Source organism: Botrytis deweyae (assembly GCF_014898535.1).
Source record: "Botrytis deweyae strain B1 chromosome Unknown BDEW_028, whole genome shotgun sequence".
NCBI lineage: Eukaryota > Fungi > Ascomycota > Leotiomycetes > Helotiales > Sclerotiniaceae > Botrytis > Botrytis deweyae.
The window spans coordinates 1-120706 of record NW_024066235.1 but is presented as its reverse complement, the minus strand read 5'-3'; the positions used below and the strand labels follow the sequence as shown (position 1 = coordinate 120706).

The 120706-nt window shown below is 42.6% G+C and overlaps 44 protein-coding genes across 44 annotated transcripts; 20 read left to right on the top strand and 24 right to left on the bottom strand.

Moving 5' to 3' along the window:
• Positions 1 to 1454: 1454 nt before the first annotated feature.
• Positions 1455 to 4080, bottom strand: EAE98_009435 (uncharacterized protein; the record flags this gene model as incomplete). The annotated part of the gene is made up of 3 exons (XM_038957056.1): positions 1455 to 3311; positions 3361 to 3959; positions 4074 to 4080. The coding sequence occupies 3 exons, from the start codon at positions 4078 to 4080 to the stop codon at positions 1455 to 1457; spliced, it is 2463 nt and encodes an 820-aa protein (XP_038806529.1).
• A 976-nt stretch (positions 4081 to 5056) lies between these two features.
• Positions 5057 to 5956, top strand: EAE98_009434 (uncharacterized protein; the record flags this gene model as incomplete). Its single annotated transcript, XM_038957055.1, has 1 exon — positions 5057 to 5956. The coding sequence occupies one exon, from the start codon at positions 5057 to 5059 to the stop codon at positions 5954 to 5956; it is 900 nt and encodes a 299-aa protein (XP_038806528.1).
• Positions 5957 to 6525: 569 nt separating this feature from the next.
• Positions 6526 to 7438, bottom strand: EAE98_009433 (uncharacterized protein; the record flags this gene model as incomplete). Its single annotated transcript, XM_038957054.1, has 2 exons — positions 6526 to 7344; positions 7400 to 7438. 2 exons carry the CDS (start codon positions 7436 to 7438, stop codon positions 6526 to 6528), a joined length of 858 nt encoding a protein of 285 aa, XP_038806527.1.
• Positions 7439 to 8343: 905 nt separating this feature from the next.
• EAE98_009432 (uncharacterized protein) lies at positions 8344 to 11054 on the bottom strand (the record flags this gene model as incomplete). The annotated part of the gene is made up of 3 exons (XM_038957053.1): positions 8344 to 9969; positions 10038 to 10421; positions 10494 to 11054. The coding sequence occupies 3 exons, from the start codon at positions 11052 to 11054 to the stop codon at positions 8344 to 8346; spliced, it is 2571 nt and encodes an 856-aa protein (XP_038806526.1).
• Positions 11055 to 13331: 2277 nt separating this feature from the next.
• Positions 13332 to 14312, top strand: EAE98_009431 (uncharacterized protein; the record flags this gene model as incomplete). Its single annotated transcript, XM_038957052.1, has 1 exon — positions 13332 to 14312. One exon carries the CDS (start codon positions 13332 to 13334, stop codon positions 14310 to 14312), a length of 981 nt encoding a protein of 326 aa, XP_038806525.1.
• An 827-nt stretch (positions 14313 to 15139) lies between these two features.
• Positions 15140 to 17175, top strand: EAE98_009430 (uncharacterized protein; the record flags this gene model as incomplete). Its single annotated transcript, XM_038957051.1, has 7 exons — positions 15140 to 15310; positions 15368 to 15489; positions 15539 to 15575; positions 15720 to 15982; positions 16026 to 16117; positions 16197 to 16968; positions 17019 to 17175. 6 exons carry the CDS (start codon positions 15140 to 15142, stop codon positions 16700 to 16702), a joined length of 1191 nt encoding a protein of 396 aa, XP_038806524.1. The 3' UTR covers positions 16703 to 16968; positions 17019 to 17175.
• Positions 17176 to 18121: 946 nt separating this feature from the next.
• On the bottom strand, positions 18122 to 19014 carry EAE98_009429 (uncharacterized protein; the record flags this gene model as incomplete). The annotated part of the gene is made up of 2 exons (XM_038957050.1): positions 18122 to 18748; positions 18841 to 19014. The coding sequence occupies 2 exons, from the start codon at positions 19012 to 19014 to the stop codon at positions 18122 to 18124; spliced, it is 801 nt and encodes a 266-aa protein (XP_038806523.1).
• A 5531-nt stretch (positions 19015 to 24545) lies between these two features.
• On the top strand, positions 24546 to 25420 carry EAE98_009428 (uncharacterized protein). Its single transcript, XM_038957049.1, has 3 exons — positions 24546 to 24699; positions 24782 to 25131; positions 25188 to 25420. Exon 2 carries the CDS (start codon positions 24793 to 24795, stop codon positions 25126 to 25128), a length of 336 nt encoding a protein of 111 aa, XP_038806522.1. The 5' UTR covers positions 24546 to 24699; positions 24782 to 24792; the 3' UTR covers positions 25129 to 25131; positions 25188 to 25420.
• Positions 25421 to 26361: 941 nt separating this feature from the next.
• EAE98_009427 (uncharacterized protein) lies at positions 26362 to 27040 on the bottom strand (the record flags this gene model as incomplete). Its single annotated transcript, XM_038957048.1, has 3 exons — positions 26362 to 26659; positions 26775 to 26926; positions 26984 to 27040. The coding sequence occupies 3 exons, from the start codon at positions 27038 to 27040 to the stop codon at positions 26362 to 26364; spliced, it is 507 nt and encodes a 168-aa protein (XP_038806521.1).
• Positions 27041 to 28644: 1604 nt separating this feature from the next.
• On the top strand, positions 28645 to 30306 carry EAE98_009426 (uncharacterized protein; the record flags this gene model as incomplete). The annotated part of the gene is made up of 2 exons (XM_038957047.1): positions 28645 to 29173; positions 29237 to 30306. The coding sequence occupies 2 exons, from the start codon at positions 28645 to 28647 to the stop codon at positions 30304 to 30306; spliced, it is 1599 nt and encodes a 532-aa protein (XP_038806520.1).
• Positions 30307 to 31126: 820 nt separating this feature from the next.
• On the bottom strand, positions 31127 to 32297 carry EAE98_009425 (uncharacterized protein; the record flags this gene model as incomplete). The annotated part of the gene is made up of 3 exons (XM_038957046.1): positions 31127 to 31627; positions 31703 to 32210; positions 32272 to 32297. 3 exons carry the CDS (start codon positions 32295 to 32297, stop codon positions 31127 to 31129), a joined length of 1035 nt encoding a protein of 344 aa, XP_038806519.1.
• A 697-nt stretch (positions 32298 to 32994) lies between these two features.
• On the top strand, positions 32995 to 33995 carry EAE98_009424 (uncharacterized protein; the record flags this gene model as incomplete). The annotated part of the gene is made up of 2 exons (XM_038957045.1): positions 32995 to 33762; positions 33783 to 33995. 2 exons carry the CDS (start codon positions 32995 to 32997, stop codon positions 33993 to 33995), a joined length of 981 nt encoding a protein of 326 aa, XP_038806518.1.
• An 888-nt stretch (positions 33996 to 34883) lies between these two features.
• On the bottom strand, positions 34884 to 36165 carry EAE98_009423 (uncharacterized protein; the record flags this gene model as incomplete). The annotated part of the gene is made up of 6 exons (XM_038957044.1): positions 34884 to 35179; positions 35253 to 35447; positions 35495 to 35608; positions 35662 to 35817; positions 35873 to 35951; positions 36007 to 36165. The coding sequence occupies 6 exons, from the start codon at positions 36163 to 36165 to the stop codon at positions 34884 to 34886; spliced, it is 999 nt and encodes a 332-aa protein (XP_038806517.1).
• A 1117-nt stretch (positions 36166 to 37282) lies between these two features.
• EAE98_009422 (uncharacterized protein) lies at positions 37283 to 38290 on the top strand (the record flags this gene model as incomplete). Its single annotated transcript, XM_038957043.1, has 3 exons — positions 37283 to 37430; positions 37514 to 37827; positions 37997 to 38290. The coding sequence occupies 3 exons, from the start codon at positions 37283 to 37285 to the stop codon at positions 38288 to 38290; spliced, it is 756 nt and encodes a 251-aa protein (XP_038806516.1).
• A 520-nt stretch (positions 38291 to 38810) lies between these two features.
• Positions 38811 to 39595, bottom strand: EAE98_009421 (uncharacterized protein; the record flags this gene model as incomplete). The annotated part of the gene is made up of 4 exons (XM_038957042.1): positions 38811 to 39160; positions 39214 to 39345; positions 39406 to 39449; positions 39528 to 39595. 4 exons carry the CDS (start codon positions 39593 to 39595, stop codon positions 38811 to 38813), a joined length of 594 nt encoding a protein of 197 aa, XP_038806515.1.
• Positions 39596 to 40878: 1283 nt separating this feature from the next.
• EAE98_009420 (uncharacterized protein) lies at positions 40879 to 42498 on the top strand (the record flags this gene model as incomplete). The annotated part of the gene is made up of 1 exon (XM_038957041.1): positions 40879 to 42498. The coding sequence occupies one exon, from the start codon at positions 40879 to 40881 to the stop codon at positions 42496 to 42498; it is 1620 nt and encodes a 539-aa protein (XP_038806514.1).
• A 2409-nt stretch (positions 42499 to 44907) lies between these two features.
• On the bottom strand, positions 44908 to 46542 carry EAE98_009419 (uncharacterized protein; the record flags this gene model as incomplete). Its single annotated transcript, XM_038957040.1, has 2 exons — positions 44908 to 45687; positions 46513 to 46542. The coding sequence occupies 2 exons, from the start codon at positions 46540 to 46542 to the stop codon at positions 44908 to 44910; spliced, it is 810 nt and encodes a 269-aa protein (XP_038806513.1).
• Positions 46543 to 46970: 428 nt separating this feature from the next.
• On the top strand, positions 46971 to 47940 carry EAE98_009418 (uncharacterized protein; the record flags this gene model as incomplete). Its single annotated transcript, XM_038957039.1, has 4 exons — positions 46971 to 47220; positions 47293 to 47385; positions 47452 to 47570; positions 47629 to 47940. 4 exons carry the CDS (start codon positions 46971 to 46973, stop codon positions 47938 to 47940), a joined length of 774 nt encoding a protein of 257 aa, XP_038806512.1.
• A 607-nt stretch (positions 47941 to 48547) lies between these two features.
• Positions 48548 to 49597, top strand: EAE98_009417 (uncharacterized protein; the record flags this gene model as incomplete). Its single annotated transcript, XM_038957038.1, has 2 exons — positions 48548 to 49234; positions 49448 to 49597. 2 exons carry the CDS (start codon positions 48548 to 48550, stop codon positions 49595 to 49597), a joined length of 837 nt encoding a protein of 278 aa, XP_038806511.1.
• A 1126-nt stretch (positions 49598 to 50723) lies between these two features.
• EAE98_009416 (uncharacterized protein) lies at positions 50724 to 51216 on the top strand (the record flags this gene model as incomplete). Its single annotated transcript, XM_038957037.1, has 2 exons — positions 50724 to 50808; positions 50861 to 51216. The coding sequence occupies 2 exons, from the start codon at positions 50724 to 50726 to the stop codon at positions 51214 to 51216; spliced, it is 441 nt and encodes a 146-aa protein (XP_038806510.1).
• A 465-nt stretch (positions 51217 to 51681) lies between these two features.
• Positions 51682 to 53289, bottom strand: EAE98_009415 (uncharacterized protein; the record flags this gene model as incomplete). The annotated part of the gene is made up of 2 exons (XM_038957036.1): positions 51682 to 52819; positions 52916 to 53289. The coding sequence occupies 2 exons, from the start codon at positions 53287 to 53289 to the stop codon at positions 51682 to 51684; spliced, it is 1512 nt and encodes a 503-aa protein (XP_038806509.1).
• Positions 53290 to 53827: 538 nt separating this feature from the next.
• On the top strand, positions 53828 to 55471 carry EAE98_009414 (uncharacterized protein; the record flags this gene model as incomplete). The annotated part of the gene is made up of 1 exon (XM_038957035.1): positions 53828 to 55471. One exon carries the CDS (start codon positions 53828 to 53830, stop codon positions 55469 to 55471), a length of 1644 nt encoding a protein of 547 aa, XP_038806508.1.
• Positions 55472 to 55643: 172 nt separating this feature from the next.
• On the bottom strand, positions 55644 to 57067 carry EAE98_009413 (uncharacterized protein; the record flags this gene model as incomplete). The annotated part of the gene is made up of 2 exons (XM_038957034.1): positions 55644 to 56947; positions 57031 to 57067. The coding sequence occupies 2 exons, from the start codon at positions 57065 to 57067 to the stop codon at positions 55644 to 55646; spliced, it is 1341 nt and encodes a 446-aa protein (XP_038806507.1).
• A 2063-nt stretch (positions 57068 to 59130) lies between these two features.
• EAE98_009412 (uncharacterized protein) lies at positions 59131 to 60900 on the top strand (the record flags this gene model as incomplete). The annotated part of the gene is made up of 1 exon (XM_038957033.1): positions 59131 to 60900. One exon carries the CDS (start codon positions 59131 to 59133, stop codon positions 60898 to 60900), a length of 1770 nt encoding a protein of 589 aa, XP_038806506.1.
• Positions 60901 to 60979: 79 nt separating this feature from the next.
• Positions 60980 to 62072, bottom strand: EAE98_009411 (uncharacterized protein; the record flags this gene model as incomplete). The annotated part of the gene is made up of 3 exons (XM_038957032.1): positions 60980 to 61558; positions 61637 to 61818; positions 61907 to 62072. 3 exons carry the CDS (start codon positions 62070 to 62072, stop codon positions 61115 to 61117), a joined length of 792 nt encoding a protein of 263 aa, XP_038806505.1. The 3' UTR covers positions 60980 to 61114.
• A 2086-nt stretch (positions 62073 to 64158) lies between these two features.
• On the bottom strand, positions 64159 to 64662 carry EAE98_009410 (uncharacterized protein; the record flags this gene model as incomplete). Its single annotated transcript, XM_038957031.1, has 1 exon — positions 64159 to 64662. The coding sequence occupies one exon, from the start codon at positions 64660 to 64662 to the stop codon at positions 64159 to 64161; it is 504 nt and encodes a 167-aa protein (XP_038806504.1).
• Positions 64663 to 65476: 814 nt separating this feature from the next.
• Positions 65477 to 66631, bottom strand: EAE98_009409 (uncharacterized protein; the record flags this gene model as incomplete). Its single annotated transcript, XM_038957030.1, has 1 exon — positions 65477 to 66631. One exon carries the CDS (start codon positions 66629 to 66631, stop codon positions 65477 to 65479), a length of 1155 nt encoding a protein of 384 aa, XP_038806503.1.
• Positions 66632 to 68165: 1534 nt separating this feature from the next.
• EAE98_009408 (uncharacterized protein) lies at positions 68166 to 68978 on the top strand (the record flags this gene model as incomplete). The annotated part of the gene is made up of 3 exons (XM_038957029.1): positions 68166 to 68279; positions 68333 to 68896; positions 68955 to 68978. The coding sequence occupies 3 exons, from the start codon at positions 68166 to 68168 to the stop codon at positions 68976 to 68978; spliced, it is 702 nt and encodes a 233-aa protein (XP_038806502.1).
• A 277-nt stretch (positions 68979 to 69255) lies between these two features.
• On the bottom strand, positions 69256 to 71162 carry EAE98_009407 (uncharacterized protein; the record flags this gene model as incomplete). Its single annotated transcript, XM_038957028.1, has 3 exons — positions 69256 to 70582; positions 70638 to 70847; positions 70906 to 71162. The coding sequence occupies 3 exons, from the start codon at positions 71160 to 71162 to the stop codon at positions 69256 to 69258; spliced, it is 1794 nt and encodes a 597-aa protein (XP_038806501.1).
• Positions 71163 to 73352: 2190 nt separating this feature from the next.
• Positions 73353 to 75409, top strand: EAE98_009406 (uncharacterized protein; the record flags this gene model as incomplete). The annotated part of the gene is made up of 8 exons (XM_038957027.1): positions 73353 to 73397; positions 73450 to 73893; positions 73982 to 74029; positions 74085 to 74101; positions 74203 to 74591; positions 74644 to 75036; positions 75097 to 75233; positions 75293 to 75409. 8 exons carry the CDS (start codon positions 73353 to 73355, stop codon positions 75407 to 75409), a joined length of 1590 nt encoding a protein of 529 aa, XP_038806500.1.
• Positions 75410 to 76940: 1531 nt separating this feature from the next.
• EAE98_009405 (uncharacterized protein) lies at positions 76941 to 77273 on the bottom strand (the record flags this gene model as incomplete). Its single annotated transcript, XM_038957026.1, has 1 exon — positions 76941 to 77273. One exon carries the CDS (start codon positions 77271 to 77273, stop codon positions 76941 to 76943), a length of 333 nt encoding a protein of 110 aa, XP_038806499.1.
• Positions 77274 to 77918: 645 nt separating this feature from the next.
• EAE98_009404 (uncharacterized protein) lies at positions 77919 to 78882 on the bottom strand. Its single transcript, XM_038957025.1, has 3 exons — positions 78399 to 78882; positions 78179 to 78349; positions 77919 to 78127 (listed from the first exon to the last, which is right to left on the bottom strand). Exons 2-3 carry the CDS (start codon positions 78312 to 78314, stop codon positions 78036 to 78038), a joined length of 228 nt encoding a protein of 75 aa, XP_038806498.1. The 5' UTR covers positions 78315 to 78349; positions 78399 to 78882; the 3' UTR covers positions 77919 to 78035.
• Positions 78883 to 79526: 644 nt separating this feature from the next.
• On the top strand, positions 79527 to 80987 carry EAE98_009403 (uncharacterized protein; the record flags this gene model as incomplete). Its single annotated transcript, XM_038957024.1, has 1 exon — positions 79527 to 80987. The coding sequence occupies one exon, from the start codon at positions 79527 to 79529 to the stop codon at positions 80985 to 80987; it is 1461 nt and encodes a 486-aa protein (XP_038806497.1).
• A 1160-nt stretch (positions 80988 to 82147) lies between these two features.
• Positions 82148 to 86368, bottom strand: EAE98_009402 (uncharacterized protein; the record flags this gene model as incomplete). The annotated part of the gene is made up of 4 exons (XM_038957023.1): positions 82148 to 82618; positions 82721 to 84536; positions 84598 to 85604; positions 85987 to 86368. The coding sequence occupies 4 exons, from the start codon at positions 86366 to 86368 to the stop codon at positions 82536 to 82538; spliced, it is 3288 nt and encodes a 1095-aa protein (XP_038806496.1). The 3' UTR covers positions 82148 to 82535.
• A 924-nt stretch (positions 86369 to 87292) lies between these two features.
• Positions 87293 to 88120, top strand: EAE98_009401 (uncharacterized protein; the record flags this gene model as incomplete). The annotated part of the gene is made up of 1 exon (XM_038957022.1): positions 87293 to 88120. One exon carries the CDS (start codon positions 87293 to 87295, stop codon positions 88118 to 88120), a length of 828 nt encoding a protein of 275 aa, XP_038806495.1.
• Positions 88121 to 88459: 339 nt separating this feature from the next.
• On the bottom strand, positions 88460 to 89731 carry EAE98_009400 (uncharacterized protein; the record flags this gene model as incomplete). The annotated part of the gene is made up of 1 exon (XM_038957021.1): positions 88460 to 89731. The coding sequence occupies one exon, from the start codon at positions 89729 to 89731 to the stop codon at positions 88460 to 88462; it is 1272 nt and encodes a 423-aa protein (XP_038806494.1).
• Positions 89732 to 90795: 1064 nt separating this feature from the next.
• Positions 90796 to 92367, bottom strand: EAE98_009399 (uncharacterized protein; the record flags this gene model as incomplete). The annotated part of the gene is made up of 6 exons (XM_038957020.1): positions 90796 to 91252; positions 91319 to 91513; positions 91579 to 91757; positions 91824 to 91859; positions 91916 to 91984; positions 92125 to 92367. 6 exons carry the CDS (start codon positions 92365 to 92367, stop codon positions 90796 to 90798), a joined length of 1179 nt encoding a protein of 392 aa, XP_038806493.1.
• A 2067-nt stretch (positions 92368 to 94434) lies between these two features.
• Positions 94435 to 95576, bottom strand: EAE98_009398 (uncharacterized protein; the record flags this gene model as incomplete). The annotated part of the gene is made up of 2 exons (XM_038957019.1): positions 94435 to 95037; positions 95091 to 95576. 2 exons carry the CDS (start codon positions 95574 to 95576, stop codon positions 94435 to 94437), a joined length of 1089 nt encoding a protein of 362 aa, XP_038806492.1.
• Positions 95577 to 97480: 1904 nt separating this feature from the next.
• Positions 97481 to 99421, bottom strand: EAE98_009397 (uncharacterized protein; the record flags this gene model as incomplete). The annotated part of the gene is made up of 3 exons (XM_038957018.1): positions 97481 to 97790; positions 97850 to 98391; positions 99080 to 99421. 3 exons carry the CDS (start codon positions 99419 to 99421, stop codon positions 97481 to 97483), a joined length of 1194 nt encoding a protein of 397 aa, XP_038806491.1.
• Positions 99422 to 100067: 646 nt separating this feature from the next.
• Positions 100068 to 102006, bottom strand: EAE98_009396 (uncharacterized protein; the record flags this gene model as incomplete). The annotated part of the gene is made up of 2 exons (XM_038957017.1): positions 100068 to 101406; positions 101504 to 102006. The coding sequence occupies 2 exons, from the start codon at positions 102004 to 102006 to the stop codon at positions 100068 to 100070; spliced, it is 1842 nt and encodes a 613-aa protein (XP_038806490.1).
• Positions 102007 to 103925: 1919 nt separating this feature from the next.
• EAE98_009395 (uncharacterized protein) lies at positions 103926 to 106613 on the top strand (the record flags this gene model as incomplete). The annotated part of the gene is made up of 5 exons (XM_038957016.1): positions 103926 to 103962; positions 104077 to 104755; positions 104817 to 105341; positions 105392 to 105742; positions 105791 to 106613. The coding sequence occupies 5 exons, from the start codon at positions 103926 to 103928 to the stop codon at positions 106611 to 106613; spliced, it is 2415 nt and encodes an 804-aa protein (XP_038806489.1).
• A 1979-nt stretch (positions 106614 to 108592) lies between these two features.
• Positions 108593 to 110793, top strand: EAE98_009394 (uncharacterized protein; the record flags this gene model as incomplete). Its single annotated transcript, XM_038957015.1, has 8 exons — positions 108593 to 108657; positions 108716 to 108744; positions 108843 to 109009; positions 109101 to 109965; positions 110011 to 110322; positions 110378 to 110457; positions 110520 to 110578; positions 110628 to 110793. The coding sequence occupies 8 exons, from the start codon at positions 108593 to 108595 to the stop codon at positions 110791 to 110793; spliced, it is 1743 nt and encodes a 580-aa protein (XP_038806488.1).
• Positions 110794 to 111798: 1005 nt separating this feature from the next.
• On the bottom strand, positions 111799 to 113898 carry EAE98_009393 (uncharacterized protein; the record flags this gene model as incomplete). The annotated part of the gene is made up of 2 exons (XM_038957014.1): positions 111799 to 113322; positions 113890 to 113898. 2 exons carry the CDS (start codon positions 113896 to 113898, stop codon positions 111799 to 111801), a joined length of 1533 nt encoding a protein of 510 aa, XP_038806487.1.
• A 5358-nt stretch (positions 113899 to 119256) lies between these two features.
• On the top strand, positions 119257 to 120192 carry EAE98_009392 (uncharacterized protein; the record flags this gene model as incomplete). The annotated part of the gene is made up of 1 exon (XM_038957013.1): positions 119257 to 120192. The coding sequence occupies one exon, from the start codon at positions 119257 to 119259 to the stop codon at positions 120190 to 120192; it is 936 nt and encodes a 311-aa protein (XP_038806486.1).
• Positions 120193 to 120706: the final 514 nt, after the last annotated feature.

Here is a 120706-nt window from a genome sequence, read left to right as displayed (position 1 = left end):
AATAATGTCTTCAGCACTCTACCCCGCTGATCTTCAAGGCTTGAGAATCAAAATGAAGTTATCTATTCACTCATTCGGTGCTAAGACTAGCACAACATACGAATTCGTATCAAAGTAGAATATAAGCCCCCTCTCACCCCCAACTTTCTCCGCCACAATATCCTAAGAACAAAGGGTAATTTGGACCAAAGGTTTTCATCCTACTTGGATATTGATGAAAAATCCGTCATCATGACTGTGCATCCAGGTTATAGAATTCGGGTATTACAGAAATCCAAGTAATAAGCAAAGATATAACTACGAATCTGCCCCCATCCCCTGAAAAAGAACAGCAAGAGATTTTCACTGTCATCACATCATCACCAATCAGATGATAACAAAAATCAACCTACCAGACGAAAAAATGAACAGAAATAAGGTCTTCAGTGCATCCCCTATTTCTCTACGGGAAGATTCACATCCCCAGCACCCCAAATCATAGTAGCAATTTGTCAGCCCAACAATCCTTCAAGGAATTCGACGAATTTTCCCGATTCTATACTTGGAAAAAACTGTGATACTACCTACCATGAGTCTATATACCTAGTAATACACGAAAGAGTTTCAAAACGGCCCTTCACGCATTCGTCATCGCTAAGCATTCACTATTCTGCAAACTGGTCGATCCCTCCCTCGATCCCACTTCCGATTTTCAACTCCAAATCACTCTCCACCTTCACCTTCACCTACACCTTCATCTCCATAACAACAAAGCAACACCTCACATCCAACATCAAAAACAGAAACCCCAAGGTAAGAAAGAACCACAGAGTTTGAACATCCCTCAAAATGTACATCTACACACACACCCAGGTACATAAAAACAGTTGAAACGATTCGCGGTCCTAACCACCATTCCATTTCAAACATCACACATATACACGACAATCAAGCTGATAGGTCAACTCATCCGACTGAAAGTTAACACGTTCAACATATGGTAATTTTATTTATTCAAAAAGAGGGCGCTCAATAGCTATTCCGAACGATACAATCTCATTCCATTTCCTTGATCCATACATGAACACAGAGAAAGAGAGGGGAAACGAGATTAAACCATATCAATTCGGTATCAAGACAATATCATCTACATGCACGACTAACCGCCAAATCAAACCACAATACGAACGAAGTGAGGTATATAGCATGTTCTGAAAAAAAAATCTCATCATTGCATTCCAATCTACCATACGTAGTTGTACTTTTTAGCCAAGAATTGAAAGAGAAAGAGAATGAATGCAAAGAAAAATATACATGTAAAAGAAGATGGAGATGGAAAACTCCCATGATTTCTCATTTTATTTCGCCAAGAACGCCAATTAAACCCATCCACCCCACGACCTGACTGCCTCCTTTCTATTGACCAAATTTCGATCCAGTACATCAGTTTCCATGTCCTCCTCATCGTAATATAATCACGCTGGACCCGTCCTTGCTAGAACCTCACTTAGATGTTTCAAGTCATTCTGCGCCTTCTCGTCTCTTTCCAAAATACTTCTAATAGCCTGCCATTCCAAGTCCCTCATTTGATAAGCCTGTGGCATTAAGAAACCAACTGTGGGAGCCCTTGCATAGTCACCTAGTATTCTCAACGCAACAGCTTCACCTTCCGCTTGAGCAATCCGTCTTTGCTCTTCCAAGTTCTGTTGTTGGTGTCTTTCCTCAGGTTTTCCAACAAAAGATGGCTGGAAAGAACCTTGAGGAGTAACAGGACTAGGAGACATACCTGGGCCCGAATGACTGATTGACATTTGGCGTTGAGCAATACCACCCGCAGTAAGAGGGCTGTGGGGATCAGTTGAACCATCGAATGATTGGATCCGTGAAGGTTGTTCCCATCCATTACGTACAACCAAGGTTACTAGTATTGAAGGCTCCGGTCTATCTTCTGGTAGATTGTGTTCTGCAAGATTGACAACAAAGTCTGGGATATTGCCGGGTCCAGGAGGGACTGGAACTAAATATGTATCTCGTACATTTCCCGGACCCTTGTTAGTAAGTACTCCATAACGTTTCTTGTCATGAAAGTAATTATACAAGTCAAGAAAATCCGATGATCCAGACGTTGGTGTTATGTTGATGACAATTACATCAGATGGTGGACTATATCGAAGACCACATAAATATTCATTGGCTTTGTCTGCATCAATTCTACCATGAACCTTTAAATCTTTATGAAGAAGTTCAGACCATGGAGTTTGCATACGATTGCGACTCAAATCTGGACCAGCAACTTGTTTAGCATATGCTGAAAATTTTGCTACCGAATCCATGCTCATTGTACCTTTCCAAACGATGTCTGGATCTGAAGGGTCTTCAACTGGAGAGTACGGCGGGGATTCATTATCATCTTGAAGCATTTTGTCAACATCAGGATCATCTCCAGGTCCATTCAGAGGCGGTGCGTTCGATGCCCTTCTATAATGATCGGCATTACGTTGTTTATTGGTGGAAGGATGAGGCGATTGAACACTCGAAAAGACTTTGTTGATGTCAAAATTTCCTGTTGCGGAACTTTGCGTTGAGCCCTTTCTCAAAGCTGGTTGCTTGGTATCGATATTTAAAGGTGTTTTGGGGGTCGACATAGTGCGGACTTTATCATGTGATGGATAATCTTCAGGAATTTCTGGTACTTCAACCTCGTTTTCGGGTGAGTGAGACCTAGACCTATCACCCATACCAGCATTCGGATCCAACATTTCTCGTCGATGTGCTGCAGACATTGGAATATCAGGATATTCATTAGGATTGGTGTCTTCTTCGATAATTTCCTCACCTTTGTGAGTTCTTCGAATCCGTGGACCATCATCTGTGATCATTATAGATTGCTTATCGGCTCTTGCTTTCATGAGTGCTGTTTCACGTTTCAACTCTTTACTTGCCATATCATCTGTTGTCATAACCGCCAAGGCCTGAGGTGATAATGATTGCGACAATAAACCATTACACAATTCTTGATTTTGTTTTAAATTGAGAAATATCGAGCGGATCTGTTTGATGGAGGCTGACTTGTTTGGGTGTGTAGTACGAACAGCTGCTTCGATTTGAATGGCAAGTCGTTCGGCCTTTGCATCAATGGTATCGTCGGGTCGTAAGGTATAATAACGCTCTTCAATAGCATGTGGAATGGCTTGAAGTAAACCCTTCTTAATCAAAGTAACCTGGCCTTGTTGCTCTGCTTCTAGTTCAGAAATTTTGCTAGGTAAGTCTGATGGCGGAGAAGCTCTAGGTGTAGGACGAGACAACGTCTTGCGGACTTTAGTTGAAGATTCCTAAAATACTGTTAGCATGATTCATTCCGTAGTGAACCCAATGACTTACTTTAATAGCTTCTTTATCTTGAGATTCATCTCTTGTCTTGCGCTTTTGACTGGATGCCTTTGCGGGCGAATCCCTCTGCGTTTCCTTCTTGGCTGGAACTGAGGGGGACTGTATCTTTCCATTCGCAGGAGTTACATCGCGCTTCTGGTCGCTTGTTCTCTTCTTGCCTTTCTTGCCCTTCTTCCTTGCTGCCTCCTCAGCATCTTGTCTCTCTTGCTCTGCCTTTTCCTCTTCGTGCTTCTCTTGCCTTGCGATCCAAGGCTGTTCACCTCTAGCAATTCCATCCAAGAGTTCTCTGTGGGCTTCTGGCGCACATTGCTCGCAAGTGTATTTGTCTGGTGTGTCTTCCTCATATGGACTTACACCTACGCAAACATTATGTTGCCAGACGGCGCAAATGTCGCAAGCGATCCAAGCAGCTTCATCATCATCCGTAGTCGAAGTAACTCCACAAACACAGCGTATAACCTCAACTTCCTCTTCTTGAATAGCTGTCTTTTTTCCACCTTTCTTTCCTTTCTTTTTTGTTTCGATAGGTTGATCAAGCTCATGAGCTTTCGGGTGTTGTCCTTTTGTCGCTCGCGACGACTTCCTAACGTCTGTAGAATCCCTGTTAGTTATTCCCTCGTATGATAGTATTGGAGGGGAAGCATTTTGCCAATTCCTTGCGCGAAGCAAGTGGGTTGACCTGCGCAGAGGTAATTATTACTTACCAGCCATAATAAAGGATATTATCAACGATACAAAGGTTCAAATTTTCTTGAGGACGCGAATTCGATGATTACAAGGGATGAATATACGCCCTGGAGCTGAATTTCAAAGTACGCGTTGATGAATTGATTTCACGCGATCACTGGCTCTACGAACAAGCTATGGGTGTGTTGAAGAAAGGGTAATATGCAGAAAAGAAACAAGAAGCTATCAAAAGGTTATGGGAAGCTTCTCTTTGTAATCCTTCCCCAAATACAATCAGATGAGGTCGCGGTTTTTTTTTTTTTTTTCTGGGTATTGTTGATAGCCGGTTGGGACGGACAAGCTTCAAATTGATTGTTGATTGACCGCGTGTATCGAGTGCGCAAAATCGCTTTAAACAACTTGATAGTGTTAAGGATTGTTGATCGCAGTGTGATGATGAAGGTATTCGAGATAATGCGACAAGGTATTTCGATACTTGATGGGCAGTAAAGGCCTGTTGATTGCTGTTTGAGCGGTTTGTTTTGTTTTCTTATGGTCATGTTCTGAGAATTTATTTCAGATAGGGCAGAAGGAAGGCGGAGATTGATCGATTTTCGCCCATTGGTGAGGCAAAGAGGCAAGGCTGGCTTAGAAATTCCAAGATTTTTCCAAGGTGCGGGGATATCAGTCATGTGATGTCGGAGGTAATAAGATCCGATTGATAAGCCAATGATTAGATATCAAGGTAATTGGAGCTGATTAGGGGTTAGCGCCTTGGCACTAAAGAGCTCCAGCTTTGACCTTGGAACCTTGAAGAGCTCAATTGAAAATCTTAAGGAGCTTCAGCCTCGACAAATGCACCATTGAACTTACAGGTATCCTCACCTCTTGATCACAATATAGTTCAAGAATATCCAAGCTCGAGTATAATAGCCAGTACATAATAGACCACTCTATCTTTGAATACCGCCAATTCTTCCTCATATGATTCAGCAATTCCTACCAAAATCGTCAAATAATCATGGCAGATGTTCGATCGCTTCTCAAGAATGAGCGAGTTGCTCGTCGCATACAACATAAACATGCTGGTTATTCAACTGCCGGTAATCTAATGTGCCTCGTCTGTCATTTACAAATGAAGAGTGAATCATTATGGGAAGGACATTTACGATCACCAGGGCATATTTTACGACTCTCAAAACAACAAGAAGCAGAACGTGAACGCAATGCGACAGCGGACACAAACAGCAACGAGGGAAATAGTAAAAAGAGGAAATTGGACGATGAAGATGAGGATATGGATATGGACTATGGCACCTTAAAAAAGCGTAGTAAAGCTACACCTACTGCTTTGGAAGGATTTTTTGTTCCAGCAGAGGACTCATTAAAAGAAAGATCCGAATCGCCTTCAAAATCCGCGATACCTCATGATTTGCAAATTCCTTCTCGTCCTGCAACGCCAGCGAAACCAACCAAATCACCGCCTCCAAACAAACAAGCTAATGTGGATGAAGACGAATGGGCTGCATTCGAAGCAGATATTGCCGCTGCGGATGTTCCAATAGAAGTCGAATCAGAGGCTGTCATATTTGCACCGGCAATGACTACCGCGGAAGTAGAAGCTCGAACAGCCGAAGAAGAGAAGGCGCGGAGAAAGGAGAAGCTCGAAGCTGAGGTAGAGGGAGATAAAGAGGATGCAAGTAGAAAGTTGCAAGAAGAATTTGAGGAAATGGAAAGCTTAGACCAGAGAGTGAAGCGGCTCAGAGAGAAACGAGAAGCTTTGAGGTCGAAAGAAAAGGAAGCGATCGCAACGGTACCAATACCAACAGAAGAATCTGCAGCCAATGATGTATCGGAAGGCGACGACGACGACGACGACGATGACGATGAGGATGATTGGGATGGATTCAGGTTAAGATGATCATTAAATCTGGATTTGTACTAATACGGAGGCTGGCAAAAAGGAAGTTCGATATCGTGTGATTATACCCTATTTAATAAAGCAGGATATCTGCTCCTCAATTATGAGGATGTAAAATTGAATACGTTCAGTTTTAATCTTGATATAGCCCTGTTGATATGTCGAAGTGAAGTGGGATTAATATACATAACATGCAGTTTATGTTTAGCAAGTGCTAAGGCCGAGATATACGAAGTTCAATCAAATGCTCATTGTCCCACGATTATTAACCAAGATGGTTTCCAGCAAATTCTTTGCAATCCGTTTACACTTTCGGTCCATATTTATGGATGGGTCCCTCGATTCATTGTCGTCGAGCAAACATTGATCTGCCCGCCTTCTCATCACTCCACTTTTCCCCTTGAGGAAGCGAAGAATTTCGCTCTTACAAAGCCGATCGTCATTGCATATCGAGATCAATCACAATCGCAAGAGCAAACAAGTTGCAGAAGGGTATTCAGATATCAAATCAATTGATGACATTCTCCAAGAAACAATTCCCAAAAACTCCAAATATCTCTCAGCCCAAATCAAAGCCACTTTCCCATCCACTCCAAACCTTGCTTCATCGAGTCCTCCAGACACGCTCTTTCCAGTGGATCATCTGGATTCCCTCTGACCGCGAACCCATGTCTTCCAGGTTTATAAACCCTGTGTTCCATTTCCGGTACCTTCCTCCCCTTCTCCCTCTCTTTCTGATGAATTTCCTCAATAATTCCCTTCGACTTAATCGAAACCGCTACATCATTTTCTCCCCACCCATAACTGATTGGTACAACCAATCCCTCCACATCTCTAGGAAACACCAGATTGCTTGGATGTAACGCAACGACCGCATCTATTAATGGTTTCTTAATCCCATCAATCGAAATCATATTCGATTCCAGCCCAGCACGAATAGCATATCGACCTCCCCAACAATACCCCACCATACCAATCTTCCTCTCTCCCTTCGTCTCCATTCTCAACTTCTCCAAAAATCCATTACAAACCGCGCTACATTTCGCTTCTTTATGTCGACCCATCCACATCAAGAAACTCGGCGCACTAGCCAAGATCCCCGTATATTTACCAAGCGTCCCCTGTTTACTGGCATCCACGGGAATTAACAAATCGGCCACTTTAAGCGCAACGGGATCGCCTTCGAAAAAATCAGGCACGTAGACGAGATATTCTCCAGAGGCGGCAAAAGCGTCGGCGAGAAGAAGATTGTTGGGGAGGAGGTGCCCGAATATATCGGTGTAGAGTACGATTGTTGCGCGGGAGGTGGAAGGGTTACCGACGATGTAGGTGCGGAGACCGTGGATGGTTTGGTAGTCGCCGATGGGGAGGCCGGCGTGGATGGTTCCCTTGGGGTGAATTAGCTAGCGTCTTGGGAGAGATGACGTGGGGGATTTGATGTACCTTGATGCATTCATTGCATGGTTTATCCACTGTAGACATTTTGACAGTGAAGTTTGATGCCTCGCAATAAATACAATACACAACTTGCGGAGTTGAGAATGAGAATAGCTCAAAGGGGTAATCGCTTAGACTGGTGGACCTCAATCTTTATCTCAAAAAAGCGAAAGTGGAAAGAAGTGGAATTGCAGATGTATGTACGATTTAACTCGGATACCAAGTACGCAACTCAAAAGTAAGTAAGTAGGTAGTAAATAAGTAGTAAATAGAAAACTGTGACTGAACTGATAATTTTCCTACCCCCAAATCGCAGCGACAACAGCGCCTTTATAGAAAACCCCATCTCGTAAATCCCATATCTGATACATCATTTCGTTCATTTCTCGTCACTTGCTCGGCATTTTCTCGCGCTTTTTGGCTCGCGCAGCCCCCCACACTCGGTTGGCGAGAACGACACGTGATCTTGGCGTGCTGGGAGAGTAAGCGTGAAGGATGCGCAACCCTGGGAATTTGGGGATTGGATTGGATGGATTGAATGGATGGGGAAAAGTGCTTATTTTTGAGAGAGTGCCTCGAGTGCATAGATTGAGGGGGTTTAGTTTGGGTATGGAGCAGTAGGAAAGGTGGTGGGCGGGTGTGGATGGGAGATTGGTTATTGGAGAGTGTGTTTGGGACCGAGAAAAACGCGAGCTAGGATTTGGGGGTTTGAGTCGAGTGAAGGGTAGTATTGGGCTAGTATGTTTTGTCTTGTTATAGTAATGTTTTTGATGGATATCAGTATTGGGTAAAGTCCGAGTAGAGCAGTCAAATAAATATGTATTCTATATAACTCCTAGCCATTATTCCATAATCCAACTAAAGCTCTTCAGAGAAGGATAAGACCGAAAATAATCCCGATTCTCAGAACCGATATGGACTTAAAGAAAAGAGTACCTCTTCATCTTATCTTAAAGTGGAAGATCCATGACCTGCGCCGATTCAATCCATTCATACCAATTCACGTCCATGTCAAGATCCATGTTGACATCTATATCTGCAAACATGCCGGCTGAGGGGTCAATTTCGCTCCATGGAGGTGTCATATCATTTGGCTTTACATTTAGACTGGGGCCATACCACCCACTCGAGGTGGGATCAACCCCGTCGTGTGATAGATATGAAGATTGCTCTATTCCTGTTTGACTTTGAGGATTTACTGACTGGTCATACAGATTTGATGATTCTTGACCGGAAAATTTGCTATTGTCAATGTACAGATTCGAGGAAGAGTCGTTGTGTTCGTACACCAATGTGGAATCAAGGCTCCGTTGAGTTGTAGGTGGGCCGCTAGCAGTTGATTCTGGGGTATACATCTCAGCAGGCCGTCTCTGATCCTCAATCTCTAGAGGTATTGCAACCAGCTGACGCCAACGCTCGCGAAAGACATTATCGGACTTTCCATCATAAGACGGTACTGGACTGGCTGGAAGCGGTATTTTTTCGTCTTCCCTCTCTAGTTCAATTGCTGACCATGAATTCTCTCGCAGACGTTGTAGCTCAGCTGTTCGATGTTTACGCGTCTTAGCCATAAGTTTCCGTAACGGGACCCAGATGCGCGAGTTCTCGTCTCTTTCCGAGGTATTGGTTAATTGCCGAGGAATCAACCATTTGCTATGAAGAGCGACCCAAGCTCGCTCGATAATGGGGGACCATTGGCGTCGAGAAGTTTCTATTAAGAGGTATACGATTGCATGCCAATGCGTACAAGTTTGAAATAGCCAATTCCAATTTTGACAAGCCTTCTCGGAGTTAAGGGCATGGTTGTACTCGGCTACTTCAATGGCAGATATTAGGAGTTTTGTTCGAACCTTCTCCGAATGGTTCTCGCTGGGAGAGGAGAAGAGCACCGGAAGGTTAAGAATAAGATTCATTTTGGACACAACCATGCGTGTCAAAGTTGATAGACACCAGGATGCAATGGTCTTACTCCCCATGTTGAATTGAAGAAAGTGTTTGTCGACTGTCCCGTAAAGTTCATGTAACAATCGGCTTTGAATTTCGGGACTTGACGGACTTTCTCCGATGCTTGAAGCCATCAACCGTCTCATAACATCACACATCTCGGCTGAAACAACAGTAAGGGTCATGTCGGTTACACATGAACGCGCTGGTGGCATATCCTTTGTATGAGGATTGAGGTCGGCATCATTAATATTGAGTGGAAACTTTGTGTCAACACTATTACCAGTAGTACTCAGTTCCGTACCTTGATCCTCGGATGCTCGCAAATCTAGCAAACACACCGTCCACCATACTCTCCTACGAGTTTCAATCTCATAGGGAGTAAGGTTAGGAAAGTGAGAACCATCCCGGTGAAGACCTAAAGCTTGAGCCATCCTTATGACCAGACCAGTCATCATCCAGACAAATCTAGGACTCTCATGACGCCGAACCAGAAAAAGAAAGATGAGCAGGGCTTTGACAAGAGTTATATCAGGCTCACTGAGGAAATCAGCTTTTGCAAGTGAATTTTCCAGACCCAGTCGATATTTGAAACTTAACTCCGATTTTGTACAGCCAAAGTTGCTTATGACCTAGGAGTAAGATAGTGTCGTGAGCACAATAATTGAGACAAAGCTTCCCTGGACTAGGAAACGCTTACCTCATCTTCTTCCATCGAGGTTACTGTAGCATAATAGATGGAAAACATTAAAGCTTCATTTGCTGGCGTGAGTCCCTTGCCCTTGTTTCCACGTAACTCACGAATCATGTCGGTGATGGCCGGCATATCTACAATTCGCATGAATACGTGGATGTTTTCACAGTATACGTTCAGCAGGAAAGGTATCTGTGACGGCAATGGGCGCAACTTAGAGAGGTCGGAATCAGAAAAGTTTAGATTGTGTTTGAATAAAAAACCATGCCGCTCCGATGGAGTTCGCTCGTGCTCCAATGTGGATACCATCTTGGGTACATCTTCATTGTTTGAAGATATATCAGAATCAGCGTCGATAGCACCTCGAGTCTCCATTTGTAATCCCTCAATCTACTCTTGCGTCAATGATAGTAACTCATCAATGTATAGAGCGGAAATTATAGGAGAACTTTAACAACCTACCTCATCATTCATGCGGGCCCAGAAACCACTACTTATGTAACGACTCCGGTTGACATCCTTTAGAACTAGCCTACCGAATTCTTTCTGCACATCAGAAGTATGTTCACCAGAGAGGTTATCTTTGGAGCTGTTTAGATCATGATTTAGATCGAGAGATGAACCATCAGAACCACCAAGCCCAAGCAACCCATCATCATTGGAATGCACTGCTGTGGCATTGGCGTGCTCCAATTGGCCCCTTAGCTCCTTTACTAAATTCTCAAGATTATGAAGTCTCTCAATAACCGAATCTCCCTTGGAACTAGCTTCTTGTCCTGGCTTTGCGCCATTTGACTCTGCTACCGAGTTACCAGCGCGCTCGAGCCGGCGGGCCCAGCGAGGCGGTCGATCAGTTGAGGGGAGTACGCATGGGATATTTGCTCTCCGGCAATTAGAACACGGCGACAACTTATCACAACGAACTTTTCGACTTCTGCATATTACACAACTACGTAGCTTTACTGATGTAGCTGTTGTCTTGTTAGAAGTTGGGGTCGAAGAGGCCATATCCCGTGACTGCATGAGATCCTGAGCATTTACAGTTCGAGGGTATCAGTGTAGCCTTTGCGAATAAATCTGTGATTTACCGTGCCAATTTCTCGAGGCTCATATCTGGTCTCTACGAAATATAGGGTGTAAGATTTGATTTTGAACATTAAACGGACCAGAAGTTTTGTTTCATCAAGAACGGAGAAGTTCCATGCACCTAGTAGGCTCGGTAGGTAAGCAGAGATAGGGCGGTCGATTCGAGCCATGACCGTGGCGAGGTCATAGCATACAATACATAGACACCACGTGATGCCCGCCGACGACAAAACCAACAACAATCACGATGGCGAACTCAACTCTATGCCCGTTGCCGAACAAATCGAAGATATTTCACCGCAGTACCCTTGAGCTGCCATCTCTGATCTCAAATACCATGTTTTAATCAAGCGCAATGGTCGCGATCAGACTTCTGAGAGCCATTTGGCGATGAAAATCACGATAACAATATCTCCCGAGGTCGTTGTATACACAGATTTAAGTATAGTCTGAAGGATTCACGTCACTGTTTAATCTCGTCGAAGCTAAAGGCAGGATAATCACAAAAGAGACAGAAGCACAACGCAAGATCTCCTGCATTTTTCCCTATGCGATGAAGGAAGAAAGTAAGTCAACTTCATTCTACTCTTTACAACGATTCATTTACGTGTTACTTTGCTGTCGCCGTCTGAAAGGTCTTGTACGAGACGTGACGGCTAATGGTCAACTTATGGAGAATCGAAGGATGTGCTCTTTCATAACGAAGTTCAGCGCTACTTGCACCAGCCTAGCCTTTCAGCTGTTGCAATAGCGCGAATCAGATCTCATTGACAAATATCAACCAATCTACTTTTCACTTCTGTGATAAACATCTCAATCTTACAGCATTATGATATAATTTGCGATAAATGACCTTCTATGGCTCAGCACAGCCGTTAGGAGACCATCTCAGCATTGCGCATTTTGATACCAGGGCTACTTCATAGACTTGATTGTTTAGCATAGTACTGGGGAGTGGTTTCGAGAGAAGGTATGCCTTTAAAGGTCCTGCACCTGAGCTTGTGATATTACATTGCAAGTACCCGGATTTTCGTCGTCTCATAATTCTTGCTTATTTTGGTCATCGGGCTGATCAGGAAGACAACACTTATTCCACAACATTTTTACCAAAAGCAATTAGAAACATGCGAGGAGGTAGTCTTTTTCGAGTTCTATGCTCTGATACCTGATACCTGTGACGATACATTGGCATCTTTTTCGCTGTAATCGTCCATCAAATTGGACTGTGCTAATGCCGAAATTTCCCAAAAATAGCGAGCTGGGGTAATACAATACTGCATGATGATTCATACGGAGTTGTTCCTGAGACCGCAGAAAGCGGGAGGAACCATGTTCTTATGTGTTTCGTAAGACCTCGGGAGGAACCCTTGATTCGTGGCTAGGCGAAAATGTCTTGATGCAACCTCCATGTACCTCAGGAAGAGAGCAGGTGATTCAGAACAAGTGGTCAAGAATTAGTGGAGGGCTTGCTGGTGGGTCTGTCTTTAGCGTGGCAGTATCACGATAAGAAGTCCGGATGTGATATGCATGCTAGTGCTATACTAGGAGATAAATATATAAAATGGTACCCAAAGATTCTCAACCACACGGAAAAATGTAGAGAAACCCTTGTAGCATCCGAGAAATCGGAGGCTGGTACTCATACTTACTACGGGCCAGAATAACTATCGTTTTCTATGCATACTATTGAACGATATGATTTTAAAACGGTACAATTCACTTCCAGCACAACTCGTGAGGATTTCAAAATGGGAGCGTCTGTAACAGCGATGGAACGGCAAGGCCCTTGTGTAACCAAGCAACCTTCAATATCCCAATATTTTCATGGTTGATATGCATGTCAGATTCATGAATTTAAGTTTGTGTTGCTTTTTCCAAGCTTACAATTGCCTGCACAGGGTTGGACTTGAATTTGGAGATCAGTGGGGGGGACTTGGCGTCCCACTGCCATTTAAGACATTTGCTGTGAAAGAGGTATATCTTCAAAGGTTTCACATAGCTGTGGTTGACTCGTTAGTGCTGCACGTCGTATCTCATACCCAGCTGACGTGTGCCCGACATACCCGATACTATGCAATGCGCGCTTAACTGGTTAGAGACATAACATAATCTGTTACCTCGTGTATATCAAACTTGGAATATATTATCTCAACTCCCAAAAAGCCTTCCCAGTTCCCAAATTCCAATGCAAGATAACCCATCAAGTTTTCAATCATGAGCAATCAACGCTGCAATCACCTCCTCTTGAGCAGTCCTCGCACAGCCTCCAATCTCTTGATTACAATCCTCAATCTCGAAAATCAACCAAACATTTACACAACCGAAAGATCCAAACATGGATATTTCTTCTTTGACAGCTTTCACACCCGGAAGTATCTCTTCACTGCCGATTCACCACACATGAGAGATTGGACGCAAGAGGATAGAAAGAAATCTCTGGCAGCTCATCAATCCTGCTTCGAAACTTTGCGTGATCATGCTATTGTCGCAGAATCAGAAGGGAAATTCGCTTATGTTAAAGAACATGCGGCTTGGCTCATAAATCCTGTTGCGCTAACGAAATTCATTTACGATGAAGAAGTTGGGGAAGAAGGATGGACTGTAAAAGCTTTTGGCAGTCAAACCCGTTCCATCGGCAATGATACGCTTCTACCAGATGAATTTTTGAAGGAATGGATGCCAACGTTTTTAATTCGTCATCCTGCATTAGTTATTCCTTCATTCTTCAGAGCTCGTCATGACGTGGAGGGATTAGATTATGCAAGAAAAGAGTGGAAATGCTGGAAATTGGACAGGACGATGAAATGGTCGAGAGATTTGTATGATTGGTACCGTTCTCAAGGTACAGAGGAGCCAATCGTTCTCGATGCTGACGATGTCATGACGAACCGCGATATCATGGTTAAATATGCGAAAATGATAGGAGCAGATCCTACGAGATTGAGGTTTTCGTGGGACGTGGAGTCGACCGAGCAAGACTGGGGAGAATCGACGTCTGCTTGGAGAAGGATGAGCTCTACATTGCAATCTTCTTCTGGGATTTTGAAAGGAAAAACTTCAGCTGGGCTAGTTGTTGAAGAAGAGGTGGAGAAATGGAAAGAGGAGTTTGGAAATGAGATGGCGGGGAACTTGGAGACTTGGGTAAAAGATGCCATGCCACATTATGAACATATGAAAGCTAAGCGGCTTACTTGATGCATAATTTATCTTAACCTTCATGCATATGCATGGCATCCGTTTAGTACAATGATTAAGTCTACAAGTCTACAGCCGGGGAAGGGCACCATATATTGGAGCTGTCGTTGGTGTACAAGCCACTTATTGAATAATTGATATATTTATCCTTTCTATCATTAGCCTGATATCTCCTTGATTGTCTGCATATCTACATTTTCAAACAATACTACAAGCAGGGGAACTTGGAAAATCTGCACAATAATTGAAAACTATTTCTAATGAGTTTGAATATGAAAGTGCCTTTGAAACAATTTGTCACATATTACATGTACACTGTATGATAGTGGCCGTGAAGCCACTTGCGCCACTTACTCTACCTACAAAATGCTTGTACCATCCCTTTTACATTCAAAAACTCACGATTTACATTCAGCTCTAACGATTCAACCAAACCTCAATCCCTGAGATGTGATAAGAAGAAATTCAGATTCTGAATGATCTTATTCTATCATGTGTGGCTAGTATGTTCCCCAATAAACTAGGCTCATTGCGAAATGCCCAATTTGCGCTATGTCCTGTAACAGATCAAATGAAATTTCGAAAAGCTCTTGCCAGACAGATGAAAAAGGAATCTTACATGATATTCATTTGAGATATCTGGAACAGGAAGGAAGTTACCAGATAAAATCATCCAATTAGATCACTTGGATTACGACTTCCTTAATGTCTGACGTGGACAAACTTTGGTGTTGATGTATGTCATCTTTCATGTCAGAAAACATAACAATATCGAAAGATATACCTTTAATAGTTTCATGATTGAGTTTCCCGATTATTCAATCAACATGATTTTTAGGATCCTGTTATGTGCTTTGGTCATTAGTGGTGCCAATTCCAGCTTGACCACCAACACCAATTTCCCTGGGACTACATTTCCAGATCCAAATGAAGCCAGTATTGAAGATCTTGCAGAAGGTCTCAAGGATAAAGAGTTCACCAGTGTCGATTTGATCAACGCAAGTCATCTTAGCACCCATGCATTAGCTTGGAACCTGCCCTAATCATTTCAATAGGCCTATACAGCCCGGATCAACGACGTCAATGATGCCTTGAATGCAGTGGTCGAAATCAACCCGGACGCCATACTTATTGTCTCTATGCTCGATAATGAGCGATCAATGGGTACGCTTCGCGGGTGAGTTCTGAGAGTGAATAGCCGTGGCATCTTTAAGCTGATATTTCAGTCCTTTGCATGGAATCCCTATTTTGATTAAAGATGTAGTATGTTCTCTTTTTCAGTTCGAAGGACCTTGCAACATAAACACTTTCTTCGTCTCAAACGAACCAAATATTCTTCAATAACGTTTTCCTCTTTTCATAGTGTGATTGCTATACTGTTTCAGCTGACAGTAGTATCTTCCATAGATCGCCACAAACGATAAAATGAACAATACTGCTGGATCCCACGCACTAAGCGGGGCTAAAGTACCTGCAGATTCAACCATCGCGAGGAAACTTCGAGAAGCTGGAGCCATTATCTTAGGAAAGACGAATCCCAGTCAATGGGGCCATTTCAGATCATTCAGTATCAGTAACGGCTGGTCAGCTCGTGGTGGACAAACATATGGACCATATCTTCCCCGGCAAGATCCCTCTGGTAGTTCGAGTGGTAGCGCGGTGGCAGCGACGTAAGTGATGATTCTACTAATAAGCAAAAGCTAACCTGTTAAGACTGGGATTAGCAACAGTTTGCTTGGGTGCGGAAATTAGTGGTTCGATCATAGCACCTTCTCATTATAACAATATTGTTGGTATAAAGCCAAGTATGTGCAATTCTGAACATGATTTTGACTGCTTACTAAAATATCACACTGGTGGGATTGACATCACGTCATCTTGTAGTCCCAGTCAGCGAACACATGGATACTATAGGGCCGATGACGAAGACTGTCAAAGATGCCGCTTATGCTCTTCAGAGCATCGCAGGTGTTGATCCTTTGGATAACTATACCTCTGCGATTCCGTGTGGAGCTAACATGGACTTTGTCAATGCGTGTAACATCTCGGCTCTCAAAGGTACTCGATTGGGCGTACCTCGAAATGTAATTTCACTCATGTCAGATAACAGTACGGGATCAATGCTTGAGGCTTTCAACAAATCTTTGGCAATTCTACGATCAGCTGGAGCCGTTATTATCGAAAATACCGATTTTCCAACTGCACAAGAATCCATCGATAATGGTTTATTGACGGTCCAAATTGTTGCAGCAGATTTTGTTGTAGCTGTGGAGAAATATCTAAATTTACTAGTGTACAATCCGCACAATATAGCAGACTTACCCGATCTACGCGAATGGACTCAATCTAGCCCACTAGAGGGCTATCCAAATAAACCTACGGACGTTTAGGATGCAGCACTACAAAACTGGAATAACACCGATTATGAATTTTGGCGTACTTACCAACGAGCCCTAGACTGGGGCAATGAAGGAGGTTTACTGGGAGTAATTGAGCGATATAAACTTGACGCTGTTGTTTTACCGTCTTTATTCTCTTCAAACTGGGCTGCTGTTGTTGGCGCGCCTATCATATCGGTCCCGATGGGAGCGATGCCTTCTGATCAGCCTATAGTATCTGATGCTGATGGATTAGTATCTGCAGGGCCTAATATTCCGTAAGTAGTTTGACTTGCGGAGTGCGACCAATTATTAACGACAGATCTAGATTCGGCTTCAGCTTCTTAGGAGCAAGATTTACAGATGCAAAACTCATTGGGCTAGCCTATGCCTTTGAGCAAATAACATTGAAAAGGAGAACGGTGAATCCGTACATCAAGCCGAGGACCGATCTTAGAGATGTGGTTGGGATGAATTGCCAGTAGAGAAGATTCCCGTAAAGGTTCTTGTAATCAATCTTGAGCAGGGTGTTTGAGTCCCGGACACTGGCAACATTACACTCGTTTCCAAAGTAATCTGTTCATTGTCCAACGATATCTCCTTCCATGGCGAGTCTTTTCTCCTGTATGTAACTAGAAGGCTTCCATGGATGTATAAACGAGTGCAACATAAATATACTTGCTCGTCCGTTGATTGTTTTAGTAATTCCCCAACTCCTCTTGATCTATTACTCCAGTTCCACTTCACTGCGGTGACTTTGATCACAATAGTTTATCCAACTACATTGGCCAAGCCGTAACTTGATGTGATTGACCAAATGCCGAAGACCGTACTGCAAAAGTCTCCTCTGATACGATTTGAAGCATGTGAATGGAGATGGTAAGACTTTGGAATTAGAACACAGTCTTAGCAATGTGTTTGGGGTATACTTGTCTAGTAGAGTTCATAGGTTTCCGTGGCAATTTGAGGTTTACATCGAACCTCCATCTTTAAATAACCATTCATTTACCTCGAATATGAGGGCTCAGAATAACCGTTCTGTCAATTTCACATCTTTCTTTTCGACATGTGGCTGCCTTGAGGAGGAGTGAGTATTCTTTACATCATGAATTGCCTATCTATTATCATTGGAATTACAGTATTAAAAGATTCATGTTTCCTGGCATACAAAGCGGTTCTTTGAGAAGCTTGGTCGTCGTTGATGTATCTCGCGTGAAATACTATGTGCCCGAGGGAGGTCATCAGGCATTGGAGTCATCTCACCCAGAACTTTTGTTAGGAGTCAGCGTCAAGCGCGCGATTCTAGGTATTAGATACCTATTAAAATGCATCAAAGAAAAGCCGTCCCAAGCCCTTCTAGATAAAAGCCCTTTATGATTCGTGTTATACAAACTTTCGAAATGAGTAGTCCACATACTGGAAAAGAAGTCCTTAATTATTACCCAAACCATTCCCAGTATATTCCACACCTTCTCTCCCAACCTTCTCCCAAAATCTCCTCAGCCCCAGAACCTTCGCCCTCGCCGGAAGTTCCCTCCGCTCAACCTTCTTACCCCACGTCCCTCTCCCTGCGGCGCCCTCACCCCTATCTACATCCCTCCCAGCAAACCTTCTAACCAACCACCTTACTTCCACCTTCCCTTCCCTCGTCCCTTCAATCTCTCTCTCTTTTTCTCCCACCCTCCCCCTCCATCCCTCCACCCACGCCCTCAGTCCATCTTTAACCCTTTCCCTCTCCACCTTTCTCTTGATCCCTACGAGCCCTGGTGCTACTTTTCCTTTCCCGTATCCATAGCATTCTTTCGGCAATACATTTTTCTCCACCAATGTCTCGATAGAAGGTCTTTGCCCAAGCTGCCTATTCAGTTTTATCTTGATAAGATTCCTCCCCAGACTTCGGGCAGCAAGTGAAGTTCGGGTGATGTATATTCTTTGACTCATGAGATCCGTAAGAGGAGCTCGATGAGAAAGACGGCGAGATAGGGCGTTGGATGCATCATGGAGACGCTGTGCATGGAGAAGGGGATCGAGGCAGAGGGTTCGGAGGTGATGAGATAGCTAGGGGCACACTCATTAATTATTGTTCACGGCGTCATGAGGAATGATAGTTTGAAGGGGTTTGGAATAATTAGATAAATATCATAACTTACCCGTGAAGCAACTAACAAGTCATTGACGTCTAGATAGGATAGGATTTCGAGGATCAACTCGTCGGGAAACTGCGATAAGCTGAGCTTCCCGATATCGTTATCGCTTTTGATCTCGTATCGTAGCGCATTTTCCATTGCGGTAGCTCTTTCATCATTCTGCGAAGCTAACTCCATGATATTGTGTATGAAACAAGATATCCAGCTGCTAATTTGTGATTGATTGAGAAGAAAATGAATTGAATGGATGTCGATTGTAACGGGATTCCGTCGTCGTCAGGAAATAGCGGGGGTTCATCAAGCTGCTGCAGATGCAGTCACGGTTCGGCGGCATCTGAGACATTCCGAGACAAAGAATGAACGTTTCTGATAAACAAACAAGCGCAATTTCACTCAATGGACGACAACTTACCTTTTTGCTTGTAAAACTGCTTGTAAGTTAAAAGAAACGATGAGATATCCATTATTATGAAATCTTCAAATCGTAAATTTCTTACCAAGTCGACTTTGGTCGAGTTTCCGAGCTTTCTTGCTCAAGCCCCTTCATTTGCCTCCGCTTAAGCACATCTGCGTGCTGTGAAAATTAATTGATGGAAGAAAGTAGGTAACTGAATTCTATTTTGAGGTCAAAATATGTTGTCATTCTCTGCCTCCCTCATACATTCAATAACACGATACATATGTAAAGATGATCACCTCAAAAATGTAACCCCCTCCTTGAATCATGCTAGCCTTCCTCTTCTCTCAAATTGCTATTGATGTCAACCTTTACTCGAGAGCGACAGCAAACGATCATCCCCACCACTCGTCATCGCCCATCACACCCATGTTCAACACGCAAATTTATTCCTGAGACCCCAACACGACCTTCTATTTTCACACTACACGTCCCTCAGCCTCTCATCTCCCAAAAATCAACACCTCCGGCAACACCAAAAAGCAAGAATCAACCACATGACAACTCCCCTTCGCGTCCCACAAATCGACCTTCCTCGCTCTTAGAGCCGCAATCATTTTCCTTCCACCTTCTATCCCCACATATAGCAATATCAGGTAAGGCGTAACTTATCGGTAACTAACAACCCTACAAACTAGACCGACCTGCCGACCCGCCAACTCACCCTCAACACCAGCAAACCACAACCAACCAGCTCCTCTTCATCAGCCCTGCTTACACGATTGATGGACTATTCCCAAAACAACTCCATCTCCGATCATCTATCGTGCCCCGTGCGTGCAAATCATGGGTTGTTAGGTACAAAGTAGGTACCATGTTCTACTATAAAACGTGTATATCATATCCCCATACATACTGTTCATGTAAGGTGGAGGCGTGTACATGCTGTCAAGCTATACGTAGGTACAGTACATCATACTCGTGTCATTATGGGGCATGCATCTCAAATGACAGGACAATCCACTTATCTAACCCAAAATCTTTTGTGTCGTTTGAGGTCATCGCGAACTTCAATAAAATCTAGTATGCATAGTACAATGATCAATAGATCGATCAGTGAATAAGGCGTTCTTGTGATGATAGTGACCCGAGTACACTACAGTACAATCAATTTTCAATCGCTCACTCCATCGGTCATGTAATCATCGATCTTGTTTGCGATTTTTGTCCTAACCCACCTACCTCAAGATTTCAATCCGAACCTTCCCAACAACTTCCCCGTCATCCCAAAAATGCCCAACACTTCGGAAGCGACCTCTCACCTCACTATTCATGCAGTCAACCTTCTCTCTCTCTCTATTCTCCGTCCAATACATCTACACAACATCAATCAATCAATCATTATAAGGCGACAAGTCAAGATCTTTTAAACTTCCCAAGGCCCGACCACAAGGTCTGGTCTCGACCCCATCCATCACGGTACCACCACTCCCTCACCCAACCAAAATCTCCGTAGCCCACATACTTGCCACCGGCTCCGTACCGGCCCGAGTTTAGTATCGCAGCTTATGTTTGCAAAACTATCCATTCCCTAAGATCAATCGGTGCTTGCTGACTCCTCACTAAACTTTTTACGCCTCATATTTACCTCTCCTAGACCGTATCGTAGACCCAAAATTGTCCCGCATTTACATACATGTTTGATATACTTTTCATCGTAACAACTCGATCCGAGGTCTTGTATACCAAGACGCAGGAATACATGTGCACCTATCTAGTATCTACCTACCCACCTCTCTATCTGAATCTTACCATTTTCTTGCGAGTCAGTCATACAGAAATCGTTGACCAAGCAAATCACGCCGATGCAAACGCACCGTAACTCCATTTTGGCAAATGTAAGGTGTCCATAATTCACTCACCTATCTATCCATAGGCTACTTGATCAATTGGTCCATCCATCGGTCAAAGACATCATGCCCGAACATCCAAGATCCGCACACTTACATCCTACGTGTGTTGAATATATTACGGTTATCAAAAGGTGGTGTGGTAGTGCATGCATGGGATGCCCGTCCTTTACGATGTCGTGGTTCTAGCTTTCCATTACTTCGTACATCAAATGTGAAGATCAAAAGAAGGCAGACTTGACCCGACATGTAGCGACCCCAAAGATGACCAACATATGCAGTGTAGCTTGCTGCACACGTTGAATGAATGACACCCTTTCTCATGTTATTTCTTTGCTAGTATCTATTTCTGACCTCACATACACACTTCTACACATTTTTCACTCTGAATCTCAGCTCGTAAACTTGGTCCACCATGTCATGACAGATATACAGGTCGCGTAAGAGGCTAACTCAACTATTGATTCGAGAAGCAAGCACGCATCCTTTTGCACGTTGCAAGTTATCTGACCACCTTCAAAAAATTCTACTTGCAATCAAGTAAGCACTATCACACATCATACATTCGCTGCTTAATTAACTAGCTTGTTAATTAACCTATGAAATTGCGTTTTCTAGAGTCTTCCATACAGAACCCCTCACAGCCAATAACTCAGGAACCGCCTCTCCCGCGTAGCTCCATCCAATCAAATTCTTCAATTCGCCTCATGCCCAGCTTTTTCCGGTATAAAATACCAATTGACTTCATTGGAGCTCTCATAAGCAAGCCAATTGGTCGGTTTGATTCGTCCCTTACTGTAATTCCGCATCACCAATTCAACACATGATTCATTTCAGTCCCGAAAGTAAGGTCAGTAGTCATCGCGCTTTTATCGTCGCGCGCCAAATTTTGTGACCTTCGAAGAGTTGGAGAGTTTTGATCTATGTCGGAACTGGAATGTCGTCGATGCTGATTCCCGTTCTATTGATGCTTATTGTTTTCTTGGGGGCGCAGAACTCTAAATTTCTCGCTTGTGGGCCCATTGAGGGGCCGTTGTCATTGTTAAATTTATCGTCCGTGAGGAAAGGGGGCCAAAAAATCAGAAGCTTCAATAGACGTAAACAACGATACAAGCCAGTTCCTTCGCCATAAACAATACAACTCATACTTTGGATCATCTCATCATGCATAATTACACTGAGCGGGCTTTCAATGATCCTAGAATCTGCTTGATTTTATCACTTTAGACAAGTTCAGCTGGCTTTTGACTCCCAACCCCTCGTTTTCATCTGATCGGTGTGCCAGGAATGGATAAGATACATTCAAATATAATAATCCTCAAATAGAATCTGCCTCACTGGAATGCCTTTCCCTCTTACTGTCCCCAGATAAAGAGATGAAATTGCTCATCAGTAGAAAACTTCCTGAAATCATATGATAAATGACACATAAGATTGGCATAACACCATATGAACGTCGAGATACAGAATCCCTGACCCACGCAAGTACAACGTAAAGTAAGGCAAACTGAAAAACGGCCACTTAGCTTTCATCCTATGTTTGTGATGTTTGTGTGTCTGGCTTAACTATGGACTGGCTGACACCTGCCATGCAAACACGACAGAAGTACTAGATATCTTTCGCCCCCCCAAGATGCACATCCGATCTTTAGAATCACATAGCGTTGGTGTGATGACTTCATTGCATTAGTATTTGCCACCGATACAACGAACAATTGCGCTGAATTGCCTTGTCCTTGACGCCCCATAATATCGACTTTCACAATTCGAATGCTGACCATACTGATATGGTCCATCAAAAAATGAAGAAAGCAAGAAAGATGATTATCATCTGCATCATCGGGTCTTTCCTCGAATGACCGTTCAGGGGCAATCTGAAGGATTTACGGCGAGTTACCACTTCCCTTGGGAGGGGACAAAATGAGCTTAAAGACCGGAAGCGATTAAAAAGTGAGGCCGCATACTCTAGCTAGAATATGACAGAATTATTCTCCGGCGGGAAAATGCGAGAGAAAACAAAGAAGGTGGTGTGTAACCTTGAGAAAATGCTGATTGCAGCCCGACAAAGCCGTAGTTTGAGAACCTCGATATTGTAATCTAGTTGCGACTTGCTCGGCCAAACCTAGGTCGCCACGTCAGTGACCATCCGAAGCCCTTCATTGGGACCATTTCTCTCCAAGCTAGGTGCGCAGTGCATCGTGTTAACCAACAGCTTAGCGAAAACATTGTAGGTGTGAGATAGGCCGTGAGTGGCGAGAATTTGTGACATCTTCTAGCTAAGCAGATCGGGGTATGCTGGTTTGCAGACGCATTGTATGGATGATCTTTTGCTTCAAGGCTTCGTCCGTATCTGACAACACATTGATTTCTGACCACCTTGATCTCGGCAAGACGGAACGGACTCTCAAGTCAATATGCATATCGAGGCCGTCTTCTGCACAATCTGCGGCCATGTAAACGTTGCAGAAAATAGAACAAGCATTCCAGGTGGCTTGCAATCACCAGACTGTAAAAGTATGTCCTGTTATCAAACACCCCTTTCAGGCAGATATGGCTCGATGCGAATCTGGCCAGAAAGCAGGGAGTTATCAACATGTGACAATATCTCAAAGCGAGATATGCTGGATTAAACGTCTTGATATCAAGGATATAGATTAGAGACAGAACGAGAAGAAAAGATAATAGCCAATAGTGTTCTACTACCACAGCCAGTTCATGAGAATGATGATGATCGACCGACCATCATATGTGATAGACTCCGGTTGGTTTGGAATAAGAAGCAACCGGCAATTGTGTGATAGGTTTGGGTCGATATCTCTCCACAAAGAAGGTTGTTACGGTCCGTCCTTGGGTCTAGCGGGTCTCTCGTTGCAAGCAGAGAACGGATGATCCAGTAATCAGGAAGAGGATTTGTGGCAATCAGTAAAACCAAGGAAATGACGGGATAGGAAATTCATAACGTGATTCTCATAGCGTAAACTTCTACACTCGGCAGGGGGCACACACGATGTTGCAACGGACTGTGATTACCAATGCAGTAATTCTAACATGATGAAGTGTCCACCCTGTCGAGACGAGAGAGGTAACTGAAAGCGAGGGAACTTGAGCCAAACATCGGCAGAGGGTAGGAATACGATAGGTGCCAGTTCTTCTGGCGATTGAGCCAAGGATGTGATTAGTTGCATGTATGTCTTGGTGAGAAAGGCACACAGATATGCACTTCGTTTGTTGGCTCGAATGGAAGCGTGGAAAACTCGAGGGGGCTAGTAGACAAACACGCTGCAAGGCTGGGAGGATTGTGACGGCGTGGTTGTCCGGACCATGAACAATGCTGTCCAAATCGTGTATAAATACTCCTCTTGATTTCCCCAAAGGTCGAATAACCACCACCATCATCAACATCCTTCAAACAAAGCATCCCAACAAACGATCTCTCAACTCTTTCTTGATCTCAAAGTGTCATCGCCATCCAGTATAACAACCTCACTCGAGACATCATCAGACGTCGTCTCTGATCTCAAACATTCTACCGATAACATATCCGTACTTCGACCAGTAAGTTTGAGCCATGAAGCCTTGTCGCGTTTCATATGGTGTGTTGTAGAGAAGCAAGACTAATATGAATGGTTACACATAGCTCCCATCAACATGTGTTTTTTCGATCAGTGCCAATTTGTCTGTGGTGACTACAAGTGGGGCCACTTTCGACAACATTGTGCCAAAGAATACCGTACAGGCGAGACCTGCGGCATGAAATTGGTCATGACCACATACCAGAGTCACGAGAGGTGCAAGATTTGCACGAAGATCGAAACAAAATGGGGCCGTATCCAGAAGGAGCAGGAGCGTGTACTTCGATGGAAGAAGGAAAACGGAAAGAGTCGCCAACACTCAATCGAGGCGTCAGAGGAAAAGATCCGGGACCTGCAACAAGAGGTCAATAATCTCGAATGGCAACGCTCGCAGAATGCTTTAGCTTTGTGAAAGGTAAGAGACCAATCGCTTGTCCGAGTGATGATATTTGATGCTAATTCCTTTCTCAGTGAAACTTTCCACATAACACGATAGTACAGAACTAGCGAACTATTTTGTCGCGTTTCGAATTTTTTTCATAGGGTTGTCTTTCTTTTGATGGAGTGAAATGATGGAACGGAAGAGTGGTCTTTCATTTAAGGATATATTGGAAATGATTGGTCTCTGGAGACAGATGAAGGAATTGTTTTGGAATTAGATAGTCTCACGACTTAACGATGAAACGATCATTTGAACAAGTTCCTTGAAATTGCCAATAAATTGCCAATGACTTGTGGATATGACTGAATTCTGCTAATGGAACCGACAATCTGGTCAAATGTTGAGGGGGCCATTTGATGTTGACCGGGCGCTTAGATGAAGAAATTGGGCGGCTCGGGAAATTAGTGCATGCGAGCTAAATGCAAGCTTCCTTCAACTTCGGGGAATTGAGGGGGAATTGAGGCACCATCCGAAATCATAAAAGGCGATCATATCAAAAGACTTGTCGGAGAATTTGGCCGTCGATGATGATCAATATCCTTACGATAATGAAGAAATCCCACTTGAATGTTCCTTCTTGTGGGTCGCGATCTATATATGTACATAGCGAAGTCTCGTTCTGTAGGTATGTGTTGTGATGCTGTGTAAAACTTTTCCTATTGCAATTAGCCTAATGTGCATTCTCAACCATACACACCTGGTCGGCAAATTTATCATCACTGAACAGTTTTCTTCATGAAGAGGTTGAAATAAAGATACGGATAACAAATATATATATGGTAAGAAGAAAGGAAAGAAGTCGAGAAACGCTTTCCAAAAGAAAAAAAAATCTTCAACAGGATCCTCCCTTCCCTTTATGAATTTCAGACTGAATGACCTTGAGTGTAGTAGTAAATTGTAACGTGGCTAATCCTCAATGGATATCTGTGCAGCCTGACTGCAGAGCATGAGAGAGAGACGTGATAGGCTCTGATTCATGATCAAGTAACCAGTAGGCAGGCGCTTTTGACAAAGGAAATGCTTGAATGATACAACGCATAGTCAAATTACGCTTAGCTGGTCCAGTCAGAAGTCGATTCCCGATACTCCTCCTGGGAAATTGCGGCAGCATGATGGGCCGTGGTATGAGGATATTGTAACGACCTTCCCAACTCCAATACGCCGTGGAACACAAAGATGCCCGTATAAGTTCGAATCCATGTTCTACTCCATGGCCGACTCTGCATCTGCAAACCCTCCTAATAATGGTCCTACGTCTTCTGATTTGACCGGCTTGTACTTCTTCATTTCCTCCACATCTTCATCGTCCGATGCCCAACCATCGGAAATTGGGTGGGTACTTTCGACGGGGGTTTGTTTTGTATTGCTCGATCCGTCCTGTGATGGCATCTTGGCTAGAACTTCCTGATACCGCAACAGTCTTGCGTCTTGACCATTGTACATAGTAACAGGTGCTCGAGGGACATTTTGGGGGACCATGGCGAAGATATCAACGAGATGACTGGCACAAAAGTTGGTTAGAAAATTCATCAATGCGATCGATCAGTTGGTTCCACGATGTGCAGTTTATGGATTGAGGGGTATCGGTGTGGAAGAAACGTTTGGAGCATACGTACTTGGACGTTTGCGCTACGACCCTTTGCAAGGCCTCTGTCTCCCTTTGAACTTCTTGTGGATCTGCTTGAATGGCATTTGAATCTTGGTTCCCGAAACTGCCGTAATGATGAGGATGTGCATCGTTTTCGAATAATAGCCTTTGGTCTTCACCCTATTTGCAAAGTTGTCAGCGACTGCTTTATTTTGTATGTGACAGGAGAAATCAAACCTCATCCGACGAATCCCGATTACGTTCCAGCCCAAGACAAGAAGAACAATTGCCCATTGTTTCTACCCTCTCTATCCCTCTATGTTCTGTCCTGTCTATCTTCCAACGACTCAGGGATAAATTGATCCCACACACAACACCAACTGTACTACCTACAATCAACCATCGACAGACGAATCTTAGGGATCAAAACTCTGGAAGATCGCTAATATCCAGTTACGCGACAAATGTACTGGATTTGGATTGTCTTTGCGAAAGCAAGGTGATGTTGATAAAATTATTCAAAGAAAGCATTTCTTAACTTTTTGGAGGGAGAAGGATGTTTCGATAAGAAAGTTGATTATGATGGAGATCCAACTTCCCGGCTAAATTACGGTTAGACATTTTTAGTGATTGGGTAGCCTTCAAGGTACTAGTAAGTAAGCTGACTGAGCAACCAAAAATATCTAATCGTCACTCCCTTCATTGTCACTACAAACAAACCTCACAGGTAAATATTGTTAACCTCACTTCCAATGTCACCCCTTTCTCATTCCAATTACTGACATGATATATACGGCAATAGATGTTCAAAGTCCAATAATGATGCTCTGCTGGGCCACTGCCGTGGAGGCTTTATCGCTTCGCTCTGGGAGAGCGATTCTTTCTATCTTCACTGGTTCTACCTATATAGTAAAGTTAAATGGCGCCCCCTTCGTTTCTTTAGCCAACCTAACAAGAGCGAAGCGAAAAACCTCCACGGTAGTGATCCAGCGGAGTCTTACCAATCCGTCTTCCCTGGCCCAACTTTCCTTTCCTTTCCCCGTTCCATATGTCAAGTCGATTTACAGGTATTCGACTAATCATCCCTTTATTAGACGGGTTCAATATCCTTCCATCATGGAATTTGCCCCTCTTTTCCTCCCCCTGGGAACAACTTCACTTTCTTTCACTGGGAACATAGGATTATTTATGTATGCTCTCAATAATATCGGAATCTCTCAAAGTATGCTCTGGTTCCTTAAATATTCTATCACCTCGTCAAAATCTTACAGCTCTGTATACCCGCTGATCTACAATTTGACTGCTGCTTGCAAGCAAATTTCTTTCACACAACAAATCCAGCAAGTTCTGGGAATTTGACTACATCCCCTTTAATCATCTATTGCTGCAACAACACTGAGGACAAAAGGAGATTCTTGGAAATGTCCTTGCTCTGCTTCTGCTGTTCTCTGATAGCTTCGATGCGTTGGTTACTTGAACAGATCTCATCCCTTACTTGGTGACAAACCCACCTTGCAAAGCCCCCCTCATGAACGTATTAACCTTACCTGAATGTACCAGATATTTGTATCTTTCCAGTTGTACAATAATCTACTCCCTTATTTTCAATTTTTTGAGTACCTGCAAGGCGATACAATATATCGATCGAAAATTTCTTTCCTCTGTCTCCAATGTCCCAACATATCACCCTTGGTTTGGTGTTTTGCAACATTTTATAAGAGAGTACTTTCTCTTTCTCTGAATATTCTAATCAGTAAGGTCATCTCATCATCACATACATTCATTTACTTATTCTTTTCGATCAAGACGGTCTTCACTCCTTCGTCCGTTGTTCTCGTTGCTTCACATCGATATCTTTTGCGTACCAACACTATCTTATAATATTCTACGCTGTTAACATGTTTCGAAGTCGAAACTTGGCTACTCTAGCAGTGCTCGCACTATCCGGATCGTCTCTAAGTAAGCCGGTTGCAGGCGGATCATGGGTTGGTGAGACTTGTATCTGCCCACCTTCCGATTGTCCACCAGTTGTCACCTCCTACACCACAATCACGACTACTCCTGTTCAAACTGTCACTATCACAAAAACTATCAGTCATGAAGTAACCCCTCCAGCAAATACGACTCCCAATCCAAGCACGGGTCCACCAGGAGTACCATCTTCACCGATCGTCATTTATACCCCTTCCACTACTGCCCCACCCGAAACCACCGTCAAGACGACTACAATATCTGGCTCTGAGATACTTGTCACCAGTACTATCACACCAAGTCAACCTCTACCGCAGAGCACTATACCTTGCGAAACGATCACTAAAACTATCACAACTTCAGGAACTGTCGTTGTCATAACCACTACTATCACACCTAGTCAGCCTCCTGCCCAGACTGTCACATCAATAGTTGGAACTCCAATAATTACGACTGGTAAATGATTTCCTTGATCCTTCACACCCGTTTTATCATAAGATCTGACCAACTCAATTCTAGTACCTGGATCTACCATCATAACCACTATACCTGACACGATCATCACTTCAAGCATTCCTGGATCAGTCATTGTTATCACGAAGACTATCCCACCAACTACTGAAACCACTGTCATTCCTTGCGATTTGACCATCACGGTAACTCAGACAGGAACCGTAGTCAAAACAACTCGTCCTGTCTCTACAATCACCTTCACAGAATCTGGACACATTGTAACTTCCACGTATCCACCATCAACCCTATACGTGACGTATACATCGAGTATCTACACCACTGTTGTAACAGCTACAACGATAACGAAAACTATTTCGGCAAGCACGCTAACAATCACTAAGACTGGTGAAATTGTTCAAACCACTGTTCCAGGCTCTACCTTCGTTACCACAATTCCCGGGTCTGTCATAACTTCAACAGTCACGCCTATTCCAGCAACTACAACCTCGCCCTCGTCAACATGTCAATACGATCCATGCCTCAAACAAATGCTAGAATCCTCAGCCGTGACTTCATTCTGCGCTACCTATACAGCAAGTGTTCACACGATTCCAATTTCCCTCCCAGCCTGCGTCTCTGAATGTGACACTGCACCAGGTGCTCTCTCATCTGCTTGCTCATGTCTAGTCGGCCAATTCACTCCTCCAGCTGTGACTTCCACCCCTGTCACCATCACAACTGCCTCAACAATTTTTGATCCATCGTTTACACCTACGGCTTCCTCCAAGCCTCCATGCAAACACTGCACAGAGGTTCTTACTATTCCCCAACCCTCCATAACTCCATCAAATGGAATTTGTTCAACTGGTCTGATCCTCTCCACAATAACTACAACTACTACATTCATCCAAATCCTTACAACGACAAGTAGGATTCCAGTCTCACCACCAACGGCTCATATTTCTAGCTCCCCAAGTCCTTCAAACGGTACGGTCTCAACGGCAACGCTTTCTTCTGCCCTTTCTTCCACTGTTGTCCTCTCCTCATCTATCGTTCTATCGACATTGATTGCTCCCTCTTCTTCTGCGCAGAGCACTACCACGTCATCATCTTCTTCTAGGGTCGCATTGTGGTAGATTCGAAGTTTATTGACCAAAGAATTAGCCAAACAACGAGATATAGGCGCTAGGAGGCCTGCAAAAAGGGAACGAACCATTGTTTGGACTCGGGTTTGAGCTAGTGTGCTGTTCCAAAATCGTCTCTTTCTTTATTTTTATCTTATAACGTTGTATTCGTTTTAATTTTAATCTGGTATTGTCAGGTATGAAAGGTGGGAATCGTGTGTTATGATTATGGTGGGAATTGACATAGATAAATATGATTAGATTAATTTAATGATTGTTTTCTCTGGAATTTAGTTTCTGAATTCAATGTTGACTCTTTCGAGGTTTGTTTTGAGTCTGAGAAATCCTTCTTCCCATGTTTCCAGTCTGTGATCTCGTCCAAACTCATTCTTCTCCTGGAGACATAACATCGTGAAAGGCTATCCCAGGATGAACCATATACCAAGGAAACAATCCGAGCAATCTTCTAGTTTATATTGAACTAGGACGCGATGGCGACTATTCTCTAAATTAAAACTGAGATGATTCTATAGGGAGCTGCCGACAACAGAGGATCCACGGAGAAGTAGAGAGCATGTAAGCTCAGAATACCGGCTTGGCTGGGGGTTTTCAAGGATATCATCTAACTTGATCAGGTTGAAGAATGAAATTTCTCGAACTGGGCTTTCAAATCATTTTTTGGCGATTGCTTGACTGTTTTGGGAGGCTACTTTGAAAACACCAAGACACTTCAACTCTTAGCAAAGCTTATATGATAATTAGGTTGGATTTCGATTCGTGGTGTAGGCCTGATTCTCAAATTTACAGGGATGCACACAGTGTGGCCATCCACTCAGTAACCCATAACATGCTTTGGAACATAAGCCTCCTCCAAATATTCACTTTCCTGTTCGGTAAGTTGAACACTTAAAGCTTTCACACTATTATCCACCTGCTGTTTGTTGTATAATCCGCAGACAGGCGTCATTCCTCCCTTTGATATAATCCAAGCAATTGCAATGATGGCCATGCTAACACCCCTCTTACCAGCCAATTCTTCCACCCTTCGTACAATTTCTTGATCAGCCTCAAGATGCTTACCACGGAAAAGTAGCTTCAAGAAGACATCACTCTTCTCACGTTCATCAGTGCGATCTTCCCAGGAGTGGGCGAGCACACCGGCGGCGAGTGGCGACCAGGGAAAAAGGCCAATCTTGGCTTCCCTGCAATATGCGTTCATCTCGCGCTCCTCTTCGCGGTAGAGCAGGTTGTAGAAGCCTTGCATTGAGATGAACTTATGCCAGTTGTGTTTTTCGGCTACGTTCTGCGACATTTGGAACTCCCAGGATGCCATCTACAACAACAACAACAACAACAACAACATTAGTCAAATTCGTTTTAGTGATCCGAGGACCTAGAGAAGACTCACAGAGCTACCACCTATATATCTAGCTTTCCCGCTCTCGACGATGTCATTTAAGGCTTTCATGGTTTCTTCGAGTGACACTTCGCGATCAAGACGGTGAGTTTGGAGAACGTCAATATAAGTACCGAGGCGGGCAATGCTGGCGTCTACAGCGTCGAAAATGTGCTTTCTTGATAGTCCGACTTGATTCACCTGAACATCATCGTTTCTTCCTTGGCCAGCGGCATCAACAGCTCCTCTCGCAGGATCGACGAAACGGAACACCTTGGTCATCATGACAACTTTGTTCCGAGGGATATTATACTCTTTCAAGAAGACGCCAAGGATCTCCTCTGAGCGTCCATTGGAATATACATCGGCGACATCGAATTTGTTGATACCAGAATCATATGCATGCTTGAGGATAGGGAATGCCTCTTCTTGGGTCAGGACCCAGGGTTGCCAGCTCTCGTCACCATAGGTCATACAGCCAACTATGATCTTGGAGACTTTGAGGCCGGAGCTTCCAACTCTATAAGAGACGTTAGTTTCTGTCTGAGCATTGATTCCTTGAGTAATGAGCTCGAGCATACCTCATGTATTGCATTTTGTTAGACATAACTAATACTACTGAAGTGGCAGGAAAGAGATGATATTTAGTCAATGGAAAATTAATGAAATAATGGATTTGAACTTGATTCTATGTGCCTTGTGTGGTATCAAAACTTTATATATTGAGAGATGATAAGGTAGAGTACAACTTCGCATGTTGTCAGTCACTTGATACACTTTACTATATCTACCTACTGTAGCTGCTGAGCGCAGGGTAAGATCGCCATACATTACGATCTTCATATCCAGAGCAAAAAAATTAAATGATTCAAGAGATAAATCTTCCGAAGAGAAGATGCTCAATTAGGAAATTTTTTCGTAAGCAACGTGCGTCAGTAGCTCGGTCCTAAATTGTTTTACTGCTAACTACTCGAGTGGGTCCACAACTCTGAGAAAGAGGATCTGAAAAACCTTAATAGAATGGTACAAGCACTTAACCACTTTTTCTAGCCTCACAAAGCATAAAATTAGGTCTCACTTTCTTCGTCTTTAAGGTGTCATGGCTCCCTGAAGTATCTCCGCCGATATGTCCGGCCAGAGCAAAGCTTCACTGGTCAAGGTACAATGTCTTGTCCATAAGTAGCCCAATGTTACTTGCTTAAATTCAAGGTGATCCGTATCGACCAACACCCTTTTCCTCCTGTCCAGCTCTGTAACAGGTATTCAAGTTTCCCTTCTTTCATTTCGAAGTTATCGCGTTCAAAATGTCAAACAGGTACGCTGCAGCTCACGAGCGACTCCTCGGCCCGGGAGATCAGCGTCCAACAGCGTTGCAAGTTGTCAAAGATGAGGAGCTCGAGGGAAAGCTCAAGGATAAAGTTGTACTTATTACTGGGTGCTCTGCGGGTTTGGGTGTAGAGACTGCGCGTGCAATGCTTACAACAGGTGCTACTCTCTTCCTCACAGCTCGGAATACGATCAAAGCACGAGCAGCCCTCGGTGAATTTGCTGAATCACCACATGTACACCTCTTAGAGATGGACCAGACTTCGCTCAAAAGTGTACGAGCATGTGCTGCGAGTTTCCTCGAGCAGAGTAAAACGTTGAACATCATGATCAACAACGCTGGCATCATGGCTGTACCTGAGACTATGACAGAGGATGGCTTCGAATCACAATTCCAGGCTAATCATCTGTCCCACTTTCTCCTATTCTATCTTCTCAAACCTACAATCCTCGCTTCGGCAACTCCCGAATTCGCTTCGCGCGTTATCAATCTCTCCTCTTTGGGTCACCGTCGTGGTGAGCCGGATCTTGATAATATCAACCTCACTGGGTGCTACGATAAGTGGAGAGCATATGGAAGCAGCAAAACATGCAACATCTGGATGGCCAATGAGATTGAACGGCGATACGGTTCAAAGCATCTGCATGCCTTCTCTTTGCACCCAGGTGGTATTGTTACGCCATTATGGGATTCCATGAACGCTGAAGACATTGCGGACCTAAGAAGCCAGGGGGGGTTGATGAAAGTCTTAAATCGCCCGCGCAGGGTGCCGCCACAACGGTATGGGGAGCAATCGCCAAGTGCTTGGAAGGAGATCGTGGAAAGTATTTGGATGATGTGCAGATTGCGGGCCCATGGACTTCAGATCAACCATTTGCACTACCTGGTTGGGCTCCTCATGTTTATGATAAAGCAAGAGAGGGCAGACTTTGGAAGTTGTCATTAGACATGGCTGGGTTGAAAGACACTGATCTCTGAACCTGTGTTTTTGAATATGAAATGGCCTCATGTTTTGTTTGAGATCATTTACTGTTACCGCTACTCTTATATATTATATCGCACAATAGATAAACACCTTTCTATACTACTTTGCCGAATATCTTCTCTCCAATGAGGCGAACTATATCTCTCAGACTTACTAATCCAATACTCTCAATCAAAATACCACTGTCTGGTATATTATTCTAAAGTTTAGTTTCCAATTTTATCAAAAAAATCATATTACAGATATATCAATCTGAAAGATGTAGATCGCTTACAACCCCGCTACTCTTGTTGTTCGCCAACTGGCTCTCGTCTAAGTTTCATTAGTTATGGACATAAGCAATATTTAATAATGTAGCTCTATTATGTATATATAATTTGTGAGGAATTTAGAAGCGGATTTTAATTAAGTAAACCTCGAAGATTGATATTTTAATTTGGTAACAATAGGTGTTTACAAAGGCGAGCTTAGCTAATCTCGTGAATTAGTATTTCCAGTAAGCTAATTTAATACATGTCAGATTGATTTGCAGGGTAATTGATCATCAGAAAGTTCTTTGTATACAAAAGAATGCCGTTGACCAAAGTGCAAGCTTTCACATGCCTACTGAGTTTATGAAATGAATAAAAAAATATATTTGGGTCAACTTGAAACCCCCAAGGCAGTATCCAGTTAGTTTCTCAACACCTCTTTACTGCCATGTGCTAATATAACACTAGATCTAAGGTGTAGAAATGAGAAAAAGCACAGTATAGATCATGAAGATTTCAAGTCTTATTAATTGATCGAAGAAATTGAGTATCCACATAGTAAAATATTTACGCCTGGAATCGCAATTAAACATTTCTTTCATGTAATCTTGTCTATATGGCGCTATCTTTCTAATGTCCGACCATAGACTGCGCGGCGGCAGAATATCTGTTACCATGCGGCTTGGCATCATCCACAATCTTGCGCATTTCTTGCAACTCGTCCTTCGTCAAATCAATGTTCCGTGAAGCAAAGTTGGCCTCCAGTCGCTCTGGCTTGGTTGTACCTGGAATAGCAATCATACCCTGAGCAGCAACCCATGCGAGAGCTATCTGGGTGATTGTACAACCCCTTCGAGTCGCGAGTTTCTTGATTTCCTCCACAATAGCCTTGTTATTGTAGAAATTCTCTCCTTGGAATTTAGGACCTAGAAAAGATTACGTGTCAGTAAACACTGGGAAATTGTAGTGAACAGGGAATGTAGTCAAGCAGAGACATACTACTTCGACGGAAATCGCCCGCAGGGAAATCATCAGGAGTCTTGAATCGAAAGTCGTCCACGAGCCATCCGTGACCCAGTGGACTATAGGCAACGTAGGCAATCCCTAACTCTTTTGCAGTTTCTATTAATCCATCTGTCTCGTGAATAGTCTCAAAAGCAGAATACTCTGCCTGGAGAGCATCAATTTTTGCAACTACGAATGTCAGTGGTAGGAATCGACAATTGCAAATGGGAGCTTACTCGAATTTGCTTTGCGCAAAGTGGCAGCAGAACATTCAGAAAGGCCGATGAACTTGGTCTTCCCCGCTTTACGAATCTCATCGAGAGCTGGAATAGACTCTTCTAAAGGAGTGTCTTTGAAATAAAAGTTAGCAGACTGAGCACGAAATTAAGTTGGGACAACCTACTAGGATCAATACGATGCAAATAATAGAGGTCTGGTGTGAAGCCGAGTCTCTCAATGGTGCCCTCAATATACTCCTTAATATGAGAAGCAGAATTAGTAACTCCCCCGAGTCCACCTTCAGCTTTCCCCATACAATCAAAACCACATTTTGATGCAACTATAGATAAGCGTGGTCAGTGTTGGTTCTCCAATGGCGATGGGTTGTAACGTACTGAAGACTTTATCACGAACGTTGTGCTTTCGAATGAAGTCTCCGAGCAGTTTCTCGTTAACACCCGCTGCGTAAACAACCTAAATTCTCATTTAGCAGTCTTCCGACGCAGATGCAGAGATATCTTAAACCTACAGCAGTATCCCAGAATGTGCATCCCAGTTCAATGGCTTTAAGAAGGACTGGCTCAGCTTCCTCCAAGCTGAGGTTACTTCCTAAACCAAAGCTTAACCCCATAGCACCGAAGCCCGGATTAGCGACCTGGATGTCACCGAAGGGAATTGTTTTGACCATATTGACTTTTTATAGTGCGTTTTCTGATTGTTTAGTTGTTCGTTGTGCACTTTTCGGAATCATACGAAATTATAGATATGTATATACTGTAAAATAAGGAAGTGACAGAGAGCCAGGTGAGGTCTTAGAGACGGACTTTATGGAGATAACATCGGAGTCGATTGAAACATTCTACTTGATTCTTAAGTCAGTGTTGTCCCGCTCGCTTCACTTCCTAACATCGGATATCAATAAAGCAGCATTGGTTCCATTTTGTTGTTTCGGCCGAAAGTGGCTTGTGGAGATTCGTAAAACCCTAGATAGCTTACGTAAGTTACCTTATTTCAACATGCAATATTGCGTGCCGTGGTTTATCAGTGGATCGGTGGGGCCATTTCTCAATCTCAAGCCGTCTGCATCAACGACTTTGAACAACGGTTTCTCATGTAAGGCAGATGTCGACGCACTAAAGGGAACCCAGACTACATAATGAAGAAGTACTTATTAGTGAACGAGGAACAGAAGAGATGTCATCGGAAGAAAAGGTAGACAATCAGACTCAATGCAATAGTTATAGGTATCAAAAATTAGTTGATCCCTAATAAGACTAATCAATCATTTGAAGCTATAGCACGTATGGAAAGATTGATCATCATGTGAGAATTGATCAAATTGACACAAGTATGATAGATTCTAGAGTGTTAAGTTCTCCTGAATGTTGACATTGTACCGGTAGACGAGAGACGAGAACGAGATGCGAGGGGTTGAAAGTGGTCTGCCCATTGGTGGGCAAGTTGCCATATCTGTTCTAGAGCAATATTGCAACCATGGCATCTACGTCACCAACGACACTGCATTGCCGCATCCCGATAAGGTTGCGATCGCGCACCAGCATGACCCAGGACCGGATGCGGAGATAAGTCCACCATAGATTCCCCGGCATATTCCACTTTTACACTACCTTCCCAGAGTTTGTTTGCTAATTCCTTCCTACGTCCAATCCTACCTTTCCTATTTTGAGTGCCTCATCTGCTTACTGCTTGCTTACTATCTGTTGCTTACTACTTAATTACTGCTTATGAACACCCCACACCTAGGTGGAAGTAAATCACAAGTGCAATATCCACATCCTTCGAATATGCCCAAACCACCATTCGCCGCTCAGATTACCCTGGAGTATACGCTGCAGCAAGATGCAAACAAAGGAGTAGAGGATGTTCGGTCTGGCATGTCCAACGCGGCTGAGCGAAGAAAGGAACAAAATCGAGTCCATCAGAAAGCTTGGCGTAAGTACTTGTTCCACCTTTTTACAATAAGTCCTCGCACGACACAATAAAGCACTGATGATGTGTGCGTCTCTAACTTGCAGGGAAAAGAAAGAAGCTTGAGCGATCAAAGTTTCGCATAGTAAAATATCCGACCGATGTGTCGAACAGTTCTTCCGGGCAAGAGCTTGCACCCTCGGAGACTAGCTTGTCGGGCTCTAGTGGCTCATTAGAGGATAGCTCGCTGATGGTAAGAGCTACGGGCCAACACTTCTCCCATTCGCACTCAGATATAACTGCGTGGCAAGAGGTCGATCTGCTTAATGTCTTCAATTCAGCTGCAGGCCTTTCTCAAATCAAAACTTGCGAGCGTTCTCGAACAGCTGTCGCATGCGCACAAGGCAATCTGGGAGATTCTGTAATTATAGAGTGGTTGCAAAAATGGCCACAAATTCTTAGTTCTCATCACGAACGATGATGCAACATCTGCATTTTGTCCGCCGTCTGGTGATGTGAAAGACATCCTCGCACTACCGTCAACATTGCGGCCCACAGATCTTCAAACCCGGATTCCCCATCATCCTTAGATTGATTGTTTGCCTGTGCCTCAGATGCGACAAAATTTAATCCCAGCCGGAAACACATATGATGTTATGGACCTTTGTGGAGACCTGGTTGGACTTTTCAGTGCTGGCACTGGGAGAACAGGCATGGTCATCTGGGGAGAGCCGTGGGATGTGGCTGGTTGGGAAGTGACCGAGGGATTCTTGGAGCGTTGGGGATGGACGATCAAGGAATGTTGGGATTTATTTGAGTCCACAAATAGATGGAGGGCAGAACGAGGTCAAATGGCTCTACAATTTGACAAAGTTTTGATCTGAAGACTTTATCCATGTGTTTCATGGATGATATCGCAGACTCTTCAAGAGAGAGGTAAGCGAACTGGTTTGGCATATGCGCATTTTTATCATCTGCTGGCACATTGGGCTGTTCTTGGATACAAATGTGATTTTGTTGAAGCAAAACAAAAAATAGAATTATGTATTGACGGTAGATGTCTCTAGACTGAGCTATTTATTTAAGGATATGTTATGAAAGGGATCAAGCATGATATGATCAATTCCAATTTTGGATGATGCGCATGTGCCAATCCCAGCGTTAATTTCTCGCCTAGAGAGGCATGTACTTATTCGATGGAGCGTGAATAAGCGATACCTTTTTGTGAAATTGATCATCATTCTGAGATGATCAAAGGTTTAATTTGTTGAGTTACTTTGTGTTAGATGGTGTCACTCATATAGTTTCCTAGTGTTGTGGAAATTTCCAATCTTTTACATTCGTAAGCGTCCCTGCTCCGGTTTTGAATTATCGAATAGTGGCGAGTCATGAGATTGAATAGCTCTATCTTGCTTCACGATTAATTCGCTCAAGATCTTCCCCCTTGATGGAATTCAAGTTATTCTGTACCGCATTATCCACACCGGATTCAATATCATCGTTACCATCTACGAGATCAGACCAGCCTGAAGTATCACTTCGCGAAAGAAGACTGGAAGCTATGGCAGTAACATCGGCACGCGGTACCCTCCCTGAAAATCTGGTCTTGCCTAGATGAATTTTACCCCTGGGAGCATTGGTGAGCAAACTTGGTCGTAGGCTAATTGCTTGAAAGGAAGATTGGTCGTCATCGTTCCTCTGCTTAGCCATGGCGACCAGGTACTTATCAGCATTCAACTTAGCCTCCATGATCTCTGAATAGGCTCTTGTCTCGTCGAGAAAGTTTTGGTAATCAGTGCTGTCCCACCAAGGCGCCTTCTTTCGGCGCGAGGCAGAAATGAAATCATGAGAAATTTTGTAACCTCGGGACAGCCAACAAATTCCTGGACGGTTTCCTTCACTGCATTCCGACCGACGACGTTAACATTACTCATATTTCCTGGTGAATATTAAAGCAGCTTAGCAAAACTATTCGTAGAATAATCATAACATTCCTTACCTGCCGCGAACACAATGCAGTTAGCCTTGACTTCCTTGAGGATCCTATTGGTGTTTTCGTCCTTCGTACGTGCAAGATCAACAACGAGGACATCGGCTTTTGCGCCTCTTTTTGGTCCTTACTGAAGAATTTCTGCTTCTTGTCTCTGATCTCTGATGACACTGGTAACGTGCCAGGGTTTCATAAGCATCGACTCAGCAATCAGTCAGCCAATGCCACCATTTCTACCAAAAATCAGAACGCGAGGCGAGGCCATAGTCTCAATCCAACATAGAAAAATAGCTATAATTAGGATCTGACAGGTAGAACAAAGTGTGTGCAGATGGCGATAGGGAAAGAGAAGGCTGGGCGTGGAAATCACTTGATTTTTGCCATTCCATGACTGTTTTAGGGAGGAGGGGCACTTTTAAAGTGATCGAACCATCTCGTTCTATCGCTTCATTTGAATTGAAACAATTTTCGGGCGAAGCTTTTTCGCTTAATGTCGAGAAGAAGAAGATGAGAAGAGAGTAAGGAAAAAAAAGTAAAGGAAGGCTCACTGTACAATGTAGGTACCTATATTAAGTCAACATGATATCATCGAGTTATTGAATAAAAACTCTTTATTGGCTGAGGTTGAATGTTCAATCGCCCTCTAGAATGAGATTGGTAGAGGGGCAACCAATCTGCTATGCCGATAAACGTGGCAGTGTTGAAAAGAGCAAGCTGAACAGTCGTTCCCACCCCCGCGCATATTAGCTCCGCCCGCAGCAGCTTGCATATAATATATTTTCTCATTCTTTGGAAATACAAATATTACTCAAGAATCATTTAATCATATCACGAAATCCAAAAATGTCAATATCTTCGTCATCATATTCTTCATTCGTTTCCTTATTCCGAAAAATCAATGGCGTTCGTCCGTCCTTTCAAGAATTATTGTACACATCACATGATGTCAAAACACTCTTACCGGCTTCATTATATTTATTGTTCTCCTCATTCTTTCGAAAGAAGAACATCATTCTGCGCAAGCTTCGAGCGTTGTTGAATACATTGGAAAATCCAATTTTATTGGTACTTTTATTACAATCCATACACATTTTATTCTCTGGCTATCATGCCATTATTCGATACGATTTTGCAAAAACATCGAGCACATCACAAAAGCATAAACAGCCAAGGGGAGTACCTTCATCGCTGTATCGACCTTTAAATCGAAATCTGGATGAAATTCGTTTGCTTAGGCTATATCAACGACATAATCCATCAGATTTGCCATCATGCACACTTTTTCAAACACAATCAGATTCACAAGACCACCAATCTGACTCAGTACTACAGTCAAGAATTCTATTCCAACAGGAGAGAAAATATAATGCCCTCTCATATGCCTGGGGAAGTTCAGCTCGATTATCACCAATCGTTGTGAACGATGTCGAAGTGATGGTTCATGCCAACCTTGCAAAATGCTTGAGGCAATTGACAAGCAACATGAAGGCTGAATCACAACAATCAACATTCCTGTGGGTGGATGCAATCTGTATCAACCAGAATGATTTAACAGAGCAAGCAATTGAAGTCAAGCGTATGGGAATGATTTATTCCTCTGCCGAAACAGTCATTGTATGGATTGGGGCACCCAGGATTGAAAGCGATGCGCCTAACTTGCGATATATTCTACGCAGATTAGACCGGACTAGACAAGATATTGACCCCAAATTGCTCGACTCAGAATGGCCGGTCTGGTCCGATAATAATTCCTCGCGGATGATAAATCAGTTCTTTTCGAAAGAATGGTGGCAGCGAACTTGGGTCTTTCAAGAAATCGTACTTGCAAAAAACATTTTCTTACATTATGGCACTGTTTCTTTCACTTGGGACACAGTCAGTAGCTCACAGCTACATTTTTATTATCTCCACTCAAATTGTGCACTTCCACCGGGTACGATACCTGAAGGAGTTTTCAAGGCTATGAGGAGAGTTCTGACCATCAATTTTGTCAGAGATAGCAGAGCGCGTGGTCTCAAAGTTCGACTAACTCAGCTATTGTGTATGGATAGGAGGTCGTTTTGCTCCGATCCACGAGATCGTATATATGGGCTTCTGGGTCTTGCAGAGGACCGCGATGTCGTGAGCCCTGATTATACGAAACCTATTCGGTGGGTCCTCCAAGATGTAGTACAAAGTCTCATAAAAAAGGGCAAATCCTTGAATGTCATCTGCATGCTACCGAAGTTTCATAAGATGGATGGTCTACCCTCTTGGCTTCCTGACTTCACCGCATCTTCACCTCCGCGGAACTTCATGAGTTTCCTGTCGAAAGACCCAAATACGTTTCATGTATTCATGGCATCCGGAACAATGCCTTTCTCTGGAGTACAGGTAAAAGCGGGTGTTCTCTCGGCAAAAGGAATAATATTAGACGTTGTTGATGGCATGGGTTCAGCCACTGTTGTGAGCCGATCGACTCGTCCCTCTCTGCCAAGTCACGAAAATCTGCAACAATCAACTACAAATAACTCACGCTACCCTAGCAAGAATGACCTGTTCCATGCTATCTGGAGGACGCTAGTGTCATCTCGAACAACTCATGATACCAAAGCAACTTCTGCGAGCGGAGCTGTATATCTCACATTCAAGTCAGTGACAATACCAAAGGAAAATTGGCTATTGGAAGACGTATGGAAGTGGAAAGAATTAGACGAGATCAGGCTCTTTTACGCCAACAATGCAATGCTAAAAGTCGCTGGAAAATCCTTGAGTGATTGGATAAATCTTGCACTTCCAGTATTTGAGCCAAATCTTGACGCTTCTGTCAAGGGCGTCAAGAATGAAATTAGGTATTTACCATACCATGTTAAAAGTACTCTACGAAATCAAAGGTTTCTTGTGACGGCATCTGGATATATTGGATACGTGCCGAATGAAACAAAACGTGGGGATACAATATGCATACTGTATGGCATGGACGTACCGGTGGTTCTGCGAAAAAATCAGGATAAAACTTTTGAAGTCATTGGGCCATGCTATGTTCATGGTGTAATGGAAGGTGAATTGATGAACGATCTGCAAAATGGAGTTTTTGAGGAGATTGTTTTCGATATTACTTGATTTTATTTCACACTTTCCGGGACATGGCGTCTGTTTTGGTACTTGATTTCATTATTGCAACCGATCTCTCAGGACCGAGATTGTTCTTTTTGTATGAATATAAAGTGTTTAAAAGGGGGGGATACTGGAGGATCAATGACAGTGGACGAAATTTTGAATTACTATACACTTTCCAAGATCCTGGAAAAACTGGTTACTGAGAACTTTGGTTAGTTGCAAGTATGGACACCCTCTTTACCCCGTACATAATTCTCAAATCTGATGACCACAAAAATGCTCTGAAGAAGTGCATAAACGAGAATACTACAGTGGATTTCATCCAGATCCAGCAGATATTGATGTGATTAAGGGCTAGAGAAGAGCAACGGGAATCAAGCTCATATTCCCGGAAAGCTTGATTTGATACATATCCTCTATTGCATTACTTGCCCTTCTATCTCAATATATCTTTCTCGAATCTGTAGTCTCAGCGCTGATGTGACCTCAGCGTGCTCTACGTGCTATCATCTAAACGTCATTTTCAACGTTTTATATTCTTATTGATATCTGTATCAAACTTTATACAAGAAAATAAATCATTTATAAATTACTAAGTAAAATTGATCGATTGTAAATCAGGAGTCCACTACTTTTTCCTAGCACCCTTGAATTTTCGATGATAACACTCCAGGTCGATTAAAAAGAATCACTCTGACATCAGACTACCCCTTCATTCTCGTTTATTTAGAACATCGATTTTCTCTCCACAATAATGGAGAGTACTCCACCTTTTCCTATGCCTAACAATCCTCCAACTTCAATTCAAATACCAAAAAAAACTTCATGAAGCACCAAAGAATATACCAAAAATTTGACCAAAAGAATAACAAAAGAAATCGACGTCGGCATGATTCGAACATGCGCCCCCGAAAGGAATTGATTTCTAGTCAATCACGTTAACCACTCCGTCACGACGCCTGTCAAATTGTGTTTGTTTGATGAATAAGCTGCTTCACCTATTGTCTACATACCACCCAAAATTCGAGTAACAATCATCAGAAATACTTTCTGAAGTATGTGTAGAAGGTTACTCGGAAGCATCGTAATCTTACAATATGCAAAACCCACACCTTTTTTCTTTTCTCTTTCTCAACTTTTCTCTCTTTCTTCGTATATCAAATCTTGGTTACACATATCTTGTCCATGTTAATAATTCTCTACTTGACAGTATAGATTGTGAAAATCACCTGCACACACAGATCCACACATCATGGATTTAATCCCTAATGTATTCGCTATGCTATAATCAATTTTTTTAAACAGTAATTAATATATAATAAATACGAAGGTTGAAGGCGTAAGTCGTATAAGCCTCATTTTTAATAAAAGTTACTGTTTTACGAAATTCCAATACTGCTTTTACTAATTTCACTAGATATTCAGCCATTCCCCCCAAATTTCGAATTCTGAACTTCTTTTATTCGAATTTTCAACTCTTATAATTTTAAAGCTTTTAAAGCTTTCAATAAGTTCCAAATAAACTCAGAATAGTATTTTCAAAAAGAAAAATATGAATTTCGATAAATTTGAGTGATTTTGCTAAAGATAGAATAAATTTACAATACTTAGAGTTTACTATATAAATTTTCAATCAATATAATGATATAATTAATCCAAACGATAAAAATGGGGCAAAGCTCGATCGCTTTTTGGTGTATTTTACAATACTTATACCATTAACCTCTGTATGATCATAGTTTATCAACCCTAACTTCTTCTAGAACAGCCGTATAACTAGAGGTTCTCGTTGACAAGCTTGGATGTGGTCTGCTGTGGCGATGGATACACATGATCATTGTTGACCATTATATCTGTAGCCTGCTTGTCCTCAATCGTGCGCTTTCATTCCTCCGCGAAACGAAGATAATATGATTCGGGGCATCACTCAGGTGTCTAAACATGCTCGGTGATCATTCTGTAACTCTCAGGTAGTGATATCGCATTTTTTTCCCTCGTGATGATAGTTTTAGATGCCCAGCATCAGCATGACATTGCTCAAGTTTCGAGCCTTTGTTTACCTTGCGGACTGCAGATCGAAGTAGTTGGAAGAGTCTTCTACGAATTTGAGTCGATCTTCGATGAACTCGAGCCTTTCGCCAATCTCATCAATCCCTCCACGAAATCTGTATGACTCAGATGTTTAAGGAATTCTTCATCAGACGTACCCTCCAAAGGCGTTACTTCGTGAATTGAACTTTCTATCTTCTTCGCTTCAATTCTTGCTTTCAATTCATTTTCCAATTTCAAAATACTCCGTTGAATGTCCCGCATGGTTTTATACCCAGATGGATATTCCTACTTCCGCAGTGCTTTCTCGAGAATCTCCAAGGATTGTAAATCTTTCTCGCATATATGCTTCAGGCGTTGTTCTCATATCAACCGTTTCTGCTTTGTTCTCAACAACAATTCCTGTCTCATGATGTTTTTGGCCTTCAGTTGAATTCTAAGCTCTAATATGACTTTGTCAATTGAATCGTCATCTCCAAAATGAGTTGTAATCATATTCTCCCTTATCCATCTTCGACCCATGGTCGACATGCCAACAATATGATCGACTATGCCCTCCAAACTATCGTTTCCAGCTTTGAGTTGTGGCCAAGGCATGCGCAAATCCCCTTCCAACGAGAGTTTGGTGAAGAATTCGTTCACAACCACAATTCCAAATCCACTTCTCTTGGCTGACCTCAACATGTACCGAAACCCTGCATCATCTGTGACTAGAATTAACCAAACAAAAGGATTAGGTTCCTTCTCTAACTGTGTCATCTTCCACTTCTTCCACGCGCGTCGTAGAGCTGCATCTGCTTCTTGGAGAGCTGTACCCACGCTTTCAATGTGGACGCCAGCTTCTATTAATCTTGTACCACTTTCAGAGAATGTGAGATGAGTACCAAAAGCTGTTATATTAATAAGCTCCCCGAAATGCCCAGCGAACTTCTTCAACGAAGTTACCACGTCGTCATAAGACGGAGAAGTTCTTTTGTTATCGGCATCCCATAGAACTACGACCGAATTCTGCCTTGATATAGAGGCGTTTTCTTGATCCTTAGATAAAGCTTCCGTGTCGGCCAATGCAAAGATCTGATCCGGCTTGAATTTTGACTTCAGTCTCCTTTGACGTGGTGGCCCGCAGACTTGAGCTTTATCACCCTGTTTTTAATTAAACTTTTCCCTTGATTCGGCACGGAGGTGTTCTTATCACTTCTATCCAGCCTTGAATTTGAATAAAATTCAGGGCATGCAGTCTTTGATCCAAAATTTATAGTTGTGACCTTTGGCTCTGGAAAATCCACTCGACGTCTGCGTATGTCAATGTGAGATAATGAACCCACGTCCAAATTTAACTTCGAATCCGGGGAACTTGATATACTATCAGAAAAAGATGAGAGATACAAAGCCTCTTTTGGATTTATTAGCTCCAAAGATTTGTTGGAAACTTCTTCAGAATTGAAAGCATCATAGCATCTCTTCTTCTGATAAACTGACAACGTTCACATCTTCCCAAAAGCGCGGATGGATGAACACTTCTCAGACGTGGTGAGCCACCATGCAGAATAGAATTTGAGGATATATCCTTAGCAAGTGTCCTGAAGAATGCTGAGTCCAGACGACATTTTGATAAATTGCTGTTGGTCTCACCACGATTATCGAACCTCGGGTACAACAAACAGAAGAATGGTTTGGTGTTGGGAAGCAGAGAGGCGTGGATTTGGTTTCTGGGACTCAATTGAGGAATCATTGCTCATCTCATGACCGTTAGACTTTCCTATCTCTTTGACTCTGTGTCACGGAGTCTTTTCTGCTGTGACCTTTATGATATCAAGATTCCCGTAAAGAAAATGTGGCGCTGAGATTCCGAGAAAGAGGAATACCCCGGATTTCGGCGCGGCCGCTAGGTTTATGTTCACATTACGTGATACATATGATCTAGCTACCTTGGTAGTTTTGCATCTTTGACAGACACATTGGGTTTACATTTTCTTCACCACCCTCTAATCGTGCCATTGGAACAGAAATGTTTCCTAACTTTCATGAAATCAAATTTCAAATTGAGAACTACTTGGCCATGCTACTTCTAAGTCGAGTGATTTAGGCTTTAGGAACTCCTGTTGTTATACGTGTCGTACACTGCATGCAACTAGAGATTTGATGGCCTCGAGGCTTGTCGATGTGTATCCTTGAGATGTCACATTGCATGATTGAGCAGCCAAGGCATTCTTATGCAAACTTTTTCCTCCTCACTGCAGTGCGACGAAATTCATGGTGTTTAGACATCCGAAGCGAAGATATTGATCTCGAAAATGAAGAAAAGGCTGGAAAAGCTTCTTTCTTATTTTTTTTTCAATATCCGAGTGGTTTCTCTCAATTTGGTGAAAACCGAAAACTCCATGTCTTCATTGTCAAAGAAGTACACAAAACCAAAAAATTTCATCATGCCTGAAGTTCACTCATACGAATCTAGCAATAGCAGAACTTCTCTACCATACCATTCACTTTTGAATCCGAAAATAGAGAATAATGAAGGACCATACCTACGAGATGGCGATGCGGCTGCTTTGCGGCGAAAGTTTCTGTATGGAGTAGCTTTTGGGCTTCTCAGTGGATTGTCCATAATTCTGGTTATCTATGCCACATTTTCATACATTTCTAATTGGATTGTACCACAGACATTCCCTCCAGATTGTAGGTTAGGGATAGAAACTTCCTCTTGAAAGATTACGGTCGCTTTACATATCACGTACTCATTTTGAGCAGTTCCATCACATCCAGTCATGTTTGAAGAAGACGAAAGATATGCAGCTGCTTCTAGTCCAGAAACCGATTCAGCATGGGATAGTTTAATGCCAGGTAAATTCACCCTCAGAAGTTTTCCGGTCAATATATCTTCAACAAAAGCTAATTTAATGTCACCAGCTGGACGAGGTTTCATTCTTGTCGAAAACCCCGAGAAATATGGTCTTCGACCAGGATTACCATCAGCAAATGGGCCAGATCGATATTCGGTTTCTGTATTCCACCAACTCCACTGTCTGGTAATATCATTTTCTCCTTGCTCTAAAATCCATCCAGATCACGATCTAACACCCACAGGGCATGATCCGCGAATCCTACAACTCGGTTCTCATGGGAGTTCGCCCGCACATCCACGGCGATGAAAATCTCTCAGACTCAGCGGCTCAAGAATCGGAAAAAGAACACACATCCCACTGCTTCGATTATTTACGACAAGCAATGATGTGTTCTGCAGATATGACTATCGAATGGGCAATGGAGATGCCGGATGGGAAACCTCCGTTTACAGTTGATGGGTGGGGTATCACTCATATGTGTAGAGATTGGAAACATGTTTTGAAGTGGATGGGAGAGCATAGGAGTCCGGTCAATAGTTCGGGGATTGCGTAAGGGCTTGGGAGACGACGATGGGCTATACATTGCTATGGATTGGAGTTTATATGTTCGACGGATTCTTTTAATTTATTTTCACTTGCATCATGAATACCAATCCATAATTTACTTTACATCTGAAATTCACGATAATCATGAGCAAACCTTCCACTACCTCAACGATCCATCGCCTCAATCGCCTTCATCGCTAATCATCTCAATTCCGAAAACAGCTCTACAAATAGTGGGGTACATATCACTTCCTCCACAACAGCTCCAAGATCTTGCAGTGTCTAACAAGTACAGCTAACTACCGTCCTACAAGCAAATACCGAGTAGGGATCACTTGCATATCTCACACACCCGAAAAAGGTAGTCCAGCAATTTATCCGAAGGGCAGGTGCCAAGACATTCATCGCTTGGCATTCGGGGACTAGAGTTTTATAGGAAGGTGACATGTACTGATAGCGGACCCTAGTATTTCTTCACAGATATACATAATCGAAAAATGATAGAGTGCTGGATTTCCATTTACTATTGCAGTTTTACGCTGCATCGCAAATTTGAGAGAGAAATCCAAACACTATGAAATAAGACAGACAAAAGACAAAAGAGGTCGAAAAAAATGTTGACACCCCGCTCCACCTCTACGAAACAATCTTCATCCCTCCTCATCTCCTTCCTCTTCCTAATAATCATCCTCACAACTCTTATATATTTTCTTCAAACATCCTCTGTATCCTTTGTCTCTCCCCCCTCTTCATCTAATTCACATACCTCCCCATCATCTTCATCCACACCCTCTATTCCGGAATCCCTCAACCCCTCATCACCTCTCTCTAAAACTGTTATATTCTCCGAACATTCGACATATGAAAACCTCTCTCATGAATACGATCATCTTTGGGATGAATTACTTCCACAAAATGGAGGATTTTTGAGGGTTAATGACGAAGATATAAAGTCAAATGGGCAAGAAAATACGGAAGGAAAGAAAGGAGAAGTGCAAAAGGGGAAGAAACATAAATATGGAATAACTATGTTTCATTCTCTCCACTGCTTGGGAATCATGAGGGGAGGAGTACAGGAATTGTTCAGGGAGATGGAGGAGTTGAAGATGGAAGTTGCGGAGTTGAAGATGGGAAAGATGGAAGATGATGAAGAGATGGAAGGCGATGAAGAGAGGGAGAGCAAGATGAGGAGGGAACAGAAGAAAAGAGCAGGAGGGGGTCATGGGCATGGTCATGATTTTGGTCACATGGAACATGGGGATCCACTACATTGGTTGCATTGTTTTGATTATTTGAGACAGGTATGTACAGTTCTCATTCACAATCTTCTTGACTTCTTTGGGGACTTTGGAAACAAATCTGGAGGTCATGTATTTGATTAGCGGAGAAATTCCACGGATGTTTGTATGGGAGTATAATTGCTAGCGGATGGAACGAAGTAGGATATCATGGGATATAATATCTTTCTATAAAAGACTGAAGAACCTAGCACTGACTTCACACCAAAATTCTAGACAGTACTATGCACGGCTGATGGAACACTTGAGCCGCCAAAAGCTGATTCAAAAGGGAAGGAAAATGTCGACGGGATGATGGAGAGGCAATGCAAGGACCCTGAAGAGCTGTGGAAGTTGAGCGTTGAGTCTTTTGAGGCAACTAGTTAGATGGTGGATAATCTATTTCTATCCATGTTCTCGTTATTTGCACTCTCACGACCTTTGAAAGCAAGATACTTTGATTACGGAATTTAATCGCAAATCTGCACACTTGAAGATGATCAACCATCCATTCTAATACCTCTTGTAGCATCATTGAGGAATATCTTGACAATTTTTAGCAACGCGTGAATAGTGGTTTAATAAGCGATTCCGATTTGTGAATCCAATGTCAAGTAAAAAGAACATTTTTTGCAATTACTCCCTTACCCCTTGAACATCGGGAAACTAAAAGGGATACGCATAGTCTCCACAAACGTTTAAAAGAGGTTGGAACGAGAAAGTCCTCCCCGAAAACGACCCGAAAGCTCTCTTAGAAACAAGTGATGCTGTAGAGCAGATCTAAAGTATCATAATCGCTTCTGTTGTGCAATACTTAGTTAACATCATGCACATCTAACATGCATTTACACCACATCTCACGCACCACAATATGTATGGCCGTTTTCTCACCGCTGCCAAAGTGGCTCCATACCTATGTTCCAGAGTTCACAATTATTTACTCGGCCAGACCATCGTGTGATTACCGGCTTGTCTAGACTCGGCGAATGAAGTGGTTGTAACCTTATTCCACCATTCATCTGGTCGATTCCCTCATAAATACAGATGCCCAATTTGATGAATGACTTTGAATACTGCTATGTCCGGAGGAACGGCAATGCAAGTCGACTTCTCTGTTAACAAGAGAAAAGTAAAAGTGCGAACAACACGCTAGATGGCAATTCATTGGACGATGAGAGAATCGGGTCTTGTGATATCCTTCATACCCCTCTGTATATTGTGCGAGGTGATAAGTGTACCCCTCACTCAAGCAGTTAAGCAACCCGATGAGACTCTTGACACCAGTTCCGACACCGTGAGGATAGAAAACAAGACCGGGAATGAACTACTACCGGACTAGATGGACTGTGTAAGGATCATATATCAGAGCATTTGCTATATAAACCCGTCTCATCTGTCAGCCAGCAAAACTATCAAAAAGGTCAGCTAGGTCAAGAAAACCTCAGAATAAGCAGCCTTATCGAAGAACACCCGTCCATACAAAACGACCTCACACCACAAATTCGCCACCATCATGCATTTCCAATCCCTTTGTTTTGCATCAGCCACGCTGGTTATCGCCATCATGGCAGCCCCAATCATTGAATCCAGCTCACTTGGTATGCCTACCGCCCATCCTATATCTCTATTCCACTGACATCGATGTGACAGCCGCACGTGAAGCTGGTGTTCCTCGGGGTTTCTTCAATAACAATGATGTAGGATCAGAGGTGAAGCGAGGATTTTTCAACAATGCAGATGCATCAGATGCTTCAAAGGAGAAGAGAGGATTTTTCAACAACAACGATGCAGGGTCAGATGTGAAACGAGGATTCTTCAACAATGCAGATGCCTCAGGTGCTTCAAAGGAGAAGCGGGGATTCTTCAACAACAACGACGTGTCGGATTCCTCAAAGGCCAAGAGAGGATTCTTCAACAACGGGGTCTCAACGGCGGAAGTTTCAAAACGCGACGAGGAGGTGGATGATGATGGATATTATTACACATATACAGATAGTAGCAAGTAAAGTAACATAAATTCATTGACTGCTCAGTCGGAAGTGGACGATATGAGGGAATAAGGGGTTTTATTGCCGTGGGAATCAGGGTGGTTTTGTTGGGCGGACTCAAGGACGCACGCGACCGTGTTAATACAGCATTGGATCTTGTCTATTTTCAACAAATGACAATTCTTATTTCTTTCTTCGTGTGGAAATGGATCACCCTCAATCGTGACAATGACACATGTATCTCGTTGATGATCAAATGTTCGCGAAATAATAAGGGGGAAGTAGCGATTAATTTAGTGATGTTGAGCAACAAAGACTCATATTCATAGACGTAGGATGAATACTCATAATTCATCAAATTGATATACAGAGTTGAGAGGCTAATAGTCTAAACATGAGATGAGCTTAACTGTACGCCTTTCTCCCTTTTCCCAAACACCTTTACATCCATCCCTTTCAAATATACAGTTAAAAACTTCGGCATCAAGAAGTTTTTGCTGCAAGCGGTGACATCCGGCTTGCGAACTTCACCTTAGCAGCTTGTGGACTTTGTGATGCTAACTTTCGTCTCAAAATAGCCATGGTTCTTTTGGGGATCCAGACTCGACTACCCAAAACGACGACCCCAGTCAATAATGCCAGACTTCCAGCTTGATGGGCAGAAGCAAGTGGAGTGGGTACCAAGTATATCAGAGTGCTAATTCCCAAAGTAACTTGCAACATCAAAAGATGAACTACACCAAGCATTCCTTTTGCTCCACTTTTTGGGAGAGCAGCTTTGACTCTAGGGTTGAAGCGTGAATATGCCCAGAGGGCGAGAATAGCAGTGAACGAAGTGGTTGCTAGTATACGGTGGTCCAACTGCACTGTTGATGGATTCTCGAGCATATTACGCCACCACAAATCACTACGATCCGGTTGTCTGGAATAGAATTCGGAGAATAGTTCGGACTTTGGTGGCGCGAAACCCTTGCCCATTCGAGGGAATTCGTTATAAATAAGGCCAGCATCAAGACCCGCAACCAATCCACCGGACATAGCTGTTGTGAAGACGAGGAGAGCAAGACCAGCAACGGATTTACGGAATACTGATAGTGAGGACGAAGATAGACGAAGGAGATGAGCATGCGCCTGAGCGGGTGTAGAGTTAAATAAAAGTTTGCGATCGCGAAGAATTGAGAGACCGTTCCAAAGCATTGCAGTGTAACAGATGAAAGCAGTACCGAGATGTGTGGTAAGCCTGTATTGAGAAACGCGGGGATGAGAGCCGGGGGCGAAAAGATCGTCCTTCAATCCTGACTTAACCATCCACCAACCAATAGCTCCCTGAAAGCCAATGAGTCCCGATATTCCCAATAAACGAAGAGCCATAGGCTTTGAGACTTTACGACGGGCGACGAAGTAGACCGCAGGGACAACAAAGGAGAGTCCAATAAATCGTCCCCATAATCGATGAAACCACTCCATAAAATATATCTTTTTGAATTCTGCCATAGTCATATGTGGATTGAGAAGCTTGAATTCAGGCGAGGCTCGATACAAGTTGAATTCACTCTCCCAGTCTGCGGCAGAGAGAGGTGGAAGAGATCCAGTGACAGGTTTCCATTCTGTGATACTAAGACTTGAGGGGAATCAGCAAAACGCTCTAGGTTGATTGCATTGGCAGACCAGAAGAAACGACAAGACAGATGAAAGGATCTTCGTCATATACACTTACCCAGACTCTGTCAACCGCGTGAGACCTCCGAATACAACGATTCCAAATACACTTGCAGCACTTCCTAATAGCCAATAACCCACTGATTTTGAACTTGTTTCCGGAAATCTGCTTCGCGATGATTCTTTGTTTATTGCTTGACTTGATTTGCTCAATGATTCAGCCAGCGAACTCAACGGAGAGGCTCCATTGGCAGATTCAGTAATCGTAGTTATATTACTATTGAACCGTATTGAGCGGGAAGATATGGATTTGGCGGGGAACTTTGTTTGTCGCAATGTAGGACGAGGTTGTTTTAAACACTGATGACATATAAAGAAGTCCCTAGATAACCTAGGAGTAACCTTTCGCAGTCCTGGTAATATTGAAGCCATTGATCAAAAATTGAGGCGAAGAACACAAAAAGAGAGAAAAGATAGTGGCATGTTTTTGGAAATATATTTACCTCATTATTAGTAACCTTGACTCAATCTCGCTCCAGATCTCGAATAATTGTGGATTACCTCAGCCATCGAGAGATAATTATGGTCACGTGAATTGGCGAAACCGTTTTCTCCGTTCCAAAAGTTTGGCGGGTGAACCATTCGAGTAGTCATCAATACCAAGCACAATAGATCGACAGCAAGGGTTCAGATCAATTGAATCCGATTAATCCGAATTGATCATTTTAATTTGACACCAGATTCGCATATCCTGAGTACGACAACAACGGCGACGACGTCTCCAATTTTAATGAAAGGGGAGGCATTTGTGTCGTGTCGTGTCTATAAGTGTAACATAGAATCCGAACAGTCTCAATGAATTATATTTGTATATTTCATTGACATTACACACATATATTTGACACTTCACTCTTTTACCCAAGGCATGCAACAACTGTTCTCTCCTTTTATTTAATGCTTAATTAATACCATGTTCTCAGCTCGCAACACCGATACCCCAAACCCATTTCGACCCGCGCTCCAATACCTTATCAATCCTGCGAATTCAAATTTACCGCGAACTCGTTCGAATCATCGAAAAGGTTATTCAATCAGTAGTTTGGACTCAGATGGGGAGAGCGACGACAAGATGTCTTCTCGAAATGCAACGACTTCATCTGAACTTCATCCATCCATCCCGCTCATAAATATATCTAGAAGTCCTTCTCCTTATCGCCCAAGAGCTGCCTCGGGTCCCGACCCGACATCAGATAGCGACGAAGAATACGATAATTGGGGCACATCATCCAGGCGGCCTATTCTTTCCGGGGTAGAACCAAAATACACAGGTTGGCGATATGCGCTCTACAGTGGAGGACTGGGTCAATTTCTCTTCAACACAACACTAGGCTGGCGGTTTTATGTCGGAGTTCTAGTATTTTGGCTAGGCGGTTGTGGCATAGGTCTGACTGTCATGAACAGAATAGTTCTTTGGAGTGGGTACCTACAAGAAAATTACACTTCATATACTAAGCTTATGATCTTATTAGCCGGAGTTTATAAGTTTCCCTGGCCTTTAACGACTACATTCATCGAATTGTTGATTACCCACGGATTTTTATGGCTTTCGGCATTCCTTACAAGATTAGCAAGTCCAGTGTGTATCACTGCTGGCGTGTCGAGTGCGGTTGCGCCAAGTACACCTTTACATAATTCAAACTTACCAGGGTTTAGAGGAGAGGGAAAGAAACAAGGGTTACTTTCGACTCTGGGAAGGTTGTCATCTGCAGGTTCCGGAGGTATTGCTGGTGGTGGGCTGTTCGAATTTGACTATGCTATCGCTCGGCAAGTCTTGCCCCTCGCCATTATTTTTGTGGTGAAACTTATATTGAGCAATATCTCTTTCGCTTACGCCGAACTTTCCATATATGTCATGGCTAGGATTGGAATTATTCCATTCTCTCTACTATTCACTACGATCCTTGGACAACAACAGCATTCTGCATCCACTATTTCATCAGCTTTGATTGCTACTCTGTTTCTACTACTAGGCACGATGAAGGCTGGTCTTCGTGCTCCATGGGAAAGTATAGTTGCTGGAGTCTTTTCGTCCATTTTTGTTGCGTTATATCCTGTTCAGATCCAACGTACATATAAAGCGCTTGTCGCTCAACTTGTTCCTCAAGGTGATCTCATAGGAGGTTTTGCTTCCACTAACGGCCCATCCGACTTCTCTGGTTCTCGCGAAGAAAATCGAGCATACTGGCGTCTGCTACACTATACATCCCTTCTCTCCATCCTCATTTTCATTCCTATTCTCCTCTTGTCTGGTGAACTGCCAGACGTCTATCGCAATTGCTATTTCCTGGATGTATTCTTTCATTGGTTGATGGTTCTTTGTGGCGGCACTGGATCATGGGCAGTATTTTGGTGCACAATCGCATTGACTAGAGCAACTGGTCCCCTTACGACAAGCTTTTTGTTTGTGCCAAGAGCTGCATTCTTACTGCCAATCATGGCTGGTTTCAAGCTGCCAGCTTCCAATTGGATTGGTTTTGGTATGTGTTGGGCTAGTTGTGCTTGGTTTCTAATCGGACGGGTGAGAGAAGGGAGATCCATTGAAAGATTGAGGTGACGAAATTATTTCCAAGTAACCTCACATGATTTATTGTATAAGTGCGGGTCATGGGAGTTGGATAGATGTCAGTGTAAATTAACGAGAAGTTTCATAGAATTTATATTCAAGGCCTTGTGTCTGCAATGATTCAACTATTCGGAAAGCCCTCAGCAAAGCAGTGTTGCGCCATTCAATCCTGAGCTGCAGCGTCCATGAGAGCTTTCACGGTGGCATTAGTAGCATTTTTAATTGCTCCCAGCAGGACATGCGAGGTAGAATCAACAAATGCAACAGCGGTGGCATTTGCGGTACTGTTCTCTCCCCCCCCTAGTCCCTCTGCCGAGCATATTCCTTTCCCATGACAACTCGAAAATCGGGCCACAGGCGAACTCGCAAAGAACCAAAACCATATCCAAGCGATAAGTGGCGTTAAAACACTTCTTAAACGATGAAACCTCAATTGATTTAACACCTCGGTCAACCGAACGTCTGGAATCTCTTCCACATCATGATATCTGATGTCACGAACCCCCATCTTACCCAGCAATATAAAATCAAATAGGACAAACATCTCCCAGGAAAGTAAGAGTATGAAACTGTTTAGCAGCGCCATCGTCGAAGGGCGGCCAAATAAGTAGGCCTGGTCATCTTCAAGAAGAACAATAAGGTATACGGTTGTAACGATGAGTATAAAAGCGAGAAACATGTGGAAGAGTGCTATGTCATTGGGATTTTGAAGTTCTTTTATCGTGGCTCGTATACTGGCATTGCGTCTTGCATCGTCTTGCTCGACGGATGGATTCATAGGATCCAATGAATCTAAATGTGCAGCTGCTTGAGATGCAGTCTCGGCTTCGTGGTTCGCATCTGCCCCCTCGCCAGATGCGGCACCGTGATCAATTTCTGTCTTGGCTGAAATCTGGTGTATCGATTGGGAATCAGATTCTGTAGCAAACTCGGCTGTAGATGTAGGTGTGAGCTGAAGAGAGGATGAATCTTCACTGTCTTGTTGATACGGATCTTCGATGTTATTAAAATCACCATTGCCTGTTACTGAACCCTGGTTCTCGATTTCGGTGCTAAAGTTGATAGAACTAGATTGAGGTCGAGATTTGAACACAAATTCAGACTCAAATCCCTCTTCTCCACCGGATTCAGGTGCAATGATGGATCTACGTTCCTTCAATGATTTCTGAAGTTTGCTCTTTTGTTCGCCTTTGTCCCCTACTGGCATCATGGAATCTGTTTCAGATTCGGGTTCGACATCGGCGTCAGAATCCCCATCAAAAATAACATCGGTATCGCTTGGTGGTGGGCGGCGAATTCTCTCATATTTACCATTTCCATTTTCCTCGTCTTTGTTCTCAACTTTGGTCTTCTCTGCATCGGTAATCGAAGATGAGGTGTCAAGATTTGATGTTTGAGTATCCTTCGCAAGTGCTGCAAGATTCAACGGGCTAGCCTCGATTGAAACATCAGGTGCATTGGTTATGGCTTGTTTGGGTGTTAGTCATTTTATCTTTATATTGTGAGGGACGATTTGTTCTAGGGAATGAATGTGAAAGGGAATTACTTACGAGTATATTGAGAATGACTGCTGTTATGGTCCGTCATGATCACTACGTATTCTTCTTCGAACTGATGATTCTTTTGAAGCAACAATTATTTCCTTTATCTTTTCTTATGGAAGAAACATGAAACGTGGTTTCTAGAAATAGGATTGAACCTACTGAGAACTTATAGAAGTTCTTATCTTCGCTTGAGAGCCGGAAGCGTCATAGTATAAGACTAAAATCACACTAACATTCACCAAGTACTTGACAAGTTGGAAATGGTGATTATGAAATCAGAGTAGTCTGTTTCTAGTGTAGCCACCGAACTAACTTGTGCTGATAGTTCTTGGAATTTGGCTAACCCAAATTAGAGTTGGTGATTTGCAAGATCGAGGTTTTTTCTGAGGCGGGGTGCTCTTTGAAGCTCATGTAGGTGGAATTGCTTCTCTATAAGATGCAATGGCACAGTGTATCGGGAAGCTTCTCTGATTCCTAGGCTCCTCAAACAGCTAATTCGGCACTTTATTTCACATTCCACCTTCTTCATGTCTTCAATCTCAGCCCCGCCATTTGTCCGATGCCAAGCTTCACGCTAATACTACCGGCCTCGGGCTGAACTTCTAGCTTAACGGTTGCTAGATGAGTTCATCCAGCCTACTGGCCCCACCGACATTTCTAGTAAGGTCACGAGGTTTTGAAATTCGTCCCCGCTTACTCATTCGAGGCTAAAATTATATCAATGGAATATTTGGTTTTATCAAGAAATCTTCTTTAGCGGGCTCAGTGAACTTTGATCCGAAATTGGAAAAAAGATAGAGAGCCAAATATCACCGAAGGGAAAAGATACCAAGGCCTCATGGGAGACACAAGATCTAAGAAAACTATTGTATATGCTCACCGAAGACCTGATTAGTAAATTCAGTTGAGCGTGGAGAAAATGCATGAATCCTAAATTTCGATCCTGAGGAAAGGCTTCTACGCGTGCGCCTACATCCACATTAGCAAATCTCACCGGAAGCCGCTGTCTTGTTCTCGATCAACACTTTGCGACTCGATACGTCTTAGCTGGTGTAGAGAGGCTAGAATAAATCAGTTACATCACTTCTATTGTATTTCTGACATGGATATAAGATTCTCGAAAATAGATTGGATATGGGAGTTGAAACAAGAAGAGATAAATTGAGAAGTGCTCGGCCGACATGAAGTTCTATGGTTGGTAGAACATGAGAAAACTTACAGGCATACAAAAATCTTCTGAGATCGAGATTTATCATCCCTGTTGCTTGACTGAAGAATCGGAAACCAGAATCTATGTTGCAAAACAATGCAAAGTTCAGCATTAGTTGCTTTTTTCTCCTTTACCCACATCGCTTCCCCAGCGGAAGGCTCTTGTGCCTCCCGGTGTAAACTTTCGGTTGAATGATTCGCTATTCGGAATTACTCCACGCGTTCCGGAACACAAGAATCCGATCAGCCTCTAAGTGCCTGGTTACCCGACATTTCAATTTCATGATTGCTTCTTTTCAAACCGTTCACAGATTCATCAGTGACCTATCAAATTACATCCTCAATATAGAGAGACATTGTGATCAACAATTTATCTTATGTTGTTTAGATTCTTCATTGTACGATTCTTTCATCGCACAGACATCGCGCTACCTCTGGCACCTAATTTGGCATCGTAACACCCGAGAAATCCTTTTCACGGTAACCTATAAAGCTCTATTATTTCTCGAGTTATCTTGACCACATACAGATATTCACACCGAGTCATGACATTTATTCTCATAAAGTCACATTTCACACATAATCACCATGCCATTATGCGCAAAGTGTATAAGATTTCGCACTTGGATCACTTCCAAGACGATAATCCAAGCTTCAAAGCCTCAGAATCAGTCAAGCTGGCCCATCTCATGGAATGGATGGGAACCCCATTTGCATCACCATAAAAATTTAGCCAGCCTCCGGCTTTCTGCTGATAAGAGCTGCCGGTTATGCCTGATGTTATTGAAATTCCTGAACGGCGATCATTACCTAAATCTTGAGTCCTGGCGCAAGTTCTCACTAAAGAATTCCCATGACTTGTATTTTAGCTTCAAGCTTCTTCGTGGGCGAAATGGGATGGTGATGTATGGAGGGCTCTGTTTGCAACTGTACGTGCAGGGGGATAAGCACAAGATCTGGCCTTTGAAACATCATCAAGCACCAGATCCATTGGCATCAAACACAGTTGAAATGGCAAGAGAATGGCTCAGAGAATGTGCGGAAAATCATGATGGATGTCGCGTACGATTCAATTCGAAGAGCCTCCCATCGAGGCTGATCGACGTTGGGTATTCCGATAAAAGCGGTGATTTCAGTGTGCCACATCTTATAGACACCCATGGATCTTTGCCTTCTGAGATGAAAACTGGGAACGATTGGCAGTACGTCACTTTGAGCCACTGCTGGGGAAAATCGACGCACTTGTCAACTAAGAAAAACACTTTGAATGAAAGGAAATACGCAATTCCGGTGAAAAGTTTAAACAAGACATATGCAGACGCTGTACGCGTAACTAGAGAACTGCAAATGCGATATTTGTGGATCGATTCGCTTTGCATTATCCAGGACTCCGATGAAGATTGGATTGAAGAATCGTCCAAAATGTGCTTCGTCTACAACAACGCTAAATTCAACATCGCCGCTGCAGCAGCGCTTGACGGAGATAGCGGCTTCTTACCCAAGAGATTGAGTGTTAAAATTGGCCATGTTCTTCGCTCAGACAGAAAGACTATAGCGAGATCTTTGTGGATTCGACCGTGTATTCAAACTGGAAACGCAAATGGAGAAGTGGGTATTTCTCTACCATGCCCACTTTTTGGCAGGGCATGGGTACTTCAAGAAAGTATTTTAGCGGCTCGGACGATGATATACTCACCTGTTGGCATGCACTTCCGATGTCGCATGAGCAAAAGATCCGATGAAGACCCAGTGAAAGATGCAGGAGATCTTGATATCTTTGTTGGTAGTAAGCTTGCTACCTTTCCTTTCCTAGCTCTGAACAAAGGACAAAAGCAATTTTATTCTCCCCGAGAAATAGACACCTGGTACCAACTGCTAGAGGTATATTCAGGAAAGCAAATATTGCATAGAAAGGACAAGCTCCCGGCAGTGGCTGGTTTGGCGTATCAGCTTGGATCAATAATAGGAGATACGTACCTTGCAGGCCTTTGGGCGCGCGATTTTCCGCAAGCCTTGTGCTGGCTGCCTCATCGACCCAGTTCTGGATGTGTTCGTCGCTCCAAATTGCCGGCTGATATTGAATATAGCGCCCCTTCATGGTCATGGGCATCGTGTCATACCCTATTCAGCTATGCTCCCGTGGCTTTCAAGAGCGCCAAACTGCTAACAGAAGATATACCACCCGGTTATTACTCTTGTCCAGATTACGAGAACACAGATATTTTGTGGGATGCAATGTTGGTAGGTGCCCACATGGACTTCGTTTCCAATCGCTATGGGCCAGTGAAAAGTGGATCAATCACTGTCAAAGGTCATCTTCTTAAAATCGATATTTCTTGCTTCGTAAGTCCATTTCGAGAAAACGTCGCGGTGTACAACGGTTTGGCATTGGGGACGTTTTACGCTGATGCAAAATTGGATTTAAGCAAAAAATACTGGGCCCTTCTGTTAGGATATGAGCGTCGCAAGACCACCATCAAATCTTGTAGTTCGACAAAAGAATGCACTTTGGTGCTGTTGAAGCCGATGAGAGATGGAATGGAGCGAAGAATCTGCCTGGGGTTGATTTTGATGAATTTCGGATGTGGCTCATTCAAACGTGTTGCATACTTCCAGAAGTTTGATGCAGTCTGGCCACCTGAGACCAGAGACGTCGTAATCTGGTAATCTGCGGAGGTTATATGAGAATTCTCATCATCGTTTTGAAGATAAGAATTTCTGTTCGCTGAGAGAGGTGAATGTGATGAGCGAGTTAAGTTGTAAGATTGTAGCTAAGATCAGTCTCTGAAATAATGAGCTCTTGTCTGTAATGCTAAGCATTTCTAATTAACCTTAAACCGTCGTACAATCGTATCAAGATAGTAAAGGTAGAACAAAGACTCTATTGCCCAACGTTTGTAAACCTCAAATAAGGCTTTACCTCTCTAACCTCTCCAAATTTCTTCCGCGCATCTTCCGTCTTGACTGTTGGTGGCACAATAACATCATCTCCTACCTGCCAGTCAATGGGTGTAGTGACACCTTTCTTATCTGCTGTCTGCAAGCTATCAATGACTCTCAGCACTTCCTTGGTATTTCGCCCACAGCTAGCTGGATACATCATTGTAAGTCTAATCTTTTTGGCAGGATCGATAACAAAGACGGAACGAATGGTGAATGCAATGCCTTTTTGATCAATGTTGGTCGTGTCTTGAGCGTCAAGCATATCGTAGAGATAAGCTACTTTGCGGTCCGCATCCGCGATGATGGGAAATTGCAGTGTGGTCCCAGAAACTTCGTTGATGTCTTTGATCCATTCTTTGTGGGAAGGGAGATGATCTGCGGACTATTTCAAACCAACCTAGAGATTAGCACGCAATATGCTGAATGGAGTTCCTATAAATGCCATAAAATGATAGCATACCAACCCAATCATGTTCACATCTCGCTTCTCAAATTCGTCCTTCAGTTTCGCAAAAGCACCAAGTTCGGTCGTGCAAACTGGAGTGAAGTCTGCAGGGTGGGAGAACAAGATTGTCCATTTGTTGCCGATAAACTTATGGAAATCAATAGGACCTTGGGTTGTTTCGGCTTGGAAGTTGGGTGCTGTGCGTGGGATAGTTGTTAACATAAAATTGAACCAAAGATAAAGTCCAGCTTTCTGAAAAGTATTTAGCAATTAACAAGACCATACCTTCGGAACCCAATCTCAATCGTGGTTGCTCAGGTAAAGTGTTTGTGGCCAGGAATCGTCGCGAAAGAGGGGCAACAACTTGAGCTCTGAAGGAGTTCTGAATAGGAGAAGCGCGGGGTAATGCACGAATTGTTCTTGGAACTACACGAGCAAACATGGTGGTCATCGTGATCCGGTTGAATAAAAAGGCAGCAGGTTTAACTTTCAAGGAAGTGAAGCTGTTGATGTGTGTTTGGACTCGATATAATAAGATGGCAACGGCGAACAGCTTGAATGATGTGTGACGTGATTACTTCAGGGGTAGGAAAGGCTAAAATGCAAGGCTAAGATAACCAGGATGTGGGGTAAGATTACTTTCTCTTCAACTCACGACCAAGGGGACATCACCAACTACAAACTTCATTCTATTTCAAGAATCTTTACAATGATGAAATGATTTTCTCTTGACTTTAAACACCAGAGCACCAGGAACACGCTCGAACTGGGTATCTATATTCAATCTACGTCCAATGGGTTAAGTTATCGTATGTACTTGATGCATATTGAGGTTTTCAGTGATTATTTTCAGAACATTATGTGTACAACGTTATATATATATATGTATCTGAGTATTGCATCCCTTGTCACGTAGGTATGAAGCCTTTCTTCTACATGGACTCCGAAGGAGATACTCTTAATAAATATTTCAGAAATTTGATGCTAGTGGCAACTTAATTTTTGGACAGAGCGTTCGTGAGTTCAAACTGGCGAGGAGCTGTTGTCACCCTTAAATTTTTGATCCTATGATGCCAATTCTACGTTCAAGAGAGAAGCTGGTTTTGTTTGTTTTTTTGTGCTACCTTGCTATCGTTGGAATCATACCCTTTGTTGCATCAGATGTAGATTGCAGTGCAAGCTACCGGAGGTCATTTTCTTGATCTATTGAAGATTAAACAGATGCGGGATTAGTATTAGCATCACTCACCAAAATTGGTTTATTCTCCCGAGCTCCAGCAGAGCTTATAGCATCGAAAGTGGCACTTTTCGTACATGTTGCGTGATATGCATTCTTTGCCGCTCAATTGATAGATACTGGCTGCATTGGAGCTTACGCAAACTGATTACAACGACAGCTGTCAGATATCACGAGTTTTCCTATGGCGAAATGAATTTGAAGGTAAATCTTTCATTTCTACATCCATTTGTCGATATGCCTAGTTGCGCATCCCAATGAATTCTACCGTCACGGAAAGACCAGTGGTCAATGTGCTGTGTGTTGAAAGAGGATACATTAGCGAATCAAACTCTTTATTTCAAGCAGTATAAGACTGGCTCCTTGTCCTACTCTATTTGATGTTGATCGTCATATTCTCACACACTAAAGTTCATCTATGGATTTGGAACAAGGGAGAATTTAGCCCTCTCATAATGATTGCGCCATTTACTATGCAACTGCCTTCTGGAGACTTATATATGCCGAAAATATCCATAGCCAATCAGGTATATCAGCAATCTTACTGTTTTTAATCATCAGGGAGATTCTGATCTGATTAATGGTGCCAAAATTGAAACATTCAGGGTCGGTGTTGTTAATTTTCCTTCCCCCCAGTTCTTGGCGTATAGTAACTCCGGCTTGGCGGAAGTTCAAAAAGTTCAGCGACTTGCGACAAATTCCTAAATAGTTTACTGCACCATGAAATTCTTCATATAAGGACTTCATCATGCATGTTGGGGGTGTGTGGAGATGTGGAGATGCGTGGGTCGGAGTGGGGGTTCCTCTGCAGCGTTGGAGACGTAGTCGTGGAGTTGTGATATCTTTTTACTTACATATGACTGTTATTTGCATTTATGATGATTGTAACCCTAATTCCATTGCTATCCTCTCACGTTGCTAACAATTTTATATCCGCATTGAGAGAGCTCGAATGTCTCTTCGTTTCTATTCAAAACTCCAACATTCATCCTCGCTCACGTGTACTCATGTAATCCACTGCTTTGATTTCAAATTCAACAAAATCATTCAATCTCCCATCCAATCTCCACAATTCGTCTCCCAATATTGTGAGATTACGACTCATCGATGTCAAATGATCCAAACACCAGTCCACGCGCGACGACTTGCAACTATTAAGCTTGGAAGCATAGATATACCAGCTAAAGTCTCCTCGGGTACCATTTTCTAGGAATTTCGGACAGCATTTGAGGGGATTTGGGTTCACTCGATGACATAGATCATATCTGATTTTAATCGCGATTTGGTTTTTGCTTGAGGTCTACCCGGTGACGTTTCTTTCCAATGTACCATTCGAAGTCGTGGGGTCTGAATGGATGTTGTTCCCGATGGGTAAATTGGTCGCTTCGTTTGCGGGCCCCTCGGTTGAGACCGTAGCTCCACCAGCAACTGTGTTAAAACCAATCCCCCCCTCCCCCATCTTATTGGCTTCCTTATTCTCAACTTTCATCTCTTTGACTTCCGCGTTCTTGAATTCCTTGTCTACTGCCCCTTTCATTTGAAGTCTTGCCCAACAGTCCTGACAGATGCATTCAACTCCAAGCTCGTGCTCGAGATCATCCTTCGACTTCTGGCAGATCGCCTTCATTTCCTCAATTTCTAAAGGCGCGCCTTTCTTCTCTTTCGCAATCTCACTTTCATAAAGAAATCTTTGGAATCGAATGTCGTCTTTGAGTGACGCAGACATGGCGAGAATCATGGCTTCGATAACAGCAGTCGAGTCGTAATCCCATGGCTCGCTTGCATCGTTGGCGTGGTTGGACATCGTAGATGGATGAGTCTTGTGTGTCGGGGAAGGGGACCAGGCATTTGAATATGGGGAGAATCAATAGGGATACAACCTGGGTATGAAGTTGTTACTTATACCTTATACATTAGCTATGCTCGAAAGTTCGAGATTTCTCTCCAAATAGCTCATTCTATCTAGTAATTCATGCCTAGCCCATTGCTGCTCTTTTCTTTGTTTTCTTGCACCAAATGAGACTTTATTCTTGTCAGGTGAAGCCTTGAATCAACATATGCGAAAGAAAACGTGTCAACTAGTCTCATTGATCAGTTTCCTGTGTGTTGCAGGTTCCGGAGTACCATGTTTCAGTGGCCAGATAACATATGCGAAGACTGTTCATAGAAGTGAATAAATTCACTTTTTCTAGTGGAATGATAAGGGGAATTCGCTAGGCTGAAGCACCCAAAGATTTTTGGAAAGAAGATATAGCGTTGGTACTCTAGAGAATCAAATAGTCTCAATCTCTTGGTGAAGGGTATTTTTGTTTGCTGTTGACATGTCAATATAATAATCGAATGTGTTACTAGTGTTATCTGAGCAAGAAAGTGAATATTTTTGGCAAGATTTCAACAGCTCACGAATTTGTCTTCGTTATTTTGGAATAGAATCATCTAACTCAAGGTGAACTGCAACAAAATTAAGGAAAACATAAAGGTAGTAAAAGAATGACTAGCCATCTAGAAGTAAATGGTTTAATACCTTCTCTGTAACATGTTTAAATAACCCTGTATGCCCCATCATCCATTTAAACAATAGTCTTGCCTTTCATTTAGAAGATCAAACTAAGTTTCCGTCATCTTCGACCGAAAGGATTCTTCAGCTCCTTTTCTCGGCGCTCCTTGGCCTTCTTTTCTAGACGACTATCTCTGTTATGTTGTTTGTCTGGACTATTGGATCTTCCAGTATCAGTACGTTTAATCTCAAGAATCTCGCCTTCCTCAAGTTCCTTAATTGCGGGATCTTTGCGCTCTCTGTACTTATCACGTTTGACGCTAGCTTTTTGAGGCATTCGGTTCTCTTGACTGTTTCTTTGGCTTCCTTCTCGCGTAGATTTTGCTCCAGTTTTGGCTACAGGCTTTTCTTGATCGTTGCCTGAACCACCAGCAGGAGCCAGTGGCTGATTTGTTTTACGATCTTGAAGTTCAGTTGCGCGTACTGGTCTTTTTCCTTCTTGTCTGCTACCTGAAGGAGATCTCGCAGATGATCTGGGCATTGGAAGGGATTGTCGGTTCCTCGAAGACTCCCCTTCTTTCCTATTATCTCGCTCATCTGTTCGTATAGACCTACTAGTGTCGCTACCTCCAGTTTCAGTTGTGCGTAGTGCCCTTCCTACTTCCTGCTTGGTAGAAGAAGACCCCCCATCAGATGGTTGTGATAGTAGGCAGTCTGACGCATTTTGTTGCTTCGCGACCTTCTCTGCTCGATTTTGTAGCACTTCAAGACTTACGTCCTTCAAAAATTTGGTATGACGATTCCGGACGGACCCATGTGTGTATTCATTGCCCTCTCCCCCAAGCTCCTTACACTTTTTCAAGATAGCCTTCCAATCTGGGTTGTCATCAATCATTTTTTTTAGTTGAAAATCAAGTTCTGGTGGGTATTTCGACAATTCAGTATCTTTGGTATACCTAGAGACCGGTTTGACCAAATTCTTGGGTCTCGCCGCCGGCCCTTTTTCGGGATAGAGTTCTGAGAAGCCATCAGTTGTGTAATAACCTTGAATCGCAACTAAGGTTCGTGTCCAAGGTTCTCGAGGTTTTGAATCTTTTGGCTTTCCAGGAATAGTTACTAGATATGGATTCTTTCTGCACCACTCTTTGATTCTATCATTTAGATCATCAGTTAGTTTAACCCAGATTTCCGGCGCTACATTATCGCCTGATTTTGGGCCGTGACGACGGAGGTAATCTTTCTCTAAATCTGTCCATCTGCGATAATTTCCCGACATACCTGCAGAGTTTGAAATTGAAGGCTTGGGATTCGATGTATCTCGGCTTTTGGTCTTTCAAATGTGTCTTTAGTTGCGGGATCGAGGCTTATATACAAAACCATGAACTTTAACAAACTAGGCAGCAGCGTTGTCGGCCATCAGAGGTCGCCAAAAAATCAATATCGTACCACATATAAACTGGTTCTAGAAAGAAAAGCATCTGGAGTCGTCAGAATTCAATAATTCCAGTTGGCGGCCAGTGGTCGACTTGAAGGCAGACAATATGTGTAATAATTCGGGAGTGTTCTTTGAAGTAGGAACTGGAACTGGATATTGAAGATCTTGAATTCCATTGAGATAGGTGCATGGTAGATTAGGCGATCGGATATGGAAGCGCCTTTTTATCAAACCTTGCGATGTTTTATTAATACATTCATATCAGAAATGAATATCGCAATTAGGACGCATTTGTTTGAAGAGTATCGAGATCAATTGATGATTCAAAGGATCTCACTATCGAATTTTGTTCTGGACTGTCAAGGCCCCCTTGAGTAGTCAGTCTGCTGTGACCGCTGAAGAAACATCATTTAGGCATCAGACCACTTAGAAAGCGACCGCACTGCTTTTTCGAGAGAGAGAAGGGGGGGGGGGGTTGTGGAAGAAACTGGTCAGTTGTTGCACATTGTAATTGAACGCATCTGTGCCGAATTTTAAGAAGCAAAGACAAAAAAAGTCCTCATTATCTAACAATACTACCTAGTCTTTATCGACAGCAACTAGCCTGAGCAGACAATCCCGAACATCTTGAATTCATGTTGCAAGTAAAAATCAACTCCGATTCAGAATTTCTCAACCTGTTACCCCTCGCTGGGACGGAACATCGAATCAAGTGATGTGAAAGAACGACAAACCTGGTTTGCGAGGCTATGGATGAAGAGAAAGCTATGTCTTCCTAATTTCAAAGCTCGAGTCTTCCTGACTTGTTTCCAAAAATTCCTCAACATCTAGGTCGTCCCACCGACTTCCTACATAATGTTGCACCACTAATTAAGTACGGAGGCGCTAGCAACACAAGAAACAAGATCTCAAATGGAAGGTCAAGAGTCTCTGCATGTAGAACTGACAAATCCGTGCCTTCAATAGGGCGTCCCATAGGCCGGAAATGCGGTAGAGCTGTGTATGTGTGATAGCCTCGGCATGAAGAAGTACGTGAAAAATGAAGACTTTCCCAGCACACGAACACGGATCCTGATCTGCTTCAGGTTGTCAATATAAAGATCCAAAGATAGATATGATATATGCAAGAACAATTGTTCAAGTACTGATACGAGAAGGAATTGTGGCTATGCCCCCACTTACCAGCACCCGCACCCGCATATAAATGCAACGTTAATCACAAACCCCACAGCCACGATACTGCGCCTATCTACCCACAGAAACTCTACGGCATGGGTATTCTAGATAATAAATAATGAATCTCGTTGTGCATTTTGGTTGTAATATCTAGAAAACTTAAACTTGAGACTGGCTGGTTCTAGATTTCAAGCCGAAAATGAATCGACCACAACAAAATCGGGTGTCTTCCGGGCCGGCGCCTAGGAAAAGACGATACAATGTTTTGTTCTTTGGAAATACTGGGTCTGGAAAAGCTGGCATGAAGAATAAGGTAAGGCCCGAATCTTTGATACTTCATTAGAGGGGGGGTTGACAGGAAGATAGATTGTTTACAATGATTTCCGTGTGTCCAGTAATCCTTACGATCCAACACTCGAAGATAGTCATCAAATAAACATCACTATCGGTTCCGAACAGTGTTTCGTAAATATTATGGAATTGAATTACGATGATCGATATGCCGGTTTGTTTGAGCCACTGATTAGAGACGCCGATGGGATAATATTGATGTATTCAATCTGCTCGCCCGAATCCTTCTCTGTTCTAGAAGCCCTCTGGACTCTTGTGAAACTTGTGAAAGTTCCAGAAAAAAAGGGGTTATATGTGGAAGTAGTCGGGACTATGAGTGATATGTGGGAAAAAAGGAGTGTCAAGACTGAGGATGGGAAGGCATTAGCCGAAAGGCTAAATTGCGGGTTCTCAGAATGTTCAGCAAAAGAAGGCGAGAATTGTGACGTTCTAATTGAGAATTTGATTAGAAAAATTATTGTTGGGCGCGAGCAGGAGCAGATTTTGAGGGACGCGAGACGGAGAAAAGAAGACGATGAGAGGGAGGAAAGAGAGAGAAAGAAAAATGGGGTTGTGAAGAGGGTTTTGAAGAGATGTATGGTATGGATTTTCCATCGCACTTGACTAATACACGAGGGCTTGCTGACCAAAAGAGTAGGAAATAATGACCATGGGAACCTAACTCGAGACACTTTTGATACCACAACACGAAATAATGGAACATTAAATGATTAATCAAACTAAAGATACTGTACTCGACTACATTTGCTGGATGCTGTGACTTTTCACTTGGACTTGATAGTTGAGATGATGTTCGGATTAAAGATAAGACCGCTATGGCTAGTCTTACGATTCAAAGTCCAAAATTATTTCTCTCGGAGGGAGATAGCTATAAAATGCTTCTTCGCTGCCTCTATAATTGGTTACGAGCTCAAGAAAAGCTCGGGCTAAGATGGTGCCTAATTCTCGACCCGCTTAAACCTCCCACCACCACTTGAAAGTGTTAGTACTGAGTTTGTCGTGTCATTTGTCCGACACATTCTCCCATCAGCTGCGATACGCCATGCCTCACTACCCACTGCAGTTGTGGCGTAAAAAAATTGCTCTGGATCCCACTTATTTTTTATCCCTAGTAACTTGCGGTAATTCTTCCCATAGAAAGTTTGCTGCCAGTCTGGTTGTCTGAAATTACCTTCGTTCAAATAAGTTCCTCCCCCAGGAGTGAGCACTTCGAATTGTGGGATGATCTCATTTATCATATGATATTGAGCAGCTACCATCTCAGATATTGGCGCAGAATAATTCCACGGTATAGTCAAGATGACATGGATGAGGGCATCACGCCAAGCTGGAAGTAAAGCATTATCGACAGTAGATGTAATATGAGGAGATGAGACATTCAGAGCTACGCCTGTGTAAGGGATGCCCGCATTCGTGACATTACGAATAGTTGCGACGTAAGCTTTGTTATTCTCCTGGACGACACTTCTTGATATCAATCGACCACCACCGGTATTGACTCCTGGTCCACCCCAAGGACCATAAGGTAGAGGCCCAAGAGATTGATTGTAGTGGTCAAGATATGTTGGGTACTGTGTGTACGCGACTGTAAAATTAATACCAAGAGTTGTGAGTTTGTCGGTGAAATTGGCCAAGAGAGCTTGGACGTCAGCTTTAGTCTTGTTGTATGCCGTCATACCAATGATTCGGAAAACTGAAGACGAAGCTCCATAGCCAACCATAGTTCCTGCATCGACCATTCCAGGAAGATAAGTATGAAAGGCTTCGACCCCTTTCCAGAAAGTTTCAATACTCGTGTTGCCGCCGGTTGCCGAAAATGCCAAAGAGGCACCACTGACTACAGTGTCAGGATATACTCTCACGGTTAGAGATATGATGACTCCATATGTACCACCTCCACCGCCACTTAAAGCCCAATAAAGGTCTTTGTTTTCGGTTCGTGAGGCAGTGACTACGTTGCCACTGGCCGTTACAACTTCCCACGAAATCACTTGATCAGCACCCATACCAAAATTGCTAGAGAGTGCCGAATGACCACCCCCTTGTGTGTAGCCTCCGGCGATTCCAACTGTCGGACATTCACCACCTACCGTTATAAAACCTGCATCATGAGCAGCCTCTAATGCTTCAAGCCCTTGAATGCCAGCACCAATCTTCATGACCTTTCCGGTAAAATAGTCAGATTTCCAGTCAGAAAATGATATATCTTTCAAGTTGTGAGTCCAAACAGCTAATGAGCCTGCACCAGTTGACTTGCCCAAATAACTTGCATAATTTTAGCTAACGCATAGCATTGGAGTTCTCTAAGAGAGAAACTTACTCGTGACCAGTATTCCGGATTACAAAACGGATGTTATGATTCTTAGCGAATTGAATGGCAGCAACGGCATCATTGGGTGTCGACACATTGACAGCATAATTAACCAAGTTTCCCAAGCTACAAAGACTTTGTTCGGATGAAAAAGGGTTGCAGCTCTGATTTCCAAGTGTCGCAAAGTATGGAGCTATCAAGGAGGAAGATGAATTCCAACTGGATTTGGAATTAGAAAGTTCATATGGTATAAATGATAACGCTGCGAAGGACTTACTGCAGACTTGGGTTCGCCCAGTTCGCTTGTAAATATGCGCATTCCGTCGCGCTGTAGTTAGGTTCATGGCAAGGGCCTGCGATGGGCACGGTAGCTACAAGCCTACCATTGACTGTACTGTTGAGATTGTTCCACTCTGTTGTAGATGGCCATGATTGGTCTCCAGGCAGCGCTCTACAATTGGTATTTTGGACAGTCTGCGCAGATGATGTGCAAAACAAGTGGATAAGAAGAAAAACAATTCTATAAGAAGCCATCGTCTGTATCTTGATACTCTCGTTCCTTCCGAAAGATAAAAGGCTGAAAAGCTGTGAGAGAAGTACTCACGAAGAAGTGAATTGTGCCTGTATATGTATTTTCTCGTGGTCTCATTCTTATATCTTCAATGAGGGGTATTATTCAGTTACCTGCAGGTACTAGTACCAAGAAGGGAGGAAAGTATGGATTCGGATCCACGTCATGCCGCCTCTTGAATATCCCGTCCAATAAAAGATGACGGCTTACACGTGTCTATGATCTGGTCCGCATGGCCACCCACATCGTATGAAGCCCAAAATTCAGAAGCAATTTAAGCCCTGACGATTGATGAGTGTAACACTGTATTTGCCACCCTTTCATGATTCTGTCGCCCCAAATGAAATGAATTATATGTGTGGAAAAGCCGAGGTCTCTCATCATCAACAACCACGATACTCCGATACCCCTGTATCGTCAATCCATTTCCTGTATTCTGCATTGTCAATAATGGAAATGATACGTTATTTCAATATCCCAACCGGTGTGAACACAAAGGTTTTACACTCCAATCTATTTGATATTGAATAAAAGTATTCTTGGAGAGAGATTTAATGGCGACAACTCAGTTGATCAAAATTCTTATATGCTAATTTGAAAGATACGAAAACAAATGCACGAATTGATTCAAATTAGAGTGTGAAGCAGAGCTGTCTTTAATATCCTTTTGGTAACCTTAGTGTTCGGATTTTCTGGACAGTCCCCAGCATGATATTTTTGCCTGAATCAGAGCGCGCGACGAGAAGGTCATTTCCTATCTTTCTGAAATTGCAAAAACCCCATCGGTGAGATTTTGTGGTAAAATTCATTCAAAGATAAATGAAACTCAATAGCTTGTGAAGTTGGACTTTGACTATTGTGATAGCAAGAAAAGCTTTCTAAACCCTGCTTGAAAAGGTAAACTATCTATAGAGTCTTGAGGAGTACTCACTCACCCAATGGTCATGATGAAGCTCAAGCTAATTCGTTATCCAGCATTTGGACTGCATATCCAGCATTTGGACTGCAATATCATTTATTGGAGGTCAAATCATCAAAAAGAGTTTGATTAAAATTTTGAAGGTTCTGTAGGGAACAACGTGAGGATCTAGATGTGCAATCTGTTTCGTTCACGACATGCACACTTCTGTACTTAGCAAAGTGCCATTCACTGCAATCATCCACACCAAATAGTATCATTTATCCTCCATGTGCGCAAAAGAACAAAAAGCTGTATTCCGTTCGCGATTGTGTATTTTCAGTCAAAAACGAGTGTCGAGTTGAAGGAGCAAAGTCTCACACTTCAAAGGTGGTTAAAGTGTTGTGAGATAACCTCAAACCAATGATAAACCACGTTTGAGATAGCCAATCGTGAAGATCGAAAAGCTTTCCCAGTTTTAGGTTCATTTTATCCACGAACATTGGGAGAAATTTGAACAGCTGCTAACAATAATACAACTGAAATACAATTTCGAGATCACTGAATGTGATTTGTGTTTCACTAAAAATCTAGAATCATGAAAGACTTACTTCCCCACAAGATTACCACAATGCGGGCCTTGTACCTCCGTGAACAGGATGAGTACAAACGACCAAATCAAACAAGGGCTGGGCAAACATTCAGGTTTAGTGTTACCCCGAATCGCATGATAGATTCTCCAATCACCAAGCCTATAAGCGAGCGAGGTCCGGGGGCGCCCAGCTACCCCTCAATCTCAATTGAGTAAAGCCTCCGCCATAAAAAGTAATCCTTGTGAAACGAATCGTCTTGTGCTATCTTTGAACAATCATTTGTTCTTCATGCATTCCGAAATCTCGAGTAAAGGCGGAGAGTACTGGTTCCGTTTTCTTTTGGATGGTCTGAGTTGCGGTGTAGTTTTTATCTTGGGCGTCGTGAAGCTTTTGGGCCCAGAGCTTGACTGGAGATACATGAACAGATGAGTTTGTACATAAAGTATCAGGGTTTTCTCCTGATATATGGATGGTAATCCGAATCAACTTGTTAATAATAGTGAATTGTGATGAAAGACGCCCGATGTCATGATTAGAGTCGTGTCTGATTAGCCGCAAATATCCAACAATTCAAGAACACACTTCTACTTCTTGAATATCTGCGATCATCGACACATCTGTTCTGGTAAACGTTTGCTGCTTATCAGGGAGTCAACGTCACTATGACCGCGGATGAAAAGACAGGTGTTGGGACGCACCAAGAACATGTAGGTTTCATGAGGAAAGAAAGGAACGATAAAACTGATGATTTGAGCATAGAAAAATGAAAAGCATGTGACCCAAGTTAAAGTGGTGAAAGGCGATGAGGCTTTCGCGCAAGCAATGTTGAAGGAGCCACCAAAAACATGGTCAGGAAGATCCTTCATACTGTACGCTTGTGCGCTAGTGGCTTTCTTTTGCAGCACTTGCAACGGATTTGATGGCTCTATGTTCAACTCTCTTCTCGCAATGGAGCAATTTAGGACGTACTTCAATGTGGCTAACGATGGTGCTTGGACTGGAATCGTCACTTCTATGTATTCGATCGGCAGTGTGGTAGCTATTCCTTTTATCGGGCCGGCGATCGATACTTGGGGAAGAAAGATCGGAATCTATATCGGTGCTTCATCGATTGTGCTGGGAACTATAGTCCAATCTACCACACTTCACTCGAGTAATGTCATTGGGCAGTTCATGGGCGGCAGGTTTCTGCTTGGATTTGGTGTGGGTATTGTTGCATCAGCGGGCCCAATGTAAGTAATAACGATACTTGGACAAATCTGGGAACTTTATTAGCTAACTCGTCATAAAGTATGTTGTCGAAACATCGCATCCTGCCCACCGAGGTGTTGTCACTGCTGTAAGTCAAGTGCATCTTTGTAAAGATAGAACATTGTGACTGACTCGCCTCATAGTTCTATAATACCTTTTGGTTAGTTTATCTCACAAAACAATATCATCCAGCTTTTCAAGGGGATGCTATTCCATTTCTCCATCAAACACCTTATGGATCCCATGCTAACATGTTCTAAGGTTTGTTGGCTCAATTCTTGCTTCGGGATCTGCACGAGCAAGTGCGGACTTATCCGGTAACAGGTCCTGGCAAGTTCCAGTCTGGCTACAAATGGCATTCCCGGGTCTTTGTATTATCTTAGTATGGGCCCTTCCCGAGAGTCCACGTTGGCAATACGTACATGGACAGCGAGACAAGGCGAAAGCGATGCTTACAAGATACCATGGAGAAGGAAACCCAAATAGCATTTGGGTCGAAATGCAGCTTCATGAATATGAAGAGTATCTGGAACTGGATGGTGCAGACAAGAGATGGTGGGATTATCGAGCACTGTTCAAAGATAAAGCTTCAAGATACCGTTTGGCATGTAACTGCACAATTGCCATATTCGGACAGTGGGCTGGCAACGGTATGGAATCAACTCTATCTGTTCGATTTGATTGTATTGACTTCGTGCAAAGGTCCAATTTCATACTTCATTTCGGCTGTTCTTGATACAGCAGGAATTACGGATTCCATAACACAACTGAACCTCAACCTAGGTTTAAATATCATGCAGTTTGGCTTGGCTTTGTTTGGTGCTTCCCTCGTAGATAAAGTAGGTCGTCGTCTTCTGCTTCTATTCGCAAACATTGGATGCGCTATAGTATGGATCGGAGCTACAGTTTCATCGTCCAGCAATGCCAATACAGGTAGCAAGAGCAGTGGCTCTGCTGTTGTGGCGATGATTTTCCTCTTCGACGCAATTTTCAGTGTAGGTTTTACGCCGTTGCAAGCATTATACCCTGTAGAAGTCTTGAGTTTTGAGATGAGGGCAAAGGGAATGGCATTTAGCAACTTTGCTGTGTCGGCAGGTATGTTGTCCCTGTACTAGCAATGCCTTATATTCTTGTGGCAACTAATGACTTTGATAGCGACCCTCGTGAACCAGTTCGCATATCCTGTGGCTTTGGAGAAGATCAAGTGGAAAACCTATATCGCTTTTGTGCTTTGGTGTCCAATACAGGCGCTTGTGATTTATTTCTTCATCCCTGAGACGAAGAATCGTACTGTAAGTTGACCTCGAGATTTAAACGGGGAAATGAGAATAAATCTGACACTGCACCTTAGTTGGAAGAACTAGATGATATCTTCCGAGCCAAGAACCCAAGGAAAGCATCTCTTGAAAAGAAAAAATTGGCACTTGACGATAGCGCAAATATTATCAAAGTGGAAGAAGTTATTTGAGCGGAGTTGTTTGAATGGGCTTTGCAGTAATGATATCCCATGTGGCTAGAGAGCGTCCTTCCAATTTTTTAAGTCTTCTTTGCGTTTGTATTGAACACCTGGGCAGAGGGAATCATCGAAAATTTTCCCGATTATTAATTTCCATAGTTGAGAGCAGCAGAAGATGTTGAAATTCAAGCAAATCAATGATTGGTTCGAGAATCCCATGCAAGAAGTAAATGTTCAAATTCATGATTGTAGTTGTCATCTTTTGTCTTGTGGTGAAAGTTTCTTAGGTACCTAGATAGCGCTAATATTTAGCGCCATGACACAATATCTTATGTAACACTGAACTGTACTGGTGTACCTATTTTTGCTCGTGTTCGCAACGCAACACCTTAACAATGCGCCAACATTGTGTTCAACCTAACACGACAGGTACACGTAACGGGGACTCGAGCAATCTGTTTCAAGCGTACAGAAGTTCAGACACCCTTGATTTCTCCACTGCAGATTTTGGCAAGTGCTAGTCATCACAATAGCTGATCTTGTAAAACCCCAGCAAGCTCTTCAAAGCGCATACCCAAAGTATTCACTCTATCAAACTCGAGCAATCCGCGAAGCTTTTTGAGCCCTCGCGATTCATTGACTATAAGCTGGTTGACTGTAGATAGAGCTTGCGAGGTCGTGAAAGCAAATCTATCTGCGCATGCGCCGCCCTGGACTGGTCCTTCCATGAGCTGACATGGCACATCGATGTTTTGGAGCGAACTACAAGAAATTTCCACGAACGGGTTCTCTAGATCACATATTCTGGGGATATATCACTTCATTGATGATCTTTTCTTGTGGTACGGAGGTTTACATAGGCATTTCGGTGGAGGCAAAGAGTATTTCCACCAGCCTTTTCCTCAAGGCAAGTGCCATAGGGAAACACGAGGACATTAATGAAGAGGTCGACTATAAATGATATCCTGAAATAACATCGCCACTTTTGCATTTGTTCCAGACAGGCAAGAAATGGAGTGGAGATATCAACGCTTGCATTATTTCCGCTGCAATGTGATGGGGGATAATTATGGTCCTCCTCGTCCCCACCTTCCCTGTGCTTCTTGAACTCTCCTCATCGGGGCACAACGCCTAGAAGTTCCAACATCAGCCCAAAATCACTAGCTACATTCACCACATGAACCAAAAAGTAAAATTTACACCAGCTCAGTATCTATTTTCTCTTGTGGTGATGAGAAGAGATCCTTCGACTTTTTACCAGTTCTTTGCGCATCTTCAGATCATTTAAATGGCAGACATTATACCATCTATTTCAAGTCGAATGAAAAACATCATTCAAGCTCTTCTTCCCTCCGCCGCAGCAGCTGCTGCCGATCATGCTGAGCCAGAGCCTGAGTTCATCAATCTATCCGTATCGGACAACAATCTTCTGCGCTCTGATTTGATTGAGATTTGCAAAGATGCTATCGCACAAGATCTAATTGCGGAGTTCAGTAAATAGCTATCATCAAATGATTCGACTTTAGATGCATAAGCCAATCACTCACTTCTTCGTTTCATTTAAACAGATATGATGCTCCTTGCCATCTTTCGGAGTGGCCCGAATTGGGATTCGTTCGTAGTATAGCTTCTTTGTCAACCCTGGGCTTATCATTCGAGTCATTGTAGACGAAATTGAAAATTCCATTTCCACGAATGATGGTCGATACATAGCATTGCCCCCTCTTTCGTTTGGCTTCCGAGCCACACTGCCTCCATTCGACTTTCCTTTTAGTGCCTTTTCGACGTGATTTCCTGATTGATAGAACCAAAGTTTAGCCTCTTCAAGTTGATTTGTGTGGTCAGGGACCATGGATGCATACTCGTATTTTCCCATGTTGAAAGTTAGTTTGATATGATAGTGTTGGTAAGTGACATTATAATTTCGATATATCTTATTATTTGGAAAAATCCACTTTGTGAAAAAGCGCTCATGAAGGAATTTATGCGTGTTGAATTATTGGCAGTATCGACCGACAACACCTGTATGTCAAAATTCGATCCTTTCACTGGGGGAGACCCCAATTGAACCTTGTTATGAAACCATAGCTTTTTAGTATGTCAATAGGCACTTCTCATTACGACAATCTAGTCGACCTCCCTTCAAGAAATTCTCTCAATCGCGAAAGCTCGAGAATTTTCAGTAACCGGACAATGAAAAATCTAATGCGGGTCTGGGGGAAAGCTACTCAATCATGGTATTAGGACAAGTCAAGACGAATGCAGAGACACGAAAACTAGACTGAACAGAGACTCGTAGATAGCAAGCACGTAACCCTGCAATGCGAAACTATATGTGAATAAACACCAAGATAGAAGCGCCCCATAGTTCGAAAAAGACGAAAAATAATACGCTCGAAAAGTTTTGAAATAAGCTTTCTTGGCTATCTCTTAGCTGCCTTGGCATCGGACTTCACATTAATCGAATTTAAAAAGATGTTGATAGGGACTTTAAACATGTGTAAAACAAAATAGAAGTGACTTTGTGAAACTAAAATGATTCAAGATTTAACAAGAGTGGTAATATTACACAATCCAAACTAATGCTCCAGCCCATATCAACGCTGTCAACATTAATCATAAAAACAACCATAAATGTTTAGAACTTGTTGACCTCATCATTGACAACGTTGTTAATTCCCGAGTCCAATTGGGAAGGTACTCCCTCCTTGCTCGCAAATGAGTCGACGGCTGTGTCATAGAATGTTAGAACTAATTAGGACAAAGTAGACAAGAACATACCGGAGTCTGCCATGGTATCTTTGGTGCTATCGCTTATGCCATCGCTGAAATTGTTGCCGCTATCATTTCCGTTGTTTCCACCCTGCTGTTGCATTTCACCCTCTCCGAACTCTTTGATATCTTCTCCGAGACCCATGATGATTGGTTGAAGTAATTGGTGGTTTAGGTGACCTAAGGAAAATGTCAATATAAGCTGAGAAGAGGCATAGATAAGCAATACAATGGGGACCTCACTTGTGGATTGTTTAAGGCTTTGAGTTAGAAATCTGCGCGTATTGTGTTGATAAAACAAGAGGTGGGAGCAGAGGAGGACGGATGATCGAGGCATTTTACATTTTGCTGCTCTTGCCAGAACCTGAAATCCATGAAATAAAACTTGCTTGTCAGCTCGTCCTCATGAGCTTTTGCACTCAGTCTCACTGTTACATCACAATAGATGCATCATGATGCACCTCACAATTTATCAATCTCCATATTTAATCTCTCCCCCATCCCGAAATCTGCACCCGGTACCAAGTCATTCTAGAGCTTATGGGCCGTTTTGAGTTGTTCCTGGACTCACAGCATCAAATGGGAATTGTTCAAGGACCCATAGCCAAGATAAACCTGTTCTTATCTGGAAAACCCCTGCGCTCTTGCATGAATTAAGCGTCATATTGATGGAGCAAAACACGGTCCAGGTCGCTATCTAGCTTATTGATCTGTTGTGCTTGCGAATGTATGGGGAAGAACTTGTTACAGAGTAGAAGCAAACGGGTTTATTTTCCAAGCTCTTATGGTCTTCTTCTTGACGTAAAGTGGGCGTTCGGGTCGCTCCTACTTGGTGCACTGGCTAGAAGGGAAGGACTTCTGTATTCTTAAAATAGATGCCGAGCTACTAGCTGTCCTTGATTGATGAAATGGGATGGAACTGAGTGAAATGAATTCCCCTACCTACCTACCTACCTTTTAAAATCTCCATTCCATGACAACTTTGTTCTTTGCAGAGTTAGCACATGGGACGAGTGAGAGGAGAGGATAAATCCAATATCACGTGATCTGTCACTCCGCTACCTCTTTCTCGTAATGCCAAGCCATGTGCACTTCTTCGATAAGTACGATAAGTACGATAAGCAATGCAGCTGATCAGAGAACGTTCACCAGGTTCACATCAGCCATTATCTTCATCCTAATTTCGCATTCGTGTTCTAAATTGAAATTGATATTGTTTTCCAAGCATTATTAATCATAACTCCATTGCAAGAAGCACAGTTCTCTTCATCTCCTGATCTATCGGCCTCACTGACCGCTGTCACTCTTCAGCTTGCATCAACATTCTAGATAACCTCAAGGCATCATGGAATACAAAATGGAATCCAAACAACCATTACCAGTTTTCTCCCAATCGATAACACCCCGCATCATCATCCATGGCGGTGCAGGTAATATTCTCCCAGCGAACCTTCCACCGGCGAAGTATAAGTTATATCACGACTCACTCCTTCGCATCATTTCCAACACTCACTATTTCCTCACGTCGCCATCCTCCTTTCCTCTCCACAAAACGTCTTCTTCTACCACTACAGCTCTCGATGCTGTCACCTATGCAGTTACTCAATTGGAAGACAATCCTTTGTTCAACAGTGGCCATGGTGCAGTTTTCACTCGCGATGGAATTAATGAACTGGAGGCATCGATAATGGTTTCAAGTGGGAAGAAGAAGAGAGGAGTAGGACTTATGGGACTACAACATGTCAAGAATCCAATAAAGCTTGCGCGCGAGATGTTGATACGAGGAGAACAAGACTTGGAGGGTGGAAATGGTGAACATCGAGGGCCGATGAGTGTTGAAGAGGACGCATTTAGGCAAAGCCACGGAGCACAAGGACATTCACAGCTGCACAAATATTCCGCCGAAAAATTGGCAAAAGAATGGGGATTGGAGCTTGTAGATGAGAAATACTTTTTTGTACAAGCAAGATGGGATGAACATATATCAGGGTTAAAGAAGGAGAAGGATGAAAATGGAAATGCATCTTGGGATGCCCAAGAATTTATACCACAAGGAACTTGTGGTGCTGTGTGTCTTGATGCGGATGGGGTGCTGTGTGTAGGTACTAGTACTGGAGGCATGACAAATAAATTGACAGGAAGAATTGGGGACACGCCAACGCTTGGTGCTGGTTTTTGGGCAGAGGAGTGGGAGGACACATCGGCGCACGATGACATGCATCGACTTCAACAAATCCGTCGAAGAATGTACAATCAACGGCCAATAATTGCCTTAGGTGATCAGCTGAAAGGGATTTTGGCAGATTGTTTTCCAGGCTTGAGTTTAAGATCGTACAATCTAATCCACCAAGAAGCGCTGGAAGATGAAGCTATGATGTCCAGGAAACATATGAGGGCCACCGCTATGTCGGGTACTGGAAATGGTGATTCTTTCCTTCGCCTTGCAGCTGCAAGAAGTGCATCGGCAATTGCTCGATATCGTCCCGATACTTCCCTTCAAGCCGCTATCACAGAAGTAACTGGCCCCGGTGGAGATCTAGTGAAATCTGCAGGAGACCGATGGAAGAAGACGGGTGAAGGTGAAGGAGGTATTATTGGAATTGAATTACACGTTGTAGTTGACAAACTTGGCCGGAAGAGAGATGCAGTGAGTCATGTCGTTGCTGATTACAATTGTGGGGGTATGTTCCGCGCCGTTATCAATGAAAATGGAAAAGCTGTAATGAGAGTCTGGAGACCTGGACAGTATGATGGCTTGGACATATATGCAGGTGAGGGGAGAGAGTATGACGTCGCTGATTGGATTGACGCCAAATAAAGCTTGACGTAGTTGGTCCTCAAGAATAGTTCTATCAATAACCTAAACGGATTCTGTAACCAATGCTCGCTTCCCTACACTAGATAAATCTTCAAAGCCAACCATTTCTAGCGTTTTATTCTCATGTATTCTCCAGTGAGGGCTGGCAAAAGGGAAGTAAAAGTTTTTGGCCAGGAATCCTAATCCTTAAATATCATCACTTGCAAAGCTGTTCATATTCAAAGAATAACTCGAATGACCAAACATTGCCCATAAATACACTTTTAATCTCCTCCACACTCCATTACTGTATGTCTTCTAATTGACTATTTCGAGCTCAACCAGCCGAATAGTTCCTTCTCAACATTCCTGTATTGATGATCGCCAAACAAACTCGTTTTTGTCTTGTGTTTTTATGGTTGTCTACCTCCATTGTCAAAAGTATCTAGTAGCTACTCTATCTGACTTCAACACTCTACATAACCATGAGTGATACGCATCGCTACCTCTCGCCTTTTTTCTGCACATGGCAAATTCTGTTCGACACTCTGACCTATCTTCCTATAATTTCCCAAACCTTTTCTCGGACATTATTCATCCTTGAGGCTTGTGGTTACCATGGAAAATGCACAAAATATTCATTGTTTATCTTTGAGAGAATTGATCATGCCATGCCTCTCTCGTATTTTGTTTAATTTGGTCCCGAGAAGTTTAGATCAAAGTGGACATAACTAAAGTCACTCTTGAAATGTTGCGCGATTTCTTCACAAGAACATATAGATGGTGCTATTTGTCACGACACAACCATCCCGTTTGATACAAAGACATCGGGCTGGCAGCTATGTGCGAGATTATTTGCTCGAGACTCCAAACAGAGGTCATAGATAGGTTATTCTGTCCAATCATCAAGAGCGAGTGCGAGATGTTGAATATCTCGTCAATATTTATCTTGCAGTAGTCGAGATCATCTGCCTGCCATAGTGCTTCTTCATGAGCATCTAGACCCTTTTAGCCGTGCCAATTCTTCTCACATAAAGGGTTGAGAAAGGAACACTTCTATTCTGCACATTTCAAACAGTGTCACTTCCTAAACTGGTTATGCCAATAGAACTCGGATCCGTAAGCCATCAAGCGTGTCTTGTGTCAAATTCTTTGATAAGTCGGGCTGTAATTTGATTGTTGAGCATTGAATTGTATCCATGTAGAACTAGCAACCATTTCAAGCTTGTGGTAGTGGTAGAGTAACTATGCGCTTCTAGTTTGATGACCTCCCTGTTCTAGCTGGGCTGTGCTAATATTTCAAGATCACAAGTAGCTAACACCTCTTCCAAGATCGCATTATATTAGCTTCAATGTTACCCAGTCAACTCATTTGAAAACTCAAAGTCTAAATTCGCCTACAAGGCTGGTATCATTCGAACCCCAGTATAATGCTAAGCCAACTATCCTGCCCTCGAGACGTGACAATAATGCCTTCACACACACCTCATTCACATATGTATGTGTTTTAGCTTCCTTTCAGAACGCCTTCATAGTATTTTCATCTCATGTAACCCACCAAATAACATTCTATTTCCTTGGCAATTCCCTGAACACCTTTCTGAAGATCAGCCGACTATTGTACAGATTATTAAGCCTGATTCTTTCGTTGTCTGTTCATGTCAAAAACAATCAGCAAAGTTCTTGGAGATTATAACTTTCCCACTTAACTCTTCAAATCCTTGACAGCTGGCCAAGATGAGGAAATGACTTACCTAAATGCGCACTATCACTCGCTTGTCCACACGGTAAATGCGCCGCTGGCGCTCCAAACTCCTTTTCCAAGAATCGGATACTTGGAATCGAACCTCCTTCTCTGATATAGAGCGGCTTCCTCCCCATGCCTCTCACACTTCCATCACCCAATCCCTTTCCTTCTTTACTTTTACTAACTACCTTGCCGCCTTCAACTCCGTGCCCTTCATTTTCTTTCTCGTTGCGGCTATTGGAAACATCTTCCGCGTCTAGTGTTAAGGATGCAAGATCTACCGGTGCAGCCGCTAAACTCGTATGATCACTTCCACCAGTTAAACTCGAAGTTGTCGCAGGTGTGGGTTTAAGACTTGGCGATGCGCTGACAGGGCTTGTGGGTGAGGTTTCCTTCTCCTTCTCAACATATTTAGGACCTTGTACACTACTCCTTCTCGTATGGTCCGTAATTGGTCCCCAGACTTCCATGATAGCCTCTTCCAACGTCCTAAAAATCTCATTTTCGGGATCACCGAGCCAAGCATCTGCTTGGTTATCAATAGTGATTGTGAGGTTGTTGTGCGTATCAAGCTTTGCGAAAGCATCTTGAAGAAATTTTGTCAAAGATTTAATAACATCGTCGACTTCCTGGTTGGGAACCAAACGAAGGGAGATAGCTGCGCTCGCGTGGGACGAAACCAGAGAACCATCTGGCCCAGAAACTTTATAGCGATGGACAGTCAGGTTTGGTTCTCTCCATCTAGCCATAATGGATTGTTTCAGAGTGGTCGCCGGTCCGAGTTCTGGATTACGACGAAGGAGGGTCGATACAATATCATCGTAACGAGCTTCCTCGGCTGGTGTGAGTGGAAGAATTTCATCATAAAATCCAGGAATTTGAATCCTGTTATGCAGCCCCTTTAACTTTGCGAGGATAGCTGTCAAATCAAAGAGTGGTTCATCCATCATAAAACTTCCATCAACTCCACTATGGACATCGGGATGCTTGCTATTGACTTTAACAGTAGCATGAAGAACACCTCTGAGGCCATATGTCAAGCAAGGCACTTCATCATCGAGCCAATAACTATTGGCAAGAATGATATAATCAATGTCCCCAATCAATTCTTTATACTTTCTCACAGCATCCTTGAAGCCTCTTGATCCACTCTCTTCTTCTCCCTCAATCAAAAATGTAACATCAGAATCCAAAGCCTTCTCATGAACCAAATCAACAACTCCATACAGAGCAGCCATAATTGGACCTTTATTGTCACTGACTCCTCTTCCATAGAGGTATCCATTTACCCCCTTCATTTGGAAAGGATCGATAATCCATTTCTTTTGCTTATCATCCGCGGGAACAACATCATAATGTCCATAGAACAAGATCTTCTTCCTCTTTCCAGCAGTCTCCGGGTTTCCCTTGAACTTGGCGTAAACAATTGGGTTATGATGAGCTTCAGTTGTTAACATCTCAGTGACAGCTCCATGTTTCTTAAACAATGTTCTCAAAAAGGTAGCACCTCGTCGACAATCCTCGGCATGATCAGGTCGTGCAGAAATCGTCTTGAAAGCCACAAAATCTTGCAATGATTTGATAAGTTGGTCATCTTGAAGTGACTCGCGTTTTGGGTATGTGCCCGTATCACATCCAGTAACATCCCATATCGAAACGGAACAATCGTTCGCACCAGTTATATAAAGTTGTTGACCATGATGGGTAGCAACTGCGGAAGCCAAAATCCTACCTCCGTGAGCTTTCCATCGTTTGACACACTGGTATTTTTGACTGAAATTCGAGGAAGTTTTGTATTGACCATATTGTACCGTGCTGTATTTCTGCAAAATGTTAGCCACTTGTACGATATAAATCCACAGAAAACAGGAGAATCAAACTCACTCTAGCATGCCCGGTACTTCCACCACTCCAGAGGTATCCCCATCCCATCTGTAAAGTCATAACATCCCCCCTATTTGCTCTGATGACTCTCAGCTTCTGTCTCGTATCCAGATCCCACAACTCAATCACTCCCTCCAATTTGCTACTGTAGAGAAAACTTCCGTCCACCGCCAGACTCAGAACACTCTCCGCATCGTCTTCCCCTAGTTTTTCAATCTCCTTGATCCCCTCGTCTTCATCCTTGCTCAATTTCCACAACTTAATTGTACCGTCCCCTCCGCCTGAAATTAGCATATCCTCATCCGCATCAACCTGCCTCGAGACTCCTCGAACCATGAGCATACAATAGACATATCCAAAGTGAGCATATTGTTTCATATGTGCCTTGTCAATTTCCAATACATCTCCCTGATCCGCAGCGGCTCTTCCAGCCGGCCTTGGTCTTGGTGTGCTTGTCCCTCCATGTTGCACACTATCGAAAAATCGATGATTTCTCCTGTCTGGGTGACGTTCTGGATTTGGTGTAGGTCTCGTCGCGGAATCCCTTAGACTAACCCATTGTATACTCGTGTTTTGAGCTCCCAAATACACCGTTTCGAATTGCGGGGAATAAGCTACCGAAAATACATCGCCGACGTCATAGGTACTGTAAATATGGTATTTGCGGACTAAAGTGGTAGGACACCATGCATTGACAATGGCATCACCAGCAGATGAGAACAAAAGCTTTCCATCCGCGGATAGGAATAGGGAGAGTACACTGCGGGTGTGTGCTTGGATGCGCGAAACGAGCTCGTAGGATGTGAGGGACCAAACGACTATTTCTCCATCTTGGGTACCGGCATAAATATATTTTGAACCTACAGCAAGAGTGAGGATCGAGGAATCATTTTCGAGGTGGTGGAGAAGTTGAGGAGATGAGGGGTCGAGGTCATCTTCAGAACTGGTTCTTTGGCTAGGATCGTGGGACAATGAGTCAATTTGATAATTTTCGTCTTCAGTGCTAGCTAGAAGATTGTTAGTTGTTGGCGAGATAGAATTATCTATTTGTGAAGATGTAGCCGTCGCTGAAGAATGAGTATTTGCGTTTCTTGAACCAAAGATTGAGGTCATCTTTTAGTTGATGATTGGAGGGGAAGGGGGGGGAGTAAGCAAAAGAATTGGAACTATTGCTTGCTAGGTTGATGAGCGTAAAGTAGTGATCGACCGACCGACCGACCGACCTCAGCCCGAATTTCAACCCCAGCATGTTGGTTGGTGAACCACAAACCACACACCAAATAAAAGTTCGCGATGCTAATATGATATGATGAATGTCTTTAGGAAAGATACGAAAAAACGAAATAAAAGAGAATAAAAGAAGAGAGCTTGGAAGAATTATTCACTCACCATGACTTTCAACATCACTATCTTCTTCCCTTTCCCAAGCTTCAATTGCTTCACGTTGCTGGATATCAATGCCGGGGCCACTCTCACCAACACACCCAATCTCCTTGGGACTATCCATAATTGAATTCATCCTCGCACAACAATTCCACCTTTCCAAATCCAAATCAATATCAGTATCAATATCAGTATCAAAGTATCGATAGTATTGATCTGTATTCTGGTACTCGTATGTATTCTTATTTGTCGGTACACCTTCAATACTTTGTTTCTGTCCCGACGGTATGTGTGTATCTTTTTCATATATTAGATTTGATGTCGAGTTCACGTTTCTGTCGCTCTTCCCGTCAATCGTGAAAAGGGAGGTTGCAATGAGAGATCCCATATTGTAAAAAGAATTGTTATACAACTGTATTTGATTTTAATTCCATTCAATTCAGGTAAATCACACAATTCAAACGGGTAATGGGATAATGTTTTTGAAGGAGGATTGCGTAACTTTTAATCACTATTACGCCTTTGAAAATAACTGAGACCGAACGCGCATTCCTAGGAGGTACACTTCACTCGTAAGGGGGTGACTCTACTTTATAGGAGTTTCCTATATATCAACACTTCGCTCCTTTCCTTTTCCCCCTTTTCCCTTTCCCCTTATAACCTTTACCCAAGCTCTCAGCATCTCTTACCCTACTTCTTGACTCATGTGGATTGGTGTCTCCTAATGAGAAATTGGAAAAGCAATATGCATTGGCTATCACTTGCCCGTGCCGCATAAGGGATCCATATCTATTCGACCTCACTGTTTCTCCTGCGTCTTCTTTATTTGTACCCAATCTGTGTCATGCGTTGATGCTACACCGCATTATTGGGTCCTCGCCGTACGCATTGCCCGCATAAGCTAAGTGGTCATCATAACGTGTTAGTATCATTCAAGTGGTGGATTTGGGTGGTACAAGTTCAGCCTTGGAACGTGGCTGGCTGTCGCTGTACTCCCCTCTTTGTAAAAGTATCTATCATGATGTAACGTCGAGACACTTTTCATCCTTGGCCGATTGTTTGTTCTGTGCGATCTTTGGCGATAGATGACTCAATCGATGTATGATAGAGCAGAGGAGTCAGTAAATCAATGAAATGAGCGATGAGATATAGTCATAATCGATATTACTCTACATTTGTAAGTATCCATGTATTTAATGTAAATCATCTGTCTGTCTCTCTTCCACGTCTATCCATCCACATAATTTCTACATCACAACAAGAAGTGCAGAGCGAGACCAAGGAACTTCACTTAATCCAGCCAACACCGAAAATGTCCGCTAGAAGGAAAGAATTCCATCAAGGAGCTTCCTGCGAACTATACCACACGAACTTGTCTTTCCAAGAAGATCTACAGCCATCTTTCGGCCCATCCAGATCACCCAATCCAAGCCAACCTTGCCCTCCTCGACATATAGGCTCCTGCTTTGAATCACCGAATCCAGATGATTCTTGCACTTATCCTAGAGACTGTTCCGAACCGGAAGACTATTCGCACCCCAACAACATTTGTCCGCCACGATGTATAAGATCTTGTATTCGAAAGAAGAATCAAGATGATTTATACAATGATCTTGGAGCGTGTGACGAAGAATCAGCGATTGATGATGATGCTCCAGGAACACGAATTCCTATAATCATCCCAAATACCGCCAGAGACATGAATGATAAACGGCATTCACATAACCAAGTTCAAGATGATGTCTATTTCCCACTGCCAATTCGTGCGGATCAGCGTCGCAAAAATCATCGCATCAGTCAAAATGACGAGGGGGAAAATATACCGCTGCCACCATCTTGCTCCTCATCTAATAACCCCGATTGCCTACCTCAGAATCCATTCTACAACAGCTCCAATGATCAGATTGATCTACTGACCGAGATACATAGACTTCATGAACGAATTGATTTACTGGAGAGCAACATTCCGGGACATGTGGAAACGACAGCTTATTGTCGATGCAGTTGCCATAGGTCAACACGACCTATGACGCCTCCACCGGATAATTATTGGCATGAAAACGAGCCACAACTATTTCCAGATCCAAGAAATGATTGGGATGAAAGTGGTGAGCCTGGTTTTTCCACTCCAGTGGTGTGAGAGTAGAGTACTCGAGGTGTTGAAAATTCGATGAGAGAGATTCTATCGGGTTTGAGGGAAGTGCGTCCTAATGAAAATTCGCGATACACAAGTTCTTCTTGATCGAAATGTTGGTCTGAGCCTACGTCAAGGTATTTGAGTAGAGATAACCCGTTGCGGGCAGAGTGGTGATGTAGGACGAATGAGATTTAAATAGTTTGATGCACGTAGAATGAATAGCCGTGTTGTTTTAGTCTCAGTCCATCCACTATATGTGATTCGAACTCATGCCAACTCCTAACAATTAGATTCCATTCGCCAAAGTCACCTGTCCAGGCTATAGATTGTATCCAAATAACCTCACTCATTTCTCTCTCCCTTGTCCTCATCTTTACCCGGCCATAGAACTTGCTTCAAAACCACAGCTCTAATATGCGCCGCAAAGACGAGTAACCAGACAATTACGAGAATAATTGTTAATCCACTTCCTACCCAAAGCACGCCCTCACTTTTGAATGCTTTCCCGATATTGATGATAACAATAGTAAATCCCACATTTGGGAAAACGAAAGCATACCACACAAGATGGAAACTCATCTCTTTTGCACCCGCCAAAACAGACACCATTGAAATGCAAAAGAACCAAAATGCTGTAGCCCATAAGAATACTGCAGCAGAGACTGCAATAATTCGGAATATGTCGGCAATGATATCTGGGTTCGTGATTGACGATATTGTAGTATACCCCGGGTATATTTTGGAGAAGTTTTCACTCATGCCCAACAATGCTAACCCAGTAAAACTAGGTGGTCCAACTGCAATAAACATTCCCGGTCTCGTGTTGGGTTCTGGCAAGCCATTTGTCATCAATCTTCCAATATAAGGTCCATACATGAAGACCGCGACAAAAATTCCCAATCCTTGAAACGTAATTCCAGCAACTAGCATAGGAAGTGCATGTTCAGGAGTTTGTGATCCTGTTGTAACGGAGGCGAGGGTTCCGCAAAGCATAACGGGAAAGATAGGAAGAATCCAGGCGGGAGTCATGGACTGGAGCGTTTGTTGTTTGGCAGCAAAAAGATAGCAATATTGACCGACAGCACCGAAGAATGTAAGGGCCGTATAGATCCAGAATATGACTCGGAGAGCCGTGATGAGCCATGGGCCACAGTGGGGAACGCCATATAATTGCGTGTTTGCAATTATACTCAACAAAGAAATCCAAAATGTTGGGAAAAAGAGGGATTCGGTAGCATCTTGCAATGAGGCAGAAAATGCCTTTGGATATAATATGAATCGTGCCGAAATCCCAGAACATAAGAGAACGAAAAGACATAAGTCCAAAATGAAAACGATGTCCCCCAAGATAGTTAGGCCATTGAATTTGTGTGGTGTGTTTGCGAGCAATAGAGCAATTCCTCCAGTGCTCATAGTAAGAGTAAACCACGCCCATGTAAAATGATGAATTCTCTCTCGAAATGTGATTTTGCCATTGTTGGCAACTGTCAACTTTTCGTTCGTGGCATGGGCAGTTCCGTCACTATCCTTGAAGATATTATCAGTTTGTCCTTCGAGATCATTCGTGGAATACGTCCGAAGATTAGCATCCCAATTCGGACGGTGAGTAGACATACTGGCGGTTTATTCGATCTAAACAGATATGCCAATGTGTTGTGAAGCTAACGATGATAGAAAGCACACTCTCGCCGAAAGAAGATGCAAGCTATGGGATGGAGCTTATGATGGAGACCAGTAATGTTTTCAGTCCAGATATATTAATTATCCATTCTGCAAGCACCTAGAGACATCGACAACTTGTCGTCATTTTTATGTATGTATTTGTCACAAAACAGTTGCGGTATCGAGCTACTCTCAACCTACTGATTCAAACAGAGTAAGGAGAGCAAAAGCAAAAAGAAAAATCATCAAAATACATAATTGCACCGAGACCTTTCCGACACTGACGTATAAAAAGACGGAGATCTAACCGTGCGTTGGCAGCTGATTAATCTCCAGTCCTACTCACGTGATACTCTCTTGAGCTCTACAATCATGAATCATGATATTGGGTGTTTGAACATAATCTGGTCACTCAACTATTTTTGTACTCGTGTGTGTTATTCATACCTACCTACCTAGGACCGATGTTTCGGTTGATGGGTTTGTCTGTCTGGCTGTCTTTGTGGTCTTGGCTGAACGGGCCCATAGATCACACATATCAAAAGTTGGGTTGGAAACACCGCACTAGCAGAATTCAGCAACCAAGTACCCGGTACCTTTAGCTATTAGAGCGAGAGAGATGGATATGACGCAATCATTGATCGAAGCATTAATAATGATTTCCAACTTTTCATATGAAATAACATCTTCGTTGGAAATGATTGTAGAACAAACAATCAACTTAAACCAGAACCATCAATCACGAGATCTATCACGGGATCAGCCAAACTATTATTCTTATATATTTATAAGATTCTTAACCTTGATTCTTGATTCTTCACGTACAACAGTCTCGAAGAAAGAAAGTCCAGAATCCATCTTCCGAAATTCCCTGTCCGTATACGAACAGACAGTAAACATTTCTTCTGGATTTCCACATACCCTATACAATGACGCCCTCACTCAGGAAAGCAGAAATAGAAACCCCAAAAAGCCAAAAAGCCAAAAAGCCAAAAAGCCCAATTGCACAACCAATGTTAAGTTTTCAATATACTCGTCCTACCACCAACATTTTTAATACTCGTCGCCTCATAGCTAACATTAAACTCTGTCGTTTTTCTCACCCCCTTTCCCATCTCCTCCAAGATGAACTCTTCGTCACTATCCCTAGGCGTATTCGTTGTCGTCTTCCCAGTGACACTCTTGATCCTACTGTCCCTTACACTACCATCATGACTTGGGAGTGCGTTCTTGGTTCCATAATTATCTTTCGAGAAGTTCACACCATATGCTGACGTTGTCGTTTTGTTGCGCATCAACCAGGGACAAAATTTTATTATGGGAGCTTTTAAGATTGGTAAAGAAGCGCAAATTATGGAAACATTGACTTCGAGAAAGGTCCATGAGTTTGACGTCGCTTGATAATACATTGTGTCCGTCGCAGTAATGGCTGGTCCGACTGTGGCCATTCGAACGACGGTGCATGCAATGACACTATTGGACCTATTAGTTTGATGGTGTACAGTCGGCAATTTAGCTGTGAGATCACTTGGTGCTTACAAAAACCCAAGACTAAACATTAACACCAATCCAAACTTTTGACTTAACGGAAGTTGAAGTCGTCGAATTTGATAAATTGGTAAGACAATAATTATCAAATCAGTTACTATCGCCATTACAGATGTGCTATACCAAACGTTTCCAATTTGTATACACGAACCAGGAAGAGTTTTATTCCACGATTTTTCGATGGGACTGTACAGTTTGATTAGAGAACATTCCACAAGATTGGAGTCAGACAAGAAGAGACGGTCACTTACTTGCATGACCAAATGGTGGCACTGACTGCTGCAATGCTGTATACAATGACTATTCCAATAGTGACAAAAGTTGCGATTCTGAAATTCTTCGAGGGAAATATCCGTAGGTAAAAAAGACAGATACTTATTTTCGTGAAGCATGAAGCGATTTTGTACAAAAGTTGAGCAGCAAAGAACCACTTCAAAATATTAGTTGGTGCTGGATTAATTGAGAATGGATATGAAAGGAAATAAATTGAACTAACTTTAAGGGCCTCGATCTTATGCTCTTTTGATACTTGCTAAGGGATGTCAGTTATGAAAGTCGTTGGAGATTCGGGGATGTGTAGATTCATACCGAGGTGTGCAGACCGAAACCATGTTTGGCTTCCATATTGAACGTCACTGCCATTGCAAGTGCCATTAGCTATACACGATTAGGCTCTGTCATCATTGCTACTTCGCGCTGTTGATATCTCCTGGTAATCCCAAGCTAAAATGGCCGTAAAAGACCTATGTCATGACTCTCGGCCTCCAAAGCAGCAAAGAGCAGAAATCTGTACATACCAATGCCGGCACAATGAACCAATCATCTATCTCCAACTTCTGCATAAACACTCTCGTCCCTAACCTCGCGCTGACAAAAAAGAGACTTAGACAAGCAAAGGCAATCGCCAAATTCGCAAGCTTTTTCCCCCTAGGATTAGGGAATCCATCGTCGATTGCATCTCTAGCTAATAGGGTATTGAGATCGAACTGAAGATGTGAAAGAAGCATCGTCGAAGGGCTAGGCAGATCTGTGGGAGGCATGATTTGACAAATTTTGACCGTGTCGAGATGCCTTTTCCTTAGCCAAACAATGAACACGCAGAAGACGAGCGTATGAGAGAGGGCAATGATAAACGAATATAGGCAAGATAGTCTGAGCGATTTGAAATTCACAGTGCAACACCTAAAAGCACTGTCTATCTACTCGTGCTGCCAGAAAGTATACAACTCCGACACTAGATGCACATACCACAAGATGGTAAACTACAAGAGGACTAACCTGGTTTTCATAGTGCCGGAGTTGTATACTTTCTGGCCGCACGAGTATCCCTCCTTCGATCCAAAATCTGCTACGAACTTTCACATTAAAAAGTGGGCACAAGAGAAAGGAAAGCTTGATGATTACGAATAAGCAGCTCGACCATTCACTGAAGAGGTCCAGTGTGCCACTTTACAGACTACTGCAAGCACCTACCTATATGAGTACCTGCATAATGATTTCTACGCACATTCATATCCACATTACCCCCTCAAACATGCCCCGGGGCAAGAAATCACCTTTCACGGAGTGTACGGAGTATCTTCAAAACCTTCCTCGGGCGTCATCCGAATCAGTCATTTGCGCTTGAAGATCAGAGCTCGATCTACTCTTGCAAGGCTTGCTTGCACTCCCTGTTTGCCAAGTCGATGCTTCCAAACCACCTTACAACAGTGGGATCTCCCAGTGTTTTCGATCCAAATCAGTATCTTAGGGCCGGCACTTTGAAGCATCCTTATTTCTAATGGGCACTTTATTAAACTCGTCTACCTTTAGAGTTTCGTGGGGGATTGAATGGAAGGAAAAAAATTCAATTAGGATCCTGCAAGGAAAGAAGTTAAAGCAATCTACTACCTGCCCCTGTCCATATCCATGCTTCCCCGTCCAAGGATACTATTAAGGCAAGAACCGTTGCTTGCAAGTACAGCAAAACCTCTCCATAAGGATCCCCCCTATAAGGATAACCTCTCTATAAGGATATATTTTTCGGTCCCAAAAATTTTTAGGGCTAAAAATGATCTATATCCTTAAAACCCTTCCATTAGGATATCCTTATAATTTCCGGTCCCGGAATCACATGTATCCTTATTGGACCAATAGAATCGTCAGGATTAATTATTATATAATTAATATTTCTGGATTCGAGAAAGATTTAATTGAAACTCTAAAAATGTCACGGAATATAGCCTGATCGGGACTAATCGGGAGCGGATTACTACTGTATCGGGATTAATCGGATACCTCTATACAAGGATACCTCTATATATCCTTAAAAAAGACTACAAAAACCGGTATCCTTATGGAGAGGTTTTGCTGTAGTTCAATACTCCAGCAGAAACTTTGCATTTCCCCTCGATATAGAAAAGCTTGGTTAAATAAACTTCTTTTCTCAGGCTCGCTTGGAGGTGTCAGACTAATTGGTACTAAGTAGTGGGCCCGTTGAAGAATAAGACATGGCAGGGCAGGGACTATCTGGCGGGGTTATCCCGACAAATTGCTTATTAGATGAGAATCACCGAGGAGGTGGAAGACTGGGAAAATTATGTTGAAAAATTGAAAAGGAGTCTTGATAGAAATGAGAGGACTTTAAGTGGCTCTGGCATGCGTGGTTCATTGTGCGCGTTTCCCTCTTGCGTAGTAAAATGTGATTGAGAATTGGAATTTGTACTTTTCATTCACATATACTTTTGAAATGGTCACTTCGGTAGACAATCAGCAACCGAGGTTGTCGATCATTGGGCAGCAAAGATAAGATGGAAACCTTATTATAATGACATTGGATGAGAACTGATGATTTTCGAGGATGAATCCCAAAACGTAAAGCATTCTCAACTTGAAGGTAATTCTATAACCAATACAATACCGGTACTGACATGGAAAGATATCATCCATATTAAGCCGCACACTAACTCAAGCTTTATTTCACGGCCTGGAAGCTCGGAAGTGCTTCCAGGGTTGAATATACGGTATATAAGATGAATGAACAACGCACATGATATATATTACGCTTATTTTCTTACCCAACACGGTCTCTAAGGATTCTGATATCTAGAATATCTGTCTCTACCAATCTAACAAGTGGTTTCTAAAAGATGCGTCTTCAGCGCTGCAACTGCCGCATCTCTAATGGTGTAATCAATCAATTTTCCAGTTCCCGGAGCAATAGCATCCATGAAATCATACGATGACGATAAGCTACTGAACCCGCCAAACTCTTGTCTGACGTCGATGACATTGATAAGACCTGTAGAACTAACAGTGAAGTTACTGCCAACACTTATTTCTCCCGAGCTCGATGATGTTGCTGATGTATATTCAAGCGCAGCAACTTCGGCCGTGACGCCCAGCTGATTTGCGATGGCACATTTGACGCAGGCTTGGTTGGTAGAGTTGAGAAGATATAGATTAGCGGCGTACATAGCGCTAATAAATCGAGTCAATTTATCGACTTGAGTAGGATCTGAGAGTGCGGCTTGACTGGTGGTGAAAGCAGAGGAAGAGACAGGATTAACAAACTCGCTAACGGTTGCGAGAATATTGGGCTTCTCGGAGGCGTCGAGAACTTTTCCTTCGGCTGTGAATGGATATAGGAGCATTGTTGCGTACACTTCTGTTCCGTTGGGAAGGACCCCGGCGATGAGGTCTGCGTATCTGAGAGGGGTACCTCCAACGGTCTAGATTCGTAATTTTAGCTAATATTTCACAAACACGAGCAAAGAGAATGTACCATGAAGTAGTAATCGCCATTGGATAAGTAGAGACCATATTCGCTCAAAACTTTTTGTAGTAGGTATGCATATCCACTAACTGGTGAATCGACAATTAATGGCTTCCCTTTCAAATCTGTTACAGATGTGATATTTGGAACGGAAGCAAGAACCAAGTCAGGACCCTCATCTAATTGACCTAGAACCGTAAGCTCTTCGCCTGAGTTCAATCGCAAATTAACGGCATTGTCGATGGTTCCGGTCAAGATATCGAAAGCGCCATTGAGAGTTTGTGCATAAGCATAGGTAGAGTTAGGAACCTGAGTGTAAACGACATTCAAACCATAAGCCGCAAAAAAACCTAGTTGTTGGGCGACAGAGTAAGTAGCGGTTGGCACAAATGCACCATAATTGATGGTAGTCAAAGGTGTACTGGCGTTTCTATATCCTTGGGTCTTTAAGGCCGCTGCAGCCCCGAAATAAAGTGCGATTGGTCTGAACAACATCCTGAGATACTTGGGAAGGGATCAGATGCCGATGACTAGATGTGAAGATGCCTTGTGATTCTGTAGCGCGGAAATTAAATGATCTTGCACAAACACAGAACAAAGACTTGCAGACGGAAAACAGATTGGTACAGAAAGCAGTGAAGGACGAACAAGGAGTGTTGCGATCAAAATTATGTGAGCACTTGAGTTGCGATCTTATTGCATTCATCCAGTCCCACTTTCGGCGGTGAGCTTCAGTAGGATGTGATCGCTAGAGCCTAGTTTTTGAATATCCATCTTGCAAAGATTGTATTGGAGTAGGAATGATAAGAAGCTTGAGAACTCTCTACGGACTCTATAGTTTGAATTCCATAGTTGGATCGTTTTCCGGATTCACACGCGGAATCTCATATCTCACACCTATAGATTATTCCCTGTTGACTGATCGCATAGACCAGAAATCAGGGAACATTCACACGATTCTGGCATTTTCTCGATAATGAACGCCGAGGTCATACTATTAGGATATTGAAGAGATGAAGAAAGTGGATATCGAAATGAGGGAATTGTTGGTTTGAACTTTGAAGATTGTTAGGCTCGGGAAGTCAAGCCTTGCTAGTGCCGAATCTTAGTGCCCCTGACATCTCCAAGCGGGTGGCACCCCCTGCTTCGGTAGTCTACTTCCGATACTTCTTGAGCTTGCCCTGCGTCCCCCCAATTTCCTCTCAATTTGCGACAAACGCGCCTGCGGAGAAGAAGCTTCAACTGATCATTGTTGACTACCTTTCTCTCAAATGAACATTCATCAGCGTAAGTAACTGTATAAAACAACATGGATAACCACGGCGTGTAGATTGAGGACGAAGATCAATCAAGAAAATCTCAGTCTCATGAAAAAGAAGTCTTCCGGGAAATCTTTTTCTGATGTGTAATTCAGACTATAACAATCGGCCCCAGGCTCTGTATATTCTTTAATATCAGCGGAATCCTTGTACCTTGCACCAAATCGTTCGTTGAGATCAGAACGATCCAGAACAATTGTACCACGGACCTCTCTCTTGACTGGGAAAAGGCGAGAAAGGGACTCAAAATAGTGTATGTGGGGAAGTAAGGTTACCCGCTGTCAGTTGGATTTTAATGCGAACAGACCGTTGGATATGAACTTATGATACCACCAGCACCTACCTAGTAGGGAATTTATTTCTCATCACACGGGACATGGAATTTCCTATTTACTCCAATTTCTTTGACAAAATTTCGATCGGATCACTTTTCTTGATGTAACAGCGATCGAATTTTGGTGACTGTAGTTCCAATCAATGGCTTCCTTTTCTGTCTATACTATTGTTGGGTCGTTCATCCTGGTAATTAATATCATTTTCCATCCATTACAATCTCTATTTGCCTGCAGTCTTGCTTCTTGCCTTCACCTTTTCGACTATTTCTTTACCACTTTGACTTTCATAGCACTCGACACCCCCATTTACCTAGACTCTGTGCTATTTCTCTCCCGCAGCCAGTTTTCAATTTCTTGCCTTTTTTCTGCCTTATTTTTGACCGTTTCCGTCAGCTCATCTCCATCTGCTCTGTCTTTCTCTTCAATCATCTGTCTTCCCTCGTCAATACTTCTAGTCGAGGCCATGATGATTTAAATACTTTCCCTGTAACTTCCCCACTCTTAACATTCCAAGATGAAACACGTATAACTTGTCGAGAGATTATTTCACATCATTGTCATTGCATTTTCGCCATTACAAATTAATTATGCTAAAGGGCACCTTGGAAATGCAGCTCAATCTTATTCTCTACATTCGTAAAAAAGTATCGACATCCTTTTGATAATACTTCCTACATGCCACAAGTCTTCATTAAGCTCAAAATTCTGACTTGCAATCCACCGTGTATTTGACTTCTCTTCTCATTTAGTACAACGATTCACAAGACCAACTCTCTGGGGCATCTACATTGCCTGTTCCATCGTACTTTGCCTGGTTGGGAAATGCACAAATGGGACGCTGTTTTGCAACCGTCAAATCATCATTGAACTCAGTTGCGATGATGCTGTCAGGCGCAGTACCATTTTCAACCCATGTCATAAGAGCAAGAAGAACATCATGGCGGGGATCAGAATAGCCGGGTGTACTGTGAGCTGAAGTACTCAGAGTAGCGGCCTGATTGGGGCCTGCAAAGTACCAGGGAGCATTCATTGTAGAAGGAGTTCCAGTGCAATGTCTGTAGATGAGAGGTTAGTCTTTTGCAACTGAAGTACATAAGAATGGGGAGAAACTTACTCCAGACCAGGCACTAAGAAGAATCGGTACAAATTATCAACTTCTATACCCATCGGGGCCAAAGTTCTCGTAACATGATCGTGGAAATACACACTCGCACCAGGAGCAACAGTTCCGTCAGCCAATCCATGGTAATGGAGTAGTTTTCCACCACGATTATAAAAGGGCGAAAGATCGAAGTTGTTGGCTGACGAATTTCCAGGATCTGTAGCATCGGCGTACTCGACGGTCTCGTAAGAAAGATCGGCGGCGGTTAAGTTGGTAAGTCCCAAGATGTTTTGCATGTACCATAATTGATTCGCCGAACTTGATGCGCTACCATCTCCAATATTACCACCGGCCCAGGTCTCCTCACTCCCGTAGAGGACATGACTGAAAACGTAGGTTTGATTGACATCGACCCAGTCATTGTAAATGGACAGAAGGGTGTCAAGTTGTGGACTAGTAAGGCAGAAAGTAGTCTTGTTTGCCGTGCAAACCAGGGTCAAACGATTGAGGTTGCAGCCAAGAGGATCAGATATGATCGAATCAGTCAAGCCATCCTGAGGATCGCATTGACGAAGTACCTCCTCACCTATAACACTGAACATTGATGTTGGGATAGTATGCGAGGAATTGGCTGGTGTCGGGATATCGATCATGTGATCTAAGAGGGCACTGTATTGCAACTAGCGTATGTACTAGCGTATGCACTAGCGCTAGCACTTCTACTATATTAAGTACTAGCTTCCCATAGTAATAATGATCAAGCATGAATGAAACACAATAGACTAAAGTACTATACACTTTATCAACCCAAGTTGATACCAACAGCTGGTGATTGATAGAGAGTTTGCTTCAAATTCCAAAGCTGGTTATGAGTAGTCCACCAAGCTGGGCAACTAGCAGCAACTCCATCATAATCTTCTGGGAACATTTCTAATTCCTTTAAAGATTGGCGACCTCCTGTTGAGCATCCGGTGTAGTAGTTATACAAGGGAGCACTTCCATACCACTTTTCTGTGAGCATCTTACCAATCACAGTCATCTCATGGTTTGCCCGCCATGCCTAGTCAGTGATAGACTCAGGGTTTCCAGTCCATGAACTACTCATATCAGAGTCAGTGTGACCAGTATCGGTTTCTACAGCTGCAAAGCCATATCTCATACCAGTGGCCTAATATCAGAATGTACTAGTCAGTGGAAGGAAGGAAGAGGGAGGTATGCAGGAACGGCTCAAGCTTAACTTACCACATCGATGTAATTGATTCCCTGACCACTTTGAGCAGCTCCAAAAAATCTACTATTCCACTTGGTAGGTAACATCAATATGAAACTAAAATGAGTATTGACCTCAGTAGTGATGTTTAGTTGAACGGCACAGTTTGCAGGCATGCCAGTTGGGATTTGGCGGCTGGAACTCGGTGAAATAAATGTGGAATTGTCCAAGTAAGCTACTGCAGATAATACTTGTCCAGAAGTTTCATTAGCAGCCAAAAACGACTGGAAAGTTGAAATAGAACAATTGAACGTCGAAGCCATGCTTGTTGCAGCAATAGGTAGCATAGCTACGACCTGGTGTAGGAACTTCATGATCGAGAGAAGTCTCCGCTTAAACCTCGCTGAAATTTTGTAAATGCAAAGAAGGCGTGAAGTTTTCAAGAATCAATGTTGTTCTGCATACTTTATATAGATAATTCCATTCTCCTTGCTAGAGTCGACCAAGAGAATAAATTACACTCAAGAGGGTCTGTCAGACCACGAAATACGGGTACTTTGAGATAAAGTACCATCATTGGACCGTTATTGGGTTCTCAAGCTCCTCTAGACCTTATATAAGTAAGATCTATGCTTGATCAGTTGGTACCTGCATAGACGACCGCTTTGAGAAAAGCTTGATAGTTCCTTATTCTGACTGATATTACGGAGGTTAAATACTTCGGTCCCGAGAACATTAGTCTATAACCTTAAAAGGTGAATTTTATGAATTAAGCAAGGTCACGCGCGGCTTCTCTAAGGAAGGTGATGTTCTGATACATCCAGATTGTGCACTCGAGAATGAGAGAAAAACGAAGGCTGGTGCCATATGGGCGACGAAGCTTTAATAATTAATATGTCCACGGAATTAACAAAGCCAACGATAATAAAGCCAAGCCTACCCATGCCCTGAAGACCATTTCCAAAATTTCAATCATAAAAAGAACATTCTTTTTCACGCCTCCAATAATACAGCCCTCTCTTAAACCCGACACAATGTCCCTGTATCAAGATCATAATCCCACTCATCACTTCTTACACCCGCCAATATATACAAACTACCGGTAGGATCATACTTTTTCTTAATTTCCGCCAATCGATCGTAGCTTGTGCCAAAGAAATCGTGTTTCCACTCAGTGTTATAAGGATTACCCTCATTAATATATGCACCCATATCCGGTGCCCATTCTCTCCATAACGCTTCGTTATTTTGCTCCATCCATTCTGCTGCCTGAGAAAGCGATTTCTTAGGTGTCAAAGTGTCATCAATCGTAGCACCGAGTGTGATAACATGTAAATGTGTCTCTCTCCAAATCGGGTTCAGTGAACCACGCATTTCTTTTGGAACATTAACCGGGCCAGGTCCTCCTTGTAAGCCAACTATCATTTGAGATCCACCTCCGCCCTGGCTTGCTAGCGCGCGTTGTAAATATGCAGCTACTGTCTCCATTGGGAGATCAGAGAGTTGCGCGCGTCCAAGTAAACGAGTAGAAAGAAGAGAAACCTGTCCAGCTGGATCTTCGCCAGGGTCACCAGCATAGAAAAAGTCGAGATAAGTAGGGTATACATCTGTGACTGTGTAATTAAGAGAGAGCGATCCATTAGAAATATCCTTCATTTTCTCAATTACAGGGGAGATGACAGTGTCCATTTCAGAGGTACTGATGTTGTATCCGTAGAATGCTTGTGAGAAGTAAACACCAGGGGGTGTGGATTCTGAACCAGAAAGAGCTCGCGCTGAGGAGCCAGTAGCAGCAGTCATTACGCCTGCTAGACCAGTATCCATTAGGTCTGGGATACTTTGAAATAAGATTGCCAGGGCACTCCAAGCTGCTGTTGCAGTGGTAGTATCGTTTTCGGAGCCGAGAGGAATCACCTCGAGATTTACAGCTACAACAGAAGAGACTGCAGGATGTGCTTGTAGAACGAATTCAGTCACGACACCATATGTACCAGGACCGCCTCCTCGGATGGCCCAGAGAAGGTCAGGATTTTGCTCCGCGTTCGCCGTCAAGATTTCGCCCGAGGCTGTAATAACAGTAGCTTGATGGATTTGATCGGCACCAAGCCCGTATTGGCTTGAGAGAGGGCCGTGGCCACCTCCTTGGAGATACCCTCCTAGACCGACAGTTTTGGCATCACCCCCAACGATCGTTTTTCCAGCCTCATGTGCGGCTGTGTAAATAAGTTCTAAATTGTTTCCGCTCCCGGCAATGAGGACGTCAGCTGTAGAATTGGAGCCGGGGATGGGCCAAGAAGAATTGAATTCTCGTTTGAGAAAGTTATGGGTCCATATTGAGAGGGAGTTGGCGCCGCTTGATCTGTGAGTTTAGACATTGGTTAGATATTTTCTCTATTTTCTACTTGCTGTTTACTTTTTTAAAAGGTCAAATAAATTGGGAGATGGAGGGATCAGACCTTCCATTTAGATCGTGACCAGTTCCTTTGATTACAATTCGAATATTTCTTTTCGTAGCCCATTTCATCGCTGTAGCGATTTGATCCTCGGTAGTGGCATTGACAACATAAATCGGAGAACCGCCTATCTCACAGCTTTTACCAGCTTGATACCCCGTTGCATCGGTAGGAAGACAGGAATTATTGGCATAGATGGGATAATCGATCCCTTCTGGTGTATTGGCTTGCCATGAGGCCAGAGCCCAATTAGTCTGGACGGAAGAACAATTTTGAGTTGAGTTAAACGGGTTTCCAGTGTAGCAAGAAGAGGCCGGCGGAAGAGTCTTGATGAGGGTTCCGGAGATGGATGTGTTGAGTGCTGCCCAATCGGCGGAGGAAGGCCACGAGGCGTCTGCAGGTGTGATTTTGCATGTCTGGGTAGAACTGGAATTGGTGGCGAGTATGAGGGTTGGGAGAAGTGAGAGAGTAAGAGTTATGAGTTGAGACGAGTGAGAGGGTAACATCTTGAATGATGCGTGATGATGGGTGAATAGTATGGACAAGAAAACGACGAAAAGAAAGGAATTGAGAAGCATATATAACAACAGAAGTCATCGCACTTGCCAAGATGGAACGATACAAATTGTTCATTCGTCGCTTTGTATAAGAGATCTGATTGGACTAGAAAATCGAGAAACATACTACTAGGCCATGCATATCAACAATGTTCATCTCTATTTCCTTGAAATGAGTCGGTTCTATTTTTATACAGATAAAAAGAGATCTATACATAGGTGAACAGACCATCGCCATTGATTTTAGCATTTCTTCTCCCAAGAATTTGAGACAGGATGCTTTTTTATGGATCTTGTGGATGGTGCCAAGGGCGTATATGCTTCCCTCAAAGGGGATGTATATACGCCCTGTATACGCGAAAACGCTGTAGCTTCCCAATCGTATAGAATGCAAGTTGATTTCGGTCTTCTAAACTTATCCATGTACGAGCAGTGTACTTGAAATTACGTATGGTAATGTCGGCAGTTGATGATTTCCAACTTTAATTATGAGATGGAGAATATTATTGAATATATTGGGAATGAATGCATGGGTAGGTATTTACCGGTAGGCTCTTTTGCTTAATATAAGTATAAGTGAGGCTGAGTTATCGTGTATATCCAATCGTATTGTTCGTATTTGCACGGCCCTAGTTGCAGCGTATAGAATACGGCGGCCGCATTATGCACCTAAGAAGGTGGCTCTAATTTTGCTAAGTCATCCATGATTTCTCTCTCTAGAGTTTGGAAAAGTTCAGTCGTAGAACGAAAGAAAAGAGAAAAGAGGACGATTAGCAAAAAGCGAGGAATTAAAGGGAAGTTGAGGTTAGTCTTCTTTCTACAATTTTCTCACACCACCCGTTTCACGCAGGCAGAATGCGTTTGTGTTATCTCAATATTCAAACCCTCTTCATCGATAGAACGTATTTCATTGAATTCTAAATAATATCTTGATCTTTTTCATAGTGGTGATGTGGCTTACTAATGATCGAATTTTCTTCGGCTAATCAGGGATCGGGGGGAACGTTTATCTCCTACGGTGAACCTTCGGGAGGCAAAGTGAAGTGGAAAGTAACGTGATCTGTTTATCACGTGCTGTACATGACTATCTATCTCTAGGGGGAGAGTGTAATATCTATCAAAAAGAACGCTGAATGTGTCTTATCCTTTGTATACAGTACGACTCAACTTGTTTATATGTACTAGAAGTTATATACGACAATACGCTATATGTAAGGGATATACAAAGTATATTTATTTTAGATGTTTTTCAATATTAGAATTTGAGTTAGAATTTATATATGAGAATATATCTTTGAGTTATCTAATCTTCGTATAGTAATCATGCATTCGGAAAGTATTCGGTTAAATATAGACTATTAATCACATTGTATTCCACTTATAGGGCGTGCCTCGAGTAGAGTCTTGTATATTCTCTGACCGCACGGGTAGAGTTTCGAAGTGTATGGAGCGATACTCCAAACACGCGTATTCGCTTGCGCACAAACAAGTACAGGACAGGTCCCAAGTGATGATCCGGCTCTTGTAAGTTGAACTCTGCCGAAAGAAAGATTCTATAGCAAAATAGCAAAGCTCAAATGCTAAGCATCCGTACACCAGTAAATAGCCTTTCTTAGCAAAATTATAAGCTCAGCTTTTCACGGCATATTTATGAGTCGGTTTCTATTGATCCTTGATGTCAATGCAAAATTCAAATTGACCTTTCAAATCTCAAACGATACTAAGATAATATCTAGGTCTTCTTAATAAAGAGTCAACTCAATCAACATTAAAACTCTATCAATTAATAAATCATTTCCAATCCCATTTCTTCTCTTTACTCATACACTATATTTCAAAAAAATCAAACATAGTAGACTCAAAGCATTATGCACAAGAACACAGCCAGGCAGACTCACCGCCATCGTATGGAGAAGCAACTCTATCAGATAGTTCACTTTTTTTTGAAAAAGCAAAAGCTCGAGGCAAGTCCTGATACGACATTCCTTCGTGCGTGTGTTGGGAACTAATGTGCCATAGACGATGGGCGCATCGACCTCGATCTCACCTCAAATGTTGCAAGGAGACTTTCAAAATATCTAGATATTCCGTCATACTCTGAGTTTGATTCCAAGCTACCTGAAATCAAGGAGAATCGCCCATGGGCTGTCAAGCTCAATATTGTCATCCAAGTCGTGGGGAGTAGGGGCGATGTCCAACCCTTCATTGCTCTCGGCAATGAGCTACAAAGGCACGGCCACCGTGTGCGAATCGCAACACACGATCAATTCGAGGACTTTGTACGGCAAGCAAACCTTGAGTTTTATCCAATTGGTGGTAATCCGGCTGAGTTGATGGCATTTATGGTAAAAAATCCGGGCTTGATTCCGAGCATGGAGACTTTGAAAGGTGGAGAAATCCAGCGAAAGAGAGCTACAATTTCTGAGATGCTAGATGGATGCTGGAAATCATGTTTAAAGCCTGACATGATATCTGCCGAGCCATTTGTAGCTGATGCTATCATTGCCAATCCTCCAAGTTTTGCACACATTCATTGCGCTCAAGCACTCGGGATTCCACTGCATCTCTGTTTCACTATGCCATGGTCACCAACAGCAGCATTTCCGCATCCACTAGCAAACATAAAGACGTCCAGTGTGGATGTTGGAACTGGAAATTATCTTTCTTATTTACTAGTAGAGTGGATGACATGGCAAGGGTAGGTTCATCTCGCATTAAGTGCTATTATCAGAAGAAAACTACTGATGTTTTTCGGATAGCCTAGGAGACATTATAAACAGTTTTCGAAAGAGCATTGACCTTGAACCTATACCATACTCTGAGGGACCCACGCTTGCATCCTCCCTCAAGATTCCCTTCACCTATTGTTGGTCTCCTGCACTCGTACCAAGGCCTATAGATTGGCCTCCCCAAATAGATGTCTGCGGATTTTTCTTTCGTGATAATCCGATATATACGCCACCACCAGAGCTTGATGCGTTCTTACGAATGCAAGGACCACCAGTTGTATATATTGGCTTCGGTAGCATTGTCATCGACAATCCAGAAGCCTTGACACGGACTCTATTGGATGCGGTTCATGCTCTTGGCGTCAGAGCAATTATCTCAAAAGGCTGGAGTAATTTGGGTGGAGCTGACTTCGAGGATATCTTCTATCTTGATGACTGTCCCCACGAATGGCTATTCCAGCATGTTTCAGCTGTTGTGCATCATGGTGGTGCAGGTACAACAGCGTGCGGGTTGAGGAATGGACGACCTACCATGGTTGTGCCCTTCTTCGGAGAGTAGGTTCTCACGGTTTAAACTTCAAGAATATACCACTGACTAGTCATAGTCAACCATTTTGGGGAGAGATGATAAATGCGGCAGGTGCTGGACCGGCTCCAGTGCCTTTCAAATCCCTTGATACCAAGAACCTTGTAGAAGGCTTGAGATTCTGTCTGACAAAAGAAGCTGCAATTGCAGCAGGTAAGATAGCATCGAAGATGGAGAAAGAAGATGGCGTTAAGACCGCTGTGAGATCTTTTCATGCCAATTTATCTCTTGAAGATCTGCGCTGTGATTTGCTGCCAGATAGACCTGCAGCTTGGCGATACAAGCACAAGGACCAGAACATCAAGCTCTCCAAGTTTGCTATGCAAATATTACTCGAAAACAAGAGACTTGATCGTGAAAACATAAGACTGTAAGATCCGCACGCCAGTACTAAAAACACTCTTTACTAATGTTTCAGAATTGAAACAAAACACATAGAAATTTTGAACCGACGATGGGACCCAGTCACTGCCATGGCTTCGGCCTATCTCGGAATGGCGACAGACATTGTCCAAGCCCAAGTAGGAATGTTCACTAAACCTTACGAAGAATACAAGAAAGCACAAGCTCAAAACAAAAGCCATAAAATTGAAAACGAGAGCCGAAATAAACAAAGCTCTGAGATCTCTGATTCTCAAAGCTTGGAAGGTGGTAATTGCGCCACCACCCGCTCTTCCTCTATCCATTCTACAAATACATATAACAAGAAATCGGATACAGCTAGCTTAATGGCTCGCGCTTCAGGGAAAAGTGCCGGAAAAATGCTTGTTGCTACTGGTAAAGGAACTTTTGTGGATGTCCCTCTTGCAATGGCAGATGGAATGCGGGCAATGCCTAGCCTGTATGGTGGTAAAGTTAGAGACTGCGGAGAAGTGACGGGCTGGAAGAGCGGTATGGCTGTCGGCGGAAAGGCCTTTGGCTTAGGATTAGTTGACGGATTGGCAGATCTAGTTGTGCAGCCTTACAAAGGTGGAAGGAAGGAGGGTGTATTAGGTGTGGCTAAAGGTATCGGGAAAGGTACTGTGGGCATGATATCGAAAATTTCAGGAGGTGCCGTTGGTGTCTGGGCATATCCGGCGCAGGGTATAGCGAAAAGCATTTCTAAAGCGGTGCACACGACAAACAAAAGAGAAATTGAAGTCGCGAAAAGAGAAGAAGGGGCGTGGCTAATACAGGAAGGTCGACTGACTAACGGAGATGTGAAGAGGATAGTAGAAGCATTTGATTTGATAAAAAGATAAAGAGTAAGCATGAGGAAACTAAATATAGGCTTAATCAATAGAACTGAGAGTTCCTGAATTGTTGTAATCTCATCGAATTCAATAATATAATCTGTTTTCAAATAATAGATTTTTTTGGAACGGGGACAACCGCTTTCACCGACTAGGAACTAGGAGGCCGCTTACAAGAGCCGACTATTAGTCGTATTCGTGCTTCCAAAATTTACTCTACAAACGACTCTACTCTACATCAATACATATTTTGCCAATGTGACTTCCACCTTGCATGTAATCATATGCCGCAATGACTCCTTCTGCACTCAACTTAAAACTCTTCTCCACGGAAGGTTGCAATTCCTTGGCAACCACAAAATTCATCAACTCCTCCAACAACTGCTTTGACCCAACGGTGATTCCTCTAACAACACATCCTTTGGAAAGTGCAAGCCCAGCTACATCCGGCATATCTTCCTGCTTTGCAGCGGACAAGAAGCCAATAACTGCAATACTGCCTCCCATCTTAATACACTCTATACTTTGTCCGATAGTACCGGAACCACCATTTTCAAAGATGTAATCTACACCTTCTCCGCCGTTAAGACGTTTAGCTTCGGCTGCCCAATTTGGCGTGGTTTTGTAGTTTATAACATGGTCTGGCTGATATGTTTTTTGTACAAATGCAAGCTTATCATCAGAAGATGATGTAATGATTGTTCGAGCACCAGCAGCTTTTGCTAAGATCAACCCAGTAATTGAAACCCCCCCTGTACCTTTTTTAAAGTTAGTAACTAAGAGCTGTCTATAACAGGATATGTCATACCTTGGAAAAGGACAGTCTGTCCCGGCTTCAGAGGGTTATTCCCATACAGCGCGTTCCATGCAGTCACACCAGTACAGACCAATGCCGCCAACTGCGTATAACTCAATCTCGCACAATCTGGAACCTTTAGCACAGAACTTGCAGGCAAGGCTGCATATTCTCGTAGGAATCCGTCGACAGGACCTCCATGTCCATGATCCCAGTTTCTCTGCGGTCCATACAAATTAGTCCCGTCAAAAGCTGCGACGACACGATCTCCGACTTTCAGACCATCGACGAGGGAGCCAACTTTGACTATATCACCGGCAGCATCAGAGCAGGGGATGACATTGTCTTTGACTGGGAAAGGGTATGTGCCGTTGGAGATAGCTAAGTCTCGGTAGTTTAGAGCGACGCCACGGATTTTAACCAGGATCTCGTGGGCGTCAATTGTAGGGATAGGCTCGGAATGCGACTGAATGTTGTGATGAGAGCCTTGGGAAGCTAGACGAAAGACTTTCTGGGACGACATTTCTAAGATGTTTTGATTGAGGAAATGTTGAGTGTAAAGGTAGTTGGGTAGATTGTTTTTGTGATAAGAATTTGAGATTGCAAGTAAGGGATTTTGCTTTACTTATATATGCCATCACGATGTATTGAATGGCGTAACACGGATATGAGGTCACAGAAGATCGAGTATTACAAAGATGAAAAATATTCGAGTCAATTTTCCTCGAGTCAATCGCAGATTAGGACTTTTGAGGAGTTAAGACAGCCGGGTTAGACTTACCTATTTGGTCAAGTAGTATGGGACAGGGTATGTCTATTCTTGCCAAATGTTGGCTCACTGGACTGGTGAGCAAGCAGATCAAAGCGCACATAAGGTTATGCCGCGAAATCCGACGGGGTGATCGGACAGTGGGGTAAGTGACGTATATGGTAGTTTGTTTCATTACATAATACGCTCATCTTTTAACGAAAATGCAAGCGGTGCTTCCACTTTCCCTTTCATGATTGATTGCTCATACACTTATTCCACCAAAGCAACAATAAGCGTGACCTCGTGGTTCAACAACCTCACAGCAACTTCAGACAAGTAATTACTCTATCTTTGCCAAACTCCTAGAGTGTCGACTTTATTACTCCTTCGTTGATTCATTGATTGTTCACAGCGATCGCCGATCTCCTAGGAGTCCCCACAATGCCCGTTGACCAACCTGAGGGTTCTTTCGTCAACACATTTAGGAGACGCTCGCGGCGCGGTTGGTAAGTCATTGATCTCCCATAGATTATTTATGTGTCCTGACTAAGCTTATTATTATAGCTTGACATGCCGGCAACATCGGCTGAAGTGTAAATTGAACCTACTCCTAAGTCCTTATTCAAGTCATCATTGTTGAGGATATCGCCCCTGTATTCGTTGTAGTCTAAGCTGAGAGTATCCCGTTTAGGTGACGAGAACGGACCAAAATGTGGCAATTGCAGTCGCCTTGGGAAGCATTGTAGATGGGGTCTAAAGGCATCGTTTCACTCGTCTAGAATGACAAAATTATCTCCTTCCGACTCTGCAAATCTTTCAGAGATAGAGTCTGTAAGAAAGCCACCAAATGACTTTCAAGTATGTTCTTTGTTGTGTCCGTTTACTTCCTTACCTCCAGCTTATATTTGCAAGGCAAAACACAAATTCTCCTAACATCTAAAACCTCTAGTTTGTTGACGAGACGAAAGAGATCGAGGGAGAGTACGACAGACATGATGATGATGAAACCTTGCAGCTGCATAAATCGAGTCAAGGTAATGCAGATGATATCATACTTTTAGATGCTCATAGCCATTGCAAAGAAAACGCAAGTGATCGCTTCACGATAAGCCCAGGTACCCAAACTCCGCAGCTTAGTAGCTTCACTATGAATGGAGATTCACAAAAAAATCCAGAGATGACAATTGGCACCTCTCAATCATTACTTAACCTTGGAGATATCCAACATCTGAGCTCTCAATCGCCACCTACGAATAATTTCCTCACTTATGGTAATTATTTAGCGAGTAACAACACGTCGCTTGTACGTGTGTCGCCTGATATAGGTTATCATAGAAGTTCTTCAAACACTTCATCTCCATCTCAGGAAGTGGTAGCCTGGCCTATTAATAATCACATAAAGGCAGGCTTGTTGTCATTATACTTTCGAGAAACCTCAAAGTGGTGCGAGGTGACCAATTCTTTAAAACCTTTTTCTACATTGTACGGCCACTTTGTGATAGAATCACAAGCATTTGCGGCGGCTGCAGTAGCACTTGCCTCTATACAAAGTCTCAAATGGAACAGTAATTCTATTTTACTTGCTAAAGAGCTTTATAAGTTTGCTCGCGAAACACTTCAACGTCTCAAATCAGATCATCACGAAGGAGCTCTTCTTGGAACAACAATTCTCTGCATTTATTGGTCAGCTTCGGAGCAGCCTATCGAGGAGAGTTCCATACTACACGAATGCTCACATCTTTTACAGACAACTATCGGTAGCAAGATTTCGGATGGCATATTATCAGCATGTTTTTGGACTTTCGCTAGACAAGGTACAAAATATATTGAATTCATCGGCCCACACTAATGATATATAGATATCTGGATTGCATATGCGAGTAGAAGATCAACCTTGATTCCTCTCGACAAATGGAGAGTAGCACATGATGAAGCGCTTTATGGACTTAATCAAGATACTTACAGTAACCGAGCCATTTTCATTACAGCAAAAATCGTCAATGAGCTATCGAGAGACCCCGTTGCTCTGAACGAGGCCAACCTGCGCAGTCTTTGGGCAGAATTACAAACCTGGGTGGTTGAAAGACCACAAAACGTTCGATGCATCATTGAAGTTGAAGCTTCAGGGGACTCTCCTTTCCCAATTATTCTTTTTAGTAATACAGCAGCTGGTATGGAATCATTTATCATAGCATAGTTCTTTGACTTACTGAAAGATCGACAAAGCTTGCGGAAACATGTACTACCATGTTGCATCCATTTTACTCCTTGCATCGGGAAAAATATCTAGCGAATTTTCTGCCCTAGTAAGCCACCTTCCTTTCTATGATCTTAGTCAGTGTTCCACTAAAGCTATTATCTCATGTAGGTATCACCCGCCTGCCATGCTCGCCGTACTGTAGGAATCTCAATCACAAACAATGAGCAGTAAGTTTCAATTTGAGATTAGATTAAAGACGAGCTAATGCGTTAAAAGTGCGACTTTAGTCAATAGTATTCATCTCATTTGTATTGCTGCAAAACAGATACCGAGTAGTATTGAAAAGATAGCCGTTTTAAACCATCTTAAAAAGATCGAAGATGAGACTGGATGGAAAACTAGGAGTTGTATTCTCGATTTAGAACATCTATGGGGCCTGTAGATATTATAGAAAACTTGTTTGAATTAGTGTAATACTAGAACCCGTGAAGGCTTTTGCAAAAAAAGAGAACATTCTGAAGGAATGAAGGTGGAAGTTAAACCGCTATGAGTATCAAAGTAAGTAGTACCGTTAGGGGAGGGATTTGTTCCATCGAGAAAGAATGTAAAAGGAGTATAAATGAAGAGAGGATTTCAAAAGGGACCTTGGGAACGAGTTCAAAGTGTGATGGAAGCGAAGCGGACGCTTGACGTAAAGCGGAATTATTTGGCGAGAGAGAGGATGATGAATAAAAGGAATGGTGGATCGAGTAGGAGAGTAGATAGAATGGGAGGTAGCTGAAATCTGGAAAAAATATGAGTTGTTATGGGAGCCGGAGTAGGAGGTGGGGGATTCAGGTGGAGATGAAGATTAGAATGAATGGTGCTTGAAGGAATTAATTGAAACTGGGGTAGAATGAGATTTTGGAGGACTGAAGTGGGAATGGGGTAGAGAAGGCTGGAATTAAGTGAAGTGTTTTAAGTATATGTAGAGTGGAGGAAGTGTGTAAATGAAGGTAAAAAGTGGAAGATTGAATGAGTAGAATTGAAGTGAGTAGGCGGAGAAGATGTAGAGATTGAGATTGAGACTGAAATTTAAGACTACTCCATGCACGAAAAGACTAAGTCCGCAAGTTTTCGCTATAGTGTATCGGCCTTTGATTTGACAGTTCGATAAACGAGTCATAATGTATTCAAACAAAACTTTGCGCCTGGTCAGATGTCATCAATGGTAAGTCCCGTTTCATTGATTCTTGGTTGTAATTACAGTCAACAGAAAAAGCGGCTATATAATCTCTAGAGTTACTGTTTACATCATTTCCATTTCGTAACCCCTCGCTACTGGATTTTTCGCTTACACCAAATCCAATTGTACAAAAAAGACAGGACGAGTCGTATGACAACTGGATTTTTTCCTACATAATAGAACTTTCAAACTTCAAGTCAGCTACTCACAACATAAGCCGCCTCAATCGTACAAACTTTCCTGATCAGCCTGCTCTCCATCCTCTTGCTTGATGTATACATCACTCGAATCGTCCAATTCTCTCATTGCTGCCTCAATACTTCCGTTGTAATGCTCTTCGAAATATGGCTCTTGATCCTTTGGAACCACAAACCAGGGAAGCCGTTTTGCATTTTTGGCTCTTACAAGTAATTCCAATCGCTCGTTGACTTTAAAATCGAATCCACGCCAGGAACACCAAACCTTTCTCTCATGCTTTACCCAGATCAACTCAATATTGTTGTGGCGAATCATTCCTTGATACACATCTTTGTTCTTGTATGTAACGAAAACTGAGGCATCATCTCCATCTCTTGATTGTGATTTGATGTAGGCCTGGACAGTCGGGTTATCAAGAAACTTGATGAAATTTATAAAATCTCGTCCTTTCAAAGTGCTGACCAGTGATCTCCATTTGGATGCCTCGGACAATGATTCCACGCTCGATCCAACTTTGATGTCTACCACTACAATTACCGAAATTACCCATGCAAATATCAATCTCTCGATTAAAGTCCAGCTCGAAATTAGTTGTATACCACTGTCATTTTGCTCCATGACATCTTTGATTGCCTTATGCAATTCGCTGTTGTTTTCTGTGCATCGCTGAATCATTCCACCAACCATCATGCAGAAACACGCACGCGGAAGGCCAGCGGGGATTCTGAGAGTAGCAACGGACTTCACATAATTCATTAATAGTGGTATAGTTGACTTTCTCTCATCAAAATTGGCCGATAAGATCCCACTATACTTTGTCATCAACCAAGGTATATGATGTGATAACAATGCAATCACTTCCATAGGAGAATCCCGCTTGAGATCATCGTCTAAACACTTTAAATATGTGATGGGAAAGTACTGGCTTGGTCGAAATGGAATATCGTCAAATTCATCTGCCAGAGTTAAAGACCTCATTGACTTGAAGTTAGGGAATCCGAATCGCATTTCTGGTTGATTAAATTCGGAGGTGAGTTGCATGATGGAACTCTCATCTTGAATACAAAATGTTTGATTTTTGAGAAATTTCATTCTTAGAGAGTTCAAACTTCGATTTTTGCTCTCCAGATCCTCCTCCAAGACTTCTATCTTATCTTTTAGGTCCTGCAATATGTCGAAATCTGTGTCAACAGCGTCTGTTATAGGGCTCCAAGGCTCGGACTGAGTGCTTGCATGCCGGTTAAGAACTAGCGAAGACCTCACTGTTTTATCTCCTGGTTCGTTTACTTCGGACTCCTTTACCGGTAATGCTTTCGAGACTAGAGGTGATTTTTCGATTTTATCTTGGATTTCCCCACGTAGGCTCCGTAACTCTTGAGCGATGTTCTGTAAGAACAACAGAATGTTGCTTGCATTACAGGTTTCTAATGCGGTACCCGGATCTGAAAACTCCTCTTGGCACACCTTTACAATTTGAAGCAGTAAAATTTCTGAAGTTGACTGGGTATCCGGATCGGAAATCTCGCTTGCAGTTACCTTATCGAATAACTGCTTTGTTCTTTGTAGAAAAATAGATATTTAAAGAATCTATAAATATTTTATAATTTTTAATATCAAGTTATATATATATAAATAGATAGTTTTAGATTATGGATTGAAAACTAAGATTTAGAACATCTATGGGGCCTGTAGATATTATAGAAAACTTGTTTGAATTAGTGTAATATTAAAAATATGATTTTTATCTATTAAGCCGGTGCGCTAATGATTTTGTGGTGTCATAAACCTGGTTGAGTTTCGTGAATGAGAATCTTGACACCCCTTTTTGTGAAAGGATGATCAATTTTGTAGCCTGTAAGGATCAGCGCATCGAAAAATATAAGAAATCGATAGAGAATCTAATTTTGAATATATTGGATCTAATTACTTGATGCGATAATCGTTTTGGGGAGTAGTAATTGATAAATGATGTTCCTTGTTAGTTGTGTAGGGCGAAATCGGTGGGCTATTATTCAATCAAGATTACCGCATCACACAAGAGTTAGCGCATCGAGAAAATACAAGAAATCGATGGAGAATCTAATTTGGAGTATATTAGATCTAATCACTTGATACGCTAATCATTTCGGGGAGCGGTAATTGATAAATAATGTTCCTTATTGGTTGTACAGGTGGTTTGATTGGCTTGTGTAGGCGTAATTGGTGGAGGTAGACATTCAATCAGAGTTACCGCGACACACCAGGAATTAGCGCATGAGTAAATACTATGATTAGATAGATAAATGTATAATAACTTCAATGAATCTACTAAGAGCTTGCGCTAATCATTTGTTGGATCAGTAACTCATATATAGTGCCCAGGATGGAAAGCATAGATACGGGATTTCATGCCTCGACCTTGATCTGAGAATACCGGAATTTGTAAGTATTAGCGCATAGGGAAAATAGTAAAAGAACATCAATAAATGTACTGGAATTGATATGAATCTCAATTGAATTTTAGTGTTGTGAAGGGGTCCATCTAAACGGAAATTTATGAAAGGACTAATGTATGTCCAATTACCGCGCCATCTATCAATTAGCGCATCGAAAATGTACCTCAGAATAATGAGAAATATATTATGAGTGTCCTAAAGTCTATTTCATAGTGCGCTAATCCTTTTGTGGTCCCGTAATTGATTACCGGTATCTCTGATGAAATCTCATAGGCGAAATTCATCCATGCAGACACAAACATGTCATTAACATAAGCCATAAGCATTAGCACATCTTCATTATAGATAAATCCCATTTAGAATAAGGCATTAATCACTATGTAGAAGTATCAGCTTGCGCTAATACTTGTGCGCTTCGGTAATTTTGATTTTGTGATACGAGTGTGGATGTTTGAGCGATACTTTTTGGTGTAAACTATTAGTTTGATATCATTTTGAGTTTTAAAGCCAAACACATCCGGGAAACCCATACGACCCATTTTCAATAAGCTTTTGATCATTTTTGAGAAGTTGCTATGTGTATAGATTCTTTCTCGTTGTGGTATTCTTGCTTGAGTATTGTAAATAAAATTGAGCAGAGTCTGTATGAGGTAATCGAAACCTAATGGTGCAAGCTCTAAAGACTTTTATATTAATTTATATCAGTTAGTCTCTTCATCCTAGAGGTTTAAGAGTGCGCTAATTCCTGTGGCGTGCGGTAATCTTGATCAATATAATATTACTGCACAATACAACCACCAAGATGTTGTTGAAAAGCTTTCAACCGATTAATTAGGAACTAAAGTTTCTTCAATCTAAATAAGTTTCATAGTGTCCAACTTCTTTTGGGGTACAGTAATCTTGATTAGACATCACAGACGAAATTATGTGGACATAATCGACACTCACGACGATCTCATACTACTCTCGCCACAAACATTAGCGCAAGCTCTTATACTTGTAATCGATATGAAATTAGGTAATCAATATATGTCATATGTCATATGAGTATAATCTTCATGGTTTCGGTAATTTTCATGCCATGCCACGAATGAGATTAGGTGGAATTTATATGGGCAAACCACAAACCCAAACTTGAGAGTGTCAAGGGCATTAGCGCAAGCTGCAATGACTTTTTATTACTAAAATCTCAAATAAAAAACATATTCCATGAGTATGAGGTTGCGCTAATACTTATGGCGTGCGGTAATTTTGATTTTGTGATACGCATGTAGCTAAGTTGAGTTTGTACAGACGAAATCGAACCTTAAAGTTACGTACACCAAGGACATTAGCGCAAGTTCTTAGGGGATAAAATCTCTTTAGATTTGATTGGTAATTATTGGGTATGAGTATAAGCGTGCGCTAATCCTTGTGGCGTTCGGTAATTTTGATCCAGTGTGAGAGCTTATAGGTAGGTAAATAAGTCCACCGTCAATTACCGAACGTCACAAGGATTAGAGCAAGCTCTTAGGGGATAAAATCTCTTTAGATTTGATTGGTAATTATTGGGTATGAGTATAAGCGTGCGCTAATCCTTGTGGCTTTCGGTAATTTTGATCTAGTATTGGGTGAAACCGTGTCGAACGGGTAACTTGCACTCTCCTCATCATTATCACGGACAACATGTATTAGTACAAGCTCTAAAGAAGATCGTTCGATTAAAACTTGATCTAAAATCTCATGATAGAAGTTCAAGCACGCATTAATTGCTAGAGAGTCTGGTACTTCAAGAAATGTTGAGGAGGTAATTCGGGTGAAGGGCGGCAGAAGACAGATTTTAGATGTACATTATCGTATATCAAAAACATTAGAGCAAGCTCTAAGGGGATAAAATCTGTCTGAAATTAATTGATAATTACACTGTATGAGTATAAGCTTGCGCCAATCCTTGTGGCATTCGGTAATTTTGATTGTGTTAGGTGGGTATGTGTAGGTGGAATTAGTGCAGACAACTCTCCTTCCCACACAATCGAGTCTCAACGTGATTTAGGCAAAAACAAAAGGTATGACATCTGTTAGATAAGTGTCTCTGATTATTTAAATCTGATTTTCGCCTCCAGTAATCATTACGGATTGTGGTAATTGAAGGTGTTGATTGATGACCCAGACGCATGCGTGGATCCGATGACACGTAGGCACCGGAATGATGATTTTGTCAACCACATATATTATAACAACTTAAAACTTTGCACAGTAGCTATTAGAGATATTTAGAATCATTTGGTGATAGTTTAAGCTTGCGCTAATCCCTTCAGCTATCGGTAATTGCATGACTCAATTTTGGTGCGGACACCGAACTTACGATTACAGGAGGCAAAAGAGTTCGGACGATTTAAGAACTGGGAAAATCAATAAGTACCTCATATGGAATAGTCCCAAGCTTGTGACTATATGCGCTAAGAATCACCCGGTCGTGATAACTGTACCCAGCCCAGCCTCAACTGAATTTCGAACACGACGATTACCGCAAAGCACAAGGATTAGCACAACTTCTATATAGATAAATATCATCCCTTATGACTCATTTAACTCAATTTTGGTAGTAAGAGGTTGCGCTAATCCCTACAGCTTTCGGTAATTTGAGTCCACGAAATGGACATAAAACTATGAATATCTCGATGACCATCGACCACAAACAGACACGCAATCTCAAAGTATATAGAATCGACTCTTTAAACAATTTGAAATTATCTGATATTAGTTTTATGTCACGAAAGTGACTTTAGTGTAGAAATATGTGGCTCCTTCTTAGGCATACATATTGACCCCAAACTAAATTTAAATTACCGCCCACCACAAATATTAGCGCAAGCTCTATTTACATGTAAATGATTGCTTAGATGTGAAGGGACATTTTTGTGCTCGTTACGTGTTGCTCTAATGATTTTTGCACATTCTGCTTTCTCCCGCAGGGAGAGATTCGCCTGTACATCAAACTAAATCGAAGGTGACGTTCACCACAAACATTAGCGCATGCTCTATCGGGATAAAATTCAGCCTTATAGACTTTCGAAACATATTTGTGACAATTTCTGGCTGCGCTAATCCTCATGGCAGTCGGTAATTTGAGTTATCTGAATTACCGCCAAATCTACTCGAAACCAAATTTAAATTACCGCCCACCACAAGGATTAGAGCAAGCTCTGTATATACAGAGATGATCATTTTAAAGTAGTTCTATCGTTCTATGCTAGTCTCTTTTTGCGCTAATCCTCATGACATCCGATGATTACATCCGTCTTAACAGGTATTGAATCGACATGACGGATCAAGGATGAGAATTACCGACCACCACAAGAATCAATATGATTGATTGAGACTGTCTATTGATTGATTAGAGCCCACTCGGTCTATACGTACTATATTTGTGCTCTCTAAATGCTTATTGAATACGAATATTTGAACTGTTTAAAGCTTGGTCAGATCAGTCAATTAAACCGGGAGGTGGAATTATCGGTCACAATAACCATTATTACGAGTCAATGGCACTTGAATATGATTATTTCAAGTGATCAGAACCTTTCTATATTTGTCACGACTTGCGCTAATCCTTCTGAAGTGCGGTGATCTAGCTCATCTGAACTCGCGTCAGATTCAACTGATCAATCGAAAGTCATCATCACCAACCACCATTACTTGAATTACTGGTTGAAAATACCTTTAAGTAATTATTTGACGTGTCTGAAATCTTCGTACACTGATTCCGAGTTGTCATAATGTACATCGAGTGTGAAGTACTCTACTATATTAGTGAATACCCAAAATCATACAGCACATAAATGCTTAATCTGTGGTCTCCCAATAGGTTAGCACACGTTGAAAGAATACCGTAATAGTTCTTTATGTTATTCCAAACCAAATGATAACACTCTAAGCCTGCGCTAATGCATATGGCACTCGGTAATTTGATTCATCGAGTAGGTACCTCATCTAGGCGCTAGATCAAGCCATGAATACCAAATCTTGGTTACTGTCTACAGAAACATTAAAGCACCTCGTAGCTAGATTTTACTAGGTAATTCGATGATTTAAATCCAGCAGTATCACTTAAAGCTTGCGCTAATCCTTGTGCAATGCGATGATTTGATTCTCTCAAGGAGATACTCACATGGGGACGTATCTTGCCCGGGACATTGCATCTGATTTGTCGTCAAAAATGAGCATTAAGACATGTTCAAATGGGATTGAAATGAAGTTTTAGATAGTTCCAAATTGATCTATAACACATTCAGCGTGCGCTAATATGTAGGGCATGCGGTAATTTGACTACACTCGATTTGAATAGTTTCGCTCATACGGGTTTCTTCCACCCGGAGGGTAACCTGATTGTATATACAAGGTACATTATAATACTTCAATTCGAATATTCTTTATATAGTATACAATTTCATCGGAAGTCTCATAATGATACAAAAATATGCTTGATTTATAACAACCAACTTCCTGCTGCATATTTGAAACTTCAAATGGCTGCCTTATAATCTCACTGTCGGTATCAACTTGATTGTTAAGTGTAAAGTACTTTAGTAGAAGTGCTAGCGCTAGTGCATACGCTAGTGCATACGCTAGTGCAATACAGTGCCCTCTTTTAGATCACATGATCGATATCCCGACACTCACCTTTGTTTTCTTCGTATATCTTAGCGTCTGCCATCTGGTTCAGCTTGATATCCCCGCACTTGCTGGCAGATAATCCACCTTCTCGTCGCCAACTTTCTTATCCATTCCTCGTCGCCAACTTTCTTATCCATTCCTCGTCGCCAACTTTCTTATCCATTCCTCGTCGCCAACTTTCTTATCCATTCCTCGTCGCAATCTATACCCTCCAGTCGCAACTTGCTTTTTGACCGTCGTATATACCGTCCTGTCGCAACTTGCTCTTTGACCGTCGCATATACCGTCCTGTCGCAACTTGCTCGTCGCCCTCTCGAACGGGCTATTTTTACTTCAAATTCCACGCTGCGGTGTTAACTCTATTCTATTTATATCCAAACACAATATCAAAATGAAAGTTGAAGACCTGAGCGCAGAGGAGTTGTTGGAGAATCTGCGCGCCGCGCCAAAGGAGAACGCGATTGACATGCTGGAGAGATGGACGAAAACCAAGAAGTCTGGAGCAGAGCTTGCAAGCACTCCTCCCGTAGGGTTACCAACTATACCTAAAAAGCCGACTCTCAGCTCTTTCGTTTTTCGAATTGTCGAAGAAGGGAGTGTTTCCATTTGGGATGGAATCAGCGGCAGTTACAAGCCCGTAAACAGCCTCACAACCAGCGTGAAGGTGAAGAAGCGCGAACGAAAACCTGGGAATAAACCCAGGATCATAAAGCTCTGCGGCCCTGACAAGTTGAAGGTCACCATTGCGGAAGGATTCTGCAAGGTGTTTTATTTTGCAGATGGAACTGTATCAGCTGAGGATGGATCGAAGATCAGACAGTTCATCAAAGCAGCCATTGGAGATATTGATGCACTGAAGATCGATAAGAAACTCTTTCGAAAGATGATCAGCAAGATTCGAGACAGCTTTCATACCGGGTGCGAGGAATTCCTTCATCAATGGGGCCAAGATATCCACGATCATCTGTCAATGGAAAATATCAGTAATGATATAGCCATATGCATGCTCCACAGAGCTTTTGGCAATTCGGTTGATCTGGACGAGTCGATTCTTTGGGGCAGATCATCATGCTTTTGGTATATCCAAGCATACAAAGAAAATGGAAATGCTGAGAGAAAATTGAGAAGGAGAAATATCGACAAAACTTTGTTAAAACGAATTGCCGAAGCACACAGACCGAAATTAGACAGCCTTGCCCTACCAGTGTCCCCATCGTGTCCTTATTCGCTGGCCAGTGAAGAAGGACTTTGCTATCAGATCGAAACTCCGGGCCATCGAAGTTTTGAAGAAGAAACTGATGCTTTCGAAGAAGACAAAGCAATCTAACATTGAAATTGGTGCACTCGACATGGAATCATCAGCAAGTCCGGAAAAAGGCGTAAGCAGGGGATATTGGATATATATTTCATTTCTTTTAAGAGTTTAATCCGACTGTTTCACAGCTCCCAGAGGGTAACCCGTTTGTAAATGTATTGTGAATAAGGAAGTGAATGGGAGAGTGAATTGAAAAATGAACCCGAAAGTGAATCGAAAAGTGAATTTGAAAATAAATTGAGAAGTATATAGGAAAGTGAATAAAAAAGTGAATAGGGAAGTGTATGCGAAAGTGGATGGGAAAGTGAACCCGAAAGTGAATGGGGGAGTGTATGGGGGAGTGTATGTGAAAGTGCATGGGAGAGTGGACCCGATAGCGCGCGGGAGAGTGATAAGTTCAGGGTTAGGGTTAGGGTTAGGGTTAGGGTTAGGGTTAGGGTTAGGGTTAGGGTTAGGGTTAGGGTTAGGGTTAGGGTTAGGGTTAGGGTTAGGGTTAGGGTTAGGGTTAGGGTTAGGGTTAGGGTTA

Bases quoted from the DNA above. Each gene is read 5' to 3' on its own strand.
- EAE98_009428 (XM_038957049.1), top strand. From the start codon at position 24,793: ATGTGTTTTTTCGATCAGTGCCAATTTGTCTGTGGTGACTACAAGTGG.
- EAE98_009404 (XM_038957025.1), bottom strand. From the start codon at position 78,314: ATGGGTCTCGGAGAAGATATCAAAGAGTTCGGAGAGGGTGAAATGCAA. The intron at 78,128-78,178 runs GTATGTTCTTGT...TCTATGACACAG, and splicing joins AGATACCATGGCAGACTCCG to CCGTCGACTCATTTGCGAGC.